Source organism: Bos indicus x Bos taurus, chromosome 11 (genome assembly GCF_003369695.1).
Source record: "Bos indicus x Bos taurus breed Angus x Brahman F1 hybrid chromosome 11, Bos_hybrid_MaternalHap_v2.0, whole genome shotgun sequence".
Taxonomy (NCBI): Eukaryota; Metazoa; Chordata; class Mammalia; order Artiodactyla; family Bovidae; genus Bos; species Bos indicus x Bos taurus.
The window spans coordinates 97,723,306-97,828,765 of record NC_040086.1 but is presented as its reverse complement, the minus strand read 5'-3'; the positions used below and the strand labels follow the sequence as shown (position 1 = coordinate 97,828,765).

General features: G+C 52.3%; 3 protein-coding genes across 5 annotated transcripts; all 3 read left to right on the top strand.

The window, feature by feature from the left end:
* The first annotated feature begins 49,102 nt into the window (after positions 1–49,102).
* FAM102A (family with sequence similarity 102 member A) lies at positions 49,103–85,141 on the top strand. 2 transcript variants are annotated; one of them, XM_027556378.1, is made up of 11 exons: positions 49,103–49,658; positions 72,564–72,684; positions 72,876–72,905; positions 75,409–75,525; positions 77,193–77,239; positions 77,398–77,549; positions 79,599–79,703; positions 79,791–79,989; positions 80,424–80,545; positions 80,679–80,748; positions 82,347–85,141. In XM_027556378.1, the coding sequence occupies exons 1-11, from the start codon at positions 49,513–49,515 to the stop codon at positions 82,390–82,392; spliced, it is 1,155 nt and encodes a 384-aa protein (XP_027412179.1). In that variant the 5' UTR covers positions 49,103–49,512; the 3' UTR covers positions 82,393–85,141. The 2 variants fall into 2 exon arrangements, with proteins under 2 accessions (XP_027412179.1, XP_027412180.1); XM_027556379.1 differs by having other exon boundaries at positions 49,107–49,658; positions 79,794–79,989.
* Positions 85,142–88,538: 3,397 nt separating this feature from the next.
* On the top strand, positions 88,539–91,681 carry DPM2 (dolichyl-phosphate mannosyltransferase subunit 2, regulatory). The gene is made up of 4 exons (XM_027556376.1): positions 88,539–88,650; positions 88,939–89,028; positions 89,812–89,914; positions 91,059–91,681. The coding sequence occupies exons 1-4, from the start codon at positions 88,648–88,650 to the stop codon at positions 91,115–91,117; spliced, it is 255 nt and encodes an 84-aa protein (XP_027412177.1). The 5' UTR covers positions 88,539–88,647; the 3' UTR covers positions 91,118–91,681.
* Positions 91,682–93,847: 2,166 nt separating this feature from the next.
* PIP5KL1 (phosphatidylinositol-4-phosphate 5-kinase like 1) lies at positions 93,848–104,126 on the top strand. 2 transcript variants are annotated; one of them, XR_003513505.1, is made up of 11 exons: positions 93,848–94,373; positions 95,198–95,401; positions 96,562–96,612; positions 96,816–96,970; positions 97,188–97,312; positions 98,292–98,326; positions 98,416–98,471; positions 99,702–99,814; positions 100,111–100,264; positions 102,851–103,616; positions 103,946–104,126. XR_003513505.1 is itself a non-coding variant. In XM_027556375.1 (10 exons), the coding sequence occupies exons 1-10, from the start codon at positions 94,080–94,082 to the stop codon at positions 103,116–103,118; spliced, it is 1,455 nt and encodes a 484-aa protein (XP_027412176.1). In that variant the 5' UTR covers positions 93,848–94,079; the 3' UTR covers positions 103,119–104,126. The 2 variants fall into 2 exon arrangements, 1 of the variants encoding a protein (XP_027412176.1); XM_027556375.1 differs by having other exon boundaries at positions 102,851–104,126.
* Positions 104,127–105,460: the final 1,334 nt, after the last annotated feature.

Below are 105,460 nucleotides of genomic sequence, written 5' to 3'. Positions count from 1 at the left end.
AGATTGTCTTGAAAATCTCCACTTAGTTTCTTGGTGCCTCTTTATAATCATCCCTCCCTCCTCTCCCCAGGCAATCACAGGTCTCTTTTTTCTCACTATAGATGAGTTTGCATTTTCCAGAATTTAATCTGAATGAAATCATACAGCATGTAAGCTTCCTTGGTCTGGCTTTTTTTTTTTCACTCAGCCCAATTATTTTGAGACGCACCCATGTTGATGTGTTTATCAGTGGTTCACTTTTTATTGCTAAGTAGGATACATTATAATTTGTTTATCTGTTCGTTCTTTTTCGCCCATGCCGTGCAGCATGCGGGATCTTAGTTCCCTGATCAGGGATCGCGTCCAAGCCCCCTGCACTGGAAGTGCAGAATCTTAACGACTGGACCACCAGGGAAGTTCCTGTTTATTTAATCACACGATGATGGATACTTCCGTTGTTTCAATATTTAGCTTTGACAGATCTAGCTGCTGTGAACCTTGTGTTGTCCTGGTGTATCAGTCTTGGTGGTTATCAAAGTTTGTGCTGTGCTTTGTCACTCAGTCATGTCTGATTCTTTGCGACCTTGTGGACTGTAGCCCGCCAGGCACCTCTGTCCATGGGGATTCTCCGGGCAATAATACTGGAGTGGATTGCCATGCCCTGCTCCAGGGGATCTTCCCAAACCAGGGATCAAACCCAGGTCTCCCTCATTGAGGGTGGATTCTTTACCATCTGAGCTACAGGGGAAGCCCAAGAATACTGGAATGGGTAGCCTATCCCTTCTCCAGGGGATCTTCCCGACCCGAGAATCAAACCGGGGTCTCCTGCATTGCAGGTGGATTCTTTACCAGCTGAGCTACCAGGGAAGCTTGCATTCAATAAATATCTAGGAGTGGATGACTAGATTATATGGCTGGTGTATGCTCAACATTTTAAGAACCTGCCGAACTGTTTTTCAAAGTGATTGCACCATTTTACATTACCACGAACGGTGCATGAGATCTCTGGTGGCTCCACAGTCTTGTCAATATTTGGTGGGGTTTTCATTTTAAGCATTCTAATAGGTGGGAAGTAGGACCTCACTGTGGTTTTAATTTGCATTTCCCTAAGACTAATGGTGTGGTTATTTGTCATCTGTAGATTTTCTTTGATGAGGTGTCTATTCTACTTAAATTGTCTTCTTATCAATAAATTCTACATATATCTAAGTACAAGTCCTTTGTCAGCTATATTTTTAAAGCATAAATTTATTCACTTATTTTTGGCTGTGCTGGGTCTCTGTTGCTGTGTGGTTTTATCTCTGGTTGTGGCAGGCACGGGCTGCTCTCTAGTTGCGGTGCATGGGCTTCTCATGGCCGTGGCTTCTCTTCTTGCAGAGCACAGCTCTCTAGGGTGCACTGGCTTCAGTGGTTGTGGTTCCCAGACCCTGGAGCACAGGCTCAATTGCTGTGGTACATGGGTTTAGTTGCTCTGAGGCGTGTGGGATCTTCCTGGACCAGGGATCAAACCTGTATGTCCTGCATTGGCAGGCAGATTCTTTACCACTGAGCCATCAGGGAAGCCCTCAGCTGTATTTTTGTAATTATTTTCTCCAAGTCTGTGCATGCCTTTTCATTTTTGTAACAAATGCCTTGGATGACTTGCATACACTTGGAGTCTGAGAACCTCTCCTTAATGACCAACAGTGCAAATTCAAACAGCAGAAAGCAATGCTGGCCCATCTGACTGACAAAAATGAAAAAGAGGGTCCTCGGGTGTCATTGGTGATGGGGAGTCAGGGGGACACTCCAGATACTCTTAGATGGAGGAGAAATTGGGGCAAAATCCTAGGAGGACGATTTTGCTGATCGTTCATCAAAATCTTTAAAGGCGGATTCCTTTGACTCAGCGAGTTCTCTTCTAGGATTTTTTTTTTCCTGAAAAAGGAATAAGCAATAGCAGTAAGTTGTCTGTCCTGGGATCTTTGGTCCCGGGGTTGTGCTGACAGGAGTGAGTTGCAGACATGCCTGGCTGGCTGAGCTGGGATCTTGGTACTCTGCTGTGTGCTCAGACCCCCAAGTGAAAGGCTCAGAGGGGCCGGGAGGTCAGTGAGGCTGATTTGACCGGCCCCCAGCAGGGAGGCTGGAGGAAAGTCCTATGCAGGTCTCACCTGACTGCGTCAGGAGTCTGGGTCCACCCTGAGCCTGACCTGGCCAGGTTCTAACAAGCCACCACCAGTTCAGACCGGGAACAAGGGACATTTGGCTGACACAGCTACCTGGGACCTAAGAAAGGACAACCCTTTGCTCCAAATACCAGTAGCTTCCCCGGGACACAGGGAGGTGGGGCTTTGGCCAAGGCCAGCCAGGACCTGCTGGAGCCGGGCAGAAGGGAGTTGGCAGCCTGAAGACCTGGGCGGTAGATCAGCCCCTGTCCTTCTGTGTCACTTGGCCCAAGCCTGTTCCCCTACCGAGGCCCCAGTCTCCTGAGTTGGGCAGTGAACGCGTGGATCAGGTACTCAGTCCCATTCTGGCCCCACCAGAGAGGGCTGAAAGCGTGGGTATTGGAATCTTCCAAGCTTGAGTTCCATCTCTCTCTCCATCACTTTCTGTGACTTGGCGTGTTATTTTGCCTCTCTATACCTCAATTTCTTCTTAAACATTTTTATTGACCTATAGTTGATCTACAGTGCTGTGTTTCAGGTGTACAGCAAAGTGATTCATGTATATACAGATAGTATTACTTTCCCATATAGGTCATTACGAGATATCGAGTAGAGTTCCCTGTGCTGTATAGTAGGTCTTGGTTGGTTACATGTTTTGTATATAGTAGTGAGTATATTTTAATTCCAAACTCCTGATTTATCCCTTTCCCCTCTTCTCCTTTGGTTCCATTAGTTTATTTTCTGCATCTGTGAGTCTCCCTCTACTTGGAAATAAGTTCCTTTGGAACATTTCTCAAGATTCCGCGTATAAGCACTGTCATCTGGTGTTTGCCGTGGTCTGGCTTCCTTCACTTGGGATGATCATCTCCAGGTCCGTCTGTGCTGCCGCATTGTTCATTCACATACCTCAGTTTCTGTTTCCAAGTAGAACCCTGCAGTGGCTCCTCGATTTGCTTTCGAAAAGGGCCCTCATGATCTGCCCCTTCCCTCTTCTCCAGGTCCTGCCTCTCCCGCCTCGTCATCACAATGCAGTTACACTGTAGCCCCCACACTCCTACCGCCCACCCCAGGGCCTTTACACACGCTCTTGCCTTGTAAGTCTGTGCCTGTCTCCCCAGCTCAGTCCTACTCATTCATCAGGGCTCAGATGCCATTTTTTCAGGGTCAGACTGCCCTGATCCCAGACACAATCACTCCTGCTACTGACCCCGTCACACAGCCGTGGTCATTAAACAATGCTATCTGTGATGATTTGTTTGATGTCTGCCTCCACTTGTTTGGTGTCTCTCCCTGAGAGCAGGGACAAGACAGTCTTGTTGGGGACTGTGTCTCCTGCCCTTTACACAGGCTTGGCAGGGACTAGGCACCCCCAGCAGCTTTGTTGAACAAGTAGTGTTAACACCCTATGCCATCCATTCTAAGATGTGTTTGCACCTCACATTTTAACATCTCTGAAGTCAGGACATATATTATAACTGCAGTGACTGGACAGCAGCTGTGACATATTCCCCAGTACCTGCCGGTTTGCATTAAAACTTCCAGCTTGGAGGGACACCCCCAAGACAGCAGGGGCATTGTTGTTGCCTAGTCACTATGTGGTGTCCGGCTCTTTGCAACCTAATGGACTGCAGCCCGCCAGGCTCCTGTGTCCATGGGATTTCCCAGGCAAGAATATTGGAGTGGGCTGCCCTTTCCTTCTCCAGGAGATCTGCCTGACCCAGGGACTGAACCCACGTCTTCTGCATTGGCAGGCAGATTCATTACCACTGAGCCAGCAGAGAAGCCTCAGGACTGGCATACTCTGAAGAAAAGCTACTTTACCCAAGTTCTTGATGATATAGGACAATATTACCTGGGACAGCACAGACCTCAGTGACTCCCAGTGAAAAAGCGACATAGAAAAGTCAGATTCCAAGACTTTCCTAGGGATCCAGTGGTTAAAACTTTGCACTCCTGATGCAGAGCACCTGGGTTCTATCCCTGGTCAGGGAACTAGATCCCACATACTGCAACTAAAGATCCCACGTGCTGCAACTAAGACCTAACAGGGCCAAATATATTAAAAAAAAAAACAAAACAAAAGCAAGAATCAGAGTCTAAATCAACTATACTCCTCCAGGGAATCTTCCCAACCCAGGGATTGAACTCGTGTCTCATGTGTCCTGCATCGGCAGGCGGATTCTCCTCGCCACCTGGGAAGCCCATACTTCAAAGAAAAAGAAATAAATAACATGAAGTTTAAAAAAAAAAAGATTCTGCATGTGAAAACGTTTCAGGAATACCTTCACGAAATTATTGTGATCATAGTTTCCTTTTTATGTGTGCACGTAGTGGTATACGATTAAAATGTCTGTTTAAAAGAGTGCGCTCAATAAGCATAACAATAATACAATTTCTAAGTGTTAAGGATGCTTATATCTTTCCTTTGCTCCTTTGCTTTTCACTTCTCCTTTTCACAGCTATTTGTAAGGCCTTCCCAGACAGCCATTTTGCATTTCTTTTCCGTGGGGATGGTCTTGATCCCTGTTGCCTGTACAATGTCACGAACCTCGTTCCATAGTTCAACAGGCACTCTATCTATCAGATCTAGGCCCTTAAATCTATTTCTCGCTTCCACTGTATAATCATAAGGGATTTGAGTTAGGTCATACCTGAATGGTCTAGTGATTTCCCCTACTTTCTTTAATTTAAGTCTGAATTTGGTAATAAGGAGTTCATGATCTGAGCCACAGTCAGCTCCTGGTCTTGTTTTTGCTGACTGTATAGAGCTTCTCCATCTTTGGCTGCAAAGAACATAATCAATCTGATTTCGGTGTTGACCATCTGGTGATGTCCATGTGTAGTCTTCTCTTGTGTTGTTGAAAGAGGGTGTTTGCTATGACCAATGCATTTTCTTGGCAAAACTCTATTAGTCTTTGCCCTGCTTCATTCCGTATTCCATTACGTATTCCATTCCGTATTCATTACGTATTCATTCCGTATTGCCTGTTACTCCAGGTGTTTCTTGACTTCCTACTTTTGCATTCCAGGAAAAATATAAGCATCTGAATGCAGAGTTCCAAAGAATGGCAAGAAGAGATAGGAAAGCCTTCCTCAGTGATCAATGCAAAGAAATAGAGGAAGACAACAGAATGGGAAAGACTAGAGATCTCTTCAAGAAAATTAGAGATACCAAGGGAACATTTCATGCAAAGATGGGCTCAATAAAGGACAGAAATGGTATGGACCTAACAGAAGCAGAAGATATTAAGAAGAGGTGGCAAGAATACAAAGAACTGTACAAAAAAGATCTTCACGACCCAGATAATCACGATGGTGTGATCACTGACCTAGAGCCAGACATCCTGGAATGTGAAGTCCAGTGGGCCTTAGAAAGCATCACTACGAACAAAGCTAGTGGAGGTGATGGAATCCCAGTTGAGTGGTTTCAAGTCCTGAAAGATGATGCTGTGAAAGTGCTGCACTCAATATGCCAGCAAATTTGGAAAACTCAGCAGTGGCCACAGGACTGGAAAAGGTCAGTTTTCATTCCAATCCCAAAGAAAGGCAATGCCAAAGAATGCTCAAACTACCGCACAATTACACTCATCTCACATGCTAGTAAAGTAATGCTCAAAATTCTCCAAGCCAGGCTTCAGCAATACATGAACCATGAACTTCCAGATGTTCAAAGCTGGTTTTAGAAAAGCCAGAGGAACCAGAGATCAAATTGCCAACATCCACTGGATCATGGAAAAAGCAAGAGAGTTCCAGAAAAACATCTATTTCTGCTTTATTGACTATGCCAAAGCCTTTGACTGTGTGGATCACAATCAACTGTGGAAAATTCTGAAAGAGATGGAAATAGCAGACCACCTGATCTGCCTCTTGAGAAATCTGTATGCAGGTCAGGAAGCAACAGTTAGAACTGGACATGGAACAACAGACTGGTTCCAAATAGGAAAAGGAGTTCGTCAAGGCTGTATATTGTCAACCTGCTTATTTAACTTATATGCAGAGTACATCATGAGAAACGCTGGACTGGAAGAAACACAAGCTGGATTCAAGATTGCTGGGAGAAATATAAATAACCTCAGATATGCAGATGACACCACCCTTATGGCAGAAAGTGAAGAGGAACTAAAAAGCCTCTTGATGAAAGTGAAAGTGGAAAGTGAAAAAGTTGGCTTAAAGCTCAACATTCAGAAAACGAAGATCATGGCATCTGGTCCCATCACTTCATGGGAAATAGATGGGGAAACAGTGGAAACAGTGTCAGACTTTTATTTTTCTGGGCTCCAAAATCACTGCAGATGGTGACTGCAGCCATGAAATTAAAAGACGCTTACTCCTTGGAAGGAAAGTTATGACCAACCTAGATAGCATATTGAAAAGCAGAGACATTACTTTGCCAACAAAGGTCCATCTAGTCAAGGCTATGGTTTTTCCTGCGGTCATGTATGGATGCGAGAGTTGGACTGTGAAGAAGGCTGAGCGCCGAAGAATTGATGCTTTTGAACTGTGGTGTTGGAGAAGGCTCTTGAGAGTCCCTTGGACTGCAAGGAGATCCAACCAGTCCATTCTGAAGGAGATCAGCCCTGGGTGCTCATTGGAAGGACTGATGCTAAAGCTGAAACTCCAATACTTTGGCCACCTCATGCGAAGAGTTGACTCATTGGAGAGACTCTGATGCTGGGAGGGATTGGGGGCAGGAGGAGAAGGGGACGACAGAGGATGAGATGGCTGGATGGCATCACTGACTCGATGGACTTGAGTCTGGGTGAACTCTGGGAGTTGGTGATGGACAGGGAGGCCTGGCGTGCTGCGATTCATGGGGTCGCAAAGAGTCGGACACGACTGAGCGACTGAACTGAACTGAAGTGTTAAGGAAGTGTGTGTGTGTGTCCTGTTTTACTTGGTAGTGCTGGAGACCCGCGTAGGGCGCAGAGCTCTAGGAGGCCACAAGGGGGCGCGCTGTCCACCTGCGCCTTCCCAGCCCAGAGTTTCGGGAATCGGGGCTGTGTGACTTGTGGCATGTCGTTCTCTGTGTGTCCTGTAGGTGGCGCTATAAACCCACAGTCAGGCGTAGCCCTGGGAGTCCCAGGCTGGAGGGGTGGGGATGGTGAGATAGGAGCGAGGCCTCAGGAGTGTCCTGTCCTGGAGGGGAGCAGTCTCTTCCACTACCCCAGGGAGAAGCCGTGGCCAGTTCTACCAGCGTGGCTATCCCAGAGGCAGCTCGGGGTGTGGACCGAGCTTAGGAACCAAAGTCGGCAGCGCTAACCCCACCTGGGCCGGCTGTGTGATTCTGGCTCCCCTTGCTTTTCTGGCGCCAGTCTCCCTCCCACTGCAGTGAGGGTGTGAGAGCCTCATCTGACCCCTGACAAAAGGCCCGAGGTGACCAAAAGTCCGCCACCAGCTGCCCAGGGGGCCACTCACAGGCTCACCTGCAGAGCCGCAAGTCCCGTGACAGCTTGTCTGACCTTGCCCCCTGCCCCTGAGGTCAAGATGTTGCCCTGACTTCCCAGGTTTGGAAAGAGGGGCCCAAGGAAATTGAATGACTTCCCTAAGGCTGCAGGCCTGTGAGCGGTTGGAGCCAGGTGTGTGTGAAAAGGAACTCTGTTTGCCCCTTCCACCATGCCTGTCTGACCTCTTGTGGCGAAAGTGGATGCAGAGCAGGGTGGGAGGGAATTTCCCATTGAAGAAAAGGAGCTAATCCATCCTTGGTAAAGTGATGGATTAGTCATACATGTCTGGGACTTCCCTCGAAGTCTGGTGGTTAAGATTCTGCCCTTCCAGTGCAGGGGTGTGTGTTCTGCCCCTGGTTGGGGAACTAAGATCCCACATGTCACACAGTGAAGAAGAAGAAGAAAAAAAAAAAGCCCCCAATTTATCTCCCTCCTAAAACTAGAGTAAAGAGACTTTTTAAGCCATTGTTTTTTTTGGAAAAGATACGAAAGGCACAAATTATATGAGAAAAACTTGATGAATTAGAGTCAAATGTTTAAATCTTTGCCCTTCAAAATTGTCACTAAGAGAATCAAGAAGCAAGCCGCAGATTACGATAAAAATATTTGCAATACATACCCCTGAAAAGGACTTGTATCCAGAATGTACAATGTCTACAGCTCAATAATAAGACAATCAGCTCAACTTAAAAGTGGGCAAAATATTTGAAAAATTACTTCAGTAAAGAATATACGTGCATAGCCAATAAACATATAAAAAGATACTCAGCATCATTATTTGTAAGGAAAGTACAAAGTAAAACCACAATGAGATACCCCTGCCTGCCCACTGGAATGGCTAAATTTAAAAAAGGCCAATATTCCCAAGGGTTGGTGAGGGAATGACTGGAACTCTCCTATCCTGCTGGTAGAATTGTAAAATGGAAAAACCACTTTAGAAAAGAATTTTTAAGCTCTCATAAAATTAAACCTATATTTACTGCTTCTGCTGCTGCTAAGTCGCTTCAGTCGTGTCTGACTCTGTGCGACCCCATAGACAGCAGCAACCGAAAATCCACTCTTAGATATTTACCCCAAAGGAATGAAAACTTCAGTTCAGTCACTCAGTCGTGTCCGACACTATGGAGCACGCCAGGCCTCCCTGTCCAACACCAATTCCCGGAGTTTACTCAAACTCATGTCCACTGAGTCAGTGATGCCATCCAACCGTCTCATCCTCTGTCGTCCCCTTCTCCTCCTGCCCTCAATCTTTCCCAGCATCAGGGTCTTTTCAAACGAGTCAGCTCTTCACATCAGGTGGCCAAAGTATTGGAGCTTCAGCTTCATCAGTCCTTCCAATGAACCCACAGGACTGATCTCCTTCAGGATGGACTGGTTGGATCTCCTTGCAGTCCAAGGGACCCTCAAGAGTCTTCTCCACACCACAGTTCAAAAGCATCACACTTATGTCCTCCTAAAGTCTTGGGCTTCCCAGGTGACACTATGGTAAAGAACCTGCCTGCTGATGCAGGAGACCTAAGAGACCCAGGTTCGATCCCTGGGTTAAGAAGATCCCCTGGAGAAGGAGATGGTAACCCACTCCAGTATTCTTGCCTGGAGAATCTCATGGGCAGAGGAGCCTGGCGGGCTACAGACCATGGGGTCTCAAAGAGTTGGACACGACTGAAGTGACTTAGCACCAAAGTCTTTTGCAGGATGTTCACAGCAGCTTTACTCACAATAGGCAAAAACGGCTCAAGCGACCGTGTGGTCATCCATACCACAATACTTGGCAATAAAAAGGAGTGAATCGGGGACTTCCCTGGTGGTCCAGGGGTCAAGAATCTTCCTTCCAATGCAGGGGTCACAAGTTGGCTCCCTGGTCAGAGAACTAAGATCCCATATGCCATGGGGCAACTGAGCCCACGAATGAAGAGTCTGCTCAGCCAAAAAAAAAAAGGAGTGACTCACTGACATTCACAGCAACAATATGGATGAATCTCAAAATAATGATGCTGAGTGACAGAAGCCAGACAAAAAGCGTCCACACTGCGTGAATCTGTTTAAGTCCCAGAAAATGCAGACTACAGTGACAGAAGAGGGGTGGATGTCAGGGAGGGTAGGGAGATCAGGATTACAAAGGGACGTGAGGGACTCATGGAGTAACGGATCTGGACACTATCTGGATTGTGGTGATGAAATCACTGGTGGTCACATACTGAAACGTGTACTTTTTATGCCTTTTGTGTGTGTGTGTGTGGCCACAGGGCATGTGGAATCTCAGTTCCCTGACCAGGGATCGAACCTACACCCTCTGCACTGGAAACGTGTAGTCTTAGCCTTTGGATCGCCAGGGAAGTCTGGTACTTGTACCTTTTAAATATGTGCATTTTATTGTTCATCAATTATAGCTCAATAAAAAGTAAGTATTAGCTTCAGGAAAACAGAAAAAAAACAATGCTTAGCTATGAATAATATTTGCAGAAGAAAAATCACGTAAACACTGAACAGTGATTTTTAAATTGAAGTATTAAATATATTCAGTGAGTTGCACAAAAAAGTGTGTAAATCTTAAGTGTGACTAGTGATTTAACACCAAACCGCGACGGTACTTCCGCAGTAGAAGATGGAGTACAGGAAATGGGGGTGGGGTGATGCAGGAAAGCAAAATCCTCCCTTTTCACAACAGGTAGTGGGTAGAGAGCATACAGAAGACAGGTAAACAGAGCAGGGAGGAAAGAATGGCTGGAAGGTATGTATCAAAAGATAGCAGTATGTGCTTATTGCTTAGAAGCATGAAACGCGTAAGTGCTAGAAAAAAAAATAAACCCAAAGACTCAAAAGTGGTTGCTTCTGGGGGAGGGGGGTGGCATGGGGAGACGGGGAGGGACAGACAGGAAACCAACGCATGTTGTTATCTTCCTTTTCGTGTTGAGTTGGTTTTGTTTCCCATACCTGCACTGTATTGCATCAATTCTAAGACGCCCATTTATTCACATGCTTAAAAACTGAAGTATAGCTGGTTTTCAATATTGTGTTCATTGGGTGTACAGCACAGTGATTCATATGATGCTGGGAAAGACTGAGGACAGGAGGAGAAGGGGACGACAGAGGATGAGATGGTTGGATGGCATTACCGACTTAATGGACATGAGTTTGAGCAAGCTCCAGGAAATAGTGAAGGGGAGGGAAATCTAGCGTGCTGCTGTCCATGGGATTGCAACGAGTCGAACATGACTTAGTGATTGAACAATATATATATCTTGTATTGATCACTTCCTGGCTGGGTGACATTAAGGAAGTCACTTAGCCTCTCTGAGCCCTGAATTCTTCATCTAACAAATTTGGTAATATTCCGGAATTGTAATACTAAGTCAGCACGTGGGCAGGAAGCCCAGTGCTTGATCTACAGTAGGAGTGCAATAAACAGCAGCTGCTCCAATTAGCTCTTTTTTAATTTAAAATAATTGTTATTTTGTCAAAATAATGCCACACTTCAGTGAATCTAAGACAACACCAACTATAACACGCACCATTACTTATGCACCGTGGGGAAATAAGCACTGCCAGTTATACCCGCCAGGTGCACTGCTGACTGTAAAAATACGCATCTTGATTTTAAAGATGTTAAAATGTGAATCGATGCCTAGAGACGATCATGCTGAGTGAAGTAAGCCAGCCAGACACAGAAAGATCAATATGATATCGCTTATATGTGGAATCTGAAAAAAAAAAAAAGAGATACAAATGAACTTATTTCCAAAACAGAAAGAGACTCACAGATACAGAAAACAAACTTATGGTTACCAAAGGGGAAAGGAGGGGAGAGGGGGGATAAATTACGAGTTTGGGATTAATGCATACACACTGAAATAGACAAACAAGGAGGACCTATTGTACAGCACAGGGAATTACATTCAATATCTTGTAATAACCTATAATGGAAAAGAATCTGAAAAAGTATATATATATGTATATTATAAAACTGAATCACTTTACATCTGAAACTAACACAACGCTGTAAATCGACTATACGTCAATTAAAAAAAAACTAGGGGTGACTGGCTCCTGAGTATTACCTCTATTTTGATTAGTTGGAAAGAGAGAGGGACCATCTACGGTCCCTTCAGTTGTAAGGCCCAGAGAGAAACAGAGATTTGCTCAAAATTACACAGCCTGACAAAAGGTCAAGTTGGGCCTAGCCTGGGCCTTTAGCTGCCAGTCCAGTGTCCTTCTCCAGAAACTTGTCTCTCCCTTACTGTTACCTGGAAATCAGGACACCACTGAGAGCTTGGATTGCAGTTCCCAAGTGGAGGCAACATTTCTGGGGCCCAGGTGGGGCCCTAGGAGGTGGACTCTGGGAAGGCAGGGCCAGGCCCGGTACCTGGAGGGGCTCAACAGACTTGTCACAGGAACACAGCAGGGAGTTCTGGGTCAGCAGCAGGGCGACCTCAGGACTGGGCAACCCCACAGGAGGAGCCTGGGGGCACCAGTGTGGCGGGGCCCAGGGGCTTGTCTGGAAGCTGTACTTGTGCAGCGAGCTCACTGTTTTTAGGCAAAAGTGTCCATGGACAGAGGAGCCCGGTGCTCTACAGTCCATGGGTTGCAAAGAGTCGGACGTGACTGAAGCAACTTAGCATGTATGAAAGGGCTTGTTCAAGGTCCCTGGGGCACTGGGCGGTGGTCAGCACAATGGGGAGGGGGATAACAACGGCCAAGCAGTCCTTCAGCTTTGCTTCCTCTTTTGGCAAAAAATTGCTCCCACCTCCCAACACTGAAAAGAGCCCTTGGCACTATTTACTGAGTGTCTCACCGGTCCTCTGAACAAAGGCCCAGAGAGGTCAAGCCAGGCATCTGCAGTCACACAGCCAGCAGGGAGCCCGTCTGACTCTAGAACCTGCACTCTAATGCTCAGCAGCACTGCTCTCACATGGCGTTTCTGTGTATCTGATGGTACACGGCCATTTGGGGCACCTGCCCCCTAAAGGGAAATCTACATCCTGTTTCCGGTTCCACCTCAAAGATATGAATTGTCAATAGCAATGACTCAGGAGCTAATCCCTCAGGTGAAGCCCTGCCTCCTCTTCCTCTCTCCTCTGGCCCTCTGCAGAGCTCCCAGCAGCCCCCAGTCTGCATGTGACCATGGCCTGCCTGTGGCCTTTGCAGCATTTTCACACCTTGTGTCTCAGAGCCACGTTCTCCTCTTCTGCCAAATGGGAGGGAGAGTAAAACTGACCTCGTGGGTCTCCTTTGGAGACTGCAGGAGTTAATGCACCTTCTGTGCGGTGCACTCCACCTGGTTGGGGATCTGGGAGGAGGGTTGAGGAGTCAGGGGACACGGGTGTGACCCTTGAGCTTGTCACTGACCAGCTGTGCAGCCGGAGGCAAGTCTCCGCCTCTCTGAGCATCGGTTTCCTCATCTGTATGATGGGGAGGGGTGGCAGCCTTGCCCCACCTGTCACTTACCTACAGCAGGTTGAGGGGTGAGACTGATGTTACTGTGGTTCTCAGTCATCTTCACTGCTCCGCTCCCTTGACCCTCTTTTCCCATCAAAAGAGCCCATCTAGGGACTGCCCTGGTAGTCCAATGGCTAAGACTCTTTGCTCACAATGCAGGGGGCCTGGGTTTGATCCCCAGTCAGGGAACTAGATCCTATATGCCGCAACTAAGAGTTTGCATGCCACAACAAAGATCAAACATCCCTAATGCCACAACTAAGATCCGGCACAGACAAAAGAAAAGCCCACCTAGGAACCTTATCCCAAGACTCCTCTGTTCCCTAGGGTGCTGGGAATCCTCACAGGACTGAACTGAGGGACCACCAGGATCATCGAATCCTTCATCTGTGAAGTGGGCACAGGGACTGTGTCTGCCTCACTGCAGTGTGGGGAGAACCACGTGAGTTGATGCATGTAAATTGCCCAGGGGATCTTCTCTGATGGAGGGAAACAAGCAAAGAGGCTCACGGCAGCAGGATTTGGGATGAAGAGAAGGGCAAATCTCCACGACCCGTCTCCCACGTAGCCCCAGTGTGCCTGGATCCCTGGGATTCCTCCTTGGGAAGCCCCCCCCCCAACATGTACGAGAGATCTGCGTGACAGTGACAGAGTGGCCCACCCTTGCAGTATGATAACCACTTCTTTATTTTTTTTGAAGTTTTGTGTGTGTGTGTGTGTGTGTACCATTTAAAGCATTTATTTAATTTGTTACAATATTTCTTCTGTTTCATGTTTTTTTGGTTTTTTTTTTTTGGTCGTGAGGCCTGTGGGGTCTCAGCTCCCTAACCAGGGATCAGACTCTCACCCCTTCCATTGGGAAGCAAAGTCTAAACCACTAGACCACTAGGGAAGTCCCCATGTAACCACTTGTGAGGTGAGGTTGTGAAAGACTGTGGCCTCCACCCGGGGCTGTCTCCGGGACAAGCAACTGTCACATCCTGGGGATACTGAGACGGCCTGTGGGGAGGCCAAGGAACTGAAATGTCCGGTCAAAGCCAGCAAGGAACGGATGCCAGCAGCAATCACAGAAGTGAACCTGGAAACCGATTCTCCAGCCGCTGCAGCCTGACTGCTGAGTGACCCAGAGCCAGAACAATCCAGTTGAGCCACTCCCAGATTCCTGACCCCCAGGACCTCTAAGATAGTTGGTGTTTGTCTTTTCTTTGGCTGCACGCAAGCACTCAATGCATGTAAGATCCTAGTTCCCCTGACCAGGGATGGAACTCGCACCTCCTGCAGTCAAAGTGCAGGTTCTTAACCCCTGGACTGCCAAGGAAGTCTCTAAATGTTCATTTCTCTAAGCTGCTGAGTTTTGGGGTAGCTTGTTTTACAGCAGCAGTTACTGTTATACAGCAGTAAATAACTGATACTATTAAATCCGTTTTCATGTACACTTGTTATGGAATGCTATGGTTGTTTGGTCATTAAGTCCTGTCCGACTCTTTTACGACTCCATAGACTGCAGCCCGCCAGGCTGCTCTGTCCATGGGATTCTCCAAGCAAGAATAATGGAGGGGGTTGCTATTTCCTTCTCCAGGGGATCTTCTGGACCCCAGGATCCAACCTGAGTCTCCTATTTCCAGGTGGATTCTTTGCTACTGAGCCACCAGGGAAGCCTATGGAATGCTGTGTGCGCAGTCTCTCAGTAGTATCTGACTCTTTGTGACCCCGTGGACTGTTTAGCCTGCCAGGTTCCTCTGTCCGTGGAATTTTCCAGGCAGGAATACCAGAGAAGGTTGCCATTTCTTACTCCAGGGGATCTTCCCGACCCAAGGATCGAATCAGAGTCTCCTGCATCTCCTGCATTGCAGGCAGATTCTTTATCACTGCACCGCTGTGGAATACTAGAAAGTGAAGTCATTCAGTCGTGTCCGACTCTTTGTGACGCCATGGACTGTAGCCTACCAGGCTCCACAGTCCGTGGAATTTTCCAGGCAAGAGTACTGGAGTGGGTTGCCATTTCCTTCTCCAGGGGATCTTCCCAACCCAGGGATTGAACCCAGGTCTCCCGCACTGCAGGCAGATGCTTTACCATCTGAGCGACCAGGGAAGCCACCATGAAATACTAGACCAATGTTTAAAAAATGAAATGGATTCCTGTGTCCAAACATGGAAAGATATCCACGGTATGCTGCTAAATGAAAAGAAATCTTGCAGAACAATGTGTATGGTGTGATACTTTTTGTCTAAAAATATGCTGTCATGGCCTAGCCAAAAAATCTAGGGGAATTTATCCAAACTATTAATAGTGGTTTTCTCTTTCATTGCAAAAGCAGGGAGGGTGCACGGAAGACCATCACTCATTATTTCTGTCCTGTTTGAACATTTTACGACATAACTGTCTTAGTTTGGTAAACTGGTGGGGGAAAAAAAGATAAAAATTTTAAACAGATTTGCCTAAAATGAGCCTGGTAGAAAAACAAAGTACACCGGTTTCAATAGCCAACAACACTTGAAATCTCAGTGTTGAACAGATTGGGAGTTAATTTCTTCGTCTTGTGAAGTTCAGTCCCCAGCAGGGAGGGGTGGGTCAGAAGGGCTTTGTTTCACAGAGCAGCCTGGGATCCGGCTGCATGAGGGGGCTCTGCGTGTTCACACGTGGCTTCTCAGGTGGCCCTGGGCACAGACTCCCAGCTGGCAGATGGGGAAAGAGAGGGCAGAGGATGAAGGGCGAGATTTTTTCATGGGTCAGGTCAGGAAATGATGCTAGGTCACTTCTGCCCACGTTCTTCTTAGCCAGGACTCAGTCCTCCTCTGGCTATGGCTCTGAGTGCATGACCTCAGGACCATCTACCCCTTCAGCTCCCCAGGGTGACTGTCCACGTTCCTCACACTGTCCCATCCGAGCACCTCGGCCACAGCAATATCAGGGCAAAGCCCTCCTGCTGCCCCCGGATGCTACCGGCCACCCGGAGGAAGGAAGCGCTGATGCTGCACATTCTAGAACTTGAACTCTCCACTGAGGGAGGCCCAGCCTGTCCGGCGTGGTCCGGTCCGTCCATCAGGAACACAGTCTTCTAACCTGGTGCCCCCGCCGCTTCCCCCCACCGCCTCATCCTTCCAGGGTCAGGGCCCATCTTCTAGGGTGGTGCTGTTCGAGGATGAACTCAGGGTCACAGAGCCCCAGAAATTGCCGGCAAACTGCCGCATGCATCCATGTGTATCTGAACGGCAGCACCAGACTCGCCAAGGTCAAGAAGCACGTGGAGGCTGCTCTCCATGCCCTCCTGCACACCAGGCCTGCCCCTGTGTGCAGGACACTCCCAGCAGCTCTCTGAGAGACCCAGGTGGGCAAACTGAGGCTCAGAGAGGGGACGTCACTCACCCAAGGTCACACAGCTCCTGAAGGGTAAGGCTGAGAAGAGAATGCAAGCGGGTCTGCCGACTCCAAACCCAGTGTTCCTCATCCTTACTCCACTTGGTTCATTCATTCATTCACACATCCCTCTACTGTGTGCCAGGCTCTGTGTGTGTATTTTTTTTCTAATATTTATTCATTTATTTGGCTGCTCTGGGCCTCTGCTGTGGCACTCGAACTCTTAATTGCGGCATGTAAGATCTAGTTCCCTGACCAGGGATTGAACCCAGGCCCTCAGCAGAAAGAGCACAGCGTCCGAATCACTGAACTGCCGGAGAATTCCCATTTTGTTAATACCCTTAAAATTTTTTGGAATAGGGACTTCCCTGGTGGTCTAGTGGCTAAGACTCCTAGCTCCCGATGCAGGAGGCCCAGCTTTGACTTGTGGTCCTAGGGAACTGGATCCCATACATGGCAACTAAAGAGCCCATAAACCGTAAGACCTAAGACCTGGCACAGCTCAATAAATAAATAAATAATTGTTTGAAATAATATTCGATTTACAGAAAAATTGCCAAGATAATACAGAGAGTTTCTGTAAAGCCCTCACCCGGATTCCCCTAATGTTAACATCCTAAATTTACCACGTAGTGTTTGTCAAGAGGAAACAACGTTGGCGCATTGCTATGAAGGAAATTCCAGCCTTTACTCACATTTTGATCCAGTTCACACCGACGTCCTGTTCCAGGAGCCCATCCAGAACGCTGCCTTGCATTTTGGCGCGTCTGCTCGACTTCTCCTGCTCCACCTATTGTGTCTTTCCTTGCTTTTCATGACCTGGAGTTTTGAGGAGATCTGGCCAAGTATTTCGTAGAATGTCTCTCGATTCGAGTTTGGTGTCTTTCCCTTTGATCACGTTGGGGTTTTGGATTTGGGAGTAGGAAACGACGGAAGTGGATGCAGAGCCCTCCCCGTTACGTTATATTAGTGGGTGCCTGACACCCACATGACATCACCTAGGAGATAAACCTTCGCCTCTTGATTCTCGTGGTTAAGGTGGAGGCTGATAGATTTCTCCACTGTAAGGCTACCATTTCCTCCTCTGTATTCTTTGGAAGTGAGTCACTAAAGGGAGCCTATACTCAAGGACTGGGGAATTAAACTTCATCTCCTGGAAGAGTATAGTAAATTAGTTGGAATTCTTCTGTAAAGATGATTTGTTCCTTCTCTTCCACTTAAAAAAAATGTTATCATTTTATTTTTTGTTCAAGCCGTGCGGCATATGGGATATTAGTTCCCTGGCCAGAGATCAGACCCGTGCCCCCCATATTGGGAATACGGAGTCTTAACACTGGACCACGGGGGAAGTCTCTCCTGTTTATTTATTTTTGGTTGTGATGAGTCTTCATTGCTCTGTGAGGGCTTTCTCTAGTTGCAGTGAGTGGGAGCTACTCCTTGTTATGGTGCAAAGGCTTCTCATCTCGGGGGCTTCTCTTGCTGCAGTGCCTGGGCTGTAGGGTACTGGGACTCAGTAGCTGCAGTACTCAGGCTCAGTAGTCATGGTGCATGGGCTTATGGGCTTAGCTGCTCTTCGGCGTGTGGAATCCTCCCGGATCAGGGCTCGAACCCCATGTTCCCTGCATTGGCAAGTGGATTCCTATCCACTGTACCACCACAGAAGTCCCCTTCCATGTATTGTTTATTCATTTTCTTATATCAGTATGGACTCACATATTTATTTTATACTTTGAGTTGTAAAATCCAATAAGACATTATTTATTTTGCTGCTCAAATGGTTCCAGCTTTGGCCGTTGGGCGCTCTTTCAGGTTGGCTCCTATGTCCCTTTGACGCTCCCCTGTCCTTTTGGTTTTTGAGCCTTTTTTAGCTTTCCTGCTAAGCACTACAAGATGCTTCAGGCTTATTTTTATACTTTCCCTGTTTTGGCCTTGGAATCTGCTTTTTCTTGAAGGAGCCCTGATTAGTTTTATTGGAGAATGGTATTTAGAAACCAAGATCTGGGCATTTGGTCTTAGTAGCTTGTTGCTACAAGGATGTCACAGCTTCTAAGCCTTGTGAGCCATCCCATGACTTTTGATGTATCTATTCATTAAAAGCCAACCTCTAGACCCAGCCTACTTTCAGGAGGCAAGGATTACACAGGGAGGCAGGCATACCAGTAGATGGGCATCACTGGGGGTCATCTTAAAGACTGTTTGCCACCATGCCTTAAACCAAAACGGGGCAGTTGTGATGGTCAGGACCAACGCCATGTGCATGGTCAGAGGACAGGCAGGAACATGACACAGCTGTGAACAGGAATAAGGAAGCCCTGTCTCTACCGATATACAACGATCTCTAAGATCCTCTGCTAAGTGAAAGGGCGTGGAACAGAGCTACAGATGTGGTGTAGGACTTTCCTTCTGTTAATGAGAGAAAAAAAACAGAATATGTATTTTTGTTTGCAGAAACTATCTCTGAAAGACACCCAAGAAGCCCATAACACTGCCTTCTCCTGGAGATGGGTGGATGCTGTATCTAGATCTATCTTTCTATGTGCACATAATTTTTATTTTTTTTTAATTTTTAAAAATGATTTATTTATTTTATTTTTGACTCTGCTCTGTCTTCATCACTGCGAGAGATTTTTCCTTAGTTTCAGAGAGCGGGGGCTACTGTGTAGTTGATTCTCGGGCTTCTCATTGCAGTTGCTTCTCTTGCTTCAGAGCACAGGCTCGTGGGCTCCTTCAGTAGCTGTGGCTCCCGGGCTCTAGAGCACAAGCTCGGTAGTTGTGGTGCTCAGGTTTAGTTGTTCTGAGGCATGTGGGATCTCCCCGGATCAGGGATTGAGCCCTGATTGGCTCAATTGGCAGGCAGATTCTTCACCACTGAGCCATCAGGAAAGCCCTGTACACATAGTTTCTAAAAATTTTGGAACCATGTGAAAGCATTATCTATTCCAAATTAAATTAAAAACAAAAGAAGTTGCTGTTATGCCAAGTGGAGGACAAAAAGCCGATGACTTCCCTGTGGTTTGGAAAGAGAAATACAGCGGGCAGGCCAGGGACCCTGGGAACGCACAGGCTGAACTCAACACGGTGGAGGGCCAGCCTCACTTCTGCAAAACATCACGGCCTGTCACTCTCGGTTTGTGCAGTAGCTTTAAATGCTGCTGTTCTCGCAGTTTGGTTTGTGCTTAATTTGTAGCTGCGTGGTATAGTGGCTAAGAATACAGGACGCAGGACCCTGACTTCGTGTGTCCAAAGCATGGAGAGCCCAGCTAGGTGATTATGGGCGAATGATGGAAGTCTCTGAGCCTCAGTTTCCTCTTCTGTATAATGGGGACAATAATGGTCCCTATCTTGCAGGTGATGATAAGGACTCGGTGAGTTAATACATGTCAGGGGTGCAGAGCAGGCTGGAACAAATGTAAGCTAGTATGGTTATCAATTTAATAGATATTTAGGGAACAGAATAATTGAAATAATCTATATCACCTCTGGGACTTTTTAAGATTTTCTCCTTTTATTTTTTTAATCAAAATTTTATTTACTTAATTAGTTAATTTTTAGGCCATGCGGCATGTGGGATCTTAGTTCCCTGACCAGGAAGCATGCATTGGAAGCATGTAGTCTTAACCACTGGACTGCCAGGGAAGTCCCAGGTTTTCCCTGTTTAAATGAATGCTTTTATTATTTGAGTTGTAGGAATGGGGGACTGCCACGTGAGCATGGCCCATATACAGCCTAGCACTGTTCACCTTTGGACTGGCAGGGTCCGTCTCCTTCTCAATTCCTTCCCAGCCTCCAACCCCAGGGCAGGGAGGGTCTGTTCACCCGACATCTCCGCTGTCTAGCCTGGTGGCCGGCACAGACTAGCATCCAGTTAACACTGGGTGAATGCAAGCAGGAATGAATGAATGGAAAATCCAGCAGTGTGCATGTGACCTTGTTACTGAACTTCCTCTCAGGTGATCAGGGAAGGCTTCCAGGAGAAGTGTGGAGCGGGTGTGTGGCAAAGGGAGGGTGTTTAGGCAGAGGGGTCAGCCTGGACAAAGGTTCAGAGATCAGGCAGCATTTTATTCCTTTGGAAACTGAAAGTAATCTGGGTGGAGGTCAGAGGGTGAGGGTGGGAGGTCATGAAGGAGAAGGGGTCAGGCAGATGCCCAGGGCCCAGATCACTCACTGTCAGGAGGGGGTAGACTTTGCCCTGAGCAGGAGGGGAAACAGGGCCTGGGATGAGGCATCAGAGACTAGAGAGGGAGCAAAGGACTCCCAGCTGAGCTGGTGCCCCCTCCCCCCAGGCTGCATATTGCTGTGTTGACTTTGGGCAGGTTGCTTCCTCTTTCTGGGTCTCAGTTCTTCCATCTGTGAAATGGGCACTGGGTTCTTATGAGGGTGGGTACCAGACTGTATCACAACACACCCTCCCCTAGCCCACTGATGGGCTGGGAGAATCTGTCTGCTGGTTGACAGGACAATCTGGCATAATGTATTACATCCTTAACACTGTTCCTAACCTTCAACTCAGCAGTTCCTTTTTTCAAAACTTATCCTGAGATGATAATTTAGGACTTGTGAAAATATTTGGCTCAAAGGATGTTCATTAGAATGTTGCCTGCAATGGCAGAAAAATTAGAAACGGCCTAAATGTCCAGCATTAGGGAAGTGGGCGTGACACTATTAAAAGTTGTGCTGAAAATTTTCATCTAATGACATGCAAAGGTTTCCACTTCATTACAAAAAATTTTTACTGCAAAATAGCACATCTCACTTTTAAAACATTCAGATCCTAAAGAAAATTATAAAGTAAAACCTGAAGATTCCCCTTCTACCCACCAATTTCTACTCTTGAAAGTTAACCACTTTTAATAGCTTTTTAAATTGTCTTCCAGACTTAGATCGACAGGTATACAAATATATAAACATATATACATACCTATGTGTGTTAAATATCACATATGTAAGATGGTATTTCTTTTTAAGAACATGCATGGTTTTTCTTTCTTTTTTTTCTTTTCTGAGCCTAATACAAGATCTTAATTCCCCTACCAGGGATTGAACCCATGACCCCCTGCAGTGGAAGGACAGAGTCCCAACCACTGGACCACCAGGAAAGTCCCAAGAACATGCATAGTTTCCTAATAAAATATTATCTAATTGCATATACTGTGTTAGATCATTATTGTAGTGGCCCCCAAAGCATCTTGCCTCCCTCCGTCTGTACCTTAGGGTGGGCCCTTCTCATGTTGAATTTGGACCTGATCGTGTCACTTGCCTTGGACAAGGGGGCATTAACTAGCCAGATACAAGGAAGGGCTTAATAAGAGCTTGCACGCTGAGGTGTGTTCTTTTGAAATCCTCACTCTTGGGATCCAGCCACCACGCTACAAGGAAGCTCAGGTTAGATTGCAGAAGGATAGGCAGCCACGTGGAGACAGGCCCTGGAGGATGAGAGGCCACCTTGGAAGTTCCACCCCAGCTTAGCTCCCAGGTGAAGGCAACCACATGAGTGAGCCCTGCTTATGCCTGTTCTGGAGTGGTTTGTTACTGAGAAATAGATGATAGAAACACGGATTGTTCTGCAATGGTTTGAAAAATCTTAACAATGCATACATATATTATGAATATCCTTCTAGGTCAGTTCATATAAATCAGCTCATTCTTTTTAATGGCTGCATAGTTTTCCATGGGATCACTGAAGCATAATTTACTCACCTGCTTCATAGTGATGGGCGTTAGGTGGCTGATTCTTTGCCAGGACAAACAACACTACCTGCTTGTCTGGACTGCTGTTGTTGTTCAGTCGCTAAGTCGTGTCTGACTCTTTGTGACCCCATGGACGGCAGCATGCCAGGCTTCCCTGTCCACCACTATCTCCCAGAGTTTGCTCAAATTCCATTGAGTCAGTAACGCTAACCAACCAGCTCATCCTCTGTCACCCCTTTCTCCTTTTGCCCTTAATCTTTCCCTGCATCAAGGTCTTTTCCAATGAGTCAGCTCTTTGCATCAGGTGGCCAAAGTATTGGAGCTTCAGCATCATTCCTTCCAATGAATATTCAGGGTTGATTTCCTTTAGGATTGACTGGCTTGATCTCCTTGCAGTCCAAGGGACTCTCAAGAGCCTTTTCCAGCAGCACAATTTCAAAGCATCAATTCTTCAGCACTCAGCTTTCTTCATGGTCCAACTCTCACATCTGTACATGACTACTGGAAAAACCATAGCTTTGACTATACAGACCTTTGTTGGTAAAGTGATGTCTCTGCCTTTTAATATGCTGTCTAGGTGTGTCATAGCTTTCCTTCCAAGGGGCAAGTGTCTTTTAATTTCCTGGCTGCAGTCACCATCTGTAGTGATTTTGGAGCCCAAGAAAATAAAATCTGTCACTGTTTCCACGTTTTCCCCCTTTCTATCAATATTTGCCACGAAGTGATGGGACTGGATGCCATGATCTTAGTGTTTTGAATGCTGAGTTTTAAGTCCGATTTTTCATTCTCCTCTTTCACCTCGTGTGGATATCTTTGCCAACTGACACTAGAGTGTCTTTAGGATAAATTCCCAGAAGCAGAATTGCTGAGTCAAACGGCATCACTTGAGAACTTTTCGTGGATGTGGTCCAATTACTTCTCCAGAATGCTTGTGCCAGTCGGTGTCCCTACCCGCAGTGGGTAAGCAGGCCAGGCTCTTAAGCCTTCTCTAAGCTTGAAAAAACACTTAAACAGCAATAGGAGGCAGTGTGAGTGTGTGAAAGTGTCACAGAAGTGACTGTGGTGGGGTGAGGCCCGGGACCGTGGGGAAGACTCTGCTGCAGCTGCAGGGAGCAGGGTCTGGGGCCCCAGCCCGACCCCGCCTGGTTCCTTCCTCTTCTGCCAGAGCAGCTGTGCTCAGCACATCCTCTTTCAGTGCAACCCTTGAAGGCGCTTCCCCAGCAGACCTGCCTCGAGGGGAGGTTCAAGTTCCTCCAACCTCAACCCCTGCTCACAGTGACCCTCTAGCTAGGATAAGCCCCAGCCCCAGCCCCCATCTCCTGCAAAGACAGGAGCTCTCCAGATTCAGCTGCGACTCTAGATGAACCTCTGAACTTCTCAGAGCCCATAACTGTTTTGAAAAAATGTTGGATGATAACCATATCAACCTTTGGGTGCTGTTGTGTATTTCTCCAGTAAACATCTCTCTGTATCTATCTATTGCTTCTGCAAGCTTCCTAAAGAAGCATCCTGGCCTCTTGGCTCCCATGGTCTGTCTAGTGGGAGGCAGAGATGGAAGTATCTACTGCTGTGTACTGACATGTGGGGGAAGTGTCATCTGAAATCGAGAGCAAGTCCACAGGAATCTGATTTAGCTGGAAGGTGGGCAACTGGACAGGGATTGAGTTGAGGCCATAGAATGAAGATGTTAAGAGGGTGAAAAGCAGAGTAACTGCATTCCTGGTGGGTGGAATGGCTTGTATAAAGGCCCTGAGGTGGGAGGGCCATGTCACAATCACTTCTGATACTGAAAGAATCTGAATACAGACAGCGAAGGGGAGAGAGGACTGAGATAAACTGGAGGGCTTAACAGCATCACACTGGCCTTATCAACCAGGGTTGACCACTGAACTAAGAACCCAAAGGAGCCATTGATCTTGTACATTTCTTTACCTGTAGTTAGGGTTCAACAAGTGTTGTTATTATTATTAGTTTTAAATTTCCTCACCCTCTGGGGTATAAGGCCAGAGAATTCCCTTTGATCCCAAAATGCCCTGACTAGTCTGGGTCAGCTGTGACCCTTGACTGGCAAGGACCCCAGAAATAGCCCTCCTGTTTTGATAAATTAGAGTCCAAAGCTAGGGAGCTTCAGTAACTAGCCCCCAAAGTCACCCAGGGAGACAAGCCTGGGAACCCAGTTCTCCCTTGGTCTTGCTGTTCTCACCATCTTCCCACCCTGCTTGAAACCCCCAAGGGTTCCCCACTGTCTCCAGAATGCACAGTCTGGCACTCGATCTTCTGCTCAAGGTTGTCTCTCTCTGGCATGATTTCACACCAAAGTGAAGGGCACTGTTCAGTGTCGCCCAGAGGCTGCCAGAGAGCCTGCCACCCCACATTCATCAGGTGCTGTCCCCCAACCAGGAAATCGGGGAATGGGGGCACTCCAGTCTCTTCCATGGTTATTCTTGCAGCTCATGGGGCCCAGCTGTCCTCCTATATTAATTTCCTATAACTGTTGTAATAAATGACCACTTAGTAGCTTAAAATAGGCCTCCCTAGAAGGCAATGGCACCCCACTCCAGTACTCTTGCCTGGAAAATCCTATGGACGGAGGAGCCTGGTAGGCTGCAGTCCATGGGGTCGCTAAGAGTCGGACATGACTAAGCGACTTCACTCTTACTTTTCACTTTTCTGCATTGGAGAAGGAAATGGCAACCCACTCCAGTATTCTTGCCTGGAGAATCCCGGGACGGGGGAGCCTCATGGGCTGCTGTCTACGGGGTCACACAGAGTCGGACACGAGTGAAGTGACTTAGCAGCAGCAGCAGCAGTGGCTCAGCAGTGAAGAATCCGCCTGCCTATGCAGGAAATGCAGGTTCAATCCCTGGGTTGGGAAAATCCCCTGGAGAAGGAAGGGTGACCAGCTCCAGTATTCTTGCCTGGAGAATCCCATGGACAGAGGAAGCTGGCAGGCAACAGTCCGTGGGGTCCCAAAGAGTCGGACACGACCTGGCGACTAAACAACAACAGAAAGCTTAAAACAACTCACATGTATTACCTTACAGTTATAGATCCTAGAAGTCCGAAACGGGCTAAAATGAAGGTGGCAGCCTCACTGAATTCCTTCTGGAGACTCTAGGAGAGAACTCCAGCTTCTAGATGTTCCCTGCATTTCTTGGTTCATAGCCTCTTCCATCCATCTTCCAAGTCAGCCCTGCAGGGCTGAGGCCTTCTCACACAGCCATCTCTCTGTTTTTCCTTCAGTCTCTCTCTTTCACATTGAAGGATACTTGTAATTACACTGGATGTAGTCACACTCAGATAATCCAGAATAATCTCCCTATTTTAAGGTCAGCTGATTAGCAACTTCAATTCAGTCTGCAACCTGAACTCCACTTTGCCAGGTAGCCTAATGTACTCACACTAATCCCAGGATTAGAATGGGGACATCTTGGGAATTCCTTGGTGGTCCAGGAGTTAAGACTCAGCGCTTTCATTGCTGTGGCCCCAGCTTGACTCCTGGTTTGGAAAGGACGAACCCGTAAGCCACACGGTACAGCCAAATTAAAAAAAAAAAGATAAAGGCCTTCCCTGGTGGCTCAGTGGTAAAGAATCTACCTGCCGATATAGGAGACACGGGTTCGATCCCTGATCCATGAAGATCCCACAAGCCACAGAGCGACTAAGCCTGAGCACCACAACTACTGAGCCTGTGCTCTAGAGCCCAGAAGCCACAACTACTGAGCCCATGTGCCGCAACTACTGAAGCCCACAGGCCCTAGAGCCTGTGCTCCACAACGAGAGAAGCTACCGCAGTGAGAAGGCCATGCACTGCAACTGAGAGGAGCCCCCGCGTGCCGCAACTAGAGCAAAGCCTGTGCAGCAAGGAAGACCCGGCACAGCCGATAAATAAATAAATATTTTTTAATGATGTTATCCACATCAAAGTATCTGTTCAAAAATAACTACAAAAAAGAGAATATGAACATCTTCGGGGGGCACTATTCTGCCAGCTACCCCTCCCCTCCCAGGCTCCCGGTCCTGCCCTTGTTAACTGTCCTCACCAGGCAGTTGCCCCCAGGGAATAACCTGGGAGGGAGTGGGTGTTCTTTGTGGCCTGTATTTAAGTTTGTAATGAGCTTTCACATACTTGGGGGCTAGTAGTATTCGCTCTGCTCCACTTCTGAGAAGTTTGTGGTTGGAAAGTTTAAGTGGCTGGCCCAAGGTCACAGGTCAGAGATGAACATTGCTGGGCTCACCCCCAGGCCTGACCCCAGCTTAACCTTTCTCTCCTAACCCCCTCCTCAGCCAAAATGGTCTCCTCCTCCCCAAACCAACTTAATGATTTTCCAAGGCCACTCCAAGGGAGTTCTGTGGCCAATTTGCCCTTATTTCTGGCTGCTGCCCAAAAGTCATGGGGTCATACTTGAAAGACTTCCTCAAACCTTGCAAGCCCTGGCTCTGGAGATTTCTGCCTGAATTGGAAGCAGGCCTATTTCCTATACCCTGCCAACCGGACTTTAACCAGGGCAGGTTTCCAGGGGAGCTGTCTGTCAATGTGTTTCGAAAGCGTTAAAAATGTGCAATTTATATGATTTCCAGTGACTCTACATCTTTGCCAATCTTTGAAAGGGTCAGTCTTTTTTTTTTAAAAACTATAGCTTCTTTGGACATTATTTTTATAATTGTATTTATTTATTTATTTTTGACTGTGCTGGGTCTTCGTTGCTGTGCATGGGCTTTCTCTAATTGGGATGACCAGGGGCTACTCTCTGGTTGCGATGTGCAAACTCCTCATTGTGGTGGCTTCTCCTGTTGTAGAACACAGGGTCTAGGGTGAGCTGGCCCCAGTAGCTGTGGCTCCTGGACTCTAGAGCACAAGCTCATAAATGTGACGCACAAACGTGGTTGCTCCGTGGCATGTGGGATCCTCTCAGATGAGGGATCAAACCCATGTCTCCTGCATTGGCAGGCAGATTCTTTACCACTGAGCCACCAGGGAAGCGCATTGATATAGTCAATCTTTTTAATTTTAGCTATTCTAATAGGTGTGCCGGGAGAAATCTCAATCACCTCAGATATGCAGATGACACCTCCCTTATGGCAGAAAGTGAAGAGGAACTAAAAAGCCTCTTGATGAAAGTGAAAGAGGAGACTGAAAAAGTTGGCTTAAAGCTCAACATTCAGAAAACAAAGATCATGGCATCTGGTCCCATCACTTCATGGCAAATAGGTGGGAAAACAGTGGAGAAACAGTGTCAGACTTTATTTTTGGGGGCTCCAAGATCACTGCAGATGGTGATTGCAGCCATGAAATTATGAAATTAAAAGACGCTTACTCCTTGGAAGAAAAGTTATGACCAACCTAGATAGCATATTGAAAAGCAGAGACATTACATTGCCTACAAAGGTCCATCTAGTCAAGGCTATGGTTTTTCCAGTGGTCATGTATGGATGTGAGAGTTGGACTGTGAAGAAAGCTGAGCGCCAAAGAATTGATGCTTTCGAACTGTGGTGTTGGAGAAGACTCTTGAGAGTCCCTTGGACTGCAAGGAGATGCAACCAGTCCATTCTAAAGGAGATCAGCCCTGGGTGTTCTTTGGAAGGAATGATGCTAAAGCTGAAACTCCAGTACTTTGGCCACTTCATGCGAAGAGTTGACTCATTGGAAAAGACTCTGATGCTGGGAGGGATTGGGGGCAGGAGGAGAAGGGGACGACAGAGGATGGGATGGCTGGATGGCATCACCGACTCGATGGATGTGAGTTTGAGTGAACTCTGGGAGATGGTGATGGACAGGGAGGCCTGGTGTGCTGCGATTCATGGGGTCGCAAAGAGTCGGACACAACTGAGCAACTGAACTGAACTGAACTGAATAGGTGTGTAGTAGTATAGTAGTATAGTGTATCTAATCATGTATAGTAGTATCTAATCATGGCTTTAATTTGTGTTTCCTTGCTGACTATGGAGTAGAGCATCTTTTCATGTGCTTATGTGAGGCCATCTTTGTATGCCTATGTTGTCATTACCCCCTTTTATTATTAAACTTTATTACAATAAAGTTTAATGAAACAGAAAGGTCACCTAGCCTTGATTGTCATTTTGAATCACCCTGTGATTAGTCACTGTCTGGGACTACAACATCGGATCCATTCTTTTACTTCTTTCAGACCCTGTTGATGGACATCTAGGTTGGCTTTTATTTCTTGCTGTTCTCCCTAATGCTGTGATGTATGTGCTTTGCTGCATATTTGTCCATTTCCTTGATGTGACATCAGTGAATAAAAGGGATGCACATTGTTTTGCTTTGGCCACGCTGTGGGGCTTGTGGGATGTCAGTTAGCCAAGCAGAGATCAAATCCATGCCCCCTGCAGTGGAAGTCTGAAGTCTTAACCACTGGGCTGCCAGGGAAGTCTCAGTGCAGTTTTAAATAAGCACTAGGGATATAACACACAACATGATAAACATAATTAATTCTGCTGTATGTTATATATGAAAGTTGTTAAGAAAGGAAATCCTAAGAGAAAAAAATTTTTTTTAAATTTTGTAACTATATGAGATGCTGGATGTTCACTAAATTTATTGTGATAATTCTTTCATAATGTATGTAAGTCATATCATTATGCTGTACGTAAATTTATACAGTTCTGTAGGTCAAGTGGAAGCACCACCAGGGAAGTCCAAAAGGTGTGTTCTTGATACACTGCTTTTTTTTTTTTTTTTTTTTTTAAGGCTGGTTCCAAATGTATACATGGTCTGATGTTCTTTCTGGGGGGGGGGGGGGGGCGGGGAGGAAGGTGTTCGCGTGTGTGTGTATTTCCTGGGTGATGGGATGGAGGTGAAGTACTTTTTTCTCTAAACTTTTCTGCATGTGCAGTAACGCTTTTTAACAATCACACGTTTGCCTTTTTATTGTACAACAAATAAAGCAACTTGAATTTTGCAAAAGGAAAACCAAGCAGGGTCTAGCCCCGCCCACCCATCGGAGGCTCCACCCCCTGCTCGTCCGGAGCTAGGGGCGTGAGCTGACCCAGTCTCAAAGGCTTCCTGAGAACTGGTTCCTGTGCGCAGCGGCCCTCGGGGCAGTGACGAGAGCCGCCCCGCAGATGCTTCCCGGAAAGCCCGAGGGTCAGCTGGACTAGACCAGTAAATCACCCCAGGAAGGGGCCTGAGCATTTCCTCTGCAGAGGGAGGGCCACCGAGGCGGCGAAATGCTTGCAAATTTTAGATGAGTAGAGAGCCCCCACTTTTGCTAGGGTGAGGGATTAAAAGAGGAGGCAGTGCAGCCAAGCTCCCAAGGAACCAAAACAGGGCCCTGCAAAACCAGCAGGACCTTCCTGAATTCTCAGTGCCAGGGGCTCCCCGCTTCAGTCTCTGCCTCCCTGAGCACGTGGCTACCCCTGGTGGGTAGTTCGGCTGCCAGCCAAGACTAGTTGAGAGCCAATTTCCCAAGATAGAATCTGATTGGCCTACCTTGGTCACGTGGCACCTATTGATCCGGCCAATGGGGAGGAATCCAGAACACCAAGATGCCTGCTAAGGGGATCTGAGGGAAGGGGCAGGCGTGGGCTGGGTCTCTGCCCAAAGGCTGCGCTCTAGGGTTCCACAAGCAGAGAAAAATCTGACGGGGTGGTTTAGCCTCCGGCCAGCATGGTGCCTCCCTGTGTGGCAGCTGTCCTGAGGGGCCCAAGTATTAGAAAGACAGCCGGGGCCAAGCCCCCTCCCATGGAATGGATCCCCACCCAGGTCTGTGCCATAGCACAACCTTGGTGACAGCTGCTAAGTCGCCTGCCCCAGGGGAGCAATGGCAAAGTCCTCTGAGGAATCTGAACGAAGCTGTGCGGGGAAAGGTCAGCTGTGTCGCTAGGAACAGGGATGAAGAGATAGGCACTGAGCAGGCAGAGGAGTGATGGTGACAGCTTTTGACCAGAGCAGCAGTACCACAACCACCACAAGCCACGGGAAATCGTATTTCTGACAGGCGTAGCAGTTCGCGTGCAGGAGAACCCTCAATAGGAAGACACACAGACGCTCAGAGGCCCTTGTCTAACCATTAGCGGGGTTTTCTGTTGTTTTCAGTTGTTGTTTTTTTTAAATACGGCTGTGCTTGGTCTTAGTTGTGGCATGCGTGTGTGCTCAGTCGTTCAGTCGTGTCTGACTCTTTGCAACTTCATGGACTGTAGCCCTCCAGGCTCCTCTGTCCATAGCGTTTGCCAGGCAAGAATACTGGAGAGGATTGCCATTTCCTTCTCCAGGGGATCTCCCCCACCCAGGGATTGAACCCATGTCTCCTGTGTCTCCTGCATTGGCAGGCATATCCTTTACCACTAGCGCCACTTGGGAAGCCCTTCAGTTTCAGCACTCGGGATCTTTGATCTTCATCGCAGCATTCAGGCTCTTCAGCTGTGACATGTGGGATCTAGTTCCCTGACCTAGACCACCAGGGAAGTCACCAGCACTAGTGTTGAATGCTAACATTTGAACTGATCCAGCACCTTCTACAGCGGAGGCACTGTTTCTAAGCACCTCACATACAGCCCTTCATGCAACCCTCCTAACAATTCGAAGAGGCAGGTACTGTTACCCCCATTTTACAGATGGGAAGACTAAGGCACAAAGAGGTACAATAACTTGAGGTGGTTCACAGGAGTAGGATTCCAACCTGGAGAACCTGGCTTTGGTGCCATGCTGGTAGCCACTGCCTCCTCCTCAGTCACTGGCAGGTGCCTGACACTGAGATGCAGACCAAGACACACATCCTACTTGTGGGTCTGGGGAAGATGACCCGGATGTTAACAATGACCCACATCAGGAGCTGTCACTGTTGTTTTTTATCACTGTCGTTTTAAGAGCTATAAGCTCTTGTTGTTGTTTAGTCACTGAGTCATGTCCAACTTTTTTGTGACCCCCATGGACTGTAACCCACCAGGCTCCTCTGTCCATGGGATTTCCCAGGCCAGGATACTGGAGTGGGTTGCCATTTCCTCCTCCAGGAGATCGTCCCAACTCAGGGATCGAAGCTGCATCTCCTGCATTGACAGGCAGACTCTTTACCACTGAGCCACCAGGGAAGCCCGAAAGTTTGGTACCCTAAGAGAATCTAAAAAGGGACCAACGTGGCCTAGAGGAGTCAGGGAGGGCTGCCCTGCAGCACTGATGCTGAGGACCACAGAGTTACAAGGAGCAGGCAGGCAAGGCAGGGAGGACAGAGTCTATGGTAGGAAGAGTCCGGGTGAGAGGCCGCACACCCTAGATGAGGTAAGTGCTGCAAGTCACCCCGGACAAAGGTGAGAAAGACCGCACCCTGGGCTCCAGGTGACTGGCCTGCCCCTCTGTGACCTTGCGCCACTTCCCCACTGGCAGTCACAGTTACATTGAAATGCCCGTGGCTGTCTGAGGAGACAGCAGGACCAATCCGTGGATGTGTTCGATCACTGTTTGCTACTAAATGGCCTGGAAGGACGCTAATCACTTTAGTGCCCCTTTTGTGGGAGTCATGATGATTCAGGGAAAAAGCCACTCACTGGCTTCTGGAAGGGAATTCAGCCAATCCAGCTATCCAAGCAGAGAGATGCTATTCAGAGGCCAGCCTGGGCACTAGTCACCTCAAGAGCAGGGCCCTGGCAGTCTATGGAGCAGCCCTTGGCCTTTTTCCAAGGGCTTACTGTAGGCACTGCTAGCTTTGCTGTGTGAGTTTAAGAGCAAACGATGGGGTTTTTGAGAAGTGCTTCAGCCTCAGGATCAGATGATATTCTCAAAGAGAACAGTCAATTTCTGGACCCCGGCAGCAACAGAGGGAATGTCACCACGAGAGGCTGGGTCACTCTTGAGGGTCAGGCACTGCTCAGCAGGGCGAGACAATGGTTTGGGCTCATACTGACCAGCTGGGCAGAGGTGGCAGCAAAGAGGTGAGGGCAGAGAACTCACCATCTCCTGGCCTTCAGGCAGAGCTGGTTTTGCCTTCCTGAAGGGAAGGTTTAAAATGCTCTTGAGGGACTTCCCTCATGGTCCAGTGGCTAAGACTCTGAGCTCCCAGTGCAGGGGGCTGAGTTTGAGCTCTGGTTAGGGAACTAGATCCCACATGCCACAACAACAGCAACAAGAAAAAGATCATGGATGCCACAACTAAGACCCAACACAGCTAAATAAATAAATATAAAATAAAATGCTCTTGACCTTTGGCCCAGAGAGTCCACTTCTGGAAATTATCCCCCTGAGATCTACCAGCACACAAGGAGCATTTACAATGGTGCTCACTGCAGTGGCTTGAAGTAGTTAAAAACCACAAGCACTGCAGGCATGTCCTCATGTGGGCTTCCCTGGTGGCTCAGACAGTAAAGAATCCACCTGCAATGCAGGAGATGTGGGTTCAGTCCCTGGGTCCAGAAGATCCCCTGAAGAAGGACGGGGGAGCCTGGTGGGCTGCCGTCTTTAGGGTCGCACAGAGTCGGACACAACTGAAGCGACTTAGCAGCAGCAGCAGCAGCTAGTGTTCTTGCCTGGAGAATCCCATGGACAGAGAAGCCTGGATGGAACTGGCTAAATCTGGTATGGATGTCCTCCCTAGAGACAGCTGTAGCCCCTGAAGAGAATATTCCAGCAAGAGGCAGCCTCTAAGAGTCACTTTTAGGTAAAACAAAACAAAACAACTTGGAAATGACAAAACAATGTGTATTGAATTATTCCTTTTTTTTTTTTTTAAGATGCCCGAATGACAAATTTCAATAAAGCTCCCTGAACAGAGTCAGAGAGTGTCTGAACAGAGGTCACCTCTGGGAAGGGGGACTGTCATTCTTTAAACTTTCGCTTTCTAGAGCATAAAATTATGCAGTGCTTGAATTTTTCAACGATGAGTGTGCTACTTTTGTTTTGAGATCTTTTTTCATGGTTTTGTCCACGTGGTCTGCGGGATCCTAGTTCCCCAATCAGGGATCGAACCTGGGCCCCTGCAGTAAAAACACCCAGCCCTAACCACTGGACCACCAGGGAACTCCCTGAGATCTTTCTTTCTTTGCTTCTTTCTTTTTAATTTATTCATTTATATATTTAATTTTGGCTGTGTTGGGTCTTCGTTGCTGCGCACAGACTTTCTCTACTTGCGGTGCGAAGGCTACTCATTGCGGTAGCTTCTCTTGTTGCAGAGCACAGTCTCTAGGGTACACAGGCTTTAGTAGTCGTGGAAGCCTGCAGCGTGTGGAAACTTTCTGGACCAGGGGCGGAACCCCTGCTCTTTGCACTAGTAGGTGGATCCCTAACCCCCTGGGCCGCCAGGGAAGTCCTGGATCTTTCTTTTTTAATGTAAGAATTGACTGCTGTAACTCTCTCTCTTAGTACTGCTTCCGTTGCATGCCGTCCCATAAATTTTGGTATGTTGTTTTTGTTTTCATTTGTTCTCAAGATAGTTTCTCATTTCCCTTGAGATTTCTTCTTTGACTCATTGAGTGCTTAAGAGTGTGTTGTTTAATTTCCACGTACTTGTGAATTTTCTAGTTTTCCTTCTGCCATCGATTTCTAGTTTCAATCTGTTGCAGAGCATGTGCTACATTTGAAATCAGCAGAACAGTGATTAAAAGAGAAAGAGAAAGTTTGGATAGCACAGTGGTGAAGAGCTGAGGCCCAGGGTCCAGACTGCCTGGATTTGAAGTCAGCTCCATCATAGATTATCCATGTGACCCTGGGCATGATGTTACCTATCTGTGCCTCAGTTTCTTCACCTGTGAAATGGGACATACCTCATGGGACTGTGAAGATTGAGAGAGTCCATATGCTGAAGACTTAGATCAGTGCTTGGGGCACATACTAAGGTTTGGGGAAGTTTCAGCTGTGATGATGCGGAGGAGGACGGGCCAGGGTCAGAGGCACCGTCTGGAGGGTGTTCCTGCTGAGCCCTGTATGGTGACCACAAGCACATACGATGGAGTTCCCCGCAAAAGGGCGCCTGAGCCCTGTTGTGATGCTTGCCCCTGAAAGGATTACTGTCAGTAGTGGCCTTTTTTCTTACCTATTTTTATTTATTTACTTCTCTGACAGCACCAGGTCTTAGTTGCAGCACGTGGGATCTTTAGTTGCAGTGCTCAAATTCTTCGTTGCAGCATGTGGGATCTAGTTTCCTGACCAGGGATGGAACCCAGGCCCCCTGCGTTGGGAGTGCAGAGTCTTAGCCATTGGACCCCCTGGGAAGACCCCTTCTTTCCTTTGACACTCATTCACTGGCCTCCTGTTATGTGCTTGGCCCAGGAGGGAGAATGGACAGAAACTCTTTCCTGAAATGGGAATAATGACTGTTTGTTCTTGTTGTTCTAACAAAATATCACAGACCTGGTGGTTTACAAACAACGGAAATTTATTTCTCACAGTTCTGAAGGCAGGCAAGCCCAAGATCAAGGTACTGGCAGATTCTGTGTCTGTTGAGGGCCTGTCTTCTCACTGTGTCCTCACATAGCGTGGATGGGGTAGGGGAGCTCTCTAGGGTCTCTTTTATAAGGGCACTAATCCTTTTTATGGGGACTCCACTCTCATGACCCAATTACTTCCAAAAGCCCTACTGTCTAATACCATCATGCTGGGGGTTAGGGTTTCAACACATTAATTTAGGTGCAGGGATACAAACATTTGGTCTATAGCAATGATGGAAGCCTGTGCGGCCTATTGGCTTAGGAGCACAGGGCTTAGCCCCAGGCATGTTCCCCCAGGGTGAGGTCAATACCTAGGAGCTGTTATTTAGACAAAGAGAAATGACAGCATCAGAGTATCATGGTCTCCTTGAAAGCCAACCCCCTTGCCAGAGAAGGGTCAACACTGCCCTGCCTTGGGGCTGTGTCACTGGGGATACATCACTGCGTTGATTTCAACCCTCCCTGCCAACAAAACCCCACTGAGATCACGACTCTTGTCTGATTGTTCACACTTGTGCTTACATCAGTGAGTGGCACAGGACACTCGGGTTTTGATCTAGTTGAATAGGTACTATTCTAAGCACTTTACAAAAATCTACTCATTCATTACTAATAACATCCCTGGTAAATAAATAGGTAATTTATTTCCATTTTAGAGGTCAGGAAACAGACACACACAGAGGTTACATAACTTGTCTAAGGTTACATAGCCAACTAGTGACAGAGTTGGAATTTGAACCCTGGGAGGTATTTGTTGAAGGAAGGAAGGAAGGGAAAGGTGAGGGGTGGAGCCTCGGGGCTGTAGTTCTGAAATGCAGGATCAGAGAACAGGGTCCACCCTACTCCCCTGTTGTTCTACAAGTGGGAAGTGGGGACCAAGGTCTGGGAGGGTGGGGCCCTAAATCCAACCAGGAGAAAAAAATTCAGGATTCCCAATTCCCGGTTAGAAGTTTGGGATGCATCAGAAAATTCCAAGCATTGAATTCCTCACTGTCCCTGGAAAGACTTTCACAGTGAGTTGAGTAGAAGGGACAGGTTACAAAATGGTGTGATGTTAATATTTGGTGATATTTCATAACATCTTATGAAAAACTCAAGAACTTTTTGGCTAGTCTAACAGCTAATATTTGACTAGTGCTTCCCTTCTGCCAGGTAATTTGTGTACATTACTATCTTGTAGAATCCTCAAAAGAATTTCCTGAGGTAAATATGGAAATGAGCTGAACCCATTTTACAGCTCTAAAAGCTGAGGTTCAGAGTTTTCAAGCAACTGGCTCCAGGTCACAGAGCTATCGAGTGAAGGAGTCCTGAATTCACACCATGGTCCGTACTGAAGCCCCTGTCCCTCTCTGATCCCCCAGTGCCTCATCATTAAATTATATGACTGATGATCTTCACATTTAAAAGTAATAGCTAGCTAGTGGGAACCTGCTGTATAGCACCGGGAGCTCAGTTTGGTGCTCTGTCCTGACCTAAATGGGTGGGACAGAGGTGGGGTGGAAGGGAGGTCCAAGAGGGAGGGGATATATATATATATATATATATATATATATATATACATATAGCTAATTTACTTTGCTGTACAGCAGAAACTAACAGGACACTGTAAAGAAATTATATTCCAATAAAAAAAATAATAGCTATCATTATGTATTGAATGGATAAATAACAAAGTCCCACTTTAGAGCACAGGGAACTATATTCAGTTTCCTATGATAAACCATAATGAACATATAGAAAAGAATCAGTTCACTTCAATCGCTCAGTCGTGTTCAATTCTTTGCGACCCCATGGACTGCAGCATGGCAGGCCTCCCTGTCCATCAACAACCTCCGGAGCTTACTCAAACTCATGTCCATCGAGTCAGTGATGCCATCCAACCATCTCATCCTCTGTCATCCACTTCTCCTCCTGCCTTCAATCTTTCCCAGCATCAGGGTCTTTTCCAAGGAGTCAATTCTTTGCATCCGGTGGCCAAAGTTTTGGAGTTTCAGCTTCAACATCAGTCCTTCCAATGAATATTCAGGACTGATTTCCTTGAGGATTGACTGGTTGGATCACCTGGCAGTCCAAGGGAATCTCAAGAGTTTTCTCCAACACCACAGTTCAAAAGCATCAATTCTTTGGCACTCAGCTTTCTTTATAGTCCAACTCTCACATCCACACATGACTACTGGAAAGACCATAGCTTTGACTAGACAGACCTTTGTTGGCAAAGTAATGTCTCTGTTTTTAATATGTTGTCTAGGTTTGTCATAGCTTTTCTTCCAAGGAGCAAACATCTTTTAATTTCATGGCTGCAGTCACCATCTGCAGTGATTTTGGAGTCCAAAGAAATAAAGTCTGTCACTCTTTCCATTGTTTCCCCATCTATTTGCCATGAAGTGATGGGATCGGATGCCATGATCTTCGTTTTCTGAATGTTGAGCTTTAAGCCAACTTTTTCACTCTCCTCTTTCACTTTCACCAAGAGGCTCTTTAGTTCTTCTTCACTTTCTTGCCATAAGGGTGGTGTCATTTGAGTATCTGAGGTTATTGATATTTCTCCTGGCAATCTAGATTCCAGCTTGTGCTTCATCCAGCCTGGCATTTTGCATGATGTACTCTGCATAGAAGTTAAATAAGCAGGGTGACAATATACAGGCTTGATGTACTCCTTTCCCAATTTGGAACCAGTCTGTTGTTCCCTGTCCACTTCTAACTGCTGCTTCTTGACCTGCATACAGATTTCTCAGGAGGTAGGTAAGGTGGTCTGGTATTCCCATCTCTTGAAGAATTTTCCATTTTCAGTTTGTTCTGATCTGCACAGTCAAAGGCTTCAGTGTAATCAATGAAACAGAAGTAGATGTTTTTCTGGTATTCTCCTGCTTTTTCTATGATCCAGCAGATGTTGGCAATTTGATCTCTGGTTCCTCTGCCTTTTCTAAATCCAGCTTGAACATCTAGAAGTTCACAGTTCACTTGCTGTTGAAGCCTGGCTTGAAGAATTTTGAGCATTACTGTGAGATGAGTGCAATTGTGTGGTAGTTTGAACATTCTTTGGCATTGCCTTTCTTTGGGACTGGAATGAAAACTGACCTTTTCCAGTCCTGTGGCCACTGCTGAGTTTTCCAAATTTGCTGGCATATTGAGTGCAGCACTTTGACAGCACCATCTTTTAGGATTTGAAATAGCTCAACTGGAATTCCATCACCTCCACTAGCTTTGTTTGTAGTTATGCTCCCTAAGGTCCACTTGACTTCACATTCTAGGATGTCTGGCTCTAGGTGAGTGATCACACCATCATGGTTATCTGGGTCATGAAGATCTTTTTTGTATAGTTCTTCTGTATAGTCTTGCCACTTCTCCTTAATATCTTCTGCTTCTATTAGGTCCATATCATTTCTGTCCTTTATTGTGCCCATCTTTGCATGAAATGTTTCCTTGGTATCTCTAATTTTCTTGAAGAGATCTCTAGATATCATTCTATAGAAAAGAATATATATATATATAACTGAATCACTTTGCTGTACAGCAGAAATTAACACAACATTGTAAATCCACTATATTTTCATTTTTAAAAATAGTTGTTGGGCTTCCCTGGTGGCTCAGTGGTAAAGAATCTGCCTGCCAATGTAGGAGACATGGGTTTGGTCCTTGGTCAAGGAAGATCCCTCAATGCCTTGGAGCCACTAAGCCCGAGAACTGCAGCTAGGAAAGGCTGCGTGCCCTAGAGCCCGTGCTCCCCAAAAAGAGAAGCCACCACAATGAGAAGCTCAGAGCACCCGAGCACTGCAACCAGAGAGTGGACTCTACTTGCCACAACTAGAGAAAAGCCCACACAGCAATGAAGACCCAGCCCAGCCAAAAACACATAATAAATAAAATTATATGAATAAAATAAAAAATAGCTGTGCTGACAGTAGCATCAAGCACTGTGACTAAGAAATCAGAAAAGAAGCAGAGCTCAGCAAGGGCGAAAGGGCTGTGCACATCCCCAAGAGGCACCTAAGAGGCCAGGGAACTGACCTGGGAACACCTCTTCTCAGTAAACACGCCCCGTCACCGGGTGAGAGGTGTTGGACTCTTGACCGGTTATGTAAGCTCAGGATCCACCTGCTGATGCCTGGCCTGCTGGCTGGGGGTCTGAAAAGGCTCAGAAGACAAAATCTAGCTCCAGAGTTCCCCTTTGAGGTCACCTAGCACATGGTCAGGCTTCCTGAGAAAGGCCTTGGCGACACAGCCCAGAAATGGGACTTCTGCCCTTCAGGAAACCCCCATAGGCCCCGTCTGTGGCTTCGACTTGACTTTGCACAGAAGGAATTCAACTGGACTCCATTTCCGGGGTGGCTCTGTGCCACACACTTTCCCTTCATGGTTTGTGTAACTGTGCAAAGGTGTCATTATCTCTGTTTTATGGGTGAGGACACTGAAAAAGGTTAATAACTTACTGGAAGCAATAGGGCTGGGATTTGAACCCAGGTCACTTAAAACAAAAGGAAGGCCCTAGGAACTGTGTGCTCAGGACGCATCTTGAGATACCTGTGGCAAGCAGAGAAGGAAAAGTTAAAGAGGCTAAATTCCTTTCTTTCTTTCTTTTTTTTTTTTTTTCCAGCTCTGCCCCTTGCAGGATCTTAGTTCCCCAAGGAGGGATTGAATTCAGGCCCTTGGCAGTGAAAGCATGGAGTCCTAACACTGGACCACCAAGAAATTTCCCAAATTCCTGAATCTTACTGTCCTTGTGGGGAACTGGCGTGGAATAATCACATCATCCTTTCTCTAAAATCTTCTAGGCTCCCCATTACCTTTAGCATAAAGCACAATACAACATCATTAACATGGCCTGCAGGGTCCTCCTGCATGGCTTTCTGGCCCTCCCCTTGCCTCTCATTGATCCTGGGTGCCTATCTCAGTTTACAATTTCCTCTCCACCAACTCTCCTCTGCTCTGGCTGACTTCTATCCATTGCTTGGACTCAGGCTTACACGCCATTTCCTTATGAAAGTCTGCCCTGACCACACGTACCAGGTTGGGCCCCTCTGGGTTCTCACTGCTCCCTCGACTCCTCCTGACCCCAGGTGTACCACAGCTCTCATCGCTTGGACCACAGTCACAGAGCAGATGGTGTGATAAATATCTGTGAATGAAAAATGAATCAATCAAGTGCTTGGCAGACCTTGGAAGACTGGGGCCGGGGGCAGACAGAGGGCGAAGGTGGCAAGGCTGTTGGCTTGACCTGCAGGTTGTATTAATGACATTACTGCAAGGGCAGGGCCAGTGCCCAGAGCTGGGAACATAGGCTGAAGTTTGGACTCTGTCCCATCAGCGATCTAGAATCCTGGGCTGAGGGCTGATGGGAGCTGAAGTCCTGGTTTAAGAATATAAGCCTGGTCGTGAAGCTGTAGGGGAAGATGGGAAGCTCTGGGGAAGACCACTCATGGGTCTCTGAACACAGTGGAAATGAGGCCCAGCTGCTGGGAAGGCTCTCACATTTCAACCTGGGAATGTGGCCTGACTTTCCACAGTGTCAAGTCAGTCACTGGGCCTTGGCCTTCACACACTCACTAATCAAATCTGCCCCAAAACCCCAGGAGGCAGGGACTGCTCTGGCCCCACTGGACAGATGGGAAAACCGAGACTTAGAGATGTTGAGTGACCTGCCCCAAGTCACACAAGGACTCGTCACTGCTACCTTAATTAAGCTGCTATATTACAGCTTCAGTTCAGTTCAGTCGCTCAGTCATGTCCAACTCTTTGTGACCCCATGGACTGCAGCATGCCAGGCCTCCCTGTCCATCACCAACTCCTGAAGCTTGCTAAAACTCATGTCCATCGAGTCGGTGATGCCATCCAGCCATATCATCCTCTGTCATCCCCTTCTCCTCCTGCCTTCAATCTTTCCCAGCATCAGAGTCTTTTCCAAGGAGTCAGTTCTTCGCATCAGGTGCCAAAGTACTGAAGTTTAAGCTTCAGCATCAGTCCTTCCAATGAATATTCAGGACTGATTTCCTTTAGGATTGACTGGTTGGATCTCCTTGCAGCCCAAGGGACTCTCAAGAGTCTTCTCCAACATCACAGTATTACAGCTTACTCAGGGGCTTCTCCCATGGCTCAGATGGTAAAGAATCTGCCTGCAATGCAGGAAACCCAGGTTCAGTCCCTGGGTCGGGAAGATCCCCTGGAGAAGGGAATGGCAGCCCGCTCCAAAATTCTTGCCTGGAGAATTCAATGGACAGAGGAGCCTAGCAGGCTACAGTCCATGAAGTCACAAAGAGTTGGACACCGCTACGTGACTAACGCACACACACACAGCTTACTCAGAGGTGGAGGACCTAAACCATCCAGAATTGTACCGTGTAATATGGTAGTCACTAGCCACCTGCGGCTCTTTAAATATTTAACTTAAATAGAGTTTAAAACTCAGTCACATTAGCCACATTTTTAAGTGCTCAGTAGCTACATGTGCCTAGTGGTTAGCATACTGAATAGAGACAGAACATTTTCATCATTGCAGAAAATTCTATTAATAGTGCTTGTCTAGACCATGGAGGGGCTTCCTAGATGGCACAGTAGTAAAGAATCCATCTGTAATGCAGGAGATGCAAGAGACATGGGTTAGATCTCTGGGTGGGGAAGCTCCCCTGGGGTAGGAAATGGCAATCTGTCTTGCCTGGAAAATTTCACGGACAGAGGAGCCTGGAATGTTACAGTCCATGGGGTCAGACATTACTGAGCACACACAGCACAGACTGTGGAGGTGGATGGATCTACAGAGACCACTTAAATCAAGGCTCTTATTTAGCAGATAGTGAAAGAGGGGTCAGGGACTCGTTCAAAGTCATACAGTGAATCAGTGACAGAGGTGGAACTCAAAACCGGGCTCCTGACTCCTAATTCAGTGCTCTCTCCACTGAAGTAGGTTGATTCTTATCTCTTAACTGGGATTTGGTAAGAGCTGCTGTGAGACAGACACCACAAAGTCCAACGACCACTGATGAAGTGGAGGTAATACTTTAACATATATAATAGAGGTTGATGTCCATAATACGTAATAAGCTATTACAAATAAATAATGAAAAAATGACTCAAATTTTAAAAAATGGACAAAGGACATAGGCAATTTATAGAAATTCAAAGTGAAAAAAAAAGGAAAAGATGCTAATGAAAGAAAGGCAAGCACAGTAGTAGAGGGTTTTTTGTTTTGTTTTCCAAGCAGATTGGTAAAGATGGAGAAAGTATGAATGGGCACTGTCTTATACCACTGATGAGAGTATATATGGGCCCAGCCTTTTTGGCCGTTTGGCAGCATCTCTCAACAGCAAATATGCAAATACCCTTTGACTCAGTAATCCTTGGGGTGGAACCCATGGCCGCCTGACTCCAGATCTCATGTTCTGAACCATGACTACTCTCCGTGACTGATGGTCAGGCTTGGTTTGGGAAGGACAGAGTTGGCTGATCAACAGGGGGGGATTTGTGGACTTGGACGTGGGAGGTTTAAGTCGGACAGATCACCATGGGTGACTTCTCTGGGGCCTTTATCTTTTTCTGTGACTGGCTCAGATATTAGCAAGGAGCGTAACGTGAATCGATACACCCCTGGTCAGCTGCTGGGGTGGCTCAGCTGCCATTCCAGTTCTGCAAATAATTGGAGCCCAGTCACCGGTGAATCAGCACCGACTGCCCTTGGCAAGCAGCGCTGGGAAAATGGCTTGGCGTGGCACTCCATGCTGGCTGTCAGGTGACCGAGAGAGCAAGCCAGCTGGGCAGATGCCCTCAGGGTGATTTGGGCAAGTGACATTTTCCACCTCGACCTCAGTTTCCCCTTTCTTTTCTTCCTTTTATCTTCTCTTCTTTTCTTTCGCTCCTCACTTTTTTCCTCCTGCCCTCCCAGCTCCCTTTCAATGAGTGCCAAGTAGGCACCAGTTGTTGTGATGCAAAACAGAAGGCAGAGCCCTCATTTTCTCTGTATACAGGTTGGTAACTTGGGGGCACAGAGAAGGGAGAGAGTACTGTGCCTGATGTGGGGGAATGGGGTGGGAGAGGAGGCTTGAGTTGAAACCTGACACTTATTAATATTAGCTGTCACCAGTTGGGGAAGAGAACAAGGTCAGGAACTTTGGGCAGAGCTACAGGGGCTGAGGGGGGCAGGCAGGGAAAGGCTGAGCAGTTGATTCCAGAGAGGCCTGAATGCCTGGCTAAGAAATTTTATTTTTTTCTAAGAACCTTTGACTTTATCCAGACCGTGATGGAGAAGCATGGAAGGCCTTCTGTTAATATCCTTATAAAAACTAATATCCTTATAATTATACAGTACTAAATTATAAAATAAATCTATCCTATTACAAAAAACAAACAATATCCCAGAATATTCATTAAAATAAACATTTTCCCCCAAACACTCGCTTTAGTTGGAAGCTTCTGATAACAATTCAGTGTATCCTTTGAGATTCTTTTCCTTGCTGTGGTCAGTCGCTCAGTTGTGTCTGACTCTATGCGACACCGTGGACTATAGCCCACCAGGTCCTCTGTCTATGGGATCCTCCAGGTAAGGATACTGGAGTGGGTTGCCATGCCCTCCTCCAGGGCATCTTCCCGACCCAGAGACTGAACCCTTGTCTCCTGGGTCACCTGTGTTGTAGGCAGATCCTTTACCTGCTGACTCATTGGGGAAGGCCCATTCTTTTCTAGCACACATAAAAAACAAGGTGCTTGCTCAGTCATGTCCAACTCTTATTGACCCCATGGACTATAACCCACCAGGCTCCTCTGTCCATGGAATTTTCCAGGCAAGAGTATTTAAGTTGGTTGTCATTTCCTACCCCAGGGGATCTTCCTGACCCAGGGATCGAACCCATTCTCTTGCACCTCCTGCATTGGCAGGTGGATTCTTTACCACTGCACCACCTGGAAAGCTCCATAAATATGTCCATTTTTCTTGACAAAAGTAAGCTGATCCCTTACATAGCTTTACAAACACATCCTCTGTGTTTGCTTTGCCACAACAGAGTGGATATCTCCTCCTCGGCACACACATCTCCTTCTCAACAGCTGAGAGCATCTCATCGATGATGCTTCCCTTCATTCCATAAATATGTATGTATTTAACACTACTGTGTACCAGGCATTGTCCCAGAAGCTGAGGATGGAGCAAAACACAAAACACATTACCTTCCCTCAAGGCCTCCCTCTTCCTACTGCCAGACATCAGGTTGCTTCCAATATTTTCGAGTAATATATAAGGGTGCAAACCCATCTTACACATCTAATTGAATGCATGTGTGAGTATTGCTTTGGGTAACTTAATTTTTTTAATATTTATTTTTATTTATTTATTTGAGTGTGCTGGGTCTTAGTCATGGCACTTGGGATCTTTAGTTGCAGCATGTGATATCTTGTTTCCTGACCAGGGATAGAACCCAGGCACCCTGCAATAGGAGCTTGGAGTCTTAGCCACTGGACCACCAAGGAAATCCCTGGGCAACTTACTGAAAATGGACTTGTGCATATTGGATTTTGATAGTTATTGACGACACTGAGGAGTTTAAAGTATGAGGTGACAAGGTTAAATCTTCAGTCATCCATCTACTCATCTATCCATGTAGCTATCCATTCATATATGGGGCTTCCTAGGTGGCTGGGTGGTAAAGAATCCACCTGCCAATGTAGGAGACTCAAGAGACATGGGTTTGATCCCTGGGTAGGGAAGATTCCCTGAAATAGGAAATGATGATTCACTCCAGTACTCTTGCCTGGAAAATCCCATGGACAGAGGAGCCTGGTGGGCTGCAGTCCATGGGGTCGAAAAAGAGTCAGACACAGCTAAGCAACTGAACATGCGCATCCATCCAAATATACACACATACATCACGTATATATGCATCTGTCTATGCATCAATTCCTTAGACAACCCTTTCCTGAGTGTCTATCATGTGACAGGCCATGAACTGGATGTGGGGACACCATGAGTGAGGTGTCTGACCCTTGAGGCTCATGCTGTAATGAGAGAGAAGAAAAATACCATCACAAGAGTTTGTCCAGCGTCAGATAAAGGTAGGGATTCTCTAAGGGCACACCTCTTTCTCCAGCTGTGTTTCTGTTCTACAGGCCGATGCCCAGGCAATTCTTCCCATTCCCCTGTATTCCTTCTTCACTCCTATCCCAGTGCTCATGCTCACTTGCTGTTGTTCAGTCTATCAGTCATGTCTGATTCTTTTGCAACCCCATGCTGTAGCCCGCCAGGCTCCTCTGTCCATGGGATTTTGCAGGCAAGAGTACTGGAGTGGGTTGCCATTTCCTACTCCAGGGGATCTTCCCAACCCAGAGATTAAACCCGCATCTCCTGTGTTACCTGTGTTGCCAGCAGAATCTTTACTCGCTGAGCCACCGGGGAAGCCCCGTTCTTTTCTATGCACACATAAAAAAAAGATGCATGTTCAGTCATGTCTGACTCTTTGTGACCCCCCCTGGACTGTAGCCTGCCAGGCTGCTGTGTCAATGGAAATTTCCAGGCAAGAGTACTGGAGAGGGTTGTCATTTCCTACTCCCAGGGATCTTTCTGACCCAGGGATCAAACCTGCATCTCTTGCGTCTCCTGCATCGGCAGGCGGATTCTTTACTGCTGAGCCACCAGGGAAGTGCATATGCTCACATAACTCCTGCCTTAAAGAACCTGGTGGCATTCAGTCAAATTCAAAATCCTGGGAATATTAAAAAGTTCTAGTGGGTAACTTTTATCTCCACTTCACTGGAGTTCCCTCTCTCTTCCCGTTGTTTTGGCTTCACCCTGGTCTGAGCCACCAGTTTCCCGTCGGAATGGCTGTTAACAGCCTCCTCACCTGCCTGCCTGCCTCTGTTCTTGCCTGCTGACGTTCAATCTGTTCTCCAAAAAATGGAAAAAACTGGCAAGAACTTGCAAAAAGGTATTTGGATCTTGTCACCCACCTGCTTATATCTACCAATGGTATCCTTTGGGGCTTAGAATGGAGTCTAAACTCCTTCCAGGCCCACAGGTCTCAAGTGAGCTGATTCCTGCCTGACTCCATACCTCTCTCTCCTCCGTCTATGCGCTCCCCTCTGGGCTCCTCTGTCCATGGGATTCTCCAGGCAAGAATCCTGGAGCGGGTAGCCATTTTCTTCTCCAGGGCATCTTCCTGACCCAGGAATCGAACCTGGGTCTCCCACATTCCAGGCAGATTCTTTACCATCTGAGCCACCAGGGAAGCCCTCCAGGCACATAGAGTCCTGGAAGCATGCCGGCTCTGCCTCTGCTCCCAGAACTTCCTGTGCTTGGGGTCTGGGCTGAGATAACGCCTCACAGAGGCTTTCCTTGACCACTGCATCTAAATCAGGACGACTCCCAATCCATGTATCCTCTCTCACAGTGCCCTGAGAGCCCCTCTCCAAACCACTTTTGTTTGTTTTAATGTTTATTTATCTGTTTATTTTATTACTTTGGCTGCTCTGGGTCTTTGCTGCTGTGTGGGCTTTCTCTAGTTGCAGCCCCGGGGGCTACTTTCCATTGCGGTGGTTTCTCTTCTTGCAGAGCACAGGCTCTAGGCACGTGGTCTCAGTAGTTGTGGGTTCTTATCCACTGCACCACCAGGGAAGTCCTCCAGACCACTTACTTGTCTGAATTATCTTGTTAGGTACTGGTTTCCTTATATATCCGGCCAGGGCCTCAGGGAGGAAGTACAGGTTCTACTTGGGAATTTGGGGGGCTGGAGAAGCGAGGAAGTGCCGGCCTGGAGCTCCCTGCTGACTGCTCACTCAGAGCCCCACATCCTTCCAGGGCTGAGCCTTTTGCAGGCACAGCCTCTTGAAGTCCTCACAACATTCTGGAAAGGTTGGTATTCTTATTCCCAGTTTATAGGTAAAGAAACTGTGGCTCAGCGATGGGAAAGTTTAAAGTGTCTCCTTCAGGGTTCCTTCCTGTGCACAGAAAACTACACCCAAAGTGTATGTGACGCTGGTGGTCAATGTTGTGTCGGCCAGATTTCAGCCCCTGCTCTGCTGGCACCAGGGCAAGCGGTCCTAGCCAGACCATACTGAATTCCCTCTCTATTCAGAGCCCCTGAGCTCAGATGTCTGAAACCAAAGCCATACTACTAATATGCATCAGGGCCAGGACACTAACTCAGGCTCGTCTCAGCCCAAACGTGGCATCCTGCCCTGGCGCCTAGCTCTGTCCCAGGACCCATCTGGGAAATGAGGGAAAGGAAACTTCCTGGGTTCCCAGCCTTGACGCGGCAGAGAGATAAATACCCTACCGGAGCTAAGTCTGGCAGCCAGACCCACCCCGCTTCCTGTTGAAGTCCGGGGTTACTCGCGGTCACAGCTGAGAAGTCAGCCAGGGACATCCTTCACTAGCTCTCCTCTGAAATCTCCTCCTGGGATCAGGTAACCACAGGTCCTTCCCCGGATCAGGTAACCACAGGTCCTTCCCCTGTGAAAGGGGCCCAGCCAGGATTAGTGAAGAAACTCCCACCTCATCACAGTCAGCACAGTTTAGCACTCTAGAGTCTGTGCTCTGGGGTCAAGACCCAAGTCAAGTAATTTAAACTCTCCATATCTCAACTTCCCTGGCTGTAAATAGGGGCACATAATAGTACTGGGAGCTGCTATTATCATTTTTCTCCTATCTGGCTAGCAGTGTTTTTGAAATTACAGGATAAACTGGAAAAAAGTAGAGGCTGCCCACTATGCTATGCCTGGGAATCAGGAAGAAATCAGAAATCTGAGTCCTGAGATACATTTCCCAACCAAACTCATCCCCAAGTCCACTTGACTCTGTCTCTTGAATGCCTCTCAGACCCCGGTTTTCCCTCAGTGCTGTGGTTCATTGTCATCACCTCTTGCCTGGATCGCCACAAGCCCCTCATCCCTGTTTCCCATCATCTCTCTTCCACACTCTCTATAGTCAGAGCAAACTTCTTGCGACAAAAAGTAAATCTGTCTGGGTCACTTAAAACGTGTGTGTGGCTCCCCTCCTTATACAAGACTCTGCTAGATCCAACCTCTACAGGCCTTCCAGCCCCACCTCTTGTCCCCTGCCTCCCTCAAAGAGCCACAGTGGAGCAGCATGCAGGTACCCACAGCTTTCTGCAGGCACTGGACTCTCTGGCTGCCAGGCCTCTTGAGGCTCCATCTGCCTGGACCCTGCCTCACCCAGGGAATGCATCCTGCCAGTGGCTAGGATAACTTTGTGAGGCCTTCTCTCTGAGTCCCCTTCCTCTCCACTCCTGCCAGCACTGAGCTTCCCCAGTTCCCTCTGTGTCCCCAATCACTGCCTTCATTCACCAGATTTGTCTCTGCCTGGGTCCCTGTCCGCTTCTCCATCTGATCTTGAGCTTGGGAAGGTTGGAGACGGCGGGTCCACCAGGCTCACTCCTAAATGCCAGCCTGGCACACAGCAGATTGCCCCTGAACATTTGGGGACTGAATCAATGAACTGCAGTGTGGAAGGCCTGGAACCTAAAAAGCTCCCGAAGTGAGTGGTCTCTGCGTCCAGGGTAGTTAATGCAGTCAGGGAGATCAGCCATACTGGGTAAGATGCTAAGCAACAACTAAATGCTTAGATAGTAGCTTGGGACGGGAGAAGCTGGTTCTATCACCGGTTGCGTGATGAAGTGCTTCAATTCACCCCCTTGGCGAAGGCTTTGCAGGCATTTCCCTCCTGGGTGCTGAGAACTAGGGATGTGAAGCCAAAGAGCTGCTCATGGTCTAGTTCCGGCCACCTCTCTGGGTGTGTTTTCTGAAAAATGAGACTCTGCCTTCCGGGCCTAATCTAGTGGTCAACGAATTCAAGTCTGGGAGGACACTGGAGGGCCACTTCAGTCCTGGGGCTCATTTTATTTCTTCTCTTCATTGTTTCTCCTTGTTTATTTGCTCACGCCCTCCTAGCTTGCATGCCTGTCCCGGCTTCCCGCCCCACGACCTCCCACCGCCTTCCCAGGGCCCCTCTCCCCGTCCCTCCGCTCCGCCCTGATCGAGGAGGCGGGCCCAGATGGGCGACGGACCAATCCGAGCGCCAAGAGGTGCCTCGGCCTCCCGCGAGTCCCTCCCCACGCCGCCATCGGCCAATCACGCCCCGCGGCCGCCCCACCGGGCGGCCCAATCGTGGGCGGGCTGAGCCACCGGCGCCCCGCCCCTCCCGCGCTCGGCAGAGGCTCCGCGGGCGGCCGCACGGGGGTCTCGGCATTCTCCCAGCGGCTCCGCGCAGCGTCGGGCTCGGGAGGCGGCGTCGGGAGCGCGGGCGGCAGCGCTCCTGTTCGTGGGGTGCGGGCCAGAGGCGGCGGGTGAGGCGGGCGCCACCGGCCGGCCGGAAGGGCGCCTCAGCTCCGCCAGGGACCGCGGCGCGGGACCCAGGACCAAAGAGGAGGCGGCGCCCCTGCTGCCTGGAGCCCGGCCGGCTGCCCACCGGGAGGGGGCCGTGGCCGGACGTTCCCGGCCCAGAGCTCCCCGAAGCACCTCCCGGAGAGAGGGGGCCTCCCCGCCCCCCGCAGCGCTCTCGACCGCCCCCTGGGGGTGCCCTCGGCCTCCCCGGACTCACCTGCGCCGCTGCCTGGCACCCAGGTGCGGGGGCGTGGGCGCGGCGTGGGCGCCACCCCCGGCCGCCAGCGGGGCGGGGGCGGGGCCGCCCTCGGCCCTCAACCCTCAACCGGGCCGCCCGTCGCCTTCAGTCTCACCGGTCCGCCCGCCGCGCCTGGTCGCGCGGCGTGAGCTCTCCGGGGACCGCAGCTCTCGGGATGCTGTCCGCCAGCACGGCCGCTCGCGCGCCGCCCGCCATCCCTGCCCTTGACTCCTGGACCATGCCCCAATGTTTACATGGCCGGTGAAGCCCCCGGCCACTCGGAACCCGTCCAAGCCCCAGCTCCCTGAGGGTGAAGCCTGCCGGCCTGCGAACTGGACTGGTCGTTCGGACCCAGGGCTTCCGGACTCAGCTCCCCATCAGCTCTGCTGCCTCAACCACCATCTGGGCGGGATCCGGCTCCGGTGTTTTGAGGAGGGGGTGTGGTGGTAGGGAAAAGAACCCTGGGGATTTCTGGTTCCCCCTGCTTTTTTTTTTTTTTTTTTGGCCTTCGGGGCTTCAGACTCAGGGAACTCGCTCATGGCTTTCTTGATGAAGAAGAAGAAATTCAAATTCCAAACCACTTTCACCCTGGAGGAGCTGACTGCAGTCCCCTTCGTGAATGGGGTTCTCTTCTGCAAGGTCCGGCTGCTGGATGGCGGGGACTTTGTCAGTTTGTCATCAAGGTAGGAGCTGGGGCAGTCTTGCCTGCATGCGGGGTGGGCGCAAAGAGGGGTGCAAAGCGGGGTTTGAGGAGCTAAATCTAGCCACTTGGCAGGTGTGGAAGTGCCCCTTGGGGCCCACAGGAGTCCTGGAGATTATGCGTGTCTGGGGCAGATTTGCACAAGGCAGGACTGAGTGATCTGGGAGGTCTGGGCCTGAGGGACTGGCAGGGTGCGGGGCACCCACCTGCAGGTGACCAGATGGATACCTGGTTGGGGGGGGGGGTGTCTGTTCTTTGAGCCCCTGCTCGGGGCCTTGCACACATACAGCCCACAGTAGGCCCATTCTGCAGACTTGCAGGCAGAGCCCAGCGGAGTTTGGCCTTGAAGGGCTGAGAAGGGGAGAGTATTCCAGGGCATCTTGCACCCAGCTGGCCGCTCAGGCTGTCATATGATTTAGAGCCCTTGCCAGCCACAGGTTCCCTGGCACTCCCTGACGCCCGGGAAGGTCCGGCCCCCGGGCACTCTGTGTCTGGCTGGAGGGTGGGGGCTGGATTTTGACCCGCCCAGCCCCCTCCGAGTGACCGTCCTCTTCTGGCTGGAGCTGGACTGCTTTGCATTGCAAATGCCCTTGTCACGGAGGCTGCTGCCCTCGCTGAAAGAAAGAAGCTCGGTCAAGTTTAGTTTTGTGTTCTTCCCAGTCCTGCAGTCCCAGCTGCCCAGCTTGTTGCTGAGAGTGGCCCGAGTTCCCAAGCTGTGCCCACTGCCCGGCACCCCCCCGCTCCGTGGGTCACATCGTCCTGGAGTGTGACAGATGGAGTTGGAGTCTCAGCTCGGCCACTTTCTGGGCCCAGTTACAGGTCTCTCGGTCCCAGTTGTGGAGAAGTTTCAGCAGAGAGAACGTGGTCCAGGGCCTGTGATTCATTGGTTGGGCTGCCCCTTCGCTCCTCAGGCCTCCTTGTGAGCACAATTAGCTGGGGCTGCCCCATAGTTGTGAGAGGGGGTTGCCTGTTACAGGTGGAGAAACTGAGGCCCCAAAAAGAGGAAGTAAGTGGTCTGCCAGGGACCCCACAGGAGGCAGTTGTCGACTAAACTCGGCCTGTTTGGAGACCTATTGGATGAATCTGGTGGTCCAATGTTCCGCTGGGAGGAGAGAGAGGAGGCCTATAGCCTAACCCAGATTTAGGAACCTCCGGTGTGGAACGGGGCGGAGCGCGCCTTCTCTGTGCACTTGGGCCTGCTCGCTGGGGCTGGGAGCTGCTTATCTGAGGAATTCAGACAAGGGCTGCCCTTTGCTGTGGGGGTGGGAGCCTGTGATCCCGCCGGCCACACACACAGCAGCCCAACCTTTCTGGTAAAGAGAATGCTCAGAGCTGGGGCCTGGGGTGTCGGCCCCTCACTGGCTGGGTGACCTAGGGCAAGTTACCTAACCTCTCTGATTCCAGAGACCAGCAAGTTAAGTTATTGGTCCTTTGTACCCTATTTTACTAGTACCTCTCACTTAACCCTTTGATTATGCCATGGAGCAGAGTGGAGGTTGGTTGGTGGGGGGTGCCCTGTAAGATTATTCCCATTTTATAGAGGTGGAAACCGAGGCTCGGAGAAGGAGTAATTTGCCTGTGTTATGGCAGCAGAGGCCAGATTCCAACTCAGGATGCGCTTTTAGCCACTACCGTGTTCTACCTTTGCGCCTTAAGTTTCTTTTTCTGTGAAATGGGAGGTCATACCCACTACTACAGTTGTGACGGGGAATGGATAATGTATGTACCACGTCTGGCCAGGCAAATCGTTGCAGCCGCTGCAGTTACTATGGTAGAGGGGTCCAGACCCCAGGCCCCTCCTCCATCTTGGGGGTACCAGCTGGAGTCAGCAGTGGGGGGCTCTCATCTGAGCTGAGGGTTGCGGGCACAGTCTTGGATTCTACTGAGAAGTCAGTATTCAGCCCCAGGCTAAAGTCTCAGCTGGGCTTCCCAGGCCCTGGGGCCCCTGCCACCCTACCTGTCAGCCTTTCCATTGCCCCAAACCTGCCCCCTCATGCGGGAAAGTCTGAAAAATTCCAGATCTCAGCCTGCAGCATCTGGATTTCTCCTCTCTCTCCCCTTCTTCCCTCTTGGCCACGGGCCATGGATTCCCTAAACCCGGCTGAGTCTCGACAGCCTTTGCCAACCCTCACCCTGGATGAAAGCTGAGTGGGATGAGGAGGGAAGAGCTGGCACTGAACCCCATACAGCTAGGCACGAAGTGGGCTCTGGGTACCTGTTCGCTGCTGGGCAGGTGTGGCTGGAGGGAACAGACATGTTGGGACCTGAGGCTGCTTAGAGACGCTTTGGCGTTTTCTCAGGAGATGAGGGCTCCTAGGTTCCTACCCCATCCACTCCCCTTCCACTCACCCTGGTCTGCAGCCTGGGAGCCCCTCCTCACAGCGCCCCCCACTCTGCCCAGAGGGCCAAAGCCCCATTGTTTTGGAGTTGGGGTGGGGTCAGGGGTATGAGACCTGCTTAGGTGGTCGGTGTACTGCCCCAACCTCAGGGATCCCTGATGTGGTCCAGAAAGCAGGGGTAGTGGCAGCATGGGAGGTGTCTGAGTGAAGCAGGCCTGAGGCCCCACTCCTGCAGCAACCACACTTCTAGCTTAGAGTGTTTCCCTGTGTGTTGGGTGCCATGGCAACAGCCGGGTACACAGCTCCAGCCTGACCCAATTTGAGCAGGTAGAACAGGTGGTTCATTGCACTGTTTCCCCAGCCTCACCTCTCTGAGGCCTCCTTACGAACCGTGATCCTCATGGTTACCAGGTTCTGTGCTGCGTGCCACGCCGAGTGTTTCTGCACACAGAGTGTCTGTTAATCCTCTCGGCCATCCGGAGGCGTCACCTGGCTAGAAATGCAATTGCAAAAATAACCATTTTATCATTAGGGTTTAAGCTGCCTTCGATTGGGCACTGTGAGACGTCAGGGACCCACTAAACACCTAGAATGTGTGATCTGCTGAGTCCTTAAACCCCACCCGTGAGCTGATGAGGAAATTGGGATCAAGAGACCTAAAGTGGTATACCCGCATCACCTCGCTGGGGCCTGGCAGAGCTGTGATCTAGACTTGGTGGCGGAGGGCCAAGCAGCTGCAGGCCCGTGTGATGTCCCCAGACCTTGGAAGGAGGTTCTTTCCCCTGGGCTGGGTGCAACAGGGAAATCCAGATTGGGATCGCTTCGAGGCACTGGGCTCGATCTGGTGAGATCTGAGGAAAAGGGGCCTCGGAGCTGCAGGTGGGTATGGGGCCGACGTCGTTGCTGTGAACTCAGTGCCAGGCGCGGGCTGGCACTGGGGCACAGTGGGCATTTGCCAAGGTCTCTGCCCAGAGGCCTTCTAAGCAGATGCATCCGAATGGCATCTGGGAGGCTTTCCCAGGGGTCCCAGGAGGGACGCATCCCAGCCAAGACTTGTGAGCCGGGAAGCTGTGGGCCAGGTCGTGGTCTCCCCAGGGCAGGCCAGGCGCAGGCTTCCAGCCTTGAGCCAATCTGTCTTTCAGGCTGGAGGAATCCCAAACATCCTGAGAGGTCTGTGCGCCCGGCTGGCACCGGGCCTGCGGCCTGCCCCGTGCACGTGTCTGGTGGTGGGAGGGAACGAGAGGGAGGCGCGGATCTACCGGACAGCAAGGCCTCTGTGGAGGGGACAGGCAGAGCGAGCCTCCTGGGCCAGTGAAGTTACTACTCGTTCAGGGTCACCTCGTAGGAGGAGCTCATGGCACACTCTGGTTGGCCCTAACCTCTTCCCGGGTGCCCTCAGAGCCCCTCTTTGCATGAAGGGGCAGGCTGGGCCAGGGAGAGACCAGGGGCTCTTCCTGCTCTGGACCTGGGGCCAGGCTGTCTACAAACAGACACGTGACTTGGGTGGGCTCCCACCCTGTACTTTCTTCTGTGACCGCTTTCAGTTTTCAGTGATTTCTTCAGTGGGGTTTTCACCGGGGCAACCTTTTGAAAGGGGGCACGGCTGCTCACAAGACGGACGCTGCCTTCCTTCCGCGGGCCTGGCCATGAGCAGGCCGGGATGGAAGCCCTCTGAGGGTTGCTTGGCATTTGGAGAGGTCTGAAGAAGAGTCTTGGACAGGTCAGCTCTGCAGCTGGAGGCCGCGGGCCCGGGGAAGCCAGGCCTTTTACACATACACCTCGGGCTTGGTGGGGCCTCGCCCTTCCTCCATGGAAAAGGCTGCAGACGCCTCTCGAACCTGCTGGCCCGCACGGCAGGCTCTCCCGCACATCTTGGTCTGGAGATGGACTCACGGTTCTGTCTCTTGGGCCCAAGGGGACAGGGATGTGGGGGTGCAATGGGACCCCGAGGTAGGCGGGGCCACCACTTCCTTTCACAGACCGGGCGGGGAGGGCAGAGGAGGAGGCCGGCAGGCCCGGGTCCCTACTCCGCATTTACTGAGCACCCTCTTGGACCCGGGCTTCAAGAAGTGACCGGGAGCAGAGAGCCCGGCTCCCGGGGGGTTCCCCATGGCAGGGGCGTGGGGGACAGTGCGTCTGCAGGCCTCACAGACTTCACAGCCAGGCACACCTGGGAAGGGTCCTCCCAGGACCAACTCTGGAAGCCTTTCTATTCGGTCATCTGTCTGCTTGACAGATGTCAACTGGGCACCCACCCCAGGCTGGACATGGTCCTTGCCCTCATGGAGCTTATGCTGGGGTTTTGTTGCCCTGTACAGGGGTCTAACAGGTTTTGACAGCATAAAAAGGAAAAAAAATCTTTTAAATCAGTGCATCTGGTGACCGTGTCACGTGACAGCGTCTGGCCCAAGCTGCCTCTTCCGTGGGCTGCCTGCTCTGGGCTCCTCCTGACCCCTCCTCACACCCTTGGGTCCCTGGTGGTGATCTGCCTGGTCCCCAGGGCCCCTGTGGGAGGCCTTCCATGGGCAAGCTGGGGCCTGAGGAGGCGGGCACTGGTAGTGAGACGTCTTGCTGGCACCCGGGTAGTGGCTTCAGGCCAGTTGTGGGCTCCCCTGGGGTCAGACTGCGGCTGGTGCGCTTGATGAGGCCTGAAGCCGTCCAGCCTGTTGCCTGGCCTTGGTGTCTGCTCCTGGGGCCCGGCCTCTGCCGCCAGCTGGCCGCACCATTGGCAGGTGCCACCCTGGCAACCCCGGCCACATGCCTGCCTGCCAGCCTGGCAGTGGCAGAGCCCTGACCTGAGGTGATAGGGCCCCATGGAGCTGGGGCTGTTCCCCGAGGCCTGTGCCTCACATGGAGCTCAGTTCTGGGAAGCTCTCTGGCCCGGGATTTGCAGCAGCGTCCACACCGTGTGTCTGAGGGCCTGGAGAGGCTTTAAACTCTGCTTGCTCAGTACTTGGAAGTCCTGACTTGCATTCTGGAAGCCCTGTCTGGGCTGCTGGCGTATCTGCCCATGGATCCTGGGAGCTTGGGGACTTGGTGTGTGCAGTCTGGTGACCCTGCAGTCGCTAGCCTGCTGCTGAAATGAGCAGTATATCACCCATGGCAACCAATATAGATTTATCCTCATCTCATCGCACAGCCCCGGAAGGTCTGAGCAGGGGAGAGATGTCAGATTCACTTAGAACGAGACCTGGAAGTGATGTGGGCCGCGGACAACGGCTTTCACTCTTCATTATCCACCTGGCCTGGCAAGTGCTAGGGCTTCTGGGGACACCAGACCTGCCCCCAGGGCCTCAGTGTGCTCTGTGACCCCAGGGCTGTCCCCCTGCCCCCAGGCCTTCCAGCTCTCCGTGGGGTCGCACACTGTGCCGTTGGTGGCCTTGGTGAGGCCTAAAGTCACCCAGCCCATGGCCCGGCCTTGGTGTCTGCTTGGGGCAGTCGTTGCAAACCCTCAGCCTCTGCTCTGAGCTGCTTTTGGTGCCCAGGCTTGGAATAGACAGTTCTCAGATGCAGGCCTGGAACCATCGGCCCCTCCATCTGCCCAAATGTCAGTGGGGAGTGGCCAGCCTACGGTTGGGAGAAAGGTGCCCTGCTGGAGGACGCACTGCCTGTTTGGTCCGGCTGGAGGCTTGTCCCCCCAACAGGCCCGGGGAGGACATACCCGTCCTCCTCTGCTTCTTGTCGCCTGTTCGACCCTGGGCATGGGCCTCAGCCCCCCAGCCTCGGGAGCTGCCTGCAGTGTTCTTGGGAGGACGCGGTGAGATAATGACCATCAGAGGTCCAGCTCGTCCCCAGCTGAGTCAAGGCGGTGGGCTGGATGGAGCCACCTTCAGTTGTCCCTCTGGCCGGGGAACTGCCCCAGGGGCCAGGACTGCCTGGGGTGCTGTCTCCGTCTCAGGATTCTAGGGATGGTGTGGGGAAGAGTTCCTTCCGGAGGGCTGGGAGCAGGTGGGCTCCCAAGTGTCTAAGAAGCTGGGCCTCACACTGGAATTCAGGGTCCCCAGTGTGGGGTCTCTGCACTTTCTCGCCTTTGCTGGCTTGAACCTGCTCTGTCTTGCGGGGCTTGGCTCCAAGCCAGGGAGAGCTGGAGTGCTCCCCTGGGTTGGGCTGGGCTAGTGGGGTGTGGGGGCTTCTCCACAGGAAGTGCAGAAGGAGGGAGGGGGCCTTCCGCACAGTCAGTTGTGTGACCCTCGCTGGGAGACAGAAGATTGCTCCCCGCCCGAAGTAGAGGGCAGACTCTGTCGGGGCCGGGGGAGCAGGGGGCGATGCCAAGGTCCCTGGGAGGCCTCCGGGCTGCCTGACTTCACCCCACCTTACTCCTCTAGCTGTTTGCTTCTGCAGCTGCCCTGTCCTCAGACTCCATTTCCCCGCTTTACGTGGCCAAACTCCTGCTCAGCCCAAGAGCCCCCTCCCCTGCAAGGCCTTCCCTGGCCCCACTTTTGGCCTTGTGCACCCTGGTGGACCATGCCTCTTAGCTCCAGCCCCAGACTTGGCGTGGCCTCTGTTGCATTTTAGTCCTGGGGCCTTGTGCCAAGGGCAGGCACTGGCGTGGGCCTGGGACGTTTCTCCCTTGGCCCTGAACCAGCGTGGGCGCTGATGGTGATGGACCAAGTGCCAGTCACCGCCAGCTGCCTGAACCCAGGCCCTCCCCACCCTGGTGCCAGGGGTATCAGCATGTGTCAGGAGCAGCCCTCGCCGCCTACCAGGCAGCTGGGCACTGCCTTGGGGCTCAGAGGCTGCAATTGAGAGGCAGCTGGGGGCACCGGTGGGTTGTGTTGGGTGTGGAGACGGGGGCTGCTCCTCGCGGGGTGGGGAGGAGGTAGAGGCTGGTCCCTGCCCCGGCGTCTGCCCTTGGACCTTGGCAACTACCCTCTGACTCTGTAACCACAGCCAACAGCCTTGTCCGCCTTGTCTGCTCTGGGTTTCCTCATCCATCCAGCAGGGCAGAGGGTGCTCAGGAAGGGGGTAGGAGGGCTTTCTAGATCAGGGCTTACCTGCCTAGCACAGGGCCAGGCACGGGGCAGCTGAAACCAGACTAAACCTGCCAAGAGGGTTGGCGGTGCATGCCTGGCACCTGGGAGGCCGCCGGGGAAGGCAGAAGTCTGGATCCTTCTCGCACGCAAAGGCACCCTTACCTCCCACCACTTCCTCTGCGAGAGCACCCCCACCCCCAGTCCCCCAGGACGAGTTCCTGAGCACCTTCTGGGTGTGGGGGGGCCCGTGCTGCCTCCTGGGGTTACTGCCCTGCCCCCCTGCTGTGTCCCGCCCCAGGCAGAATGCTGGGCTTGGGAGTTTGGGGAGCCATGGGCAAGGGGCCATGAAAAGACGTGAATCAGAGCTGTATTGTAGAACCCCCAGGGGCAGCCATGGGCTTGATCGCTTGGGACTCCAGGTGGCAGGAGGTGAGGTGGCATCAGCTGATAGGAGCGGTTTCCCACCTCTGTCATCATGGAATGATTAAAAACCAAACTCCCAGCCAGCCACGCAGCAGCCGTTGCCACTCACAACAAGTATAGTGCGGCAAACAACACTGAGGGAAGGAAGCCAGACCCAAGAGCATGCCGTGCCGGGCCAGTTATATAAAGTTCAAAAGCATTCTGATTAAAGCCACCCATCCTGATAGGAGTCAGGATAATGCTGGCTTGGGTTGTGGGGGGGAGGTCAGACTGTCTGGAGAAGACTTCTGGGACCTGTGAGGTCCTGCTTCTTAGGTGGCTGGTTACTCAGGATTGCTGTGAGAGCCTGCCAGCTGTGCCCCGGCGTGTGCACGTGTCTGTGTTGAGAAGCGGCCTGGGCATGCCCACCCTTTTGATCAGGCCGGGCACCTGTGAGCCTGGTGGGGGGGCTGGGGGGGATCCTCTGGTCTTTCCAGGGTCTTTTTGGCTGGGCGGCCTGAACCATCCCTGCCTGAGCCCAATAAGCATCAGTTATGAGCCATAACTCCTCCTGGCAGCTGCCAACAGTCTTCTCTGGCTGGGGGTTTTTCCTTCCGCCTCTTGAAACCCTGGCAGGGTCGGCTGGGTGTGGGCCTTGGCGGTTCAGATGGAGGGTGGGCTCCCAAGGCTGCCAGACCACCGGATCTCTCTGAGCCTTGCTTTCCTCTTCTGTGAAATGGGGCGATGAGCTCCTTCCTGGTGCTTGGATTAAGTGGGTCACCCACCCTCCCCTGTCCCCATTACGTACGCAGCAGAAACCCTGGCACCGAGTCAGGGCCCTGGAAAGGCTGGCAGTGGTGGCTGTCAGTCCAGGGCTGTTATTGGAGGGGATCCAGGGGTGGGAGCAGGAAGGAAGGGTTCACCTTGCTCCCTCTCTCCCCTTAATTGTTTCTCTTTCTCTCTTCCTGTGCTTCACCCCCTTCAGCAAACATTTGCGATTAGAGCCAGGCTCCTGCCCTGGGCACTGGGCCCAGCAGTGGCGGAGACAGCCATGGCCCCTGACCCAGCGCCCCTGAGCTAGGGGAGGACCATTGGATACATCAGCTCTCCCGGAAGTGCTGAGCACGGGGCGAGAGGGGTGGCATCAGCCACTCCCACCCGCTCTGGCCCTGACCCTTGTCTTCTCTGGGGGTGGGTCTTTGACTGGGTATTGCCCCTGCATGCAAGAGGAGGCCTGACCCAGGGACCAGGAGCAGTGGGACCACCTGGGGGCAGATCCAGAGGTGGTGATGACCTCTCACTCCTCGAAGACCACCGAAAGCTAGAGTACATGTCCTGACCACAGCTGGAGGCCACTTTCCTGGAGGTGGAAATCTCAGCGCAAGAAGGGTCTAGGGCTCCTTATTGGGAGCCGGACTGTGGATGTCACTGATCTAGTCATCAGAGACCTACTGAGTGCCTCCCTGCGCCATCCTTAGGATGTGAGAAGCATCAGTGAGTGAAACAGAGGCCCTGCCTCCAAGACGCCTGCACTCTGGGATATAGAAGCTTCCTTCCGTTTTCTTTTTTTTTTTTTGATCACAGTGTGCAGCATGTGGGATCTTAGTTCCCTGAGCAGGGATTGAACCCGTGTCCCCTGCGTTGGAAGTGTAGGGTCTTGACCACTGGGACTACCAGGGAAGTCCTTCGTTTTCACCATACGTAGACCCAGAAGGGGAAGTAATGTGTCTGTAGTAGTTTTGAGGAGGGTGCTTTCAGGAAAGGCTCTGGGGCTGGGTAGAGGCTCAGAGGACAGGGACATCCCTGTGACTCACTCGAGTCCAGCTCTTCACGGAACTGAACTCCAGAGTTGGGGATTCCTCCCTCCTGTTTCTTCCCTTCCGTGGGTGACTCAGTCTCCACCCAGGTGTGAGTCAGCCAGGAGCGGCCTGAGCATGCCTGGGCTACCTGCCAGTCCGCCTTCCGGGATGTCCAAGCCAGGTTCAAAGTCTGGGGAAATGTCCTGGAGCATACATGTCCTGGGGTGGGGAAGCAGGGCCTCCATCAGGGGCCCTGCACGCCTGGTCTTCTTGTGGACCGTCTGTCTCAGTTACTTCTGATGGTAATGGACATGTCCCCTTTTGTGTGTGTGAACTCTGGTGTGTGCCAGGCCCTGCTCTCTCATTCAGCCTCTTAGCAAACCTGTGAGACAGGGCAGTGACTGAGGTCCAGAGAGGTCACGTGTCCAGTGGGGGGGCAGATCCAGGCCTTGGGCCCCAGTCTGTCTGCTTCCTGCACCCTTGTCTTGTGAACGGTCCTGCTGGGGATCTCAGGGGCTCAGGAAGGGAACCCCCCCCCCACCGCCCACACATAGCTGACCCTTTCAGTCAGTTCAGTTCAGTTGTTCAGTAGTGTCCGACTCTTTGCGACCCCATGAATCATAGCACACCAGGCCTCCCTGTCCATCACCAACTCCTGGAGTTCAGTCAAACTCATGTCCATTGAGTCAGTGATGCCATCCAGCCATCTCATCCTCTGTCGTCCCCTTCTCCTCCTGCCCCCAGTCCCTCCCAGCATCAGAGTCTTTTCCAGTGAGTCAACTCTTCGCATGAGGTGGCCAAAGTATTAGAGTTTCAGCTTCAGCATCAGTCCTTCCAATGAACACCCAGGACTGATATCCTTTAGGATGGACTGGTTGCATCTCCTTGCAGTCCAAGGGACTCTCAAGAGTCTTCTCCAACACCACAGTTCAAAAGCATCAATTCTTCGGCACTCAGCTTTCTTCACAGTCCAACTCTCACATCCATACATGACCACAGGAAAAACGATAGCCTTGACTAGACGGACCTTTGTTGGCAAAGTAATATCTCTGCTTTTCAATATGCTATCTAGGTTGGTCATAACTTTCCTTTAAAGGAGTAAGCGTCTTTTAATTTCATGGCTGAAGTCACCATCTGCAGTGAATTTGGAGCCCCCAAAAATAAAGTCTGACACTGTTTCCACTGTTTACCCATCTATTTCCTATGAAATGATGGGACCAGATGCCACGATCTTCATTTTCTGAATGTTGAGCTTTAAGCCAACTTTTTCACTCTCCTCTTTCACTTTCATCAAGAGGCTTTTTAGTTCCTCTTCACTTTCTGCCATAAGGGTGGTGTCATCTGCATATCTGAGGTTATTGATATTTCTCCCGGCAATCTTGATTCCAGCTTGTGCTTCTTCAAGCCCAACGTTTCTCATGATGTACTCTGCATAGAAGTTAAATAAGCTGACCCTTTAGCTCTGTTTTTTTACAGTTGAGGGTTCTGAGGGAGGGAAAGTTGCTACTCTAGCCCAGCTGTGGATTCTTGCTTTGAATTTCGAGGGCCTGGGCCTGGTTTGAGATTCCAAGATGAGACAGTTGTGGGTTCAGACCAGATCTCCCGGCCACACCTGGGGTAGGTGGCTTCTGTGCCTTGAATCTCAGTTTCCCTGCCTGTGATGTGGGGATGATGGTTCCTACCTCCCAGGCTTAGGGTGTGGACTCCAGGAGGTCAGGCAGGGAGAGCTGTCAGTTCAGCGCCCGATAAGTAGGCAGGAAGCTGACATGAACTCCTCCAGGAACATTTCCCCACTCTCCCTTCCACCCTGGATTGACGAGGTTTGGTCCCCAACACCAGCAGGTCTTGCTTAATAGGTTTGGCCCAGGGTCATGCCCCACTGACCATGCATTCTGACCTCGTGTGACCACACCTCCTTTAGGGTAAGACTGGTCTCAAGACTGCCTCTTCTCTAGTATTGAGATTCATGAAGGGTCAGCCCGCAAAGCTCAGGAATGTTGACGATGCTCCTGAGAACAGCTCTTCTGTCTGGGAGCATTTTCCCAGCAATCCTGCATGGCAGGGGATAGGGGTGGGCTCCTGAGGTAGGGCTTGGGGGTGCAGTTCATCCCTCACCTCTTGAGTGATCTGTGGACTCCCTGAGTGTACGTTTGCTCATCTGTGAAGTGGGTGGTGTCTGTGCCTGCAGAGGGTTCATGCTTGAGCAGCCCCTGGCACGAGGCAGAGTACCCCGGAAACGAGCTGGGCTGGGCCACACTTAGTCGGGGGGGCACCTTCACCCAGGTGCCTGTGTTTGGACCATTCCTGGGTCAAAGCCAGCAAGTTTACTTTGGATCCCTTCCAACAGCCTGCTGTCCTCTTGGGCTCTAAGAGCAAGAGGGAGTGGCCTGTTGCGTCTGCTGAGAATCGCATCCCTGCATGTTCACCTGGGAGCTGCCGAGCTGCCTGCAGAGCCTGCCTCCCGGTACGGGCAAGTCTGGAGGGCAAAGCTGGGAGGCAGTGTGCCCGTGTCTGTAAAATGGAGAGGCCAGCACCTGCCCACTTTGTTTTATAAATTGTTTTAATTATTTGGTTGCATCAGGTCATGTGGGCTTCCCAGTTGGCGTGGATTCGATCCCTGGGTCGGGAAGATCCTCCTGGAGTAGGAAATGGCAACCCAACTCCGGTATTCTGCCTGGAAAATCCCATGAACTGAGGAGCCTGGCGAACTCCAGTCCAGGGTAGCAAAGAATCAGACATGACTGAGCACACACGCACACTGGGTCATGTAGGATCTTTCGTTGTGGTGCTTGGGCTTAGTTGCTCCACAGCATATGAGATCTTAGTTCCCAGATCAGGGATTGAACCCACATCCCCTGCTTTGCTAGGCGGATTCTTAACCACGGGACCACCAGGGAAGTCTCCACTTTGGGTTTTTTTGATCCAGCTCAAGGTTTCCGGGCTGGTGAGCAGCAGGATTCAAGGCCAGGGGCATCCGCCTGCAGAATCTCTTTCCTCCTGACCCTAATGCTTTCTCACCGCGCCAGAGTGGCCCGACTTCTAGGAACTTCTTGCTGCCTCGTTGCATCCCAGGAGGAGGGGCTGGCCGTGTCAGAACCACAACCAGCTGCTTCCCCCGCACAAGGCCCTGAATTCCTGGCAGGAGCGAGATGCTGCCTGGCTGCCGCGTGGGCCACGTCACTGGAATGGAGGCTCCACCGCCCTGCAGCCCCTGGACGGCCGCCTTGTCTGCTCCCCCGGGGTGGGCCCCTCCCCAGGCGACTGGACTCGCTGCTCTTCAGGGAAGCAAAGGCAGATGTTGTCGATTTAAATCATTTCCTTATGATTCTCTCGCCTCCCCTGGCCCCAGTCTGGGCTTCAACAGCCGGGAACCTTGATTGCATCACTGCGACCACTTGAAACCAGCCAAGGACAGGAGATCACAGAGCCTGAGTGGCTGGGAGTGCAGGCGGGATGCCGTGACTGCCTGGGGTGGGGGTGGGGGTGGGGGCGAGGGATTCACGTGATGGAGCCTTGCTCTGCTTATCTCTCCTCCTAGGGGCAGAAAGGGAGGGACCAGCCCTCCCAGGAACACAGGAGTACAGTGGGGCCGGGAGCCCGCAGGGTCCCACTCTGTGCTCACTGACGTGCGCTCTCTTAGCCGGGTGCCCAACTCCTGCCTCGGAATTAACCTGGGAGCTTTTCAAAAAGTCCAGTCCAGGGTCTGCAGCAGTGGTTCTCAACCCGGGATGTCTTTGCCTCCAGACAGTTGACAGTATCTGGGGACATATTTGGTTGTCACAGCTGGACTTGTGCTCGTGGTAGGATGCTGCTAAATGTCCTGTGATGCACAGGAGCCGCTCGGCTCTCTGCTGGGCACAAGACAGACAAATGCTTGCAGCCAGCCTGGGAAGGTGAGGGACTGAGGCTGGGTCAGGCTGGAGCCCTTCTATGGCCCCACCCCCACCCCCACTGAGACCCTCTCAACTTTCCTGTGGTCTGTGCTGTGCCTTCACCCCAGATGGCCCCGCTTTGGTCCCTATCTGCAAGGACCCTGTAGATGCGACAGCCTGTGGGCTGTAGCCAGCCTGAGGCCAGGAGGTAGCCCCCATGGCACTGACCCCTTGTCAGCTGCTTGATGGAGACTGGGGGCAGTGCTAAGGCTCTGCTGCTGCTACTGCTAAGTCACTTCAGTCGTGTCCGACTCTGTGCGACCCCATAGACGGCAGCCCATCAGGCTCCACCATCCCTGGGATTCTCCAGGCAAGAACACTGGAGTGGGTTGCCATTTCCTTCTCCAATGCATGAAAGTGAAAAGTGAAAGTGAAGTCGCTCAGTCGTGTCCGACTCTTAGCGACCCCATCGATTGCAGCCTAACAGGCTCCTCCATCCATGGGATTTTCCAAGCAAGAGTACTGCAGTGGGGTGCCATTGCCTTCTCCGGTTAGTTGCCTAGTCGCGTCCAACTCTTTGCAATCCCATAGATGCTAGGCTCCTCCATCCATGGGATTTTTCCAGGCAAGAGTACTGGAGTGAATTGCCATTGCTAAGGCTCTGGGATCTTACATTTTCTGGGCAGTGAGGCTGGTCTGGGCCAGGAGCTAGGGATGTGCCAGTGAGCCACCCTTGGGGAACCACGGAACCCCAACTCTGGGGGTAGGGGGCTCTCGCTGGGAGCCCCATATTTCTCCATCTGAAAGGCTAAGAATGGTGGCTCGCTTCCTGGCCTTTCAGTTGCTGGGAGCCTGGGAAGAAACATTTGCTCCACCCAGGTGTCCACTTTGCTTCCTGCTTTTGAGGGGCAACAGCATGGGGAAGAAGTGAAGGGGTGGCCTTGGTCAGCCTCTGACCCTGTTCTGTCGCGCCTTGGTTGCTTGTTCTGCCCCTCCCTGGATCTCAGTTTCTTCATCTGTGAAATGGGGCCAACACTGGCACATGCCTCCTAGGATTGTGGTCGAAGACCATGCCCGTGTATACAAAACATGTGTCCTGTGGAACAGGCTCAGTGAGAGGGCTGGGTTTTACTGCTGGTTAAAGATGAGCCTGGAGGCAGGAGGACATTCTCGAACAAGAGTCCTGCTCTGTGCAGCTCTTGTTGTGAGCTCCGGGGAGGCAGTGCTGGCCGAGAGATGCCCTGTGCCCCATCTGTGTGGGGCTGCAAAGGTGGTCGGCTGCCTTTCTCTTGGCCCCTGATACACGGTGGGCCGGATGCTAGGATGACAGAGTCACCACACCCCCGCACCCCAGATTGGCAGAACTCTTTGTATCCCCCTTGGGCTGAGCAGAGGAGAAGGGAGCTGGACACAGCCCAGTGGGTCACCAGACAGCCCCACATGGTGGGTGGGATCACCCTTTCATAGATGCAGTCCCGGCTCCCAGTGACGGGCCTCCGGGTCACTCATGCACCTCGCCCTCACCTGCCTGGTCCCGCCCCCCCGGCCTCCTTCCTTCCAGGTGGTCCTGGGCTCTTCCCACCGCCTGGCCCGTCTCCCTGTGTCTTCGTCCAGCCAGCCCCAGCATTGAAGTCCCAGGTGTGGGGTCACTGCCCCCGACCCAGTCAGGCCCCTGATCTCTCCAGCTCGTTTGCAGCCCTTTCCCTTCCTAGGATGCTGGCAACACTTGTCAAGTCACTTTTTGTGTAATTGGGCTTTCCTTGTGGCTCAACTGGTAAAGAATCTGTCTGCAGTGCCGGAGACCTGGGTTGGTTGGGAAGATCCCTGGAGAAGGGAAAGGCTGCCCACTCCAGTGTTCTGGCCTGGAGAAGTCCATGGACTCTATAGTCCGTGGGGTCACAAAGAGTCGGACACGACTGACTTGCACTTGACTTTTGTGTAAGTGTGTCTCCCCACTGAGCTGGGGGCTCCTGAGGGTGTCTGCTCTGGTTGTGTACCCCCTGCCCGCGTGGGCCTGGCACCGAGCTGGCGCCCACAGGGAGGCTTTGTGGATGCGTAAGAGAGGCCCTGGTCAGGATCTGGGGCCAGGGGAGCTCTGAGGGAAACACCAGCCTGGTAGGGTGCTCTGCTCTATTTCAGGACAGCCCAGAAATAGCTGAATTCTGTCACTGCGAGGGCCACCGGCAGGCTGCGGTGGGTGGAGAGGCCTCGCCCTGCCTCTCTGGGGTTTGGATGTCTAATTGTATATCTTAAAGCTAAAAACGAAACTCCCCTGCAAACCCAGTCTCTGTAATTACCTGTCCCTGGCAGCGTGGACTCAAACCCTGAAACCTCAGGCGAGGGAGGTTCGGGGCCATCTTTGTCTCTTACAAGGGGCTGCCCAGTCCTGCCAGGAGGACGAGTGTTGGCCCAGGCCTTGAATCAGGTAGGTGGGCATCAAATCCTTTAGGCTTTTGACCAGCCCTTCTAACCTCACAGGGCTTCCCTGGTGGCTCAGACATGGTAAGGTATCTGCCTGCAATGTAGGAGACCCACGTTCAATCCCTGGGTTGGGAAGATCCCCTGGAGAAGGGAATGGCTACCCACTCCAGTATTCTTGCCTGGGAAATCCCATGGACAGAGGAACCTGGCGGGCTGTAGTCCATGGGGTCACAGAGGTGGACACAACTGAATGACTAACACTTTCACTGTTTTTCTAACCTCAGACACTTTTCTCATTTTTCAATTTCAAGTTCAATTACAGAAACAATTCTCAGAGAGACATGAAGACAGTGGCCCTGCAGTCCCTCACTCCACATTAGCCAAACCCGGCCCGAGCTCCCTCCTTCCTGCAGCCACTGTCCCTTCCTGCCCCTTTGCAGGTGGAGCGGGCCGCTCAGTTTGGGAACCCACAGCCTAGGGCTCTCGATGGTGTCCTCTTTGGGTTTGGCTCCGTCATCTTTACATTCCAGTCCTCAGCCCGTTCTAAGCCACGTTAGCAGGGGAAGCAGGGTGGGTGAGAGGATGCACAGTCCTGTGAGTGTGTTATTTTTTTCCTTTTAAAAATTTATTTGACTGCACTGGATCTTAGTCACGGCCCTTAAACTCTTAGTCGCGGCACATGGGATCTAGTTCTTTGACCAGGGATCGAACCCAGGCCCCTGCATTGAGAGTATGGAGTCTTAGCCACCAGACACCAGGGAAGCCTCCCAGCCCTGTGTGTTCTTAATGAGCATCTTCTGGATGATTTTTCGTCATAGAAGCTCACTTGTAATTTTTTCATGCTCTCCCTGTTCCCCCACGTCCTGCTCACCGCACCTGGGGAGTCGGGAATGTGTGCAGAGATCCACATTGCCCGCAGAGGCCCCATCCCCGCCCCCGCCCCTTGGGCCACAGTCCATCGACTCATGGCTGGTGTCAGGCGGTGCTCAGCTTTCAGCATCCTGGTTACCTTCAGGGCCCTTGGCAGCCCCGAAGAGGGGCCCTTGCTATTCCTGGGGCCGTGGTGCCTTCTTGGCCCATGGCCTCCCTAAACGTGCCAGGCAGATTCCCACCTCAGGGCCTTTGCACTGACTGTCCCTCATTCCTGGATTCTTCCCTCAGGTGTCTGCATCGTCGTCACTGTCTCACCTCCTTCAGCTTTTTTGCTCAGGTGTCCCCTTCCCATCAACACCTTTCCTGGCCGTCTTGCCCTCAGGCTCCTTCCTCCACAGCACTTCCCACTGTCTGCTGTGTTTTTGCCTCATTTCGTCTGCCTCCTACCTACTGCCAAACTGTAAGCCCCTTGAAGGCAGAATTTTTTTGTTTTGTTCACTGTTTATGTTCTTAGGTCCTTCAGGAGTACCTGACACCTAGTAAGTGCTTCATGAGAGTTTCTTCTTCAGTGAATCAAGCCCTGAGATTTCCTTAAACCTGGCTAAACTCAGCTCCCACCTAGGGCTCCTGGTCCTCTGCTTGGCATCTTAATTCCTGCTTTTTTTTTTAATGCCCCCATCCCCACCCTGAGTCTATATTCATCTCCCCCCATTATCCCTGGCTGTGCCGTCCCTGGTTCTGGACACAGATGGGCCCCGAGTCAGGACCGAGCTCTGCTCCTCACTGCTCTGTGACTGGGTTTCTCAGCCTTTCTGAGCCTCATTTTCCTCATCTCTGAAGTGGGCCATTGTAACAGCCAGTGCTGAAGAGTTCTGGGCAGCACACAGTAGGCCCTCAGGGAGTGGCTGCTGCTGGGGTGCTTGTTTTATCCTTGCCATGACCTCCCGGGGTGCGCCAGGGCGAGGCCCCGCGCTGCTTCCGTGGGAGTGGCGGGACTTAATAGTGTGTGTTTAGAGCCCTGTGGAAACACGAGGGAGGCGCGGGACTGATCCCGTGAGCCCTGCCCCGGCCCACCTTCCCACAGCGGGAGAGGAAGCCGCCTGTCACCCGAGCCTGGGAGGGGTCCCCGAGGCTTTCTCTGGCCAGGCCTGCGGGAACTACGGTCAGGGAGGCTTCCTGGCCCGGCGTTCCCATGGCAGACTCACAAAAGGGAAGGGAGAGAACGCACAATTCGATACCGGCTTTCATTCCCAGACACTAATCCTGATTCCTCTGGGTGTTTCAACACGCCCGGCACTGTGAGCTTCCTCTTCAGACTGCAGCAGCTGCTGCCACTCCTGGGCTGGCTCAGGCTAGTGGAAGGGCTGGCGGGGGTTGAGGGTCTGCTCTGGCACCCTGGCTGCCCCCTAGCTTTCCCTGCTTTCAGGCTTGGGGCCTCTGCCTGATGGGAAGCGGTCTGGTCTTTGTGCCCCTCCACCCACCTCCTCCGGGCTGCCCTCAGCCCGGAATCCATCGTGGCAAGACCGAGGCACCGTCAGGGGGAAGGCTCAAGCGTTCTCACCACGGTCCAGCATGACCTAACCCTGCTCCCTCCACTGCCTCATCCCCTCTGCTCCCCTCCCCAGTCCCATTCAGCCCCTGAACCCCCACGCTGCTTCTCCAAGTTTGTTTCTACCTCAGGGCCTTTGCACTTGCTGTTCATGCGTCAGGACGGCTTTTCCCCCAGCCTTTGCTCAGCCCACACCCTCACTTCACTGCAGACCTTGATCAGACATCACTGCCACAGGGCTTATACCCCCTGCCCAGAGGAGCAGCTTCCCGCTTCTCATCTCAGTCCAGTACTCCCCACCCACCTTCCCTGTTCTCTGTGCCCCATTTTCCTCTCTACTTGAACTACCATGCTTTTGTTTTGGTTTCGGTAACTTGTTCTTTGAGCTGCAATTCACAAACCACACAGTTCACCCATTTAAAGTTTTTAGTATATTCACAGAGTTGTGGCTGTCACCACAGTCAAGTTTAGACTGTTTTCATCACCCTGAAAAGAAACTCCATACCCATTAGCAGTTATTCCCATTTTTTCCCCCAACTCCCCCATCTGGCGGTCATCAGTCTTTCTGTCTCTTATGAGTCTGCCTCTTCTGGACATTTCTTAGAGACTGAATCATGCAGTGTATGCTCTTTGGGACTGGCTTCTCTCACTAAGCAGAATGTTTTCAAGGGTGGTTCACACTGCAGCGTGTTTAGGCGCTCCTTGGACTGCTGAATAGCCTTCCGCTGTTTGGATGTATCACACTTTATGTATCCATTCACCAGTTGCTGGACATCTGGTTTGCTTTCACTTTTTTGAATAATGCTGCTGTGTACATCTGTGTACAAATTTTCGTATGGACATATGTTTCATTTCTCTTGGCTTTATACCTAGGAGTAGAATTGCTGAGTCATATGGTAATTGTAGTTTAACCACTTGAGGAACTGCCAGACTGTCTTCCAAAGTAGCTGCACCATTTTACACTCCTGCCAGCAGTGCACGAGTGTTCCAGTTTCCCCACATCCTCATCGACACTGGCTATTACCCGCCTTGATTACAGCTGTTCTGGTCAGTGTGAAGTGGTCGCTTGTTAGAGTTTTGACTTGTGTTTCTCTGATAGTTACTGATGTTGAGCATCTTCTCCTGTGTTTATTGGCCATTTGTATATCTTCTTTGGAGAAATGTCTATCTGCCTATTTTTAAATTGGGTTATCTGTCTTTATTTTTGAGTTGTAAGAGCTCTTTATATACTCAGGTCCTTTATATACATGATTTGCAAATATTTTCTCTTGTTCTGTGGGTGTCTTTGCACTGTTTTGATGGTGTTCTTTGAATCACAGAGTTTTTTAATTTTTGTGAAGTTCGGTATATCTATGTTTTTATCTTACTGTTTGCACTTTTGGTGTCATAGCTAAGAAAATGTTGGCTCATCACAGATCATGAAGCATTACCCCTATGTTTTCTTCTAAGAATTTTATAGTTTTTTGCTCTTCAACTTAGGCCTTTGATTCATTTTGAGTTAATTGTTGTACGTGGGGTGAAAAATGGGTCCTACTTCATTCTTTTGAATGTGAATATCAGTTGTCCCAGCAACTTTTGTTAAAAAGGCTATTCTCTCTCCCATTTGTACCTTTGTTAAAATTAATTTACCATAAATGTGAAGATTTGTTTCTGGACTCGCAATTCTATTCCTTGAATCTTTGTATCCATCCTTACACCAGAATCACACTTTCTTAATTATTGTAGCTTTGTAGAATTTTTGCAGTCAAGACATGTGAATACTTTACTTATGTTCAAGATTGTTTTGATTATTCTGGTCCCTTGAGTTTCTAAGGTTTAGGATCAACTTTTCAATTTTCGGTGGCAAAGTCATCTGAGATTTTGATAGGGATTGTATTGAATTTTTAGACCAATTTGGGAGTACTGTCATCTTAACAAGATTAAATCTTTCTGTCCACGACTATGGGATGTCTTTCCATTTACTTAGATATTCTCGAATGTCTTTCAGTAAGGTATTGATAGTTTGTAGTTTTGCAGAGCATATGTTTTATACTTCTTTTGTTAAATTTATTCTTTTTGATACTGTTGTAAATGAAACTCTTTCATTTCATTGTGGATGTCCACTAGTATACAGGAGGTCATTGATTTTTGTATATTGACCTTGTATTCTGCAACCTGGCTGAACTCATGTATTCTAATAGGTAGAGGCTTCCTTCGGATTTTCTGCATAGCAGATCAAGTCACCTGCCAGTAGAGGTAGTTTTTGTTCTTCCTTCCAGCAAAATGTAAGCTGGTCACTGCTGCGGTCCCAGTGCACAGAGCGGGCTGACACGCAGTCGGTGACAATTATGTGATGAATGAAGGAGGAGGGCTGCCATGGTGGATGCTCTGGCCTGGGGCCCCCACTTCTCCTGGGGCACCTGCTTCCTGCCCTTTGTCCACCAGGGGTTTGGGAACTCTCCCTTCCTCTCCCCCTCCTCTCGAGCCCTGACCTTTTCTATCTGTCCCCAGTCTGTTGGGGTTGCTGGAGCTCACCTTCTTAACAAGGTCAGAGCATCTTGGTGATTGAGTGCCCCTAGACTCCAGCGTCTTCATCAGACAAGACGTGTCTCAGGGGGCCTCCCTAGGCCTGGCCCTTGCTGGGCACACCTCCCTGAATGCTCTCAGGTGCCTGCGATGAGTGGCTCCTGTGCCTGTTTCACCGATGCCGATGCTGAGGTTGGGCCCAGCCTGAGCTGCACAGTGTGAGGTTGTGAGCCCGGGTCTGCCTGGCTGAGTTGTGTTGCTTCCATCACAGCCCTGGCAGGACGTGGGGAAGCCTTGGTCCCATCCTCAAAGCCTCGTGTGGCCAGAAGGGAGCTCCTCATAGAGGCTTGGCTCGGGGGCCTTCATTGGCTAAGAACCCAAGAGTATGTTCGTTTCCCACTCATGCAGTTCCCTCTGCTGGGAACTGTCTCCCCCACCGGCTACTCCCCTTCTCTGCATTCGGGTCTGCGCCTGAATGCCGTCTCTGCAGCTAGTAACCTTCCTAGCTGACTCACCCTTTCCCCCACCCTGTCCTGGTGACACTGAGTCATCACTGGGGTGACTGTCAAATGTCAAGTCTGTGAATCCAGTCCACTGCAGTGTCCAGCACCGGCACATACTTGGGACTCAGAGACCCAGATAGATGCCTCGGGGACCAAGCATGTTGCAGCTGGCCCCACGACCCTCGTGGGTTCCACGTGCCAGCCTCTCCCAAGCCGCTGACCCGTGAACCAAGACGATGGCTGGGCACTCTGACCCTGTAATTGGCCAGCCCTAAGCTCGGATCCTGCTTTGCCCGTCTCTGGGGGGAGCCTCAGTGCCCTCAACTGTACAGAATGGGTGGCACAGAGTCTGTCTCCTTCCAGAGTTGCCGGGGGAAGCAAGTGTTCAGGAGATGCTCAACCTGTGCTGACCCTATGCCCTCGGGCCCCAATCTGGCCGCTAACCCGAGCCCCTCCAGTCTCCAGGGGGTGGAGCGGTCACTTCCTCAGCTGTCTGCTCAGCCGTTCCTGTTAGGTGGGATGAGGCTGGAGATAATGTCTCTCACGTGGGCCCCTCCCTTCCTGAGCACATCCTGCCCTGTGAGGGGGTGGGGGGACCTCAGCTCCTTCACGGGAGAAGTCACCACTACTTGCACCAGCCCCCGCCCCGATCTCCACCTCCAGGGCCGCCGCAGCTGGAGAGGCTGGGGGCACCGCTCCTGCTGGCCCCGCTCACCACCCCCCCCACCCCCGGCACAAGGCACCTCCCCAGTGGCGGGGGCGGGGGTGCGGAACTGGCGGGAGGGTGCTTGGTCATGCTCCCCAGGCCCAGGAGGAGCTCCAGGAGCTGGAAAGCCAGCTTGTCCCCCCCTACCCCCGACCCAGTGGGGAGGACACGCCTGTGGCACAGAGCCAGGCGGCTTGGGTTCAAGTCCCTGTTCTGCTCTGCTCGTGGTGGGCCTTGGGCTGAAGTCTTAGCCCCAGAGGTCCCGTTTTCTTTGAATGTGGGCTTGGACTACTGACGGTAGCTGCTGCAGACAGTTGCTGGGAGGGTTAGCGTGACCGTGGATCGCCAGCGCTTGGAGCAGGCTCCAGTGGCTTTGGACGGTGCCTGGCACGTAGGAAGTGTGCTGAGTTTGCTATTGTTGCTGTTGTTACTCTTATCGTCGCTGTTACTGCTGGTGAAGAAGGGGGCTCTGGAGCCAGGCAGCACTGGGCTGAGGGCACAGCTGCTTCCTGGCTGGGTGATGCTGCGCAGTTTATCTAGCCTCAGTTTCTTCATCTGTGAAAAGGGCTGGCAGTCCATCCCGGGAACACCTTTGTGAGGCTCACTCGAGATGGCCAGCGGCAGTCCAGTGGGAGGGGGGACATGGCAGCCAAAGGAGGCCTCAGAACAAGGTGGGGGCTGGGGGGCAGGCAGTGCTGGAAACACACAGCTGCCCCCTCCCCGCCGGCCGCCCAGCCTGCTCTCACCCTCGCTTGCCTTGTGGGGTTTTTTTCCCCCTTTTTATCTTGTTTTTGTTGTTTTTATCACACTTCCACAAGCAGATTCTTGTTACGAAAATGCAGTCACTTTGTGATACAAAGTGAAAAGTGAGAGCTCCCCACCCATCCCCGCAGGAGGCAGGGCCCTCACCTCCCTGAACGTGGACCCCCACCCCTTGTGCCCGCAGGGAGGAGGTGCAGGAGAACTGCGTGCGGTGGCGGAAGAGGTTCACCTTCGTGTGTAAGATGAGCGCCAACCCGGCCACCGGCCTGCTCGACCCCTGCATCTTCCGTGTGTCTGTGCGCAAGGTGAGGCCGGCGGGGGCTGCCAGGACCACCTGGCTGGTGCCTCCAGGCCCATCCCCTGAGTCAGGCTACCTCATTTCCTGTCCTCCTCCCCTGCGGGTCAGGTGGGGAGGGGGGCGGAGAGGATTGGGAAGACCCGTGAGGTCACTGGGATTCCCTAGCCATCCTCATCCCCGTGTCTGTTTCCCTTGCAGGAGCTGAAAGGTGGAAAGGCTTATTCCAAGGTAAGCTGGGCCAGGTGAAGGGGCAGCGGGGTGGGACAGGATGGGACAGGCATGAGAGAAGCTCTAAGAAAACAGAAGATGCCCTGCCATCTATGAGATGTATTGGTTTTTGGAAATATCTTTATTGACAGCCTCTGCATTTAATGTAAAGGCAGCAGATGCTCATTGCAGCACAGATGGTAGAGGGCTTCCCACCATGTGCCTCCTCCTCACACCCTTCCAGACCTCTTAAGAAAACAAAAATGCCTGAAGCGGGGGACTTCCCTGGTGGTCCAGTGGCTAAGACTCCACACTCCCAGTGCAAGGGGCCCAGGTTCGATCCCTGTTCAGGGAACTAGATCCCACATGCCTCAACTAAGATCCAGTAAAGCCAAATCAATCAATAAATACTTTTAAAAAGAAGCAGCAGAAGAAAAATGCATGAACTATCTCATACAGAGCAGTGAATAAAACACGTGCACGTGGTTTAGAGGATCATGCGAGGAGCCCCACGGGGGTACCTGAGCACACGCGGGTGAATGTGGTTTAGAGGATCATGCGAGGAGCCCCATGGGGGTACCTGAGCACACGCGGGTGAATGTGGTTTAGAGGGTCATACGAGGAGCCCCCATGGGGGTACCTGAGCACACGCAGGTGATGGGATTTTTAAATTCACTAGAGGGACTTGTCCTACAGATTCTGAAACCTTTTTTTTTTAACTACCCAGTACAGCGCGGGCATGTTTTTGTGTCATCACAAGTTTCCTTTTGCTTTCTAACAGTGGAGGGTCCCCTTGTCTGGCTGGGTGAAGGGGGCTCAGTCACCCCCGTGGCTGCACGTCTGTGTGGTGGGCAGGTTTCCCCTCGCCCACAGACACTTTAGGCCTTCCATTTAAAGCCTTTTCCACTGGGGAAAGTGGGGGAAGATGGCTCTGGAAGGGTTACCTCTGGCTTTGAGTCAGCCTGCTCTGCCCTGAGCCCTCCTTCTTGTGGGGCCTCTCGCCCACCCTCTGGGGCCCGGGGAGGCACCCAGCAGCAGGGAGGTGGGCTCAGTCAGTCCAGAGGAGACATGCCTTTGTCTCACCTCACCCTGCATGAAGAGCCTGAGGCAGGCAATAAGCGGGGTGAGTCCCTTCCTACCGACCAGAGCTCAGGAAGTTCAGTGGACATGGCCGTGCCCTGCGCCCTGTCCCGGGTGCCAACACCCTGCCCAGAAGCAGAGGGCAGGGTGGCTAGAACCGGGCTGCAGAAGGTGCTCTTAGAGTGGGGATTTCTCCTCCTGGTGGCGCACATGGGAGAAGGACAGCCAGGGAAGAAAAGGCCAGCAAACGGCAGGAGCACCCACCTCCCTCCCCCTTCCCCCCCAAACCTGCTGTGTCACCTGTCAGGCCTCCCAGGCCCTTCCCTTCCGTCACAGGCTCGTGTGTGTGTGCTAAGTCATTTTAGTCATGTCCTACTCTGCAGCCCCACGGACTGTAGCCCACCAGGGTTCTCTGTCCATGGGTTTCTCCAGGCAAGCATAATACTGGAGTGGGTTGCCATGCCCTCCTCCAGGGGATCCTCCCCACCCAGGGACTGAACTTGTGTCTCTTAGGTCTCTTGCATTGAAAGGTGGGTTCTTTACCACTGGACCACCTGGGAAGTCCCACCACAGGCTCAGGTCCCTTTAATCAGAGGAAGAAACTGAGGCCCAGAAAGGTGGGGAGATCTGACACTAATCAGGCCTCATTTCAGTCCTGGCTCTGCCGGATAAGGTGTGTGAGCCCCTGAACAGGTCACTTGCCTGCTCTGAGCCTTAGTTTCTGGGTCTGAAGCATGCACCCTCCATTCTACAGTAGAGACTTGCGTGCAGCAGGTGCTCAATGAATGTCCCCGCTTAGCTTGATTTGTCCTCCAGGTCCCTAAACCCAGCACCCACCCCCCGCACCCCAGCCTCCAGGTCTGGCAGATGTGGCTTCCGTCCAGGAGGCCTTCTTAGCTCATCCACCCTGTTCTTCCACTTTCTTACTTCCCTCCCCACCCCGGGCTCCCCTCTGCATCTCGTGACAGCTCGAGGTTCCCACTGGCCCTTGGCTCCCACCCTCACCAGGGTCTCCCGCCCGCCCAGCAGAATGCCCTCCACCCATCCATCCACCCACCCCAGCGCCAAGTTCCCACGGGCCTGGCCTCCCCTCCTGCCTGCTGGCTCGGTGGCTCCCACAGCACGGCCTTGTTTCCCCGGGAACACTGCGTCTGTGTCGCAGACAACAATGTCCTTTCATCTCGGGCGCTGCCCTGGTGCACGCCGGGACGCGGCACAAAGGGTGCTTTGTGCAGCCTGGGGATGTGAGCTCCTGGCTTTGCCACGTGGAGCCTCCAGCCGGGGCCCATGTCCTTGGGTGCTGGTTATGCAACAGTCCGTCGGGGCTGCGGGGCGGGTCCAGGGCTCCAGCCCCCACCGCCGCCGGCCCAGCTCACCCTTGGGCCACCAGCGCTGCTCTCACACTCCCCTCAGCCTCCCACCCTCTCCTCTGTCCCCCGCTTAGCTGGGCTTCGCGGACTTGAACCTGGCGGAGTTTGCAGGCTCGGGCTCCACGGTGCGCTGCTGCCTGCTGGAGGGCTACGACACGAAGAACACTCGACAGGACAACTCCATCCTCAAGGTACGGGGGGCTCTGGGCCTTGTCTGCCCCTCCCACCCAGGGGCAGGGGAAGGGCGGACCACCTCCCTGTCAGAGTCCCCTGGGGAGTTGCGAAGAACACAGGTTCTCATCCCAGATGGGCAGCGAGAGACGCTGGGAAGACGTGGGCCCTGGGGTCAGGAAACCCCCCTTGGAGGCCTGACTCAGCCACTGGCCTCAGTTTTGCCCTCCATAATTGGGCCTCAGGGAGTGGACCCCGACAGTCTCTTGCAGTGAGACCAGCACCCCTTATCTCGTGGTGCCCGACCACAGCCTGGCAGGGAGTGGTGTCTCTTCCTGACCCCACTTTTGCACAGGGCTCCACCTTCGGGTGGTCATCCACCCAAAGACACAGCAAAGCTGGCACCTGACCCTGCAGCCCAGCTCCTAATCACTGCCGTGCATGATGCGAGGCCACCTGAGCTCCAGAGCACCGGGGTGTGGACGGACCTGCCGTCCCTGCACCTGGCAGACCTGGGCAGCTGCCCCGAGGGCCCAGCCATGTGAAGGTTTCCAGTGGCCAGCGCAGCACCCTCCCCCCGGGCAGCTGCCTCCTGAACTCCTGGGGACAGAGATATCGGGGCATCCGCTGCCAGCGCACCTCTCTTCCTTGTCTCCACACTCTTCCACCTGGCTGAGAAAACAGTCTTGTCTTAACCACAGCCCTGTGAGCTGACCCAGTGGGAGCGTGCTGCGTCTGGCAGAGCTGGGTAGGAGGTGGTAGGCAAGGGCGCTGGGGCCTCTTGGACTTTTTGCAGAAGCCAGAGGCTCCTGGAAAGGTCCAGGCTAGCTCTTGTGAGAGCCAGGGCCTCAGTGCATCCTCAGACCAGATCAAGGGGGCCTCGGGTCCAAGGCCAGCTCCCCCACTCCTGTCTGCAGGACCTTGGACAGTCATTTATTTCCCCTGATTCTGAGTCTCAGTTCCTGTGTCTACAGCCTGAGGCCACCACGTACGTGGCAGGTTGCTATCACAGCCAAATGAAATAACCCATTAAAAATCTCAGCCTCACCCCATTGTTGTCGGAAGTGTCTCTAGGATTCTCTTTCTCACCCCATCACCTGTCACTTTATCCTAGCCCCGATTCGGGGACCCAAATCTTGCCTTGTTTGAACCATTGCCGAACTCTTTGCCTAAGTGGATGTTAAACATTTCTAATGACTTCTTGCTTTGCTTTATTCAACAAACTTTCACACACCCCTGCCCTCTGTGTTGGACTCTAGGAACCCCTATGCTGTGTCAGGCTGGGTGGGCCCCTCCCTACCGGGTAGGCCTCAAGAGCTCCTCTTCCACCTGCCTCGCCCGCTCTGGGGGCCGTGAGGATGGAGAGTGTCTGCAGCCTCGCCCTTGAGGGTCCCACAGTCTAGTCGCTGTTCTGAAATGACAGTAGCTGACTCATTGCTCACTCACTCCATGCCAGGCGCCCCAGGCATCCTCTGCCATCCCACGAGGCAGCTGTTAGGATCAGTTTTGTCCTCTGCACGAGAAAACTGGGCTTCAGTGAAGTTTGGTGGTGTCACCAGGGCCAGCAAGTGACAGAGATGGGATCAGAGTCCAAGCTCATCTGAAGCCAGAGCATGGGGTCCAGGCACCTGTGGGGGAGCTGGGAGGGTTGAACGGGGCGTGGCTCATCTCCCTGGCTTTTGCACAGGTCACCATTGGAATGTTCCTGCTCTCGGGAGACCCCTGCTTCAAGACGTGAGTGCTGGTGCAGGCTGCCTGAGGGGTGGGGGCTGTCCTGGACATTGTGGGGGGAGGGGCAGGGGCTCTTCCCTCCTCCAGGCTCGTGGGGTCCCCTGTCTTCTCCTGACCCCAAGCTGGGGCACCCCAGTCACACCTCTCTCTGTTTTCCCAAGGCCGCCGTCCACCGCCAAGTCCATCTCCATTCCAGGCCAGGATTCCTCCCTGCAGCTGACGTGTAAGGGTGGCGGGACCAGCCGTGGTGGCAGCAGCAACTCCCTGACAGGGTCCCGGCCCCCCAAGGCCCGGCCCACCATCCTCAGCTCAGGTACCGTTCCCCACCTGCCCTCCGCACCCCTCCTGGGACGAAGGCTTTCACCTCCCCCGGTCCCTAGGTCCCAATGGGGGACACTTGCTGAGAAGAGAAAGCCAGTGCGGTGGTATTCACCTACCCTTGCTTCCGTCGGGTGGGCATCTGCGCCCCTCCCATGACCCAGGCTCTGCCTGGCCCCAGAATCACAGCAGCACCCTGGACCAAGACGGATCAGGTCGCTGGCCTCGTGGCTCTCCGGGTCGAGCAGGAGAGACAGGGGTCAGTGAACAATAAATACATCAAACGTTTGTCCGCCTAGAACTGTGATGAGAGCTGGGAGAGAGATGTAGAAGGTGTCCGCCTGGGGACGACCAGGGAAAGCTTCCTGAAGGGATTTCATTTGAGCTGAATCTGGGGTGTATTGTGCTGTGTTCCTGGCAGAGGGACCTGCTAGGAGCTCTTGTTCTGCTCCTTGCTGTGTGACCCTGACCGGCTGTTTTACCTCTCAGGCCTTAGCATCATCCTCTGCAAAGGGGGATCAGCAGTAGTAACCACATCCGGGTTGCTCTGGGGATGAACTGAGAAAACGTGTGTGCCTTTCCTGGCACCTGGGTCGTCCTCTCTATTTCCCAGCACGTTTCCATTAAATTATCATTATTACTAATGTTATGAAAAATGCAAATGAGCCTGAATCCCTAGAGGATTGGGTGTGGCAATTAAGAGGGAAAGGAGCCCAGTGCTGTAAGGGATGAAGTAGGCCCTCTCCTGACAAAGCTTGAGCCTTGGCTCCTACACCCCGTCCCTGGGGGTGAGCTCAGAGCTGGGAGGTGGACAACCACCAAGCCGATCAGTAAGCAGGGTGGCACATGGTGGCCCTAACCTGTGCCACAAGAGCAGTGAGGGCACGGGGCCTCAGACCCTGTTTTCTGGGTGATTCTGCCCCCAGGGCTAGGAGCCGAGAGGGACCCTCTGACCCTGAGGGCCAGCTTTCCTGCCCTCCCCTTTTTTCCTGCACACCAGCCAGGTGGGACCCAGAGCAGAAATCTGGGCTTCTCCCCTGCCTCAGCCGGAGGGCTGCATGCAGGAATGGGGGCTCCCCAGCTCCACTGCTCTCTCCAGCTTCAGGGTGGGGGTCCTCAGAGGAGCGATCTGGGGACCAGGGCACCCCAGCACATGTGGTGCCTTTTGTGTAAGAAGAGAGATGCTTCTCCCGCATAGGGTGGGAATTTGAGGTCTACAAGCCTCTCTCTTCCTGCAGCCCCTCAGAGGCAGAGAACCTGTCGGGACTTAAAAAGTCTTGTGGCTTTGGGTGGGGACACAGGCAGGCCTAGGGTCCAGGCTGTGACCTGGGTGTGCTCATATCAGAAGAGGATGGAAGAGTCATTGCTTCCCACGTGGACCAGAAGGACTGGTCGGTGGCTGGGTGTTCTCTGAGCCCTAGGCAGACCCTGCTTGGTTCCCTGTATTTCCTGCTGCCAGTGCCTAAAAGTGTGTTCCCCACCCTTATTTACTACACTCCAGTTACACAGACTCCAGCTCACTGAAGCCTCAGGGCCTTTGCCGATGCTGGTCCCTGGGTCTAGAAGGCCTTTTTTCTGATGCCTTACCTAGCCTGCTCCCTGCCAAACATTCTGAAGGTCACTCATTAAGGCCACCTCCTCAGAGAAGCCTTCCCTGATTTCAGATTGGATTTCAGACCCAACCTCCCCTCATACGCTCCCTGCTGTGGGCCATTTGCCAGTTATGCTTAATCGTGGGTCCTTTTTGTCCTGTGTTCTTCCTTCCCACCACTGGGTGTCTGTGACACCCTGTCTCCTGTCCCCTGGCAACCCAGTAGAGCGCCCCCCAGATATTTGTGGAATGAAGGAATGACCCTGGGCTCAAGTGCTGACCTGTAGCTCAGGACAGGTTGCTGCCCCCTTGAACCATCTCTTAAGAGTTTTTCCATCTCTTAAGTGGAAATACATAGTGTGCCCCCCCACCCCACCCCCACCCCGCCACATTCAGTGAGAGGACTAGTGAGAAGCGAGCATACTGGTCACCCCTGCCCCCCCCGGCTTCCAGGGGTGCCGGAGGAGCCAGACCAGAGCCTGTCCAGCCCGGAGGAGGTGTTCCACTCTGGCCACTCCCGCAACTCCAGCTACGCCAGCCAGCAGTCCAAGATCTCGGGTGAGTGCCCACCCACCCTCCCGGTGCCCTTGGCCTCCCAGCCTCCCCAGCCCCACCTCCATCATGACCTGTACCCCCACCGCCCAGCAGGCTACAGCACAGAGCAGTCGCGCTCCTCCAGCCTCTCGGACCTGACACACCGCCGGAACACGTCCACCAGCAGCAGCGCCTCGGGCGGCCTCAGCATGGCCGTGGAGGGGCCTGAAGGCAGCGAACGTGAGCACCGGCCCCCCGAGAAGCCGCCGCGGCCGCCCCGGCCTCCGCATCTGTCAGACCGCTCGTTCCGGTAGGTCTCACCGTAAGTGCTGCTAGAGAGCAGAGCCCTCCGGTGGCTCCGGGAACCTCTGCTCCTCCACCTGTAACACAGGGACAACTGGGTCCTGGCGTCGTTGGGCGCGTGGCCGTCGGACCAGCTGATGCTCCACACTGGCCTGGTGCGCATGCTCAGTGGGTGGATGCTGCGGGTGGTCTAGCATACCCTGGGGCCTGCCTGCTTCCCTGCTCTGTGGCCTCTCGGAGGCTGGCACTTAACCTCCCAGGGCCTCCGCGGCCTCCTCTCTAAAACCAGGTTGCAGCAGCATCCGCACCGTAGGGTTGATGTGACGGTTCAATGAACACAGTCTGGACCAGCTTCCACGTGCACTCGGAGGGTCCTGAGTGCGGTGGACGGGGACTGGGTCCTATGGTCGTATGACTGTCCTGACTCCCGCCCCACCCCAGGAGGAAGAAGGACTCAGTGGAGAGCCACCCGACCTGGGTGGATGACACGCGCATTGATGCTGATGACATCGTAGAGAAGATCATGCAGAGCCAGGACTTCACGGAAGGGAGCAATACCGAGGGTGAGCTGCCAGCACAGGCGGGATGTGGGGGTTGGTGCCCGGGGTGAGCAGCCAGCACTGACGGGCACAGTGCCTGGGGGCTCCCTGGCTTCGCTGCCCCATTCAGCTTCTATCTTCCCCTGTGTCCCCACAGACAGCAACCTCCGGCTGTTCGTGAGCCGCGATGGCACCACCACCCTGAGTGGTATCCAGCTGGCCAACAGGTAGGCGGGGGAAGGTTCTGGGCCCCCATGGTGAGAGCATATGGCTTCTGCAGCCCACTGACCTAGCTTTGAATGCCAGCTCTTGTCCGTGTGACTTCGGGCCAGTCATGTCTGTCTGAGCCTCGGTTTCTCCGTCTGTCAAATGATGTGGATCACACCACCTCACCCGGAAACCTGGGACGAACACCCCAGGGTTGGTTTGGGAGGGTTCCGAGGAACGTTGGAAAATGCTTGGCACAGGGCTTGCCACACAGCAGGGGCTTCATACATCTTTATTTTGGATTCCACTTTTCTTTCCCTTCCTCCTGGGCCTAGGAGCTCCTAAAAAATGATGATGATGACTCATGTATCTATTAAATGAATAGTTACTGCGCACCAGCTACGTTTCATGGTTCTGAGCTAGGTGCCGGGGATACGGCAGTGAGCAACATAGATTTCTGCTTCATAATAGGCAAGCAGATGTGAGGATCAAACTTATGGCTTGAACTCTGCCAGTATATAGAGTATTCTCTAAATCATTCATTTACAGCATGCTGGTCTGTGTGTGTCAGGCTCAGTGAATGAATGAATGGAGGAGCTTACCACCTGCAGGGCTGTGCTGAAGCCTTTACTCCTGGTTCTTGTGGGCCAGATGGGAAAGTGGCCATTTAACACCTAGGCCAGAGGAGTCGGAGGCTTGGCTGGGCCACACTGGGGCCTCAGACCTGCCCTCTGGTGTTGCTCTGCTGACCCCTGCTGGCTGAGGTTCAAAATCGCAACTGCTATCTTTGCGTGGCCAAGGCAATGGCACCCCACTCCAGTACTCTTGCCTGGAAAATCCCATGGATGGAGGACCCTGGTGGGCTACAGTCCATGGGGTCACTCAGAGTCGGACACAACAGTGACTTCACTTTCACTTTTCACTCTCATGCATTGGAGAAGGAAATGGCAACCCACTCCAGTGTTCTTGCCTTGAGAATCCCAGGGACGGGGGAGCCTGGTGGGCTGCCGTCTATGGGGTCGCACAGAGTTGGACAGGACTGAAGCGACTTAGCAGCAGCAGTAGCAGGCTGTCCTTAGTGGGGTGGGCAAAAAGAAAACAGAGGGCACTTCTTAGGGCTTTGTGACATCCCTCTCCAGCCCCCTCTGAGGATGAGGAAACTGAGATTGAGCAAGGTCATTGCAGAGCTGTATACTGCGCCCCAAATGACTACAGCCCTGCCAGTGGGCCTGGCCTTGGTGGGGAGAAGAGCTGATCAAGCTTCCCGACCTCCTGCTGTACTTTCGGCAAGCCCCGTAATCTCTCTGAACTTCAGTTTCTTTATCTGTCAAGTGGGGCTTGCTGCAGATCCTCTCTGCCTGAATTGCTGTGAGGATGGGCACAGCACACCCCAGCATGTGAGCTGCTGGTACCCAGGGGGCCTTGGGCATGGTCTGTGCAAGCTCTGTGATCCCACAGGCTCAGGTATGTAACATCTGTGTTACCCTGGGCAGGTGACTCCTCTGAGACTCAATTTCTCTCTGCAAAATGGGGCCAGTTAACAGTGCTTGTGAAGTACCTCCCAGGGCTGGCCCAGAGGACCATCAGGGAGGACAAGCTGACCTGTTTCTCCCCACAGGGTCTCCTCTGGGGTCTACGAGCCAGTCGTGATTGAAAGCCATTGAGGAGCAGGTGCCCCGGCTGGAGAAGGGCCCTGCCTTCACGGGCATCCAGACCCACGTCATTCCACAAGGGACCTTCCCCTTCGGATCACCATCTGCGCTGCCTCTCATCTGTGCCTCCTCCATGCATTCCAGCCCCAAAGCATCATTCCATTGACCTCCCATCTATGCTGGGACGCTCATGGCCCACAAGGGCCCCGGGCACCACTGTGAATATTCTCCCCTGAACCACTAGAGGGCAGGACACATGGGCCCGTGAAGCAGGTGGGCAGAGACCCATGGCGGGCACTGCCCCTCTGAGACCCACCTGGGCCCTCGGCGAGGACATTCAGCAGTTCCTGCACATGCAGGGAGGCTGGTGGCCGAGGGGCCTCTTGTCCTGTGTCCCCATTCACTCCAGGAGCGCTGGCTCAGCCCTGGCAGGGCCTCGCTCCATTGCCCCCTTGTCCTTGGGGGGGCAGTTCACCCCCCGGAATCCTGCCACCATGGCCCTCTGACTGCTTAGTGCTTCAGCTGTCCCTCCCCTGCGTCCCGGGGGACCTGCTGGCGGCCTCCTCCCGGAAACCAAGACCTCAAACCCCACCCGCGCTCCAGATTGAGACCCCCCTTCCCCGCAGCGAATGTTCTCCTGCTGCCCTGGCAGCCTGCACTTTGCACATGCTTGTTTCCAGCACAGCACCCTGGCCCTTGCCTGCCCGTCCACTGAGCCCTTCCCAAGGATCCCTGGGCCCTGCCTGCCGTGCAGTCAGCAGCCCAGCCCTCACAGCCCGGCTGGAACGTGGCACTGCCCCTGCCCCTCCCTGCCCTTTCCAGTTGGCTCCAGTTCAGGCCTGAGCCCCCTGCTGAGAAAGATCTGAGCCTGAGCTGCGGTTCCCCTCTGCCCGGGGCTGGGTCCTGGGCAGCTGGCTTCCGTTAATGAAGCCAGGAAGGGTGCCTCCCAAGGCCCTGGAGGTCAGCAGCCCGGCTGGGCTGGGTTTGCCAAGCCAAGCGCCCTTTCTCTCCCCTCAGGCTCAGCTGGCCCAGGCCAGGGCCGATGCTGGAAAGGCAGATGGGCTGTAGCTGGACTGGCCCGGAGCTGGCTTCCTGGCCAGAAAAGCCTCAGCCAACCTCTGAAAACATGCCCTCTCTGGGCAAAGGAGGGCGGCGGGGGGCCGTCCATTAAGGGGGTTTTCCCGTGGGGAGCAGTCTGGCCCTGCCCCCGCCCCCACCCCTCGCTACACCCTCTGCTCTCAGCACTTTCCCCTGGCCTTGTCCTCGTTACTTGCTTGAAGGTGGGTTCTGGCTGCCCACCGGTCTCTGGACAGACTCCCCGACACTCTAATTTCCACTCATTTTGTATAAACCCAGCAGGCTGGTGTTTACGTAGCCCCATACCTTTTTCCTTTTCTTTGCTGGTTGTTTTTTTTTTCTTTTCTTTTTTCTTTCCTTCCTCCCTTTCATTTTCCTTTTTTAGAGTTCACAGTTTGGTATTTTCTCCTCCCCCAGGCGAGGGGAGGTGCTTCTGTTCTCCCCCTACCCGCTGGCTGGGTCCCAGCAGGGCTGGGGATCTGGGGTGGGGGTGGGGGGTGCCCTCCCCAGGCTGGGAGGGGTCCTTGCCTTCTGCCCCACTGGCAAGAATTGGACTTGGTCTTGGAACCTCCTGGCATTGGGACCAGAGCATTTCTAGGGTTTCTGTTGTTGTTTTTAATGCCCTAACCCTTTTAGAAAATGAATGTGAGAAGGTGCCTACCGAGGCAGGATGGAGCATTTGCTCTGGCTGGGGAAGGCTCTGGTCAGCTCTGCAGGTCCCTTCCTGCCCCACAGACACCTGGCACTTTAAAAGGGAGCTGGCCGCACTGTCTGCAGTTGAAGTGACCCCTAGAAGATGGGGGAACACTGTCCTTCCCTTCTGTATCTGCATGACCTCAGCCCAGTGAGGCGATGTATTCAGGGTGTTTTTAGGTCTGAGTCAACATTCTGGGGGCTTCAGGCATAAGATAGCTGGTTTTGGTGCCGTTGGGGAGAATTCCCCATACCAGGAACCCCAGCCCCACCCTAGGCGAGGTCTGAATTTGACAGTCATCCCAGAAGGAGACAGAGCCTGCCGCACCTTCCCATGCCAGGCCCTGGGCCAGGGTAACTGGATTAACAGAATTCGGCCACAACCAAATCAATGCTGGCTGGAGCTGGAGGCCTGGAGCCCCGGACCCCCAGCCTCATTCCCACGTGGAAGCCCTTTCTTCAACCCTCTGGTCCCCTCAAGCTCAGTGAATTCCCATTAGGTGCCCACATCTCTGGACTAAAAATCCTATATTTAGAAACAGACAGAATATATTAGAGATATTTTTGGAAAGGAATTGGTCTATGCAATGGCAGTTTGGAATCTTCTTGAAAGACAGTTTAATGTTTTTACTAGGAGGTTTAAAGAAAAGTCTACAATATTTTTAGGTCGTTTTTTTTTGTTTTTTGTTTTCTGGTCACCCCACAAACTGACCGCATGGCATGATCCGCCAAGATGGAGAATGCCATGGTCTCCTCTCTTTCGGGAGGTGAGCAGGGAGATGGGGGGAGGGGAGGTCTTTTTTTTTTTTTTTTTAACACCCCTCCTTTCGAACAGAATGTTACCACCACCACCCCCTGATTCAGTGGGCTGTGTTTGTATCTCCGTCCCAGCTTCTATTGTAGAAAATAACATTGTAAGGGAAAATCAGCCTAGTGTCAGTGTCTTGGTTGGGGGGGTTGGGGATTAAATGTTGCAGATTTTGTTATGGCATGTTGGTTCTTGCTTGTTTTACTGAGTTGAATCCCAGGTCACAGATGGCATCAGAAGGGAGCGAGATGACACTCTGGGGGTGGGAGAGACATCGGTGGCCAGGGTTCTTGGTTGTCCTGGCTGCAGTCATTACAATTATTATCACTGTTACTACTACACATTCATTGGGAGGAAACGTAGGCCCAGAAAGGGCAGTTTCTTGCCAACCTCACACTTAAAAGGTGGCAGCTCTGACCTCAGAGCCCAAGTTCTAACCTCCCCAGAGTTGGGTGGCCTCTAACAAGCACGCCTGAGGATTGATGACTGTGCCTCAGCTTTCGCAGCTGCAAGTGGGATTGTGGATCAAATTAGGAGGTGGGTATACAGCCCTCCCTAGGGAGCCTCACCCCCGCTGAGAGACGTTAAAAGAGTTTTCCCAGCCTCCCCAAAGCCACAGGCCAGCACTGTCTCCAGGCTTGGACCACCTCACTCCCTGCCCTTGACTCAAGTTCCTGAAGAGTTGACATGGCCACCAAGCTCTTGGGAAAGGCAAGTCACCCTGGGCCCGTCATGAGCTCAGAAATGGCAGGAATCCTCAGGGCTCTGGACAAGCTGGAAGGGACTAGACTACCAGGCCTTGTCTCGGCCCCAGCACTGCATTATCCTCGCCCATTTTCAGCGCTAATGCCTGCTCACACCCCAGAAAATCCTGGAGGCTGATTCTCAGCCCCTTCCTCGGTTTTTTGCACACCTGAGGAGGGATGAGTTGGCTCCTGGCTGAGCCCCAATTCTGAGACAGGGAAGGAATAGGGCTGTAAGGTCCAAAAAAGTTTGCTCCTTTGGAACACAGTAATGCTCAGTGGGCTTTCCTGGTGGCTCAGATGGTAAGAATCTGTTCAATCCCTAGGTCAGGAAGATCCTCTGGAGAAGCGAGTGGATTCTTGCCTGGAGAATTCCATTGACAGAGGACCCTGGTGGGCTACAGTCCAGTTCAGTTTAGTTCAGTCGCTCAGTCGTACTCTGTGACCCCATGGACTGCAGCACACCAGACACCTCCCTGTCCATTGCCAACTCCTGGAGTTTACTCAAACTCATGTCCACTGAGTCGGTGATGCCATCCAACCGTCTCATCCTCTGTCGTCCCCTTCTGCCTCAATCATTCCCAGCATCAGGGTCTTTTCTAATGAGTCAGTTCTTCGCATCAGGTGGCCAAAGTATTGGAGTTTCAGCTTCAGCATCAGTCCTTTCACTGAATATTCAGGACTGAATTCCTTTAGAATGGACTGGTTGGATCTCCTTGCAATCCAAGGGACTCCCAAGAGTCTTCTCCAACACCACACTTCAAAAGCATCAATTCTTGGGTGTCAGCTTTCTTTATAGTCCAACTCTCACATCCATACATGACCACTGGAAAAACCATAGCCTTGACTAGACGGACCTTTGTTGGCAAAGTAATGTCTCTGCTTTTTAATATGCTCTCTAGGTTGGTCATAACTTTCCTTCCAAGGAGTAAGCGTCTTTTAATTTCATGGCTGTAGTCACCATCTGCAGTGATTTTGGAGCCCCAAAAAAGTCTGTCATTGTTTCCACTGTTTCCCCATCTATTTGCCACGAAGTGATGGGACCAGATGCCATGATCTTAGTTTTCTGAATGTTGAGTTTTAAGCCAACTTTTTCACTCTCCTCTCTCACTTTCATCAAGAGGCTCTTTAGTTCTTTGCTTTCTGCCATAAGGGTGGTGTTATCTGCATATCTGAGGTTATTGATTTTCTCCCAGCAATCTTGATTCCAGCTTGTGCTTCCTCCAGCCCAGCGTTTCTCATGATGTACTCTGCATAGAAGTTAAATAAGCAGGGTGACAATATACCTACTCCTTTCACTATCTGGAACCAGTCTATGAGGTTGCAGAGAATCAGACATGACTAAGGACAACTTTCACTTTTTTTTTCCATGCTAAGTGAAAAATCAGTATATAAAATAAATGATGGGGGGAAAATGTTCCTCTCAGCTTTGCGATGGGCTCAGACAACCCAAGCAGACAGATGCTGCCAGCAGGAGCAAGCCATGACTGGTTCAGACCCCATCTTTGCATGGCCCTGCCCCCCTCCCCAGGAGAAGGCAATGGCACCCCACTCCAGTACTCTTGCCTGGAAAATCCCATGGATGGAGGAGCCTGGTGGGCTGCCGTCCATGGGGTCCTGAACAGTCAGACACGACTGAGTGACTTCACTTTCACTTTTCACTTTCATGCATTGGAGAAGGAAATGGCAACCCACTCCAGTGTTCTTGCCTGGAGAATCCCAGGGACGGGGGAGCCTGGTGGGCTGTCGTCTATGGGGTTGCACAGAGTCAGACATGACTGAAGTGACTTAGCAGCAGCAGCCCCCCTCCCCTCCAAGTGAAGACAGCGCAGGGAGAGCCTGGCATTGCCAGATGCTATTCTCTGTAGCACTGCAGAAGTCACCAAAATCTTAAAACTGGTTGACTGATTCAAAGCTCCCAGTTGTGCCAAGCCTCATTCTGGGCACTGGGGATACAGACCCTATCCTCAGGGGGCTCACAGTCAAGTGGGCCAGGTCAACAAGTAAATCAGATAATTAAAACGCAGTGATGGGGCTTCCCTGGTGGCTCACTGGTAAAGAATCCACCTGCCAGTGCAAGAGACATGGTTGGATCCCTGATCCAGGAGGCCCCCACATGCTGCGGAGCAGCTAAGCCCTGTGCACCACAAGTAGAGTCTGTGCTCATAGAACCTGCGAGTCGCAGCTACGGAAGCCCGCATGCCCCAGAGCCCGTGCTCTGCAACGAAGAAGCCACGGCAATAAAAGGCTCTGTACAGCAACTAGAGAAAAGCCCTCGCAGTAACGAAGACCCAGCGCAGCCAAAAGTAAATAAAATTTAAAAAACAGAAACGCAGTGACAAGCGTCTTCCTGGTGATGCACTTGGGGCTGTGAAGCACAGAGGAAGGGACTCCGGCTCCTCCTTCTCCTCCCACCCTAGGCCGGTCCTTGAACTTTTTACCTTACCCTCAACAGACACGTTCGGGCCTCGGGACCAGGAAGTAGCGCCCTCGGGTGCTGGAGTCAGCTATACACCACTGACTCAGACTGTGATCTGAAAAGTTCTCGCCCCTCTCTTGAGCCTCCTTTTCCCCACCTGAAACACGGGACTTCTGACCACTCACCCCTATTCTGTTCTGGCTTTAGGACTCTGGGATATTGAGATATGGGCTTTTTTTTTTTTCTCGGGCGAGTTCGACAGGACCGAGCCCACAAGGGCCAAGCCAGTCTAGGTTCCTCAATTCGATCTCACTGCCCAGAGATTCGGGAACGCGTCACAGAATGTCCTCGAGAAACTACATTTCCCGACATGCAAAGAGGAGGCGGTGCCCGCCCGTCTCCGGCGACGCGGTCCCGGTCCAGCCTGAGGACTACGACTCCCGGCGTGCCCCGCGGCCCAAGGCCGGAAGGGCCCGGATCCGGAACCAGATGGGGCTTGCGTCTCCAGTACCTGAAGCGCCAGGGAAATGGTGAGCGTGAGGCCGAATGTCGGCAAAGGGGGCGTCTGGAGGGTGGGGTCCTGCGTCTGCTCAGGAGCTGGGGCTTGAGCACTCGGAGCCGGTATCGTTCTCCTGCCGTCTCATCGTACGAGTGATAGACTTTGGCCCGGTACTCTCTCTCCCGACCTAGAAAAGATACCTAGTCAGCCACGTCACATATAGTCAGCTGAGTAAATGGACGTGATCGGGCCGCAACGACTACCCCCTCCTTCCCAAATGGAGGATCTTTTCCTCAGTTGAATCCTCCCTTTTCTGCAGGCCACGGGAACAGACCAAGTGGTGGGCCTCGGCCTCGTCGCCCTTAGCCTGATCATCTTCACTTATTACACCGCCTGGGTAATTCTCTTGGTATGTGCGCTTCCCCGCCCTCTCTTACCTCCCATCCCTGGATCTCGAAGCCAACTCCTCACATCATTTTAGCAGGCACTGTGCTAGGTGCTGTCACTGCATATCTCACGAAAGCTCCAGGACAGCACTATGAGGAAGATGGTAACAGGTGTCCCTATTTTATAGACGAGGAAGCAGAAGCTCAAGGGAAGGCTCGGGGTGGAATCCTTAACCACTCCACTGCAAAGTCCTGTCCTTGATTTGCTTTGCTTTTGATGGGAGTTCTAGTCTTGGTTATCCTGCGGGCGCTTGGGCATGACAATCCCAGTGGATTTTGTGAGAGTGTTTAGCATTTTTTTTTCCCCGTGGGAAATTTTTTTGGTTACTGCTTTAAAAGTGAAGTGTGTGTTTGGAGGGCAAAATCTTGCAGAAGTCAGTATCCTTTGGAGACAAATGTTAGTAAAGAAAACCTTGGAGTCCTGGTTGGGAATCACTCGAGGATTCCTCATGTCCGCTTTGTCCCTGCTAAGCTGTGAGGGCCTTAGGGCAAGTCCTTTGTCTTCTGTTCCCTGCCAGGTCCCTAGCCCCAACTTTGGGCGAGCACCAGTCAAGTGCCCAGTACACAACCATTAGATAACTGAAGGAAGGGAACAAACCAAGGCACCCAGAGTGCTATCATCTTAGAGAAAAGCAAATGCAGTGCTTTGATGGGGTCAACCCCTGAGATGGAGGAGGTGGGCTGTTTGGACTTGGGGAGCTGAGCAGAGCGAGGAACACTCACTAGAGCTCTGCCTTTGATGCCAGCCATTCATCGACAGTCAGCATGTCATCCACAAGTATTTCCTGCCCCGAGCCTATGCCATTGCTATCCCACTGGCCGCCGGCCTCCTGCTGCTCCTGTTTGTGGGTAAGTTCCCTCAACCCTGGACAGGGTGTCTTGTGGACCCCATGACCCCCTCCCAACCCCATACATGCTGCTACACTTCATCACTCACTGTACATCTGCTTGAGGCTCCTTACCCCCAGCTCACGTCCTGGGGTTTCCCTGTTCATTCTTCAGGGCTGTCAGTCAGTCTTCCCAATGCCTCAGGCTCACTGGAATCTAATGGGATGTCTCCCTCTTTCTTGCTCCCTCCACCACCACCACCACCGCTCTGCTCACACCTCCATCACCTCTCACCCCCTTGTCACCCTGGTTCATGATCCCTGCATCTCTGTCTCCCAGGGTAAGCGTGTGGGCCTTATAGAGGCAGGGACTGTGGCTTTGTCATTTTTATGCCCTCACCCCAAGCACAAGCTGTGGCACTGAGTTGGTGCTCAAGAAAGTGGTTTGGATAAATCAACAATTAGGTGTCTGGAGGATGGGGTGGGTGGATGATGGATGCTGAGTGGGTGGGTGGTTAGGTAGATGGACAGGTGGTCGGGTAAGTAGGTAGATAGTTGGGTAGATCTTATTCCCTGTAGAATCAGAAACACTAAACTCAGAAAATTGCCTTTGATAGTCACTCAGCTGATGTTTCGGAGAAGGCAGTGGCACCGCACTCCAGTACTCTTACCTGGAAAATCCCACGGATGGAGGAGCCTGGTGGGCTGCAGTCCATGGGGTCACTAAGAGTCGGACACGACTGAAGTGACTTAGCAGCAGCAGCAGCAGCTGATGTTTGTTGAATGAATGCAGGCAGAAGTGTAGCTTGATGAACGATTAGGGAAATGGCCTCCAGGGCGTGGCCTGGAGGGCGGTTGGGTAGCTGCTTGGCCCCCTGTGTGGGTCACTGCCATGCTTGGGTCCTGCTCTGGCCTCCCTGGGCTCCCCTTGTGACTCAGCTGGTAAAGAATCCGCCTGCAGTGTGGGAGACCTGGGTTCAATCCCTGGGTTGGGAAGATCCCCTGGAGAAGCACTCCAGTATTCTGGCCTGGAGAATTCCATGGACTGTGTAACCCATGGGGTCACAAAGAGTCAGACACAACTGAGCGACTTTCACTTCACTTTCTGACCTTCCAGCAGTCCTGAGCCAGGATCTTAGCTGCCTTTTTTGGTCTGTGTATTCCAGGTATATTCATCACCTACGTGATGCTGAAGAACCAGAACGATACCAAAAAGACTCAGTGAAGGCCCAGCAGGAATGAGGCTGCTGGCCCCGTCTCTGCTTCTTCTCCAGGGCAGACCCAACAAGGGTGCCCACAGGACCCATTCAGGCACTGAGGCCCCGTCAAGCCTGATTGCCCTGCAGACACCCCTGTGGGATGGAAGCTGTTCAGGACTCACCCCTGGCTGACCAGGGCCCCTGCTCCTCCTTCCAGAAGCCAGGGAGGAGAAGTACCTGGAAGTCTCCATCTCACCCCCATTCTGGCTCAGGGCCTGCAAGGTGCTGGTCCCTCTCCACATACACACACACCTCACCTTGACTCCCTCTCATTTTTCCCGCTGGGTTCTACACTTGCCTCAGTTTCCTTCTTGTCACATGATGGTGTTGGACTTGGCAGGTTCTGGGACATCACGTGACCTCTCCCCACATGTCCTGCTCCTCCACAAAGGCAACCTTCCCAGGTCTGACATAGCCCCAGACCCCACAAGGATTTCTGGACCTGGAGAGCCTAGAGGGAGGCCCAGCCCCCAGCCTCAGGGCTGGCCTGATGGGAGAGCTGAACAATAAACGTCGTTGTCTTCGTCTCAGTGCCGTCCCTGACCCGAGGTGCTCAGGGGCTGGGAGCTGGCCTCTGCATTGGTCTCAGATCAGGAGACACTGGTTTGTGCAGCGAGGGTGCCTTGGGTACCTCCTGGATTATCCCTGTGCTGGACACAGGACAAAGCAGGGGCCAGGACTGGTGTGGATCTGGCCTGGTGCAGCTCACGGCGGGGCAGTCTGGAGGCATGGCCATCTGCCAGACGTCACATCAGCCTTTACCTCGCCTCCACTGTGCCAGCCCAGCCAGTGGGCACTGGTATATTAAGGACCCTCACACCCCTAAAAGCCCAAGCCCATCATCTGTCTCGTACTCAGCAGCCCAAATTAGTGTGGCTCTGAGCAGAGGGCCACTGTGAGCCAGAGCAGGGCTGTTTCCACTGTGTTCCAGTTGACTGGTCCAGGCCTCAGCTCGAGCCCCTGGCAGTCCCACCGTGCCCCTCTGGGCAGCCAGCTCTCCCATTCACAGTGTGAGCCTCCACCCCTCACTTCCTTGGGCACTCTCTTCCTCCAGTTAGCAGAGGTGTCCCACCTGCCTCATTAGAGGAAAGAGCCCAACTGCAGGCACACCTGCCCTGTCCTTACCTATTCCCCTCCCCAACCTCCAGTCCAGGCGGAGCTGCCCTCCTGGACTCTGGGTCCTGTCCTCTCCCACCGCTGTGGCAAGAGCCTGCTATCTGATGATCCCTCTCAGGGGAACAGCCTCTGCTTCTCAACATGGTCCTCCAGTGTTAAATAAATGTGTTATAGGCTCCATATAAGGGACCCTCCATCAACTCATTAACTCCCTCTAGGTCTCTCCCTGTCTTCACAACCAAACTTCCCCAAAGGGTATCCACCTCTGCCCCCTGCGTTTCCTCTCCTCCCACTGTGCTTGGCAGCTTTCCAGGAGGGCTGCACTCAGACCACCAGTGATGTCTGGTCTACATCAGAGGCATGTTCCTTGACCTGCCACATTTGGCCAGTGACATTCCATCCCCCACCCCCACCCCGGGTACATTCTCCTACTTCTGTCTATCATATTCATGCTCCTCTCCTGCCGTGAGAGGGTAGGTTTCTCAGGACTCAGTCACAGGCCTCTTCACCCCACACTCTTAGGGGCGACCTTATCCTCACCCAGGCTTGCTTCCAGCCCAGTTTTCTCCTGAGCCCAAAGGTGTTGGATGTGTGCCAGCTGTCCCCCTGACATCTCCATCAGATGTCACAGACCTTGGCTTTCCTCTTCCACCCCACATCCACCAGACCCAAATCCTATCAATTCTTGCCATTTCCTCCCCCGCCCCAGTCACCTTCCTGATGCAAAGCCAGCATCCTCTGCCCTAAATCACCAAAAGTGTCCTCACTTCTCTCCCCACTCCCGCACAATGGCCCCCTCAAATCCAGCTGCATGACAACCAGTTACCTTTGGAAAACATTTGAGTTTCTTTTTTACTTTTCCTGAGCATCTTTCTCACACATTGCTTCTCTGGGTTCCCATCCCTCTCCTCCCATGGCTGACAAGAGCCTCCGTGCTCCCTTCTGAACTCTCCTCCAGCCATACTGGCCTTCCATTTCCTGGGAGTCACTGAGGTTCTGTGTACATCCTACTTGCACTGGTTCAGCATATACCAGTTTCTCAAACACCAGTTTGTGCCAGGTTACTGAGCCAGGAAAGGAGCCTGCCCTTCCTTGCACTCTGTGGGTGGGGGAAAGGGGGATGTAATAAGTAAATGAACAAGACAGTCTCTGACAGTGTTAAGCATGATGAAGAAAATAAAAGTGATGTGATCATGACTGAGGGGCGGGGACACTCAGAGTAGGGCAAGGTGATAAGGAATAAAGCAAATCGGGTGTGTGTGGGGGCAGGGGCGGGGGTGGCTACTTCAGGCTGAAGGAACAGCACCTGCAAATGCCTGGAGGTTTGAAAGAGGGTCCAGAGTCCCTGTGGAAGGTGCAAGGAGAGTGAGTTGAGAGGAGTCTTAAGAGTAGGCAGACAGGCCTGGGGCCGTACTGGGAGGTTTGGACTGTTTCAGTGCCTTGGGAAGCCACTGGAGGCTTTGAGCACGACAGTGACATCATCCGATTTATGCTTTTAAAAGCTCACGCAGGCAGCTGTGTTCCTCTCACCCTAAAATCTGCCCTCCCCAGCGCCCCCGCCCCCCGCCCCACCACACACCCCGGCCTACACTGCTCCTGGCCCATAGTGAGTGTTCAAAAAACTGTTGAATGAATACATGTCCCTGACTTCCTGTGTGACCTGGAGGTAGTCACTTTTCTCACTGGACCTCAGTTTCCTTACCCGAAATACGGTCTGTGGGATTTTCATGCCAGAGTGGGTGGGCGGGACTGGATTTAGGTTATCGGCCTCCCGAACTCCCGGAGATCTGAGTCTCCCACACTCAGAAGGGAATGGGGGGTGGGGGTCTTCATGCCGCAGAGACCCTAACCAACGCGCGGCGGCCCCGCCCCGCCTGGACCGCTGTCCGAAGGATGCTGCAGCCCCGGAGGCGGGACCCGCAGGCAATCCCCGGGGCTCCCTTTCGGATTGGGTGCAGCCGTGACCGGCACCGCTCGATTGGTCGATCCAGAAGGAGGGGCGGGGCCCGGCTCATGCTGCGGGGCTACCCGGTAGCCGGGGACGCGGCCGGGGCCCGGGAAGCTGCTGCGGGGGCGATGGCCGCGCCGAGCCCGGGGCCCCGCGAGGTAGGTGCAGACCCGAGAGAGGACAGGAAAGGAAAGGGTTGGAGAGCAGGGGCCGGGTCTCCCCACCCTGTAAGGGGCGGACACATCCCCATCCAAACCCAGAAGGGGTCCTGCACTTGGGCGGGACTGGGACACGCCCCACATGGGGCTGCTGGTCTGAAGTGGGGAGTCCAGCGGGTTTTCCACTAGAACTTGCTTGGTTTCTTCATTGTAAAATGGAGACAATAATAAAAGCGTCTCCTTCATAGGGCGGTTAGGAGGTCAAGCTCTCAGCTAGGGCTGGGCTCGTGGTGGGTGCCTACTGAGGATGGGTCAGAAGCTGTGACCTCAGCTTCGTGGAGACCTGCCGGGCCGGACTGGAGGAATTCGGAGTAGACGAATAGAATAGATGACTTAATCACTGACATCACAGCTCCTACTATAAGGAGATCCTGTGCACGGTGCTCAGACTCACCAGTAACAACAGTTAATACCAGCCCCGAAGGAGGTATTGTATGTAGTTCTCAGTTTACAGACTAGAAAGCGAGGTGCAGAAAGGTTAGGTGATTTACCTGAGGTTACACAGCTAGTGAGAGGCTGCGGAACGAATGCTCCACCCGCTGATAGTAAGAACCATCACTATGAGTGCTGACTGAATGCCAGGCACGGTCCTCTCACAACACGCCGTCGGGTGGGTACCAACCTTTTCTGCATTTTACAACTAAGGGGACTGAGGCAGAGAGATGAGGAGAGAGCTGACAGTGATGTGGGACTCAGACCAGGGTCATTCTCCTGTGGGGTGCTGGCTGCCCCATGCTGACTGCTTCTGGTGCCTCCCACCACAGATCCTGGCCCCCTCCCCAGAGGCTGGACGCAGAGCAGCTGCTTCAAGCTCTGGCCACCGTGGCCTCCTCTGGCGTCTGCGGGACAAGCAGTGTCGCCTGGGACTGTTTGAGATCGGCCCGGGGCACGAGCTGCACCAGGTGATGTGCCTGATGCAGGCGGGGCTGTGGGCTGCCACTCAAGTGTCCATGGACCACCCGCCCACGGTGAGTGGCCAGTTCTCTGCACCTCCACTAACAGCGAGACCAGGCTGATGCCCCGTCCTGCTAATAAATGCAGGGCTGGGGGTCAGAGCAGGCCAGATAGAAGGGGAGGAAGGCCAGGACTCGGTGCAGGGAAGGAGGGACATTTCTGGGCTGAGGCCAGGAAGCCAGAAAGCCCAAGGTGTGTTGAGGGTATGAGGAAGCCCTTGAACCCATGTGGTGGATGTGTGATCTAGGTGAGTGTCTGCCTCTCTTTAGGCCTCAGTGTCTCCATCTGTATAATGGGTGGGAGGGATTGTACTCCTTGGTCTCTGTTGAGAAGGGACCCCACCCCCACCCTACCAGCTCTGCCCATCCTCCCCAGAGCTCTGGCTAGGGCCAGGCTGGCTCAGCAGAAAGGGTCGCCCACTGCAAGCTCAGCACCTGGATGGCCCCGGGTGAGCATGTGTGTCGTTTGTGTGTGTGCACACATGTGCAGTGTGACCCCATCCTAGTGCAGGGACCTGGAGGTCCAGGGAGATGCAGGAGTCCTCTGAATCTCATCACCTGCTGAAAATCTTGCAGGGTTCCCCAATTCTCAGCATGGTCTCAGCGTCCTGCTGGCTCAAGCTCAAGGGCCATCTGTCCAACCTCATTCTCAGTCTACCCCTCCCTTATTCTCTTCAGTCTCGGCCTCTCCTCTTCCCAGTGGCCATCACTGCTGTTCCCCCTGCTATGAGCACCTTGCTCCCCGTCTTCACTACCCCCACATTTCATCTTAGGGGGCACCTCCTCCAGGAAGATTTCTCTGATCCTGCTCCTCCCAGGCTTAGTCTGGCAGGTCCCTAGACTTCAAGGCCACCCCCTTTTACCGGGAGGGCATCCGGCAACACTTTGGCCAGCGTGTGTCTAGGCACATGTGCCAGACTCTAACTCAGAGACTGGTGTGGGGGACTCAGCAGTGAATAAGACACACCTGGGACCTGCCCCGGCTCACTCTTCCCTCCAGCTCTGGGAGGGCTGGCCGTCTCCCTGCTCAACTCAGGCATACCCGGATTAGTCCCCAGCAGCTGGAGGAACCACAATGGGGGGAAGGGGGTGAGGCCGGGTGCCAGACCCTGGGAGACCCTGGGCTGGCAGTGCCGGCTGAGACTTGCCCTGGGCCGCTTTGCTCCTTGCTGCAGGGGCTGCCCACGGAGGAGGATTTTTCTGAAGTCCTGACCCAGGTTCATGAGGTAGGAGGCCCAAGACCGCTGCATGGGAGGGAATGTGTTCAGCTCTCCTCCTCCGTTTCCCCATCAGTTGCAGTGGGAGTGATGGCTTGACCCCCGGGTCTTGCAGAAAGGGTGTGCTTAACCCTGACCCTCCCGCGGGAGGGCCAACTGCACACCCCTGGGCGCCGGGGGACACTCTCGGGGGCTGTTCTTCCTCCTCGCAGGGCTTCGAGCTGGGCACCTTGGCTGGCCCCGTCTTCGCCCGACTGAGGCGCTCCCTGGGGCTGGCCGAGGAGGACTACCAGGCCGCGCTGGGTCCCAGTCGCCCCTACCTGCAGTTCCTCAGCACCTCCAAGAGCAAAGCCAGCTTCTTTCTCTCGTGAGCTGGTGGCAGGGGTGGGGAATGGTGGGGGGAGTGGTGTCTGGCGGTGGGTCGGGGGAGAGGTGCGCTTTAAGAGAGAGAGAATGGCCAAGTTAAGTTGGGTCAGGTCCAGATAGCGGTCCGATGGAGAGGGGTGGAGACAGGAGGCCAGACGGGCGGTGGGGAGGCGGCTCCTGACCGGCCTGGACAGTGACCTCTCCCTCCCGCCCCTCAGCCACGACCAACGCTTCTTCCTGAAGACCCTGCGGAGCCGGGAGGTGCAGGCGCTGCTCGCCCACCTGCCCCGCTACGTGCATCACCTGCAGCGACACCCACACTCACTGCTCGCACGGGTGCTGGGTACGACCTGTCCGGGACTGGGACTGCAGGGAGCGGGGAGGTGTGAGGAGAGAGGGCGAGAAGGGGATGGGTCGGAGAGTGGGAAGGTTCCAGGGTCGGGAGTAGTGGGGGGAGCGTAGGGGATCTGAGTCCGAGCAGGGTGGAGGGCACTGGGCAACAGAGAGGCTGGGGCCAAGTCCAGTGGGGAGGCGGGTCCTAGACAGCAATGTACAGGGGGGCGGGGCCGATGGGAGGGGCCAAGACCTGGGTGGGGCCCAAAGAGGGCGGGATTGGGATTGGACAGTGACAGGAGGAAGATTTGTGGGCCTGTTAGTCGCTCAGTTGGAGAAGTCAATGGCACCCCATTCCAGTAGTCTTGCCTGGAAAATCCCATGGACGGAGGAGCCTGGAAGGCTGCAGTCCATGGGGTCGCTGAGGGTCGGACACGACTGAACGACTTCACTTTCACTTTTCACTTTCATGCACTGGAGAAGGAAACGGCAACCCACTCCAGTGTTCTTGCCTGGAGAATCCCAGGGACGGGGGAGCCTGGTGGGCTGCCGTCTATGGGGTCGCGCAGAGTCGGACACGACTGAAGTGACTTAGCAGTAGTCGCTCAGTAGTGTCTCTCTGCGACCCCATGGGTGGTAGCCCGTCAATCTCCTCTGTCCATGGAATTCTCCAGGCAAGAATACTGGAGTGTGTAGCCATTCCCTTCTCCAGGGGATCTTCCTGACCCACGGCTCGAACCCAAGTCCCCTGCATTGCAGGCAGATTCTTAACCATCGAGCCCCCCATTTGGGGTTAAATCTAGAAACAGGTCAAGTCGGGACACCAGCCTCAAGTTGGGGAAGGGTGGGGTCCGGGGGCGCGGCCTGGAGGCTTGGGATGCGGCAGATCTCGAAGAGGAGGCGTGGCCTGAAACTGGCACTGGACAGGACGTACCCGGGGGGGCTTATCCGAGTTTGCGCCCCTCACCTGACGCCCTCTCCCCTTCCAGGAGTGCACAGTCTGCGGGTGGCTCGGGGAAAGAAGGTGGGTGAGGCCGAGCCGAGTGGACCGGGCCGGAGGGAGGGTGGGAGGCTGAGACCCTGTCTCCTCTCACTCCGTACTCCCGTCCCTAGAAATACTTCATCGTCATGCAGAGCGTCTTCTATCCCGCCGGCCGCATCTCTGAGAGGTGAGTCGGCCTCCCAGCCCCGCCCAGAATGTACCACATGAAGCGCCCACACTCATGGGATAGACAGCGAAAGATCGATCCCAAGATTTCTTGACGGGTCCGAGACCGTGATCCCCACGACCAACGTCTCTTGAGCGCTCAAGAGGCAATGGGTGCTGTGTTGAGTCATTTGCATTCATCATCTTCCTTCCCAGAATATCTCTGAGGAGTAGGTGTCCTTATCATCCCCATTTTGTGGATGAGAAATCGAGGAGGGGAAATCTACATAGCTACTGTGCTAGATGGAGAAGGCAATGGCACACCACTCCAGTACTCTTGCCTGGAAAATCCTATGGACCGAGAAGCCTGGTAGGCTGCAATCCATGGGGTCGCTAAGAGTCGGACACAACTGAGCGACTTCACTTTCACTTTTCACTTTCATGCATTGGAGAAGGAAGTGGCAACCCACTCCAGTGTTCTTGCCTGGAGAATCCCAGGGATGGTGGAGCCTGGTGGGCTGCCGTCTCTGGGGTCACACAGAGTCGGACACGACTGAAGTGACTTAGAAGTGACTTAGCGGCAGCAGCAACTGTGCTAGAAGCAGGGATTCAAACCCAGCCTCTGATTGGACGCGGCCCTCTGAGCCTCCTAGTACCCCCTCCTCTGCCACCAGAGCTCCATATTGGTGCTCCCGCAGGGGCTGCAGACCTCCCACAGGCCCTTGTGGTTCTGCGAGTAGTGTGGGCCCACTCTGTCAGATACCCCAAGGATGACAAGGTACCAAGAGGCAGGCACAGGTAGGGGGAAAGGCTGGACTGGTGTTCAGCCTGAGTTGGAATCCCTGCTCTGCCCTTTAGTCACTGTGTGGTCTTGGGCAAATTGAAAAACCTCTCTGAGGTTTTTTCTTCATCTCTAACAAGGGAACGATAATGGACTGGGGTTGTGCTGAGAATCTGAACAGTCCCCCTGTGGCTGCTCTTGTTTCTTATTACCTTGTGAGCTTTTCCATGTGTCTCAAGTCCGTATAAAGTGGAATTCTGTCTTGTAGCTCAGCTGGTAAAGAATCCACCTGCAATGCGGGAGACCTGGGTTCAATCCCTGAGTTGGGAAGATCCCCTGGAGATGGGAAAGGCTACCCACTCCAGTATTCTGGCCTGGAGAATTCCATGGACAGTCCATGTGGTCGCAGAGTCAGACACGACTGAGCGACTTTCACTTTCACTTTCTGTCTCCCCAACCCCTCACCTCCAGGTATGACATCAAGGGCTGCGAGGTGAGCCGTTGGGTGGAGCCCGCCCCTGAGGGCAGCGTCCTTGTTCTGGTGCTGAAAGACCTCAACTTTCAGGGCAAGACCATCAATCTGGGTGAGCCATAGAGCAGTCACTGCCTGCTCTTCCTCTGTTTAGGGTGAAGTTAGAAGGGTGTCCTTGGCATTATCCTCTGCCCGAGTCATTAACAGCCTAGATTCTGGAGTCAAGTGGAGAATCCTAGCTCCGTGACTCTCTAGCTAGGTGACCAAGGCAAATTACAGATGAGTTTGCCCATCTGTGAATTGGGACAGTAATGTCTCCTGCCCTCCCGGGGCAGGTGCGTGTGGAGCCCGCAGCACCTTGCCCGGCACCCGATGAGCACTCAGGTTGGGGCACTGATGCTCCGGCAGGGCCCCAGAGGAGCTGGTTCCTCCGCCAGATGGAATTGGACACCGCCTTCCTCCGAGAGCTCAACGTACTGGATTACAGCCTTCTGATGGCCTTCCAGCGTCTTCATGAGGATGAGAGGGGTCCAGGCAGTAGCCTTATCTTCCGCACAGCCAGGTGGGCCCCCTAGAGGCAACAGCAAGAATGAGGTGATGAGAGCATGGAAAAGACAGATGGTGTGGTGGGAGAAACAACACAGGCAAAGGTTCAAAGACTGGAAAGTGCAGCATTTGTGTGTTTGTGTGTACGTGTGTGTGGGGGGGGGTGGGGTGGGGGGGGCGGAGGAGGGGAGTGGAGAGCTGGAGAAGCCTGGCCAGCAGGGATAGTGGGCACAGGTGGATCACAGCAGGGGAAAGACCAGGTGAGATCCAGTTGGATGAGGGCTTCAGTGTTGAAGAATCTGCCCATTTTCCAGAAGGGGATGTGGAGTCATTGACGATTTCAGACCTACTTCACTTTTGCCTTAGAAAGAGCCCTTGCCCCCTGACCTGGTCACTCCACTTCGAGGACCCTGAAGTCATCGCCTCTGGCACCATCATCATGGTGCCTTCCTCTGCATGCAATCAATCTCGCATGCTGACAATGAGGTTTTGGTTTTGAGAGGATGGGTTCATTCCCATTTTAGAGATGTGAAAACTGAGCCTCAGAGGGAGGAAATGAAATTGTAGAATGACTTTTGAGGATTCATGTTAGTACTTGGTTAGTTACTTGGCTTTCAGTCCTCCAAGGCCCACTTTTGTAGTTGAACAGAATTACTCAGGGCTACCCTGGCAGTTTGGTGGTAAAGAATCTGCTTGCAGTGCAGGAGAGCTGGATTCAATCCCTGGCCTGGGAAGATCCCCTGGAAAAGGGCGTGGCACCCCACTCCAGTACTCTTGCCTGGAGAATCCCATGGACAAAGGAAGCTAGTAGCCTGCAGTCCATGGGGTCGAAAAGAGTCGGACACGACTGAGCTACTAACACTTTCACTTTCGCTTTTCAGAAATATTTAGGCATTAAGATAGGCCCTTCTTGGAAATAAGAAAGGAAATAAGTTCATTGATTTGTTGGGTGGACAAATGTAAAGTGATGTCCACTCACCCAGCCTCCAGCCCCACTCTTTGGAGGAAGACCTTCCAATGGGTGATCTTGGGCACAACCCAAGGTAATGGCTCCCCATGAAACCTGTGGCTTGGTGGACACATCCTGATCAGGTAGTGGAATGCCCACCATGGGATACAGATTCCCCCAAGTCTGCCTATCCAAGCTAGAGTAAACCCAAGTTTGCATACAGTGGTTGTTATTCTATTGAAGTTTTCCAAGCTGGCTGGTAAATGGCCATAGCCCTGCTTCCACCCAGTTCTGAGCCCCTCATTCAGAACCTACCATCCCCAGGTTAACCCTGCCACTGCAGAAAGTACCAGTATTCTGTCCAGGCTCCCAGACCACTCTGTTCGGATTGGTTGGTGCCTGGGGTGGAAGGGAGCTTTCTTTGATTGGCTTATTTCCCCCCAAGACCTGGGCAGGGCAGGAATAAAACCCCCAGTGACCCCCTGACCCCCTACTCTCCAAGTTGCACCATCACAAGAGGACAAAGTTAGGGAATTGAGCCTTCTCTGGCTTGGATTGTGGGCCCCCGCCAGAGGGATCTTCTGATTTGGAATACAATTTGGGGCAAAAAGACACACATCTGCAAACTTGGGTTGGACCTTTTTCTGCAGGGTTTCAACTCTGCCACTCTAAAACGTTCAGGGTTGGACGACCCCGAACAGCAGTTTTGGAAATACCTGTGTATGGTGTGGTGTGTGCACGCTCAAACTGTCTGACTCTTTGCAACCCCATGGACTGTAGCCCGCCTGGCTCCTCTGTCCATGAAATTTTCCAGGCAAGGATACTGGAGTGGGTTACCATTTCCTTCCAGGGGATCTTCCTGACCCAGAAATCGAACCCGTATCTCCTGCATTGCAGGCAAATTCTTTACTGTTTGGGCCATCAGGGAAGCCCACCCAAATATGGGACTTACCCAAAGTGATGTGGTACTTAAATGTAGAGCCAGAGTCTGTGTGACCCAAGTGCTGGATATCAGCGCTATCCAGTAGAAAGTTAATACTAGCCACACAGGTAGTTTTAAATGTTCTAGTAGCCTCATTTTAAAGAGTAAAAAGAGGGACTTCCCTGGCAGTCCAGTGGTTAAGACTTTGCCTTCTAATTCAGGGAGTGCAGGTTCGATACCTGGTGGGGGAACTAAGATTCCACATGCCTTTAAACAAAAAGCAATAATGTAACAAATTCAACAAAGACTTTAAAAAATCTTAATAAATAAAAAGAAATAGGTAAAAATAATTTTAATAGCATATTTCCCTTACTTCATACATCCAAACTTTGATCCTTGCATCATCTAATCAATGTAAACATTTATATCTTACATTCTTTTTCTCATACTATCTTGGAAATTCAATATTTTTTTTCCTTTTTTTTCAGTATGTATTTTACACTAACCACGCATCTGGGGCCATACGTGGCTAGCTGGTGGCTGCAGAGCATGCAGCTCAGCTTTTAGCCTGTCAATTGCAATTCATTCAGCCGCCCAGTTTATCTGACATCAGGCCAGGGCACACAGGATGGGTGGGGATGACCCAGGGGCAGTCTGGCCCAGGCTGACAGGGTCCATTGACTGGGGGTCCTCGGAGGAGACAGTTACCTCACCCCCCTGTCGGCCCCCAGGTCTATACGAGGGGCGCAGAGCGCCGAGGAGTCGGGAGCCCAGAACCGGCGGCTGCTGCCCGACGCCCCCAACGCCCTACACATCGTGGACGGGCCGGAGCATCGCTATTTCCTAGGCCTGGTGGACCTCACCACGGTCTACGGGCTCCGCAAGCGGCTGGAGCAACTGTGGAAGACGCTGCGCTACCCAGGCCGGACCTTCTCAACCGTCAGCCCGGCTTGCTACGCCCGTCGCCTCTGCCAGTGGGTGGAGGCGCACACCGAGTGACCGGCGCCCAGCCGCTCTCTCCCCGTCTGGACAAATGGGACCACGCCGGGAACGCGGGTTCCAGCCTGGCCCCGGGCAGCGGGTCGGGCTCCCCTCGCCTGCCATTCCTCCGGTTGGCCTCCAGAGGGCGACATCCCCTAACTAATATTATGAACTCATTTTGCTGGGGAATGTTGTGCCTGATTGTGCCAGGGACTCCCCTAACGTGAGATTATTTAATCCTCAAAAAAAGAAAGAAAAAAAAAAGCTATTATTCTTTTTTACAGACCATGAAATGAAGGCTCAGGGGGTGAAGGGACTGAGCAAAATCATTCAGCAATAAATGCGAGAACCAGGACTCAACTATGCCTTTTGAACTCAGGAGCTGTATTCTTATTGATCAGCTCCCACAGTCCTGTCCTCACTGGGGAAGCGGGTGGCTGAAACCTCCAAGTCCAGCCTCTTCGTCGTCCAGATGGGGAAACTGAGGCCCAAAGACTTTAAGGGACTCATGCACGGGTAAGTGGATGAGTCCCAATACCCGCTCCGCCCCCAACCCAGGCTCAAGCAGGACCTACTGGCCTCCCTCTGGGGTGGGCCCCCTATATCCTGCACAGGTGGAAAGAAGTGGGGCATTGGGGGGGGTGCTTCAGCTCTAGGTAACATTAGACTGGGGTCCATTATTGATCTTGAGTAAGTTCTGCCCTCCTCTGGGAGTCACTTTAATCACCTGTGAAATGGGAGCAGAGGTTGGTGGTCAGTCTGAGGGACCTGGACGCACAGACATCACCGGAGCAGAGAAGGAAATTGCCTGCATAGCCCCTGATCATTCCTTCTCCCTCCTCCAGGAAACTTCAGCCCTACCTCTGACCCCAGTCCAGTTCGACCATGCCCAAAGGAGCCCTTCCTCTAGAGCTTCTCTGTGGCCTGGCTGTGTGACCAGGAAAAGGTGCTAAACCTCTCTGTGCCTCAGTGGTCTAATTTTGCAAATGGAAATATTTAACTCATTAAATATTTATTGAGCACCTGCTATGTGACAGGCCCTCTGCCGGGGGAATGGGGACCTCGGGTGGAGCGAAATGCAGAGATTCTTCCTCTGAAGAACTCACAGTGTGTGTGGGGGGGAACAGTGACAAAAGCCACGTGTGTGACAAAGCCTCGTGAAGCAACATGGGGCCATGGCGCTTAGGGAAGGAGCCCCTATCTAGTTATTTGATGGGAAGGGGGGCTCTAACCTCTAAACAGAGACCAGAAGAATCAGATGCAGCTCTGGCAGTGGCAGGGGGATGGGGGTGTGTCCCAAGCTAAGGACAAAGCAAAGATCTGGGGTAAGAGAGAGCTTGGCATTTGAGAGAAAGAACTATTTCACTGCGGTCGGAGTTTGAGGGTGGGGTGACAGTGTGGTGGTGGGGGGAGCTTTGTGGGCCAATCGCTGGTCCCTGGGGCCGGATGATTCCAGACCTTGGGAAAGTCACTCAGTGACTCAACGCTGCCATTGCATTGGCCATAACAGAAAACAAGGAAAGACGGCTGGTGGGGGAAGGGAGAGGAAAAGGAAATCTTAGGCTGCAGGGCTGGAGCGGGGGCTCCTGGAATATATACGTAATTGACGTCATCCCTTGCTGTTTGGGTGACCCTGGGTGATTACTCAACTTTTCTGAGCCGGCACAAACCACGGAGCACTTCTCATTCTGGCTCAGCAGGAAGTTGAGACACAGACTGCGTTAAGGTCATCACTAGGAAGGTGGGTGGGTCGTGGAAACTCTGGTGGAAGGGCAGCACGGCAGGAAACAGGGCCTGAAAGGAAGTGGCCCGTCTAAGGTCTCACGAGGCACAGGACTCCTGGCTCTTCTAACTGGCTCAAGCAACACATTATCTAGCGCTGTGTGTGTGCTGGACACGGTGCCGGTGTTGGAAATGCTCTCAGAACATGACTGGCCTGGCTGCCCACACAGAGATTAGAGGCTAGTGGGCAGGTGGACCATAAACAAGACAATGAATTAATACACAGTGTTATTTCAGAGTGTGACAAGTCCTCTGAAAAAAATGAATCCAGTTGGGACAAGAGGGATGGGGGTGTGGTATCAGAGGGGTTGACAAGGGCCTTCTAAGGAGGTGATATTTGAGCTGAATGACTAGAAAGAGCTGGCCATGTGAATACAGAAGTCCAGGTTGAGGATACACCAAGTGCAAAGGTCCTGAGGTAGGAACAAGTTCAATGCAATTGGAGATTGAAACGGCAGTCAGGGTGGGTGGACAGCGATTAGGAAGGAGGCAGGAGTTCAGAGTATGCAGGGCCTCACAGATCAGGGTGAGGAGACAGGACTTTTGCAGGGTTGAACAGAAGAGCTTCACCTGAGGCG

Excerpts from the sequence above, each read along its gene's own strand:
- PIP5KL1 (XM_027556375.1), top strand. The coding sequence starts at position 94,080 with ATGGGGGGTGGGGGTCTTCATGCCGCAGAGACCCTAACCAACGCGCGG. Across the intron at positions 94,374-95,197 it reads CGAGCCCGGGGCCCCGCGAG|ATCCTGGCCCCCTCCCCAGA; the intron begins GTAGGTGCAGAC and ends CTCCCACCACAG. Across the intron at positions 95,402-96,561 it reads CCATGGACCACCCGCCCACG|GGGCTGCCCACGGAGGAGGA; the intron begins GTGAGTGGCCAG and ends TCCTTGCTGCAG.
- DPM2 (XM_027556376.1), top strand. Across the intron at positions 89,029-89,811 it reads CCGCCTGGGTAATTCTCTTG|CCATTCATCGACAGTCAGCA; the intron begins GTATGTGCGCTT and ends CTTTGATGCCAG. Across the intron at positions 89,915-91,058 it reads CCTGCTGCTCCTGTTTGTGG|GTATATTCATCACCTACGTG; the intron begins GTAAGTTCCCTC and ends TGTGTATTCCAG.
- FAM102A (XM_027556378.1), top strand. The coding sequence starts at position 49,513 with ATGGCTTTCTTGATGAAGAAGAAGAAATTCAAATTCCAAACCACTTTC. Across the intron at positions 79,704-79,790 it reads CCAGCAGTCCAAGATCTCGG|CAGGCTACAGCACAGAGCAG; the intron begins GTGAGTGCCCAC and ends CCCACCGCCCAG. Across the intron at positions 79,990-80,423 it reads CTGTCAGACCGCTCGTTCCG|GAGGAAGAAGGACTCAGTGG; the intron begins GTAGGTCTCACC and ends GCCCCACCCCAG.